Source organism: Trichosurus vulpecula, chromosome 6 (assembly GCF_011100635.1).
Source record: "Trichosurus vulpecula isolate mTriVul1 chromosome 6, mTriVul1.pri, whole genome shotgun sequence".
NCBI classification, from domain to species: Eukaryota; Metazoa; Chordata; class Mammalia; order Diprotodontia; family Phalangeridae; genus Trichosurus; species Trichosurus vulpecula.
In genome coordinates, this window is record NC_050578.1 from 273,630,494 (window position 1) to 273,769,562 (window position 139,069).

Sequence of the window (139,069 nt, forward strand, 5' to 3'; positions counted from 1 at the left end):
ACAGCTAGTAAGTGTGTCAAGTGTCTGACACCGGATTTGAACTCAGGTCCTCCCGACTCCAGAGCCAGTGCTCTACTCACTGCGCCGTCTAGCTGCCCCAGCGGCTCTTTTTGTGGTGGCAAAGGATTGGAAAGTGAGGGGATGCCCATCCATTGGGGAGTGGCCGAACAAGCTGTAGTATATGATTGTGTTGGAATGTACTACTGTGCTATAACAAATGACGAACAGGATGCCTGGAAAGACGGACGTGAACTGATGCAAACTGAAGTGAGCAGGACCAGAAGAGCTTCGTACTCGGTAACATTGTATACAGCCACATTGTAACAATGATTAACCACGAACGACTTAGCTGCTCTGACCGATACAACGATCCAAGACAATTCTGAAGCGCTCATGAGGAAAAATGCTAGACTCCCCAAGAGAAAGAACCGATGATCCTGAGTGCAGGTCCAAGCCTATTTTTATTCTATTGTTCTTGCCTTTCCCCGCCCCGCCCCCCCCCCAACATAGCTGACATGGAAATGTTTTGTATGACTTCACATGTATAATGGGCATTGGATTGCTTGGCTCCTCCGTGAGTGGGAGACAGAAAGGAGGGAGCAGGAGAAAAATGAACATTGTGGAATTAGAATGACCAAGGCTGGGGCCAAAGAAAAGATGAGAAATTTACCTCCCTCCCTTATTTGCTGAGGCGGAAAACTCTGGGTGGGGAGCTCCGCATAAAGCACAGGACCCTGTGGAACTGCATTTCCCCCCCACCACCCTTCTAAAATCGTTACGGCATGGGATGGCTCAGTATGGAGAGGGAAATGAAGGCAATGTGCAAAAAGGCCGCTAGATGGTGCTGTGGACAGCGTGCTGCAAGACACCCACCCGGGTTCAAATCCAGCTCATGGCAGCATGACCCTGGGTGAGTTTTTCACCTGCAAAATGGGCATAAAGATAGCTTCCCTCTTTCCCAGGGTATGCGCGAGGCTGTATTTCGTTAAAAGCACCACAGTCAGCCCCAGCTGGCATTATTACGAAGGGGAGTAAAATGATGTTTCTAAAAGTAGAGATAATTGATAAATACAGGAAGGGCATCCTGCTCCTCCCCGCACATGGCATGGACATGCCTGTCCCTACATGCTATTTACATGTGTGTTCAGACATGAGAAGGAGCCAGCCAGACTGGGCAGGAGGGTCCTGAGAGGGCGGTGGCTTGGCTTTGCTGGGAGGCTGCCCTGGGTTCTCACGGACCTCGGGTGTCCTGGGGGATGGATGCTCAGAGTTCCAGCCCCGCCCCTGTCCCCTGTACTCACCCCTCCATCCCCCCAGCTGGGAGGGGGGCAGGGCTGGGATGTAGAAAGCCCTGCCTGCAGCTGTTCCTGTAGCAGCCAGACAGCAGCTGCTGTGAGCAGGACAGAGGGCTGTTTGTTTTTGTGTGCATGGGGTGTGTGTGTGCATGGGAGTGTGTGTATGTGTATAGCAGAGATCATCTGTAGTTGTTCTGTGGTCCTTGGGGCAGCTGTACCTGGCCAGGAAACTTCTGAGCCTATCCCTTCTGGGCTGTCCACTCCAAACCTAGGGCTGCCTGTGCCCAGGGGCCTGCCCCTCAGGCCATAGATCTCTGAATTCTCTAGGAGCTCCTGGATGTTCCTTGTGTGATGCCCACCATGTTTGCTCCTGGGTGCCTGAGGGAGGCAGAACATCTGTTGGGTGAATCAGACACCCAGAAGGGAGTGTGGACAGGTCCTGTACACCTTCCTGGATGACTCCAAGCCTTTGTGTGAGACTGGGGCAGGCCCTGAGCACTTGTATGGCAGGGAGAGGCTTCCTCAGAAGGGGAAGATGCTGAACATCGGGCAGCAAAGGGAGGAAACTGAATTGATCCAGCTTTCCCAGCCTCTGCCAAGGGATTAGGGATTTCTTAACTGGGGGCTTGGAGCAACTGTGACTAAAGTCAAAGCATTTCATCTAAAAGAGACTCCCTAAAAATTGGGCAGCTAGGTGGTGCTGTGGTGGATAGAATGTAGGCCCCGGAGTCGGGAGGACCTGAGTTCAAACACAGCCTCAGATACTTCCTAGCTGTGTGACCCTGGGCAAGTCACTTCACCCTGCTTGCCTCAGTTTCCTCATCTGTCAAGCTGGAGAAGGAAATGGCAAATCACTCTGGTATCTTTGCCAAGAAAACCCCAGGAAGAATCAGGCCCAACTAAAACAACTCAGCAACAATAACAAAATGGAAGAAAGGGGAAAAAAATCTAGTCCTTGGGTGGGGGGGGGTCATCATTTTGGGAGGGGGCTTAAAATAGCTGATTATTATAGTGGGATGTTACTCTGGAATTCCATACTACACTATATGCTCTCTGAGGGATTCCATCGCCCTGAGCATAAGGCTCAATGCTCCCTGTGGCTTAATAAATATTTGGTATCCTTTGTCATTCTGTAATTCCTTGACAGACTGGAAGTTCCCTGCGGCCAGGCGGTTATTATTGTCAAAAGAGATAATATAGTAATTACTGCTGCTCAGTAGTTTCAGTTCCTCTGACTCGGTGACCCCATTTGGGGTTTTCTTGGCAGAGATGCTGAAGGGGTTGGCCATTTCCTTCTCCAGTTCATTTGACAGATGAGGAAACTGAGGCCAACAGGGTGAAGTGACTTGCCCAGGGTCACACAGCTAGGACGTGTCAGAGGCCAGATTTGAACTCAGGCCTTGTTGCTCTGCGCAAACCTTAAATCTCAGCATTAATGTGAACTGTTATTATAGCCTTCCCTGGGTCAGCTGCTTCTTCTTCTCCTTCCTTCCCCTCCTCTTTTCCTCCTTCCTCCTATTCCTCTTTGTCCTCCTCTTACCCCTAGCCCTGGTCCTCCACTCAGAGCCACATTATTTTCATCTATCCTGGGAGCGCTCCACACACAATCAATGCTGAATAAATAAATGTTGGCAAAACTCTCTATTAGCCAACCCTGAAAAAGCAGGGATATCTTCTTAGCTGAGTTCTCCAGCCCAACCTAGCTTCTGCCCCAAACTCATACTCACTCACTGTTTCCTGAATTCCCTTAACAGCCTGGAGGGTAGGGGCCTCTTCTGAGCTAAATCTACATCCTCCGGGGATCCTGCACACTGCTCTGTATACAACTGGTGCTCAAGAAACATCTGGCAAATTCTCTAATGGATTCTGAACTCCTTCGGGCCGGTGCCTACTCTGTGCCAGGCACTGTGCTAAGTACTCAAGATAGAAAGAAAAGCAAAAATCAAATTGGACAAACAAAAGACCCAGTCCCTGTTCCAAATGAGCTCATGGGCTAATGGAGAGATGTCCGAATGAACTGTATCCAGGATAAATCCAAGATAATCAACAGAGGGAAGGCCCTGGAATCCAGAGGGATCGGGGAAAGGCTTCCTGTGAAAGGTAGGATTCTAGCTGGGACTTGAAGGAAGCCAGGAGGCAGAGAAGAGGGGGGAGGGCATTCCTGGCAGGGGGCACAGCCAGTGAAAATGCCCAGAGTCTAGAGATAGAGAGTTTTGTTCAAAGAACAGCCAGGAGGCCCATGACACTGGAACATAGAATCTGGGTGGGAGGGTGGCAGTGGGAAGGGGGGGGGCGGTGATATATAAGTTGTTCTTTTTGTTTCTTCTTTGTTCCCCAGGAGAACTGGGAAGGTGATATCATGACTTGCGAGTGAATTGGATTTAATTGAGGCAGGGCTGTGCAAAGTCAGCAGCCTCACTCTCCTCTGAAGCCATCTGGGTCCAGTGGCCAGATACAGACCAGGATGAGTACAGATGTAAGGTGTGAGAAGACTTGAAAGGTGGAGGGAGGCCAGGTTAGGAAGGACTTTGAACACCAAACTGAGGATTTTCTATCTGAGCCTGAAAGTGATAGGGAATTATTTCTCCTCCTCCTCCTCCTCCTCCTCTTCCTCCTTCTCCTTCTTCTTCATTATTCTTATTAATCTAGAATTTGAGTAAGAAAGTATACCTTAATAAGATCTTTCTGTGATTGAGTGGGGAGAGATTTGTGGCAAAATCTTTGGACAGGAGCCTCTTATCTTATCCCCATGTTTCCCTCAATATCTAGCACAAGGCTATATACACAGTAGGTGCTTAATAAGTGCTGAAGTATATCTTAGAAGGTAAGCTCAAGAGACCAGGGACTATGCTTCAGTCTTCTCCAAGACTGTGCACCAGGCTTTGATCACAGTAAACATTCAACAGACATTGACTTGAATGGTGAAGGATGGGTGTGGAGGAGACGGGAGAAGCTGGACTGAGCCAGCTGTCTGCTCCGGGAAGGGCGATTCCTTCGCCTTAATCCTCCTCCTAATGAGGAGGCGAGCTGCCACAGCTGGCCGCAGAAGGCTCAGAGACCGGTTAGTGACCCCTTCCTTCCGTGGCAGTTCTGCTAGTCCTGCTCTCCTTAGGAATTGAGTAAAAGGCTCCTGACCCAAATGAACGCGAACCTGGTCCCAAATCTGGGACTCTGGTCTCCTTGGGGAGGATAGAAGCAAGAGGCTTTGGCTTCCGGAAGAAGATACCTCCCTCGAGGGGAGCAAAGAGGAATTGGACGATAGTCCCATGACCCTCCTTTGCTACCTCTCACCCTCACCTCCGCCCCGGCCCAGGCAGATGTCTCAGGCCACTAGTGCCGGGAGGGTGAAAATGCACCTAGGAATATCAAGGCAATGGGTCAAACGAGAGACAGGTCTGGGACCAAGAGCCAAGATCGGGGGACCCAGGATGGCAGCAGCCCTTTGAGAGGCAGCAAAGACGCTCTCGGAGGCAGCTGAACTTGGAGTGGAGAGATCTGGGTGTCCTGATCTCTGCTGAGTCTCCAACTGCCTGCTGGGTATCACCTGGATGTGCCAGTGGGACTACCCTCATTCACTCATTCATGGCATACATTGAGCACCTATTATGTGCCAGGCACTGGGTATACAAAGACAAAAAAGACACACTGCCTGTCCTTATCTTCTGTTGGATGAAAACAACACTTAAAACCCAAACAAAGTAGATAATTAATGAAAATATTGTAACGTTTTCAGTTGTGTCCGACTTTCTGTGATCCCATTTGGGGTTTTCTTGGCAAAGCTACTGGAATGATTTGCCATTTCCTTCTTCAGCTTATTTGACAGACGAGGAAACAGACCAACAAGGTGAAGTGACTTGCCCAGGGTCACACAGCTAGGAAGTGTCTGAGACCAGTTTGAACTCATGTTCTTCCAACTCCAGGGCCAGCATTCTATCCAACTGCACAACCTTACTGCTTGTTAAATGAAAAATAGATCTAAAATCGTTTCGGGAGATGGGCAGAAGGGATGGATGATGGAGCGTTCAATAAACCTGGAAAGTTGGCCTGGAGCTACATTGTAAAGGGCTTTAAAAGCCAAAAAAAGGAGTATGTATGTTATCCTAGAGAGGTAGTAGTGAGCCACAGAAGAGCGACGCTATCAGACATGTCCTTGGAAAGAGCCATTTGACAGCTGTGTGGACCGTGGCTGGAGGCGAGGAGACCAGTTAGAGAACAGGCTCTCTTAGAGACCCGGCCTACTCGTCCTAGGCCTCAGAATTGACCTGGTCACACCATAGCCGTTGACCCTGACTCAAGACAAGTCGACAGATTCCTTGGTTCCAGGGGTACCAGTGACATCTATCCATCAACACCAAGCTCGAGGGGCCTGAGCTGCTGCAAGGGGACTGCAAGCAAGGCTCAGCCTCCTTTCTTTCTGCCTCCCCACCCTCTTCCTCCAGGCTGGGCTAGCTAATTCCAACAGTTTCTTCTGGCTCTGGTGGATCCCCAGTTCTGTCCCAGCGCAGTCACTCGAAGTTCTAAAGTCTTTCCCAGCTCTGACGCTCTATGTCCTCTGTCCTAGGGCCCCTCCAAGCATTGATAGGAACCCCAAAGAGTGACAAAATAAAAGATGCCATCGAGGAATTGTCTAAGGCCACGAGGGGGCACCACAGTGCATGGAGCGCTGGGCAGGGAGTCAGGAAAAGTTCAAATCCAGCCTCAGACACTTCCTAGCTATGGGACCCTTGGTCTGCTTCGACGTCCTCATCTGTAAACTGGCAGTAACAGCAGCACCTCTCCCCCAGAGTCCTAGTGAGGATCCAGTAAGAGGATAATTGCAGAGTGCCTAGCACGGTGCCTAGAGCACAGTAGGTACTATCTCAGTAAGTTGTTATGATGATTGGCAGAGAAAGAGGGCTGGTCCCCTGGCTGAGGGGGCTAAGGTCTCCAGGGTTCCTTCCGTTTCTCCTTGCTCAGGGGAGGCAAGCACATGTGAACCTCAAAGCTCCGTAGACACGGACGACATGGGGTTATTATTAGGGTTCTCAGCCCCACTTCTCCTCAGGCCTTCAGCCTTTTCTGTAAAAGGAGAGAGTACTTGATTGGTAGTCTCTGAGGTCTCTTCCTACTCGAGCCCCGACAAGACTATGAACCTAGCTGCTCTCATGAAAAGAGGGCTGGAACTGGTGCCACCCAGGACCTCCCTTTGAATCTGACCCTCTTAGCTTCCCAATCTGTAAAATGGGAATGCTTCGGAGAGTGGTGGGTGAGGCTCAAAGACCCCGACATGACTATGTCAGTGTGCTAGATTCTTGCCTTACCTGGGCAGGCTCACCTTTCTCTTTGGGCGGGGAAGGACAATGACAATTGGATGGTTGGGTGGATGGCGGGAAAGCCAAGGAAGCGAGCTGTCAGCTTGGCAGTGTCCACCAGGGGGCAGATCGTAGTTGCTGATTTCCAGAAAGGAGAAGGCGGGGATGGGGAAGGGAAGGGAAAGTCCAAGTCTCCTCCTCTGCCCGGCTTTCCCTTTTCCAGAAGGCTTCAGGGCCTGAGGTGATGCTGCATTGAATGACAGGTTGTGCCTGGAGCTGAGGAAGACAGAAAACAACCAGCCTGGACTTGGAGCCACAGGGCTTGGCTGCAATCTTACTGACTGGACAAGTCACTCCCCTCCCCCCTTGTGTCAGCTTCCTCCCCAGTAAAATGACAGGGGCATTGGACAGCTAGGTGGATGGAAAGCTGGGCCTGGAGTCAGGAAGATCTGAGTTCAAATCCAGGCCTCTGCTGAGTGATCCTGGGCAAGTCACTTAACCCTGCTTGCCTTAGTTTCCTCACCTGTAAAATGAGCTAGAGGAGGAAGTGACAAACCACTCCAGGATCTCTGCCAAGAAAACACCAGATGGGATCAGAAGAGTCAGACACGACTGAAAATAACAGCTGGATCTCCTCATTCTATAGATAAGGAGCTTACTTAACGTCACAAAGAGAGGGCTTCCAGCTCTTGGTCCGATGACCACTGCAAGACTTGTCCTGCCCTGGAGGTTGGGAGGAGGGGAAGGAGGGAGGGCAAGGCTCCCCTCAAGATTTAGGGCTCTCTCTGCTAGGTCTCAGGCTCCTGTCCCCCAAGCTCTCATTGAGCCCCAGTTGGCAGGGCAGGTCCCTAGGAAACAAGTCCCAATGTGCCAGGGGTGAAGGGCCTCGGAGATGGGGAGCTAACCAGCTTAGAGACTGAAAATGTAGGGAGGGGAGAAAGGAACAGAGGATAGCTGCGTCCTATCCTAGATCCAAGGCTGAAAGGACCTACCCTATTGCTTCACAGATGGGGAAACCTCATTGGCCCCTGAGGAACTGGACCAAAATCTGGCTGCTGAACTGGATCTGAACCCAGGTCTGCTGACTCCCAAACCAGTGGCTGTTCCTGGCTAATACCTCCTGGCTAACAAATGTTTGTGACTTTTTGACTAACCAAGTCTACTGCACTTCCTCTTCAGTAGAGGCCTTAGAGAGTGAGCTGGAAAACTGAGGACGGATAGGTGGAAGGTCCTGGTGGGGAGAGGCGGGGCTGGCAGCCTAGACAACTGGCCCCTAGCTGCTCAAGTCTGATCTCCACCTCAGTGATGACTTACAGAGACTTTGAGGCAAAGTCAATAGAATATTGGACTTTGGAGTCAGGAAGAGCTGCATTCAAACCCTACCTCTGATTCTTGTGTGCCAGTTGTGTGATATCTCAGGCAAATTTCTAAGATGGTAAGTTTCAGGTGGTTGCCTTGCTGTTTCCCTTTGGGAAGGGAGTCTTCAATCAATAAACATTTATTAAGCACCTATCTACGTGCCAGGCTCTGTTGTAAGTGCTGGAAATATAAAGAGAAGCAAAGACAGTCCCTGCCCTCAAGAAGCTTATGCTTTGACAAAATCTTGCTGCCATTTTGGATCTCAGTTTCTTTCAAGTTTTTCAGATTCTAATTTCATTATCTCCTTCTAATCCATTGACAAGTATTAATTAAGCGCCTAGTATGTGCCAGGTGCCAGGAATGCAAAGACAAAAAATGAAATGAGGATTATTGGGGAGATGATATATACATATGTATATAAAATAAAAAAAATCAATTCAAGGTAGTTATAGATGAAGTTTAGGAAGGGAAGGCATTAGCAGTTGTGTGGGAGAGGGGGAAAGGTAAAGCTTTGTTCAGAAGGTGGTGTTTCAAGTGAGTCTTGAAGGAAGGGAGAAAATTGGAGGTGGAGTAGAGAAAGGGATGAATTCTAGGCCTGGGGGAAGGAAGGCCAGTACAAAGACCCAGAGGGGAGAGACAGAGTGCCCCGAGTGTAGGACAGAGAGAAATCCAGTCTGGCCAGACTGTAAGGGATAATGAAGGTGGCCCGGTTCTTGGGGGCTTTAAAAGCTGAATGGAGGAGTTTATACAGGGTGTTCCTAAAGTCTGGACACATAGGCAATTGATGGCAATGCGGAGTTACTGCATCGAATTCACATGAACTTTGCAAAGAGCATCAACCTTTGCATCACAAGTGAATTGAAGATGTTATTTGTTAATATTCCAATTAAATAAAATGTTGTTGAAAATTTCATTCATTTCATTTCTTGAAAATACGCATTTGTGCCTGTGTGTGCAGACTTTAGGAACACCCTGTACAGCATCCTAAAGTAACAAGAGCCTGTGGCTTGCTGAAAACCATTTTGGCAGCTACAGGAGTGGACAGAGGTGAGGCAGGGAGGCCAATTAGGAGGCTACTGTAATTGTACGGGGGATCCTGACAAGGGTCCGACTAAGGTAATTGGATTATAATAAGAAGAGGACCTATTTGAAGTGGTTTGGAGGTAGAAACAGCATGATTTGACAACTGCCTGGATACTCGGGGTGAGGAAGAGTGAGGAGTTGGGAATCTGGGAGGCACCCTCATCGAAAGTAGGTAAAGTCAGTTGGGGGGGGGGAGATAATGAGTTCTGTTTGGAGGAGCTGAGTTTTAGGTGCCTGCAGGGCATCCAGTTTGAAATTATTCCTGTCCCTGAAATATTCATCCACAGAGATCTTTGAGCTCCCAGGGGTGAGCTTGCTAGCTAGCTACCAGAAGGGAAAGTCCAGGCATCATCTTCATTACAGGAGTTACAATTGTTCTTTGAGTTAGAACCAGAGGAATGCCTCGGGGCATTCTGTAGATCTTCTGTGGAGGTTTTGTGGGAGGACAAGAATCCAACAACCTGACAGCGCTCGAAAGGGATCTCAGTGGCCATCTAATCCAAGCCAAACCTGCAAAACGCCCACTACAGCATCCCTGGTAAGCGGTCCGCCAAGGTCTGCCTGAAGACTTCTAAGGAAGGAGACGCTGCTACCTCCTGAGGTGACCCTGACCTCTAGTCTCAGTCCGTCTTTGCAATCCTGCCCTCTGCTCCTGGATCCATCTGGCATGGGCTCAAGGCTCTTCACTCTCCTGTCACCCTCCTCTGGAGACTCTTATCAACGTCCTTTTCAGAACATGGTGCCCAGAATCGAAAATAACACTCCAGATCTAGTCTGATCAGAACAGGGAAGAGAGGATCTTGGATATAGACCTTAGAGATCATCTAGTCCAATCCCCTCATTTTACAGATGAAGAAACTGAGGCAGAGGCAGGTGAAGTGTCTTACCCAGGGTCAGGTGGCAAGTAACAGTGTTGAGATTTGAACCTAGGTCCTCCAGTTCCAGTTCCAGCACCCTTTGCATGATACCGTACTGTCTCGAGGTGGGACTCTCACCTCCTTATCCCTGGGATCTAGGCCTCTCTCCATGCGGCCCAAGATGATCGCATTAGTTTTTTTGTCAGCCCTGTCCTGTGGGTGACTCATATTGCAGACTGTGCAGTCCACTAAAACCCCTGGGTCTTTTTGTGACCAACTCCAACAGGCTGAGCAGGCCCAGAGGCAGGGAGAGGGAAGGAGGTCTTCTGCACAAGCAGCTGGGCTAAGGGTGTACTCACATTGAGAAGATCACAGTCTCCACGAATTATCAAAATTAAATATTTCCTTCACTTTCCTATGGAAAACATTTCACTTGTTTAAGATGGAGGAAGGGCAAGGCAATCTAGTGGGAAGTGTGTCTCTTGGCATCAGGAGACCTACGTTTTAGTCCTGGTACCGCCTGTGTGTGAGTGTGGGCATCTCAGTTTCCTCATCTCTAAGATGGGTTTAATAATCTCATACTACCTCTCTCACAGGGTAAGCTGCTTTGGAAACCTTAAAATGTCCCAAGACCTGCGAGCTCTCTTAAGTATCCAGAATTGTTCAGTTGTGTTAACCTCCATGTTTGGTGAACATAACAGCTTCAGCCAGGGAATTCCAAGGGGGCAATTAGGAAATACGAGTTAATAACCACCTTGTAGGTGCCCAGGGCTACGAGCAGGGAAGCTGTCACTTGGAGCCTCCCTGTCATGTCTGGCTGAGGAGGGCAGTGTGCCAGGGTCGGGGGAGACCCCTGATCCTCCTTGAGGTGTTGGGGCAGGGACCTGAGTTTCAGCTGGCTTCCTTTGCCCCTCTCCTTTCCCATCCCCACTGCAGCTGTTAGGATCATGGGGTATCTTTGGGGCTGTTGTACTTGGCTGGTCACAGCCATCAGCTAGCAATCGGATCGGCAGCGAATAAGGTAACGGAATGGAGATGATTTTCAGAGGGATAGGTGGGTCGACTGACAGAGAGATAGAGTGATAGTAACTGATTCATATAGTGCTTTAATAATGATAATAGTAATATGCTACTGCTACTAATACTAATGTGCAAGAGGGATTAGATTCCATTAAAGCATGTATTAGATACCTACTATGTGCTAGGCACTTTGCAAAGCACTGAGGATACAAAAATAAGAAATATTAGGTGCCTACTATGTGCTAGGTACTCTGCTAAGTAACGAGGGTACAAAAAATAATATTAGATGCCTACTATGTGCTAGGCACTCTGCTGTACAAAAATAAGAAAGATAAGACAGTATCTACTCTCAGGATGCTTATGTTCTAAAGGGGAAAATGGGAGTGGGAGGAAGTAGGTGTCAGAGAGTCCTCACCGGGCCAGGCTGCCTCAGGTGTGGAGCTAGAGCAGACAGAAGCCAGAAAGCAGCATTTAGAAAAGGCTTCACAAGCACGTCACCTCATGTGAGGTAGGCATCCTCACTCTCACTTTACAGATGAGGCAATGGAGTCTGAGAGGTGATTCGCTTGTATAGTCACATTGCTACTGTCTGAAGAAGGAATCTTCCTGACTCTGAGGCCCTGCCCTCTCCGCTGTGCCCCCTAGATCCCGCTTCATTTGACTCATTTGTTCTGTTTGGCCCCAGAAAGCAGTAGGGCCAATCACAATAACTTCTATTTTCCTAGAACGTTCCTCATAAGGGTCTTATGGAGGACGTAATACAGGGATTATGATTCCCATTTTACAGAAGAGACTGAGGCCGAGAGAGGTGGGATAGCTTGCCTGAAGTCACTGAGGTCTTCAAAGGCAAGGCCAGCCCTGTTTCCCTACACCACTCAGGGTGGAAATTTGAGGGTAGGCACATTTCAGCTCCACTGGAGGGCAAAGTTCTTAATTGGAGCTGCCTCCAAGTGCAGTGGACTTGCCTGGACAGATAGCTGAGTTCCCCATCGCTGGAGATCTTCCAGTGCCCAGTGAACAGACGTGAAAAGACAGCTGGCTTGGGAGTCATGGACCCTGAATTGAAACGTCATCCCTGGTGCACACGACCTGTGCACCTTTGGGCGAGCTGCTTAGCTTTTCTGGGTCTTCATTTTCCCCTCTGTAAAACCAAGGATTTGCACTAGGGGATCTCTGGGATCCCTTGTAGCTGAAGATCTATGAGCTGCTGATAACAATGGTTGATATTCATAGGATTGGACATTCAGAGCTGAGAGGGGTGAAAGGTCAGATGAGATCAAATCAAGCGCTATTATTGTCATTTTTAAAGATATTCAATAATACCCCAAGTGTCTGTCCTCTAGTTCGGTCTCAGAGGAAGCTGAAGTCATCTACCTGTCTTCACACAGGCAGTGTCGGGGGTGGTATTTGAACCCAGGTCCAGCTCTTTCTGCTCCATCCCCTGCTCGGGAGCACGTCCTAGTTTCTCTGCGTCCCCCTCCCTCCATCTCTGCCCCCCAGCTCACTCTCCAATGGAGAGTAGTCCTAGTATTCCCCATCCCGCTTCTGGGGCGCTTTAAGGTTTACGAAATGCTTCCAGGACGTCAGCCCCGCGGGGCGCGCGGTGCAAAGTTTGTGCCGCGGTCGGCGAGTCGCCTCTCCACTCCTCTGTTCGTGCCGTGGGCCGGCAGGGTCCCCGTGGGGCGCGCGGGACCTGTGCGGGCAAGCCCCGAAGGGCCCCGCTTGGGTACCACTCTGGGGATGCTGCGAGGAAGCCGCCAGGATGCCGCAAGGCCCGACACAGCCTCGGCTCTGGGTGTTTCCGGAAGTAGCCTGGGCCCGCCCCCCGTTCGGGGGCGGGGCGGAGGGCGTGGCCAGCTCTTAGCACGCCGTTCGCCGCCCGTTCCGGAGCTGTGGGGACAGAGCCCGGGCGGAGCTTGCAGGAGGAGGCGAGCGATGGGCGGAGGAGCGAGGGGGCGTGTCCAGGGGGCCGGCCGCGCCCGCCCCGCTCTCCTTCGGCCGTTTCCGGAGCCCTCGGCCGGCGCGCGCGCTCCCGCGGCTCCCGCCTTCGGCTGTTTCCGGAGGCCCGCCTCAGCCGGGAGCCGGGCGCCCGGCGCTTCGGCTGTTTCCGGCCGCTGGCGGCGGAAAGAGCCGAGGGCCGGCGGCGGCGGCGGCCATGTTGGGAGCAGCAGGGCCGGCGGCGGCGGCGGCGGCGGCGGCTGCCTGTGAGGCGGGCGCGGAGCGGAGCCGCTGAAGGCAGCGGAGGCGCGGCGCGGGCGGCGCGGGCGGCAAGCGGGCCAGGCGGCGGCGACGCCGAGCGGCGGCCCAGCCCAGCCCGGGCCCGGGCCCGGGGGCCGCCCCGGAGCCGCCCGGAGCCGGCGCGGCCTAGCCCGAGCGGCGCAGCCGCGGGCTGGCGTGAGCGGCCGACCCGGCCTCCCCGCACCCCTGGCCGGGGCCCATGCGGCCGGGGCCCCCGCGCTGAGCCGCCTGGTGCCCGCTGCCCTTCCTCGCAGCCCCCGGGCCCCCGGCCCCGGCGGCACCATGTCCAGCGCCCGGACCCCCCTGCCCACGCTGAACGAGAGGGACACGGAGCAGCAGGTAGGAGCGCGCAGTCCGGGGCCACTGCCCCTGCCCACGCCGTGCCGGCCGGGCCTGCCGTCCCTTCCGTTCCCTCGAGGAAGGCTCCCCTCTTCTCGGTCGCCCCCTCGCAGACGCTGCTCCCCTGGCGTCCTCCGCCGGTCGCCCGCTCCTGTCAGCGCCGCCTGCGCGCCCCCTCCCCCGGCCGGCCCGCCTCCCTCCCCCAGCACCCCCCAGCGCCTGCCCTCCCCGGCTCCCCGGGCAGGCCCATTACGGACCGCCGCGGGGCCCCAGCTCTTGTCGTCTCGCTGTCACTTTCTCCCGGCAACCTGTTGCTCAGCCCGCGCCCGGCCCGGGGTCCGCGTGGCTCCCGCCCCCCCACTCCGGACCCCCGCAGCCCCAGGCAGGGCGGCTCCACCCCGGGCTTCCTCCGCACCCTGTTGGTGCAGAAGTGTCAGCCGGCTCTGGCCGCCCTCCTTCCTCCTCGCGGGTTCGTGGGGAGGCCACGGGCGTCTTCCTGAAACCCGGCGGGGGAGGGGGCGGAGAGCCTGGGCGGGGGTCCCTGCCCCCGTGCGCCGGCAGCCGGGGGTCCACGGCAGCTTGCAGAGCGTCGGTGGCAGCGCTGGAAGCAGACCTCGGGTGCCGGGAGTTTGCGAAGCGCTCTCGGCTCCCCCTCCCCCAGTGTCATTTGTCACCCGAACTTGACCCCCTTCTGACACCCAACCTCGTGGCAGTGAGCGCTGCCCTTCGGGGCTCCCCCGGGCAGGTGCCAGCGGCTGGCAGCTCCTCCTGCCTGCCTCACCCTCCCTTATCTGGAAAGCCTCTCCCCTCTTTGTCTCTGCACCCCCTCGGCCCCCTCTACTCCTCCCCTGACAGCCTAGCAGTCAGCTCCAAGGGGTGTCTGGGAGAAAGGTTTTCCCCTTGACAGTGGAGTCTGCTGTCTTTGCTGGACTGAGTGTCTTTGGGGGTGAAGCAGGATAGAGAGGCGTGTTGGTTGGATTGTTTCGGGGCGGAGCTGGTGACTTCTGACCTTTGGCACCTGAGAGCAGGGACAGAATCTTGACCCCTCCCTTGACAAGCCCCAACTTTTCCCCATCCTCCCTCTGTATCCAAAGACCCCTTTTCTAAACCTGTTCTAATCCGCCCCCCCCAAGACTTTGCTTGAACGAACTCAGTGAACTCTCAGCATTTGGATCTTGACTTTTGAAGTGAGGTCATGGGGTAGGGGTGAGGGTTTTCTGGGATTGTAGATAGGCTGAGCGATGGTTGCCCTTTTCTTGCTGCGTCTGCCTTGAGAGTATTTTCTTTTTCGGGTTCTTTGCTCCCTCAAACAGTAAAACCACCCTATTCACCAGTGGGCTTTCAGTCAGCGTTTGCTGAAGGAGTGGACAGAGGACTGATGGCAGTGTTGGGTGGAAGCTCCCCACTGCCATTTTATTTTATTGCAGCCACTTTAAAGACTGACTGTGAATCTGGGTTATATATCCTCAGTGTACCCCCACCTATAGGATACTCCTTATGTCTCCCCATCATTGTGGATTGAGCTCCTGTTGATAGCCGCTTGACTTTGGGGTTCTGTGGAAGAGATGCTCCCACTAACTTAACCCCAGCTCCTACCCTACGGAAGATCCCAGATTCAGACACCTGAGGACAAGCAGCTCTCCAGCAGGTGACAGCATCCTTCCCCAGAGGAAGCCCATCAAGCTGGAGACGAAGCAGGCATCAGAGCCAAGAAGGAGAAACCCCATCTTGTTGGTCCTTCTGCTGCTTTTCCATGTGAAGGCAGTTTCAGCAGCCAGTTGGGTGCTGCCGAGAGCAGTCCTGAGGTTTCCCCTCCTTGCTGGCAGGGATGTTGTGTGAGGAGACTCCCCACCCCCATGAAAGGTTCTCTATCACTAGGTTTATATCGGAATGACTTAAACTGGTTCTGCCAGAAACAGGTAAACAATTGGCATCTTTGAGCTTTTTCCTCTTTTTTTCCTTTGCACTTTTCCCATGAGCTTTCTGAAAAAAATTAAACACCGCCCCCCTCCCCCCCCAAATGCTGAAGAGCAAAAATAAACCTCATGCTGCAGGGAGATTGCCTGCTCGCTGTTGGTAATCTCTGATAGTCAGGAGTCTGCTTTGGAGGTGCTCTTGGTGACACCTGATTCTGAATTCGCCCCAGACACAACTTCATGTCCTGAAGGGGGTTTCTTCAGTGAGAGGCTGTCCATATACCAACGGCAGAGGTGTCTTGTGCTGTGGCGGGGCAGCATTTGGGGCTGATTTTTTTGCTGGTCAAATGGGGCTCCTGGATTGGAGGCTTGGCAGGCATGAGAGCAGCAACAAAATGACAGCTTGTCTTCTAGCCAGTGGCCACAGTAAGAGGAAAGTGTGGTGAGACATGGCTTTCAGAGTCTCCTTGCTGTTGGCCAGGGTCTGACGTGAATCAGATGCCTTGAAACCTGTCCTATATTTGGGCCTCAGAACCGTCAAGGAAAACAGAGGACTAACCCCCAAGCCCTGTTAGGCAGTGGAAATGCTGGAGCTGCTCTCAGCCTTCTAGGGAGCTCAGAGCATTGCTTTTTTTCCTTTACTCGGTCTTTGGAGAAGAGACCAGACCAGGATCACTTGAGACCCTATGTGGATTATGTGACTGGCTGCCTTCTCTGCTGTGCTTCCAGTCAGCTTGAAGTGGAATATGGCATTGATTGATCCGTTTTCTCTCTGTGAAATGGAGTTAATGATAACATTCTACATCCTACTTGGTTGTTGTGAAGAAAAATCCTTTATAATTCTTTAAAATGCAATAGATAAATGGGTTGCTATTAGTATTTTAATGATTTCTGTGTAGGTAGGTTATGGGTACTGTGATCTGGGACTGTAGGTAGGCCCTGAGTGTCTGGCAGGATACTCCTTTGCCTATGTGGAGAGTTCCTCCTGTCCTGGGCCTGGGCAGGTTGGGAATGTGACTGCACTATCCTAGCCCATCTTAGCTTGGCCCTGGAGCTCAGATCAAGGGGGATTCAGAGCTGGGCAGTGCCAAATTACAGGCTGTGTGTAAGGTGAAAGGTGATTCTGGAAACAATTCCAAGTCAGTCTTGGTCAGTCCTTGGTCAGACCTTCAGCTGCTGCTTTCTGTTGACTTCCAGGAGCAGCCAAACAGGAGATTACAGCTTGATTTAAGGCCATCCTGGGTGTGGTCTCTTGGTTTCTAGTTGAAATTCAACTGGCTTCAGGTTAAAGCTGGCCTTGCAAAGGGACAGGTAGCCCTTCCAAGTTGGAACCAAAGATTGGCTGGAAATTTTTTTTTGGTGACTGTTCTGAGTGGAATTCAGTATTGTAGGTAGGACAGGGCCAAGAGCATTTCTGTAAGCCTGAGAGGTTTGCCCAGTTAGTTCTCTTGGGAAGTCCAAAACTTCCCAGGCCACACTGGTTCCCCTTTGAACACAATGACTCCAGCTCAGTGGGCATCTATCCAGGACTAGGTCCCATGCCTTTGTTAATTCTTTCTCGACTCAGCTTTAGCCACCTGGCTGACATTTCTTCTCTGCTCCTAGGATCTTTCCTTATTCTGCTCCATGTGTATTATCTCAACTGGAATAAATATTTCATGTCCACAGTACAGTCATGCCTTGGGCCTTCTGGTCCATGATTGACAAGTCAGGTAGGAGTTGGGGAAACATCCCACATTGGCCCTGTCAGAGTTCTAGCTTGGTGAAATGAGCTGCCCAGCACTCCCTGGACCCATTAACAGAGTGAGTTTGAGCTGCTATGTAACTCTTGGGCTCTCTCCCAGCTTTAGCAGACTGAAAGGTCTGGGGTGGTCTTCCTTTCCTCAGATCAGCTCTGTGCCTGGCTGGCAGGCCTTTTCTGAATAAACCAGAAACATCTCTCTTGATCTGGCTCTTCTAGGCCTGGGTTCCCTGACAGTTTTCTATTGACTTCCCACTCAAGTAGAGCTGATAGGTGTTAGGTGTTTGGGAAGTGACCCCTTGAAGTTAGTACAACAGTAGTTTAATAAAGTCACCAACATGGTAGGTCAACTGTGCATTCTCATTCCCTCCCACCTGATGGGAGCTGAGGGCTTTTAGGAATTTTATTTCTGAACCTTGGGCCCCCCAAACCTGTTTCTAGGCTTCATCAAAGCTCAGATGAGTTACTGAAGTGATCTACCTAGTTCTTTCCTACCTGTTTTATGTTTTTTAACCTCTGAAAAGAGGGCAGTGTTGGGCTCTGTGACATCTGGTTAGGGAAAGGGTCCTATCTCCCTGTGCCCCTGTGTTGTCAAGGGTGGAATTCTCCCATCTCCACATAAATTTTCTGAGTGTTTCCCTAGAGGGCTCTCCAGGGCCCCTGTGACTTTCTCTTTTCTAGTGACTATCTCTTGAGATGGTCTCATCTCATCCTGAATCACCATCAAGATTAGGGCAGAGTTGAGGTGACTAACTCAGCCTCAGAACTTTGAGCCTCTTACCAAAGCAGGATGGGTGTGAGCCAGGAAACCTCACTTCTCTTCCCTTTCTTGCCCACCAGACCAGGTCCTCCGTTGGGGGTATAAATAGGTTGGGTCCCTTTATCTGAATGTCTATTTTTGTCTGGGTCCCTGCTGGGAACTCTCTCTACAGTTATCTGTCTTTGGGGAGGGGGATGGTATATGTGTTCTTCCTGAGGCCCCCACCCATTCTGCACATCTCCTATTATCAGTTTTCCCAGGATCAGAAATACATATTTCCTCCTATGAACGGACTACTTTTAGCTTTATAAAGCCCAGTGATCACAAGGTTGGGGGAAGGTGAGCCCCAGAGGGAGAGTTTGTGTTAATGAAATGCTTGGCTCTGGGCTGCTGCCCTTTTTCTTTTTAACTTAGGGAAGGGAGGTGGAACTGGCCAGGGGCTCCTTTGCAGAACCAGTTAAGCTGGTTTCCAGCGATGCCCCATTTTCCTCTGCTGGCTGGGATGTTGGTGACACAAAGGGCTCAGTCCTATGGGGCTTTCCAAGGTTCACTGAAGGCAAGCAAAGATGAGTCCTACAAATAACTCCAGCCTCCAGCCCCCCAGTGCTGAATGTGTCCAGCTGAGTTTGGGGCTGCTCTCCCCGAGGGACGACTTCACCTCCTCCTCCTCCTCCACGCCTTTCTGCTGAGGCTCTCAAAGCACCTCTCTCCACCCTGGTTCATTCTCAGTTTGCTGCTCAATCAGAGGATTTTGACATAGCCAAAGGAAGGGACTTGGCCTGAGGTGGGGTCACCAGTTGCTGAGCCTGGCTGAAAGGCCCAGGTTCCCTGACTTCTAGCCCTTGGCTCTTGGCTGCTGTAATCGGACACTGCTGAGTTCTCTTTGGCCTGCGACCTTTGGGTTTAGGGCTGCCAGGACATCGAGTCCAGGCTTGTTGGGAAAAGAGGTGAAGCTCCGAATGTCTTTTGGAAATTAAAGTGGGATGGGATGGGATCTTGAATCAGCAGCAGGTGGAGAGAGGAGGTGCCCCCTCCTGGGGCTGCTGCTACCCCTGCCAGTGCCACACTTCCTTCTTTGCACAGCAAGTGGGGAACCTGCTCTTCAGGGGATGGGATGGGGCAGGCTCAGGACTAACTTAGCAGGACTGTTTTTCTAGTCCTGCTGTGAAATTAAGGAAGTGCTCTTAGTCTACAGTCAGAGACCGAGAGAGACAGCCAGGGAAAGTGGGGGAGGGGGAGAGAGAGACAGAGAGAGTGTGCTAGAGCGAGCAGGAGAGAATGAGTGGTGGTCTAGGAGCGGAATGCCTGCCTGTGCTTTCTGCATTAGGGGACAGGCTGCTCTTTGCTCTCCAAGTGATTCTCTAATTACTGCTTCCCCTGAGCACCCTCGAGCTGGGGTTTTGTTTTGGTAACTGATATCCTGTGTGCAGGGCGGCCCCCTGTTTCCTCCACCCTCTTCAGACCGGAGGTTCTACTATCTTTCCCCCCACTCCATTGCTTCCCCACTTCTGTTACATGACACCAATGTCCGTTTGTTCTCTGCTGACAGCGTTGATGTCTTTTGTGTCTTGGTACTTTTACATTACAGTCCCATGAGTTTGACCTTTTCTGTTTTGCAATATCAGAGGACAGTGGGGATTGATAAGCTAGCATCCCAAAGCAAGTGAATTATTGGGAGGAAACCCCCTAGCACTTGCCCTACATGACCCTAGACTACCTTGCCTTTTCATCTTTGTTGTAAGCTTCCTCAATGACTGGTATAAGGGATCCAGTTTGGGAGGGCTCTTTGGGGCTGGAGGTGTTCTGCTTTTAGAGCAGGGATCTGAACAATTGTGGAAGCTTGGTCCTGCCACCGAGACTCCATAGGTATTTCATAGTATTTCTAGTATCTTTCTCTCTGATCCTCCTGGGGCTGCCTTCTTTAGCTGGGAGTAATCTGAACAGCCTTTGTATCTCCCACCCCCAGCCGCTCGGCCGCAACCAGCTGTCTGAAGGAGAACAGAAGGCTTGTTGGAGAGGTTCGTGCGCATCTCGAGGACATTTATTTTTCTGAGTGTTTCAGGCTTGTGATTTTATAGTCCTAAGCTTACTCTTGCAAATTTTCATCAAACACCAGAAGAGTTCTGCAAAAATCCGAGCTTGAGATTCCCTTTATTGTGTTCTGTCCTCTCAAATGATCAGTACCATTTAAAGAAGAAAGGCAGGATCTTCTGCTCAAGTCATGGCTCTTTGGCCTCAGACTGCACTCCCTGTTTAAGGATGTGAGTAGGGAGCTTGGCAGTGAATACTCACTTCTAGGGTCTGTTGGGACTTGCTGGGTGGCCTGTGATCTGAGTTCAGGACTTACTTTCCTCAGATCACTTCCCTGGGTAGTATGGAAAGTTTGTCCTTAGGAAGCCTGGGAGACATACCACTATCTGGTTTGGTGACTTTGTGGCATTTATATCCTGGAATGAGGAAATCTCCACTGAGAGTCTGTTGACCTTCACCCTTAATTTTTTTTTATGATTAGCTCCAAAGAAGAGATGTATTCTCTCTCCCACTTCTTTGCGGAAATGGCGAATGGGTCCATAGGCGTGGAACACTAGATAGAAATGTGATTTCCTTCTCCTCTCCACCCCGCCACCCCTTGTTTTGATAGGTTTTGCTGACTTTGTTTCTCTTCTTTACAAATTTTTTTTGGGGGGGTGGTATGAGATGAACCTAGGTGGGGAGGGGAGGGAAATAGGAGGAAATCTAGGTGATATGTAAGTAATCATCAACAAAATCTATTTACAGTGTTTTATTAAGACCATTTGTCTTTATATCATAATCATCTCACCACCCCCAATTAAAACCTCTTTATAACAATGGAAAATATCCGATGAGGTGACAGCATCTGACAGTATAGAGAGCAGACTGTGACTGAGGGGCCAGATCCCACCGTAGCCACCTGGTTTTGCATCATATTTTATTTGCTTTCCATTATTGTTAAATAATCATTTAAAATGTAAAAACCATCCTCAGCTTGGGTCATATGAAAACAGGTAGTGAGCCGAGTTGGCCCTTGGGCTGCACTTTGCCAGCCTCTGGTACATGCTTGTCTCTCTTCTCATAGGCCCCTAGCTCCGTGCTGTGGAGGGCATTTTTTTTTTTTTCATTTCTCATCACCTCCACCCTCGCTGCCTTCTGTAACCTGTCTTCCCTGCTGAGAGACCACAAAGCTCCTTCCCAGGGAACATTCGCCAAGGCAGAACAAGAAGTCATGTTCCCGCAGATTTACAAGGTGAATTCCTCAAGACAAAACAGTGAGGTCATGCTGGTATTGTCTCCGATTTACAGATGGGGAAACTGAGGCTCACGATGCAGCAAGTGTCAGAGCCAGGATTTCAACCCAGATATTCTGACTCCAAATTCAGAGCTCGCCCTTCTCCACTGTGGCCCAAGTGTAGTCTTGTAGCACATGTGCTGATTAGTGGTATTTTCCTCTTCCTCTCTTCCTTCTGGTGTCTCTGCTAAGGCTTTTTCTATGTGATTTCTCTAAATTCGCCTCCCCTCCCAGCACCACCATGCCCTGGGGATGTTCCAGGTTGTCCCAGCTTTTCCTCTGCTCTGCTGATCCCCGGTTGACTGGCCCTCTGGCCCTTTAAAGGGCTGCTCTGAAACCCTCCCTACGTCATTTCTGTTATCTCTGGACAGATATATTTCTAAGTGCCTTCTGTGCGGTGCTGGGTTTATAAATACAAACAAGTAAGATGATCCCTGCCCTCAGTAAGCTTCTGTTCTAGTGGAGGGAGCTGATAGGAGGTGAGTCCCATGGCCATGATGGGGTGAGTGGAGGGTGGGCAGAAGGGTTTCCCTTCTTTCACCTGTGGTCCAAAGGACAGAGTTTGCTTTCTTTGCCATTCCAAGGGGTCATCACTTGATAGGAGACAGGGAATACCACATTTTGGTTCCTTTTAATGATAGTATGGCAAATCATTGGGCAACCTGGCCCCTAGAAGTCCTCTGTGCTGCTGGAGACAAGTGTCCTGGTTTCCCTGGACCTCCAGGTGTTTTCATGAACTGTGCTGCAGCTGATGCATCCTCCTTTGTGGAAAGGATCTGTAGCCCAGAGGGTGTGAGGCATCCTGGTGTGGTGACTCTGTGGGTATAATGTCCCTGGCTCATCCGTAATAGGAGAGATGTTCTCTCCTGGATCTGTAGAACCACCCTCCAAACTAATGCCTTGTGAGGGAAAGAGAGTAGGCATGGGCACCAAGGCCAGGCCCCAGCACTTCACTTGGTAGTCATGTGCCCCTGGGGCATAGCATCTCTGAGCCTTGGCATCCTCATCTGTAATATGGGGAGAGGAATGCTTGCATTTCCTCTGTAAACTCTAAAGTGAGGTATGAGTTACCATTAGAATTGTTATCTGAGGGTTAAGGATAGTACCCCAGGGACAAGGCCTGACCTTGTGCTGGGCTGTTTCCTTTGATACTCCCTTGGGAGAGGCCTAGGAGGAGACCACTTGGTTTGGGATAGCCACATTTTATGGAAAAGACCTTGAATTCATCCCTAGATCTGGTTGGTTTCTCCTTGGGACTTTTATTATAATCCTCTGTTTCATATTTCCAGAAGTTTATCGATTGGGCTTTAGAAAGGCCTATGCTGACTTGGTGGCAGCCTGTTCTCCGAGTTATTTTTCACTGACCTCTGGGCCTGAAGCCGCATTGGGTGTTTCCATTCTGCCAATTCCACACCATCAGTCTCATCTTTTGGTGATGGGGACTGTTGACTCGCTTAGCTTTTCCGAGGGCAGCAATAAAGGGCTTTTTGGCTGGCTATTGGTCAGGTTTACATTTGAAAACTGCAAGCCTGGCTCTCTCCTTGAAGAACCTTGGGGCCTTTAGCAGCTGGCTACTGGTAGGATCCAGGCTCTTCAGACCCGTCACTCTGACATTGTGCTTTCCTGTTGCTTGCTAATCTTGATTTTGCCACTGTTTCTTACTGAAGCCCGCCTGCCAAATAAATCTTACTCACCTAGCACCACATTTTAGATGCCCCTTTAGGAGGGAGATCTTGGGTCATGTTCTAGCAGAGGTGTGAACTTTATCTCTCAATTTGCATGCCACTTATTAGAGCTAAAAGCAGGGAAATTATGGAGACACACATGAAAACCATTTCTTCCCCCTTGTTTGAGACTTTTTGTTCATGGCACAGCTTCTCCAGCACTCCTGATTTTGTCTCCTTTGCCAGGATGGCCGATGGACAGTTTGGGCCTTACCTTTACAATCACTTCAGCCAGATTAAACAAGTGTTTCCACTGAAACCCCCTCTCCCCTTGCTTAAATCACTCTCTCTCTGAATGACAAGGTGACTTAGAAGTTACCACCACCACCCCACAGTTTTCTGGGAGTCCACTTCTATTTCCTATCATTCAGTGTCTCTCCCTACATTCTGCCATGTTTCCTCTGCCTGATGCCTTTCTGGTTCAGTTCCAGAATTGTTGTCCTGGCTTCAACCACTGGCCCATGTAGGAGATGTAAGAAGGCATTGCTTCCCTGTATCCTTGCTCCTCCAAGGTTTGCTTCTCCTCTTAATTGAGGCCCAGCAGTCCAGACTGGGCCTTGGGCATTTTCCATGTGGCCCTTGGAGGTCCATCTCAGTGTTCCAAGACATTGACTGGGAATCACTGTCTTAATGGGCTTTTGATGTCTCCCTAGGGAGCCAAGGATTCCTCCACCATCTCATTCCCGTTACTTCTTAAGTAATCTGGAGTTACAAAAACTGAAGAGATTTGTGCCCCAGGAGCCCTACCTAGTCTTGCCCAGGCATTAGAACATTCAGCAGGAGAGGGAGGAATTTTTTGAGCTGGGCCTCAGTCTTGAGTGAAGAATAGGATTGTTCAGAATTTGGGCCCGGAGATGTTGACTGTCCCTCCTCCTGTTTTCCTTCTGTCCTTGGCTGATCCATTTAAAGCTGCAGGGGTGGTATAAATGCAGAGATAGCCCCATATCTCTTTTGGGGGCTCCCTATAGCACCTCACAAGAGCGTGTTTGGCTCTCCAATGATTCAAGCGCCAGCTTTGAATCCTGAAGCCGGGTGTGCCCTGCCACCTCTGTCTACCTCCCCAGCATCTGAGAACTGATCTGGTGTCATCAGGGCCTTGAAGGTGGTGCCCATCAAGCTCACCCCCCTCAGGCACAGGGCCCGTGGTCAGCTTAGTCTGGCTGCTCTCCAGGTAAGACTCTTGGCAAGGCTGTTGGGATTCTTTTACTAGAAGATCCCTCCCCAAATGGACATTTGGGTGCTGCCCTGGGCTGTATCTTCAGCCCCATTGAAACAGGCTGGCTTTCCCTTGGATTCCCTTCTCGGTATGGGGCTGTCTGCCACCAGTACACAAAAAGGTACAGAGCACGGGGCTTTTGGCCTGAGCTGCCAAGAAGGCTGGGAGCTGGTAGTGCCAGGCCTCTGGGGTGCCCATGCTGCTTGCCAGTTTATCCCTGGGAGCTGCACTGTGACTGTCCCGCTGATTTCTCTTCATGCTGTTGCTTGTGTAATTCACCCCCATTTCCTGTTTGCACTCATTTGGCCTTTTTCTCTTCTGTTTTACTTCTCTCTTCCAAAACCGATGCTAATGGTGGTGCTCACTGCCCAGCTCCTTTCTCAGAGACCTGAAAGGTCCCTTTCCTTCATTGGTTCGAACTTATTGATGAGGGCCGCAGGGTGTCCGCCCACTGCTTTGAGTTTACAGCCTCGGGACTTGCTGACCTAAGTCCGATTTTGGGTGTGGCGCTCAGGCAGCAGGTCCTGTTCACTTTTATCTTTCCTTTTATGGGACAAGCTGGGAAGGCCTCCATAGATGGGGGAACCCCTGAGTGTCCAGCCTGTGGCAGCCTCAAACCTTTCACTTTCCTCTGAGGGCCTCCCAAAGGAGCCTGCAGTTGTTTGGCATTTCTGTCACTTTAGTACTAGCTCTTGGTTTTGTGGCCACTGAGGCCCTGGGCCTAGTTCAGGATTTAGAAAGGATTTAGAGCTGGAAGGGCAAGTGAGCCTTCCCTGATTCCACCCCCCCCCCCTCCCATTTTACAGAAGACAGAATTGAGACCCAGACAGGGTCACAGCTCAGGTTGGAGTGAGTGTTTTCCAGATTTTCATCTGGGAACCTCTAAGGAGCAGACATGGGATTTGAACTCCAGTCCTTTAACTTCAAGTTCAACATTCTTCCCCTCTGGGGAAGGGCAGGACATTGGGTTTTCCCTTTTATGAGCAGATTCCCCAGGAGCAAGGCAGGAAGAGGCAGCCATTTGAGACCCAGGTGTTCCTTAGAAAAGCTGGGCCTCTGCTTCCATCTAGAGCCCTTGGGGGGATGGAGGTGCCTCTCACTAATGGGGCGGGTCCTTGGGGCTTCTACCCTTCTATGTGGTGTGAATTCCCAGAGAGGAGAGGCCTTACTTTAATTACTGGGATCAGGCTGCCTGATGAGAGGGCTGCCTGTTAATTGATTAGATGGCAATCCTGTACATTGATTTTGAACTGTTGGGAATGTTTTTTCCCATAAATACATTAAGGCTAGGAGAATTTATTTTGGTAGATGGAAAGGCAAAGGCAAGGATGGGATAAACCTTCACATCTTAAGTCTTATTTCTTATGTCCTTAATCTCTAACTTATAATTGGAAAAAAAAAATTCAGTTGACTTCTTTTGCTCCTTATTCTGGGTGCTGAGGGGGTGTCTGCTTTCCTTTGCTTGGCCCCGAGGCCCTTTTGCCCCTCTGTCTCTTCACACCGTCAGACTCCTTTAATTGGTTTGATTTAATTTTTCCTTTGCTTTCTCTCCCCCACCTTCCATTGCAGAATGGATGAACCCTGTTCTGAAATATATTTTTAAAACATTGTTCAAAATCAAACACCCTGCCTTTCTTGAAACCACAGAAACTACTTGTGAAACAACAGATAGGGCTCACTGCCAAGCGGGCGCCAAATCCAGACTGTTAAACACCAATCCCTTAATGACAAAATGGCACACAGGAGATGGAAGCCCACGTGATTGTTGTAGAGAAAAGGGTTTTCTTCAAAATGGAATGTTTAGGTGCTGAGTCCCTACTTCCCCATTTGGGATGGTTGAATTCTAGACATTCTCAGTCGTAAGCCCTTCTGAAATTATCTTGTGTGGCTGCTCTCTTATCAACTCCTGGTTCAGGAGAGGTTTCGTCATTATGTAAGGAGTGTCCCGAAATATAGACCGGCTCCTCCTCCTCTTCTTCCTCCTCTTCCTCCTCCTCCTCCCCCTCCTCCTCCTCTTTCCCCACCAGGGAGGGACAGTGAGGTGGTTCCAGCAAAGCCTTGCAGTGGTTTCTCTTCCCAACCCCACCCCAGCTCACTGGGGTGTTGGAGCTGGCCTTTGGCTCCCACTGGAACTCTTGTTATATACATCCAAACACGTTTGGCATGATTGCTGTGTGGCTTTAATCTCCAGGCATCGAAATGAGATTCTTTAGCTACTTCAGTTTTAAGAATTAGACACTTAATAACAATCTTAGTTTCCAGATCTTGTTCTGATGCTGCATGGTGGTATGGAAGTGGTTGGGAGGAGAGGGGGGTGCGGCGCAGGGGGCTGGGAGTCTCTACTAACAAAACATAGATTCTTGATGGGCCCTCCAGCATGGAATTCTGGTTAGCTTATGGACCTGAGGAGAGAGTGTATCTGAGGACTGTCCTGACTGGCTTAGCTGGGGAGACTGGACTTTTGGCAAAAGTGATTCCCGAGTACCAGATCTTCTGAGTTGCCGAAGACACTCCTGACCCCAACAGTCTCCAGCTTCCTTGGAGAGTTGAGATAGTACTTGGCATGGTGGGTTTTTTTTTTAATTAAAAATAAAATCCCATTGACCTTGCCAGCCAAGCCTGGATTAAGAGCCTGCTGTGTGGCACACACTGTGCTTATGTGCTGGGGATATGACCAGAAATGAAAGGGCCTCATACAAAGTAGGCACTTCAGAAATGTTTGTTGATGGAGACAACATGGACTTGGGTAAGGGCATCCAGAATAAGGTCAAGGTTGAGACAGGACAGGATGGTCTGGGGGTCACAGGCACTGGTGGGGGTGGGGGAGATCAGAGAACTCATCCAGTTGGAGGCAGAGAGAGCTCCCTGGACTTGGAGGATTGGCTATTATGCAGACCCAGAAATAGGAGAGGGAGGGTCGTATGTGAGGAAGGAGGCATGTTCAGGTGAGCTAGTAGGTAGAGTGCTTTACAAGCCTGAAAGCCTCTCTGTATGCATGCTTGTTAGGGCTAGGCTGTGAGGGCTTTACAAACCAAATAGAAGAGTTTCTATGTGAACCTAGAGGCAGTGGAGGTTGTGGAGTTTGAGGAGAGAGTGACAGGGTCAGCCCTCGTGGAGGGAGAGCCTGGAGATCTGGGTTGGCCTCTGTCTGACACGGGGTTGGTTGGGGGGCCAGGACAGAGCCTGGAATGGCTGATGGCAGAGGATGCTAGAAGGAAGAGGTCTCTGGGCTTCCAGAGGAAACTCCAGCCAGGAGAACTTGCTTCTTTGTTTTCTTTCTCAAGAGATGAGAGACTGACTGTATGACCTGTTTGATGGAGGAAAAACGGAAAAGGAGGGAAGAAGGGAGCCCGAGGGCCAGGGATGGAGCGCTGTTCTCAGCCAGCAGGAGGCTTGGCCGTGTCCAGAGCAGTGCCTGTGCCCACTTCACTTCCCTCTGCTTCAGTTTCCTCACCAGGTTGTTGGCATCAAATGAGATAATAGGTATCGAATGCTTCGCAGCCCTTAAAGGCCTACTTACCTGTTAGCTATTATCTGCCATTGAAATAGGAGGGAGGGAATACTATTTGGAGACTTTGGGATCCCAAAAGGAGATACTTAGTTTCTTCTACTCACTGCTACCAAAATGGACTGACAACCCTCTCCTGTCCTTCTGTCGACTTTGGTTTTTTTTTGTTTTTTTTTTTTGCAGCTTCTCTCCTGGAAATCAGAATTTCATATGGAATGTTAATTAACATTAAATGCCTTCTCAGTTGCCTAGCTATTGTTTAGGTATAGGTCATTGGTCAGTCACCCCTCTAAAGCGTATGGATTCATTTGTAACTGCTCTATTCTGGCTTGTCACCTGCTTTCAGTCTGATAATCAGAGTAATTTGCCATGGGACTCTATAGGGTCTCTGAGCTGGAAGAACCAAGGAGACCCTGTTGGACAGATGAGAAAATTGAGAGGTAGAGGGGGAAAGGGACCAGCCTCAGATTATCCAAGGGGTCCAAGTGGCAGAACTGAGCTTGAACTCAGGTCTTTAGCCCACAAGACCGGGGCTAGGGTGGGAAGACAGCCTCAGAGAAGGCTTCATAGGGAGCTGTGATGGTGAGCTGAGGTTCACTCCAGAAAGATCCTGAAATAGCAAGCAAGCACAGATGATGAAACCAAGGACCAGAGTTGAAATCCTGGCTGGGAGACTTACTCCTTAGGATGGGACCTGGGGCTGGCCCTTTGGCCAATCTGGGACACAGTTTTCTCATTCATAAAAGAAGGGGATTAGGATCCCAAAGGCTCTTTCCACCTCCAAAAATCTGATCTTATGAGGCTGCAACTAGATTTTCTTTTCAGTTTTGTTACTGGCACCTTTCTTGAGAGCCTGTGGCATGGTTTCCATCCTATAGGTGTGTGGTAGGCTAGAGGAAAGAAGACTAAGTGATTCTTCAGCAAGTCTCCCAGGGCTGTTTCTAGAATGATGGACTCCTCCAGTATTTTATCTGCTGTAGAACACATAGTCTTAGAGTAGGGATATTCTCAAGATCTTCAAAGTTTGTAGAGATCCCTGGTGATAGTCATTTGTCCAAAGTAAATAGAGCAGTAATGACCTTTTATTCAGAGCTCCCTGGGTCTGGGACGCTTGGGAGGTGCCTAGAGAAGTCTAGGAGCCCAGCCAGCCTGAATGGCGGGCCAGGATGGAGGAAAGGCCTTCTCCTCACCTTCCTTACGCTTCTAGGCCAGTTCTGTCATTTCCCAGAAAAGAGGGGAACTGCACAGCATGCAGGCCATTTGCCCTGGATTACTAACACAAGTAGTAAGTAGTTGAGCTCAGATTTGAAACCAGGCCCTCTGACTCCCATCCCAAAGCTTATTCCACTTTCCTGTGCTGCCTCTCAACCTTTGTTTACAGTTTTTTTCCCCCAATTTTTAATGATAGCTATTTCCCAACTTGTCGAAGTATCTCTGTGCACTGTCCCTAAGTCTGACAAGGTCTTAGCACCATGGAAGGCACCGTGTTGGAAGGTGGTTGCTGGCCTTGTGATTAGGTATGGGGGCAGGTGGAGAAGGGCCCTCCCTGGTCCTTTGTGATCCATATGCCCAGCTGGTGCGGTCTAGTCATAGAGAAAACAGACCAAGCACTTCCTCCAGATCCCATTGGCCCAGCATGTTGCTGTGTTTTTTACTTTTTCTTTTCCAACACAGATCATCCAGTGGTCTTGATTGCCAGTACATTGGGGAGCACCTGGGGAGAGCATCTCCACTCTGAGGCAGAATTGGGATGGAGACTTTTCCTCCCGGACGTATTTCGTATTTGTCCTTGCTGATTTCTTGCTGATTTGTGTCTCTGATGTTCATTTTTTACCAAATTCTTTGACGATTGAAGTTGTTCTAGACTCCCCGGGTCATTCTGGAAAGGTTCACTAATGCCTAGTGGAATGTGGCTCTCTTAGAAGAAAAAATTCATGAGGAGGTTTGCACTCTTGTTCTTTGGCGTTAAGAGAAAGTTACAGTAGAAAATGGGTGAAGGGAGAAGAGGCTCACGCCTGCCTGGAGTGAGGAGTGGGACCAGGAAAGACCCTCCCAGGCAGCATCTCTGCACACTTACCTGCCGTTGGTCGACCCGTAAAATAATCTGTCACAGGGCTCTTCTTAAACCTGCGATCATGAATATATTTTAGAAATATTTTGATAACTTTTTCAGCAATGTAGTTTATTTTTGCACCTAAAAACATTCTGACTTGACTGATCTGTCCAGGCCATGAGCTTTGCTGGACCATCGAAGGGGTCCAGGACACAGAGTGCAAGGTGAAGAATCCCTGGACTAGCAGGCTTATACATCCTTCCTTCTTTTTCACAAAGATTTGTCCAGGGTTCCAGGAGGAGCTGTAGAAGCCGAGAGGGTGAGGTTGGAGAATTGCCCATGGGCTCCCTCCAGGTCCAGAGGTGGCCAGATCATCTTGTGCCATGAGAGGTTACTGTGAGCTGGAGTAGGAGCAGCAAGCCCTTAGTGGGGGGTCATTGCTGTGGCAGTGCCCCATCTCCTCCGAGGGGGGTGGCTCTGTGTGACAGGCCCTCCCTGGCTTTTAGCCCTCTTATTTTCTGAGCCGTTGCCTGAGGACTGGATCAACTGTGTGTATGTGTGTGTGTCAGTGTGTGTTTGTTGGGGGGTGGGGTGCAGTAGAACGGAGGAGGGCCTGTTAGACTGGTCTGCCCCTGCCCACTGCCTTCCCTCCCTGAAGTGGGGAGGGAGACTGAAACCCCTGTTTGTTGAGCTCCGCTGAGTCAGTCTCTCCTCTAGATTATGCAGCCTAAGGCTGCTCCTCACCCAAGAGTCCCTGGAGTCTCCTGGGCTGCTGTGGGAAGCATGGGTGGGGAGGAGGGCAAGGGCAGGTGCCAGGACCAGGTGTTGGGTGTGTCCTTCATGGTAATAGGGGATGGGTTCTGGCAGAGCAGCCTGACAGGGTGGGCCTGGGGCAGGTCTTGCCCCTTTTGTGAGCCGTGGCTGCTACTGCTGCTGCTGCTGCTTGGATCCACAGTGTCCTGCTGGGGACAGGGAGCAAGAAGCCTTTGTATGGTTGGGGAGGGGGGCAGTGAGGGGTGAGGCTGAGAGAGGAGACATTGGACTGCCCCTGCACACAGTGCTGGCTAAGGAGAGGGGCCTGATGGAAGGCACAGTGGCCTTTAGTGTTGGGTCTCCCATTTATTAACTTTATCTTCCTGAGCAAGTCAGATAACCATTCTGAGCCTCAGTTTCCTCATCTGGAAAATGTCAGAGGGTCCTCTCTGCCTTCCCTACTTCCCATGATTTTTGAGAGGCTCCTAGGATTACAAGCTGAGAGCCAGAAGGAAACTTGGAGGCCATCTGGTCCAGCCCTTTTATTTTACAAGTGAGGAAACTGAGGCCCATGGTCCCATAGTTAGTAAATGTCTAGAGTGGGATGTGAAGCCAAACTCTGTACTCAAGGGAGGGAGTACTTTCTGTGTCCCTTGGGCTGAGATAAGGGATTTGGAAGCACCTTGTCTCTAGCTTTTCTAGGGTTGGCAGTTGTTACCATATTTCCAAACCCTGTTGCCTCCTGTTGCCTCCTGAAGCCTTGCCTTATTTCTGGGGCTACAATCCACATATTCCCTCTGCATTCATCTCCCCCCTCCCCACCCCATTCAAGCAAGATAACTTCCCTTGTGTCCAGTGAGGATTTTAGGTACAATTTGCTTCTGAGGCTTAGACCCTTGGACTGACTTGACTGATCTGTCCAGGCCCAAGACGTCCAAGTCTTCATTTCCTGGTTCGACATGGCTGAAGGACTGGGCTAGTGAAGCATGCTTTGACATCCAGAGCGTCTGAGCTGAAGGGGGTCTGAATGAAGGGCCAACAGGACTGGGATCTGTGGAAGGTCTCCCAGTTTGTGCAGAGCTCCTCCCTCTGAGTCTAGAGTCTCTGCATTCCCTGGGAGGAGAAATCAGCCACCTTAGAGGGTCTGAAGAGGCATGCTGGGAGGGATATCGGCCCAGCTCAGATTACTTCATGGGGGTTACTCTGAAGTGCTGCCAATGACCCGGTGCCCCTCCAAGGGAAGAAAGAAGCCAGAGGGCCCTGAAGCATTTATTGAAAGCTCGTGGCACCTTCTTTCATATGGAAATGGCTGGACCGAGAAAGTGAGGGAGCCTTAGTGAGCTCAGAAGGAAAAGGCAGGAGCCAGCCCCCTGCTGACTTTTGGCTGCCGGGCCTTCCTCACAGCCAGCATCTTGCTTTCCCTCAGAATCCTTCTCAGTGGCATTGGAGTCCTGATCCAGAAGTGTTGAGAAAACTCTCACCTCACTTAGGTGGAGATTTTCTAGACCGGGCCCCTGTCTCTTAAGAGGCCAGCTTTCTGGGCAGACTTCAGGAAAGCTGCATTCTGTCTGGCTCTAGAAGATATTTGGGGCAGCCCCACTCCCTCTTGGGTTCTTCCCAGTGTCTGGGGGGTCAGTGAGATGATGGTAGAAGAGTGGGCTTTGGAATGGACGCCTCCTGAACCTCAGCACTGCTGCTACTGACTGCTTTGCCTGGAACAGGGAGTATTTCAGATTGTTTTTTTTCTGTGTGGACTTCTCCACGAGGGTCCTTCCTTCAGGAGACTAGGGATCCCAGGTCTGTCCTGGCCCAGCTAGGTCTCAGGTGCTTGTCTGTGTGGGCTGGCAAGTTCCTGGTTCTCTCCTTTTTCCCATCCCTCCCCAAGCCTTTCTGGAGCTCACCAGCCCCCTTCTGTGGCAGCCCCAGGTACTGCTGGGGGTAGGAGGAACCAGAACCTATTCCAGAGCTGGTGTTGCACGGCCTTAGCCAATGAGAACCTGGCTGCTCTAAAGTCAGTGATTCCCACACAGTGGCTGGTGGAAGGAAGAGCAGGTAGTTATGTGCTTGTTCCTAGGTGAGGCCGTGCCCTGAGTTGAAGAGAGGGCAGGACCTACCAAAGAAGGATGGGTTGGGAAAGTTGCAGCTGAGGTTTGTCCCAGGGGATGTCAGGCTCCGGATTCACACTGGGAAAGTCATGCTGTTAATGGGGCAGTTTCTTTCCTGGCCACGGGAGGGAACTTACTGTGCAGACAGTTGGACCTCCCTCTCTTGTGGCAGAGAATAATCTTTGTTCCCACGCTGCCCAGCAAAACTCCTTACTGTTGGCTTTCCCTCTGTCTCCCTGAGACCATAAGCCTCCTGGCCTCTCCTGTTCTGTTCCAGGCCTGATGATGGGAACACCAAAGTTCCTGGCAGCCAGCCAGCCCATTCCTGCCCCTTCCCGGTATGTTTGATTACGCCTGATCTGTGCAGTGGGTTGGTTCTCTGGCGTGGGGAGTGACCAGAAGCACTCTGAAGTGTGGGCCTCTCTGCCCCACCGTCGGGGTGGTGCTTGGAAACAGGAAAGTGTGATCTCCCCTCCTCATCACACCCTCCTGCCAAGCAAACCAGAGCTCACCTGCCTCACCTCTCCTGCGGCAGTGATCTGGGGGAAGATTAATGGACGTGTGAGTAGGGAAGCTCCCTTGGGAGCTCATTACCGACTCAGGGCTGAGTTTGTGGTCATGGTTGTGGATCCCTTTGGGCGCTAGTGAAGCCAGGGACTTCCTGAAGAAGCCCAAGCCTGTGCCCATGTCCTAGCTCAGTGAGGAGAGCCCAGGCAGAGGCTTCTGCTGGTGAGCTGCTCTCACCACTCCTTTGGGGACCATTTTTCTAATGAGAGCCACAGTGTCCATCTTCTCCAAGCCGGATTCCTTACTTCTTGCCTTGCATAAGTATATTTGTCCCAGCCAGCCTCCAGGGCAGCCTTCAGGGGAGGTGTAGCTGCCTCTTTGCAGTGATGGCCTTAGTGAGCTTGGGTAAGCTGCATCAGGGCCAGCCTTGGCTTCCTCCTGTAATGGAGAGTACAGCCAAAGTGGACCAGCCTCAGTGCCTAGGGACCCTCCTGAGCTGAGCTGGTCCTTCTTATTGCTTGGACTTGTATCGCAGGGCTCCAGGACCAATCCAGAATTTAGGGGGCTGTGATGAGTAGTCTGTCAAGAAGCTGGAGAGAGGCAAGGCTCATTTTGTAGCCTCCCTGGAGCCACCTTACTTACCTTCCTTCTTGCATTCTTGCTGGGGAGATGTAAAGCCATCTGTCAGGTCCCAGGATCCAGAGGCGGCACTTGAAGGCTGTGATTAGTGTGGACATTGGTTGTGGGAAGTTGTGGTTTGACTTGAGGCATCTAGGAATGGAAGATGGCCTTCTTCAAGCCTCTGGCACTGCCACACATCTCCCCTGCCTTCACACAGCTTCTCAGGGCTGCCAAAGGACTTTGGCAATTTGAACATTAACAGTTAATTGGGGGAGGCCCTTCAGGAACCCTGAATGCTGTTATTCACCATACACCCTCCTTGAACAGTAGAAAACTGAGCAATTTCTCAAGGTCACTCAGTCTTCAGCAGTATTTGGCCTAGTTAGCTGCCTTGGCATCCTAGGAGGTTTCTACTCCTCCATGCTGTGTTCCCAGGGCTCCCTGTGTACCAGGTTTGCCCCCTTCCCTCCCCGCCACAGGTTGTTTTAATCCCGTTGCCTGTAAACAGCTGGAGCAGAGCATGTTTGCCTTGCTCACATGAACTGGTTATCTTTCCATGGGATGACTGGCATCCAAGCTGGAGAGGCTGCAGTCACTTGATGGGGAGAGCTGTCTGCAAGAAGTGTTGCAGACCCCAGGAGGACTTTCCTCAGTTGGATTTAGAAGAAAAATTGGGGGATGTTTCCGATTCCTTCAGGATGAACAAACGGTGCTCTTCTGTAGTGTTTGGGGCAGCTGTTAGAGGAAACTGGCCTTGGAGCAGGTGGTTAGTCATGGAATGCACAACCCAACAGGGGAAGAAAAAAACTCCCCAAAGCAATGATCCTGTAGGGGTGGAGGATGCTGCTGGCTGCCTTGCTCTTGGAATGGAACTCATGGAAGCTGGGACTGACCTTGCACATTTCCCTCCATTCCTAGCTGCTGATCTCAGATGGGGTTTGGACCTCAGAGAGGGGTCTTAAAATCACATCCAATTTCCCCACTGACAGTAACCTATTATAATTAAAACAACAGTAACAAAAATGATCCTTATACAGTGCTTTAAACTCTGCAAAGCCCTTGGCTTAAAGGGGATGGGTACAGGGAGTACTGCGGGTATTATCCCCATCTTCTAGATAAGGGAACGGAAGCCTGGAGGTTAAGGTCACACAGCTCATCAGGAGTGGAGGCAAGTTTAGAATCCAGGTCTTTGTCCAGCACTCGTCCCCTCTGCCATTTACTTGCTTCCCATTGGGTCCTGATGGTGCTGGAAGCCCCCAGGATGGAGCTGGATCTTCTGGACACAGGATGTCTCAAGGCTTTGGTGGCCTCAGTCTGATGAAGTCTCCATCTGCTGCCTCAGAATGCAGTGGGGAGGTGACCTTCATGCCAGCAGAGCCCACGCTCTGACAGGCTTGGAGTACAGGCCTGTTTGCCACCTGTTCAAAGGACGCCTGAGCTCAGTTGAGAGAAAGAAGAGTATTGCCAGAGAAGTGGCCACCAGTGTGTGTGTGTGTGTGTGTGTGTTTAAACCATAGTAGTTAATGCAAGCATACATGGGGGGGGGGTAGCACATGGGTGAAATAAAAGACTGTTTAGAGGAAGATACTCTGGGCACCCAAGGTTCTCCCTAGGGTGGAGAGCAAGTGCATTTCAGATGTTTATATTGGAGCAGACAGTGGGCAGGAGGCTGAGGGTATGGGCCTGGGACTTGTTGGTTCACTTGATGAACCTGAAATAGTACCAGAACAGGGTTTTGTGATGGGGGACTGTGTGACCTTGGAAAAGTCATTGGATTTCTCTGGGCCTTGGTTTCCTCATTTGTAAAATGAGCTGGTGGGTGACTGCTAAGGTCCCTTTTAACTCAGAATCTTGTGATTGTAAAGATGGACACTTCCATCCCTGACCCCAGAGGCAAGATGGGTTACCCAGAATTTGCTAGATAGAGTTGTTGCTCTCCAGGGCGAGTTAGTAAAGCATTTGGAATCTGTACAAATTGTAGTTACTTGGTAATTTGGTTTTTTAATGACATCTCATTTTTGTTTTTAATCAACTAAAATTATTTTCTCCTCTTTATACCTTCCCCCATTGGGGCAAAAAAGAAAACCAATATACCCTGTCATGCAAACCAGGTTCCCTCCTTGCCCTTATCCACAAGCCATTTCTTCTGTCTTAAAGTATTAGTTACTCATCACAGTCTCTTCCACCTTTTGTATGTTTGTCCAGGTTTATTTTGAGGCTTGTAAGTGGATGTCAAGGTGTACACATGTCCAAGCGGCCAGGAAAGCTGGCATTTCTGGTGCTTTAAGGTTTACAAAGCATTTTACCCACATGATCTCCTTTGGCGCTTACAGCAGCCTTGTGAAGGAGGCTCTTGGCCTCATTTTACAGAAGAACCTGAGGCTCATCAAGGAAATGCCCACAGACACACCTTCTGAGCCCAGCTGCAGCATTCTCCCCTCTCAGATGGTCTCAGTAGAGGACTCTGGAGCCTAGGTTTAAACCAAGTCAGAGGCCCGAGTTCTACTTCTGATCCTTGGCCAGTGATGGAACTTCTCTGAGTCCCAGTTTCCTCTTCTATAAAATAGAAACAGTGAGACTTGCAGTCCTGACCTCAGAGGGCTGCAGTGGAGAAAGTATTCAGAAGCCCCCACTCCCCACACCATCAGCTCCCTCTGGCTTGTTCTTGTCCCCTTTAGAATGGTTAGAGACTGGCTTTTTGCTTGTCTCAGTCTCCCCAGCACCTTGTCCTCCCAGTGCTTGGCACACAGCAAGTGCTTAATAAATGCTTTTGACTTGACTTGAGGTATCCCATGTAACTAGCTTCTGTCCCTCCCACACTCATCTTTTCCTAGGGTGCCCCCCTCATTTAGGTTCATGGCTCACTGTCCCCTTCTGGTGAGGGCATGGTGGGTGAGGAGGTGAGAGGAGGGGCCCAGGTGCTGTCCATGATCCATCTTCTGCTCCCTCAGCTTGAAGAAAAAAAGACAGAATGAAGAAAGGGAGGGAAGATGTATCCCTTGTGCTACCTCTCTCCCCACCTTCTCTGTTAGCCTCAGTACACCCCACGTTTTTCTGACCGCAGCCTCGGTTTCCACTAGACCCTCCTCTTAGACTGCCTTTAGCGGGCTGGGCCGCCACCACCTGCTTGGAAGCTCAGAGTGAGCCTTGCTGGGGCTCCTTTTGGAACTCCATGTATTTTCCCATAAAAATTAAAAAAAGACAGGTGGGCGGCACAGGAGATGGAATGCTGGGCCCGGGCTCAGGAAGAACCAGGTTCAGATCCCACCTCAGACTCACCAGATGTGTGATCCTAGACAAGTCATTGAACTGAGGCTTCCTCAGTGGTAAAATGAGGACCATAAATTGTTGTGAGGATCAGATGAGATCATATTTATAAAAGTGTCATATGAATGCTGGTTATAATATTGTTACTATTATTATGTTTCAGTAGTGTCATAGGTTAAATAGGGTTTTTTTGACTGGCTGGTAAGCCATTGTGGCAGAGTTAATACGGCATTGTTCACAGAAGCCAAGAAGACTAGGGTTCAGATCCCTCCCTGGGCACTAGCTGTGTGACTCGGAGCCTTAATTCTCCCTCCCTTGCAGAGTGGCTGTGAGGGTCCCGAGGTAGTATATCTAAAGCCCTTTGCTGGCCTTCAGGTACCATAAATGGGAGTGATTCTTTTTGTTCTGTATAATGCTTGCGTTTGGCATTGCATGATAGGAATTTTAGGTTACATCCCTCAGTCCTCTTTCCCCCAGCCAGCGTGCCTTCCCTTGTACCAAAGATTTTGAAAGAGAAGGAAAAAAAAGGCTCAGCCAGACCAGTGACCACGGTGACTTTGTCTGCTCTGACAGGAGGTACAGAATCCCAAAGGCCCTCACCCCTCCTCGGTGACCCTGTGGAGGATGCTGTTTGTCTTTGATTCCATCTGGGCCTGCTTCCCTCACCTGCAGCACTTCCCCAAAGTCTCTCTGTGCTCCTCTGGATTGTTCATGGTTGTCTTCCTTCTAGTGCAGCAATGTTACATTACATCTGTGTCTACACCTGGGGTAGCCGTTCCCCAATGGAAAGGCAGTGACTTTGTTTCTGGTTCTTGGCTGGTACAGAAAGTGCTTTGGCAATCATTGGTGTGAATAGGGGCCATTCTTTTCTCTTTGACCTCCTTGTACTCTGTGTTTAGAATTGGGACATCAACTTCGTTTCCATGGAAAAATACACTTAGATTTCGAATGTTTGACTTGGACACTGGCTTTGTCAGTAGTGAGACAATTCTCTTGTGGCTGCTGGGAGTTCCTGTCAAATTACCCCAATAGCCAGATGAGAGCATATAGGAGGTGCTTGGCACCTTGTGAATCTGTGGTTTTCTTGTTGTGGGGACAGTCATCACCCTTGGCCAACCTTGGCTGAGGGTGCTTCTTAGCAGACCCGCAGTCCTTTGCCAACCTATATTTAAAGTTTTTCCAGCTTGGGAGGACTTTGCTAGAGTTGATGCTGTCTTTAGTAGAGCCTTTGAGAACACTGGGCCACAGTTAATCAGCAAGCATGTATTAAGTGCTTCCTGTGTTCCAGACAGCATACTAAGTGCTGGAGTTATAGGGTGTGAGGTGCATCAAGTAGCAGCACCAGGATTGGATTGTAGAGCAAGGGAGGGGAGTCGTGGGTGAAAAGATGGGAGAGTTGGGAACCTGGTTGGGAAGAAGTGAAAATGCTAAGCAGAGCAGTTTAGACTTGATCCTGGCAGTGTTGGCAGCCATCCGAGTTCGTTGAATGGGGGTGGGTGGGTGACACAGAGCTTCACCTTTTTAAAGAAAATTCCCTTGGTCACTCAGTGGTGGATGGATGGGGGTGGGGAGGGCCAAGGCAGGATGGCCAATGAGAAAGCTGCTTCACTCATCCAGATGATCGATGATGAGGGCCTGAACTAGGGAGATCACTAGGGAGATCAGAAGACTTTGGAAGAGTCAGCAACCTCCACTCTGACCTGGGACCTCATTGCCATGGAAATTCTTTACAATACAGGTCCTCCATCATTTTGCCACCGGGGCCACCCCACATCCATATCTGCCTATTGTTGTCTCTAGTCCTTACCATGTGATCAGCTTGGCTTTTCTTCCTATCAAACAATTCCTCGGTGACACATTCTATTCCAGTTCTCCTTCCAAGTTCCTCATTGGTTTTATTTTGCAGCCTGCTCCCACCCACTAGGTGCCTCTTTCTCCTTTGCTGGCTGTGCGATGGCCAATGAAAATTCTTTGGAGACTGTTGTGTATAAATCAATAGGGGTAGAATGGTAGCAGTGTTGCTTGGGGGTGGTAAAGGGACACTCTGCTCCTTTCCTCCAACTCATGCCCGTGTGCCATCTATCCCAGATGTACCTGTGAATAAACTTGCACTAGAGGTTTCTTTTTCTTTGTGGAATTTTTAAAAAATATGTTTTTATTGGTATTTTGTTTTTACACCTCCTACAATTCCCCCAAGATCCCTCATTTCTCCTCCTCCCGGAAAACAAATAATAAAGAAGAGGAAAAAGCTAGCTCAGCATAACTAGTGGCCATGTCTTAAAAATATGTTGTGCTCCATCCCTGGAGCCCTGCCACCTCTACCATGGTCCGTCCTTTGGGGCCAGGCTTAGTCTCTAAATTGGCAGCTCTCACTCTCAATGGTTCTGTTGTTCTTTCTGTCTGTGTGATTAAAGCCTAGGTTCCACTTCCGTTCCTTGGCATGAGTTCACTTGAGTCTTCTCATACTTCTCTAAGGGGGCACGAGCACTGGGTCTGGAGCTAGGAAGTCCTGAGGTCAAATCCAGCACCCTCATTATGTGATCCTGTGCTAGTCCCTTAACCTCTGTTTGCCTCAGTTTCCTCAACTGTAAACTGGGCATAGTAATAGCATCTACCTCTTAGGGTTGTTGTGAGGATCAAATGAGACATTTGCAAAGCACTTTGCAAACCTTGAGTTTAGTCATTTCAGTTGCGTCCAACTCTTTGTGACCCCGTTTTTGAAGGTTTTCTTGGCAAAGACACTGTAGTGGTTCACCATTTCCTTCTCCAGCTCATTTTGCATATGAGGAAACTGAGGCAAACATGATGAAGTAACTTGCCCAGGGTCACACAGCTAGTAAGTGTCTGAGGCCTGATTTGAACCCAGGTCTTCTGATTCTAGGTCTGGAATCCACTGAGGCTCAGCACCTCCCTACCTCTCCATCTGTATAAATGGTAGCTGTTATTAATGTAGCTAGTTGCTTATTGTCTTGCGTATCAGACCCTTGATGTCCCGGGGTCTTAGTGCAGTTTTAAACTATTAAAGATTAAATCTGCACTAAAACTTTTGGGACACCCAGTATTTGATCCAAAGATTTTTTTCTTTGACTGCTCTCTTCATTTTTCTAGTTGCATTAATTTTGTTCATGCAAAAACTTAAATTCCATATAACTGAAAAGTTTGCAAGTGTTTTTTGTAATTTTCTCTATCCTGTGTTTAAGGATTCACCCCTTTGATACGAACAAAGAGTTCTTAAAAGAACAATTGCAAAGTAATCACAACCACTTGAAAGAATGCTCTAATAATAAGAAAACTGCAAATCAAAACCACCCTGTGGTTTCACCTCACAGGGGCAAGTTGGCAAAAACGGCCAAAGTAAATGTTGCAAGGGATGTGTGTAGAATGATAGACACCCTTAATGCGTTGTTGGGGCTGTGAAATGATACCGCCATTTTGGAATTCTGCAAACTGACTAAAATGGCCATTTACTGAGGTTATATCCCAAGGAAGCCATTGTAAAAAGAAAGTCCTCATATACACCAAAATATTTATAGCAACCCTTTTTGTGTTAGTGAAGATTGGGAAACAAAGTAGATGCCCATTGATTGGGGAGTGTCTAAACACATCATGGTCCATGGATGTTATGGACCATTCCTATGCTTGAAGAAATGATGAATATCATGATGATGATGAATACAGAAAAGTATGGAAAGAGCTATATAAACTGATGCAGAGTTAAGTCAGCAGAACGGAGAAAACAGTACTCACAGTAACTACAATGATGGTGACAGAAAGAATGAAGACACACTAAAAACCAAAAGTGAATGTGATAAAATGATCAAGATTTAGAAGGACTTGAATGAAAAGAGATGAGAGGATGCCCTCAGCTCACCCCTTTGTGAAGCTAGGAGGTCCATTAGGGTTACAGGTTGCACAGGTATTTGTATTTTTTCATTTTATAGATTAATCATGTTGGGTTTTCCTCCCTTTTTCTTTTCTTTTTGTTTGCTTTTTTTTTTGTCTTTAAAAAAATACTATTTGTTAAATGAGAGGGCTCTCAGCCTGTATACTGGGGAAGACCATGAGGATGTAAAAACAAAAAATATTTATAAAAGCCTTTTTAAAAGAATTTACTTCTTCAGCAGCCATAGCTTGAAACTTACCTTTTCTAATATTTTTCATGGTATGCTCTTCAATATTCAGATCGCTTATCTTTGAGTTTATCATGGTTTATAGTATAAGATGTTGGTCTAAATCTTATTTCTGCCAGACTACTTTCCATTTTCCTGTGTAATTCTTGTCAAGTGGGGAGTTTTTTCCTAGGTAAATTTTTCTGTGGGGGTGGGGGTTGGTTTGGGTGGAATACTAGATAATTGAGGCTTGATTGTTTTTGCTTTTCTTTATGTTACTTGTTCTACTGATTTGCTTTTCTATTTTTTTTTTAAGCTAGTAGCAAATAGTTTTGATGATTACTGTTTTAAAATATAGTTTGAGGTCTGGAACTGCTATTCTGTCTTCATCCTTTTTTTCTTTTGTCTCTAAATGAATTTTGTTACTTTGTATGATTTTGTAAAGTTTGCTTTTGGTAGTTTGATTTTTACAATACTAAAATGATAAATTAATTTCCATAGTATTTTCATTGTGTTGGCACAGCCCAGCCATGGACATTGACTATTCGTCTAATAGTTGTTCTTTATTTCTTTAAGGAGCTTTTTGGAATTATATCTATACAGATTTTGAGTGTGCTTTGGTAAATGATTGCCTCTCTGATATTTTATATGTTTTGTAGTTATTTCAAATGGACTTCTCTCTCTGTTATTCTTTCCTGGATTTTGTTACTACTGTATAAAAATGCTTTTGATTTTGCAGGTTTGTTGTGTGACCTGCTACTTTATAGAAGCTATTGTCTCAGTTAATTTCTTGTAGGTTTTCCATCTTAATGCAAATCATCATCTTGGCAGTAGACAGTCTTCACCTACTTGGTCATTCCTATGTATATGGTCAGGTTAGACTCTTTTTGAGGGGTTACAGATTGAGGAGGCTTTGTAATGTTACAGGATTTGATGCAACCAGTCCCACAGCTTATTTCAGCATTACCATTTTTACAGGTTGCATTGCAGGGCAATCTTCCTGGAGTTTTAGATGTCGATATAAAGCTGGTAGGACTCACGGTCCTAGGTTTCCACCAACCTTACCCCCATGCATGGGTGCCCCCTCTTGGTAAGGCTTTCAGTGACCTGTTTGTTGTATGAAGCAGACAAAACCACAGGCCCGTCAGTGCAAGCTGCAATGTGGGATTTTGCCTATTACAACAGCAACCAGTTGAAATTTTAATTGTTACTTAAGTTGAGTAGCTATAAGAATTTGTGGGTGAGCCCAGGGGGACCATCCTGACATTACTGACCATAGTAAGCATCTTTTAGGATAAGCAGACTCCCCTGTGTTGATCCTGACCTTTTCTCTGGAGAGCCGAGCATTCACCCCTTTTCTTCCTTTCTCAGAGAAGTAAAAAGCATCATAGACCATCTTAACCACTTTCCAAATGAGAATGCACAGGGGCGGCATCTTACTCCAGAGCACAGAATGAGTTATGGAAGGAGCCACGAGTAGAACCTGGCAGTCCTGGTGGCCATCTAGCCTCATACATTGACACACTGAAGGCTGGTTTGAGAAAGTTCAGCCAGAGGGTTAAATATGCACCCAGGTGGAGAGACTTTCAGAAATGCTGAGAGATTTTTTTTTTTTTAAGACCCTGTGTTTCTTTTTTGCTTTGTGTTGGCAAAAACCCCAGGAGGAGACTGGAGATTTTGGGAGAAGATGATTATGCTGGGTGAGTCAACTGAGCTCCCCAGCTGCTGTTTTTAGTTCTTCTGCCTTTGGGTAAGAAAAGGCTCTTTGCTGGGGGGAGGGGTGGGCAGGGGAGTGCTGGCTTACCCAGCTGGACAGGAGGCAGGTTTGTGCGTGTGTGTGCGTGTGTGTGTGCGCGCTCGCGCGTGTGTGTGTACATGCTCTAGAGGGTGTGTGGGAGTGTTGGTAAGAGTGATTTGGGGCATCATGGACATAAGAAGTATCAAAGCAGAGCTCTTAATGTGTGGAAGGATAATAAATGTCTGCTCCACTTCTGAGATAAGTTACTGTCGCTTTTCCAGATCAGCAGTGATAAGAAAGGCCAGAGTCACTATGAATTATAATGGGGAAATCCAGGCTGTGTTTGGTAGCACAGCAGCAAGGGAGACTTTAAAGGCATAAAGAGATGCTCTTATTGAATGGAATTGCCTGATGTTGTCGAAGAAAACGCCCTGAAATGGACACCTTCCCTCTCTATCCCTGGGAACCAGCTTTGAACTCCTCAGCACCAATCTAGCCCCTGGCCTGTTGCTGCTGGCTAACTAGAATCCTGCTTCTGACTGAAAGTTAGAGTAGCTGGTGTCTTTCTTCCATACATGCACAAAAACTTACTGACAACAGACTGGGCAGCCAGAAGACTCCTACTACCCCTTTCCTCTCTGAATAAATAAAATAAAGCTTCTTTCCATCACCATGCGTACTCAGAGATGGGTCTGAGACTATCCTTTGCCTTTCTAATTTAGAAGATCATGTATTGCTTCTTATCTTCCCCCCTGCCCTCTAGTATATGGATATATAGCCAGGTGTTTAGTTACAGAGTTCATGTTACATGAAGTCTGTTCAGTTTTAGCGACTGAAAACAGCTTTTGTCCTCTCCTGATTTGGGACTAGATGAAGACTGTCCTTGGAAGGATAGTCAGGTAAAGTGCTCCTATGGAGGAACCAAATCAGGATAGCCAGGATGAAATGAAGGCTTCAGGGAAAGGGGGGTGAGAGGCCTCTCCTTTTTAAGTCCAGTGAATGATTGTCCAGCATTTACTTATAAACAATACATAATCTTAGAAGAAATCATAAGGCAAGAAGGAGCTCCATAGTCAGTTTAGGGAATCAGAGCCCAACCATTTAGATGGCTCTAGCCAGTCTTTAAGGGGTTGTAGTTGAATTTAAAACCAGTCATGTTTTGGTGGTGGTAGCTGATTTAGTGTGCTTGTCAGGGCACAGTTAGGTGTTTTTTTTACCAATAAACTAACCAGGATCAGTGTTCTTGCCCCTAGACAAATTTTAGCTTTCCCATTGGGTCCAAATCAGTTTTAGCCAGAAGCCAGGCAAGTTAGGCAGACACAGTACCCGCCAAAGGAAACAGCTGAAGTAAAATCAATCCTGGATGAAGCATCTCAGCCTAGTGCTATGTCCTTGTGGTGCCTGCCGAGCTCAGTGGGAAACACCTCTGTTAGTGACCCCAGAAATACTCATCCAGGCCAAGACAAGAACTCCCAATCCCAGTTGGCTTTCTCCACTTGGGTACTTAAGTAGTGGCTGTTGCTTTTTCATTCCCTAGAAAGGCTGGTCCTGTGATTTTGATTGATAGCAATTGGCGTGGGGACAGCTGCTGCCTATATCCAGTGACCACCTCTTGGTGGCTTCAATTTACCAATCGTGTGACTGGTGGAAATTTGTTCTCTCAGATTCTTAGAAGTCTTCAAGGACCCCACAGCCCTACAATGAAGAGTTTCTTGGACTGCTGTCCTGGGTCCTGACGAGTAAAGGAGGCTTCTTCACGAGGGGCAGAGCATGACCTGGAGTCTCTGAGCATTGGAAGAGCCCCCAAGCCCCACAGTGATAGCTCCAACAAGTGATCCTCCAGCTCTGTTCTGTTTTGGGATGGTTCTCTTCTTAATGTACTGCTTTCTGATATCTAACTCAAATGTGCCTCTACAGTTCCTACCCAATGCTCTACCCCTGGTGGCCAGCCCCACTGAAGCTCAGCCTCCTTCCTGATGATGGCCTTAAAATGCATTTTACCTAGGCTCAAAGCCCCAGTTCCTTTGCCTGGTTCTCATCTGGGGTAGACACAAGGCCCTTCACTAGCCTCGTCACCCTCCTTTGGACACCCTCCAGTTTAGAGTCTTCCTAAGACAGGAGCCCACTGCACACAGTGCCCCACATATGGTCAGACCAAGGTATAGGAGAGCAAAGCTGTAGCCTCGGAATTGATGAAGACTATTCTGCTTCGCTCAACTCCAGCGGCTCCCTGTAGCTTTCAGGATCGAATATCAAATATACTCTTTAGCTTTCCAAGCCTTCCATAACCTGGCCCCTTCCTACTTTCCCATGTCCTTGTACCAGCCTCCTCAGTGACACTGGCCTCTTTGCACTTACTAGATGCATATTGATTGACTGATTGCAGTGTTGCTCTTTTGGCTGCCATCTTCAACTGTTGATATTCCCTAAAACCTGACTCTTCACAGATCTGCCCCTTCCTTGTCTTCTACTTGAGAGGTGTCCTGATATAGTGGCAGAGCTGAGAGTTGAGAAACGGAAAGGGAGCTCACCTCCAGTACTTTCTCTGCAGGTGATCCTTGGCAAGTCACTGCAACTCTCTCTGCCTCCGTTTCCTCATTTGTACAGTGGGGATGGTATATCTCTATAGGGTTTTAAGAATCAGATGGGAGGGGCAGGTGTGCTGCGAGTGCATGCGTACGTGAGAGAGAGAGAGAGAATGAGAATCACTTTGTGAATGTGAGTGGTTTGGTCTGGTCCTGTGTCTACCACCATCTATCTGGGTGCTACATTCTAGGGAAGACATGGATTCCCTATAGAGCATCTGGAGGAGGGCAGCTACAATGATGAAGGTCCTTGGGATCATACCATATAAGGGGCAGTTGAAGAACCTGGAAGACAGAAGATATGGGGATGGTCACGTTCGAATGCTGGAAGGGTCGTCATGGAGAAAAGGGCCTAGACATGTTCTGCATGACGACAGAGGGCAGAACTGGTTGAGTCAAGTCATCAAATATGTTAAGTGCCTTCTTTGTATGTTCCAGGCTCTGTTCTAAATTCTGGGGATTACCATGGATCTCTTACTTACCAAATCCACTGATCTCTCCTCAGTGCTCGTCCTTCCTGACTTCTGTGTAGCCTTTGGTGCTGTTGGTCACCCTCTTCCCCTTGTTATTCTCCCTCTTGGTTTATGGCACACCAGTTTCCCCTGGTTCTCCTACTTATTTGACCTCTCCTCAGTCTCCTTTGTACAATCTTCATTCATGCCTGCTAACTGGGGGTGTCTCCCAGAGCTCTATCCTGGTCCCTCTTCTCCTTCTGTACAGCTGCACTTGGGGTTCTCATCAGCTCCCATGGAGTCAGTAACCATCTCCATGCTGGTGATTCTCTCATCTACTTCTCCCTCATCTTCTCTGCCCACCTCCAGTCTCACACCTCCAACTTGCCTTTCAGACGTATAGAACTGGATATCCAGCGGACATCTTTTTTTTTAAATTATTTTTAGTTTTCAACATTCAACTTTTATAAGATTTTGAGTTCTAAATTTTCTCCCCCTCCCCCCTTCCCAGGACGGCATGCGCTCTGATATAGGCTATACATATACATTCATATTAAACGTATTTTCACATTAGTCATGTTAAATGAATTAGAACCAATGGGAGAAACCACAAGGGAGAAGAAACAAAAAGCAAGAGAGCCAGTAGTATGCTTTGATCTGCATCTTTCTCTGGATGTGAATGGCACTTTCCATCATGAGTCTTTTGGAGTTGTCTTAGATACTTGCATTGCTGGAAGGAGCAATCAATCTATCAAAGTTAGTCCTTGCACAGTGTGGCTGTCACTGTGCACAGTGTTCTCCTGGTTCTGCTCACGTCACTCAGCATCAGTTCATATGAGTCTTTCCAGGTTTTTCTGAAGTCCACCTGGTCATCATTTCTTAAGGAAGAATAGCATTCCATTACATTCCTGTACCACAACTTGTTCAGCCATTCCCCAATGGTTGGGCATCCCCTCAGTTTCCAGTTCTTGGCCACCACAAAAAGAGCTGCTAGAAATACTTTTGTACATGTGGGTCCTTTACCCATATTTATGATTGCATTGTCCAGCAGACATCTTAATCTCAACAATCCACAACTAAATTCATCTTTCCCCCTAAACCTTCCCCCTTCCTGATGTCCGTATTACTGTTGAGCACGTCACCATCCTCCCAGGCCTCCTAGCATGAAACCTGGGTGTCATCCTGTACTCCATGCTTTGTCTCACCCCCTCTTTCCAGTATGCTGCCAAGGCCTGTCCAATTTCCCTTTGCAGTATCTCATAACTAGTCTGCTTCTCTCCTGACACTGCCACCACTCTAGTACAGACCCTCATTTCTTCAGCCTGCCTTGAGTCTCTTCCCTACTGTCAACACTCAGCTCTGGCCAAAGTGATTTTCCTAAGCACATTTGATCACGTTACCTCCCCACTCAGCAAATTCCAATAGCTCCCTATTGCCGTCAGGATCAAATACAGAACCTTCTATTTGATGTTCAGTGCCCTTCCTAACCTAAGCCTCTCCTCCCTTCCCAGTCTTCTCACACCTTACTCCCCAAAATGTCCTCTTCCTTCTAGAGACCCTGGCTTCCTGGCTGTTCCTGAAACAAGAACCTCTGTCTCTAGGTTCTGAGCATTTTCTCTCTTTGTCCCAATGCCTGGAATACTCTCCCTCCTCATCCCCCACCTCTCAGCTTCCTCTAAGTCCCAGCTAAAATCCCACCTTCTCTAGGAAGACTTTGCTAATCCTTTTTGGTTCCAGGGCCTTCCCTCTGTTGGTTATTTCATATTTACCTTGTCTATATCTTATTTGTACACAATTGTTTACATGTGACCTCTCTTGCTACATTGTGGGCTCTTTAAGGGCAGATGGTCTTTTTCATTTCTTTGTAGCCCGAGGACTTAGCACAATGCCTGTGACATACTTAATGACGATTATTGACTGACTGACTGAGCCCTCCTGGAGTTCACAGTTGTAAACAACTATGTACAAACAATTTACGGGATAAAAGGCAGGGTGATCCACTGAAGAAAAGTGTTGGTCTTAGCAGGGAATGGGAAAGGCTTCCTGTCAGAGGTGGCACTTTAGCTGGGACTTGAAGGAAGCCAGTAGGCAGAGGTGAGGGGGAACATTCTGGGGATGGGGGACAGATAGGGAGAGTAATGTCTGGAGTCAGGAGATGGAACAGCCAGGGGGTCAAGTGTCACTGAGGAGTAAGATATAAGGAGACTGGGAAGCCAGGAGGGACAGGTTAGGAAGGGCTTGGAATGCCAGAGCATTTTGTATTTGCTCCTGGGGGCCATGAGGAACCCCTGGAATTTATTGGATAGAGGGAATGGCGAGATAGTCACATTTTGGCAGCTAGCTGGGTGGAAGATGGCAGGAGTGGAGAGATACTTGAAGCAGGGAAACCAATCAGCAGGTGCTCAAAGTTATTCATCAGAGGTGATGAGGGTCTGCTCCAGAGGAGAAATAGGGGCATCTTAGGAATTAGGAACAGTGGGGAGGAAGCTCCAGAAAGCCAGATTCCAGATTGCTTTAAGGAAATTCTTCCTGACAAAATTCCCTAAAAATGCAATGGACTATAGGGACTTTCTCCTTGTGAGGTTTTATAATCAAGTTTGGAAGATATCTTCATGGCTGTTAGGATATTCTTAGGCATTAGATTGGACTAGGTGGCTTCAAAGGTATCTTCTACCCATGAGAATTAATGATTCTGTGAGAGAGAGAGAGAGAGAGAAGGAGGGAGGGAGAGACAGACAGGAGGGAGAGAGAGATGCAGAGATCAAATAAGTCTTCTGAAGTTTCTCTGAATTCCTTGTGCTTGGTAGGTTTGGGGGTTTAATAATATTCTTTTGCTTTCATATGCTTCACTCTGTACCTGCACCGTAGTTTCTAAAATAATGGGGTTGGATTAGATAATATTCAAGGTCTTTTCCTACACAAAAATGTGGTGATTGTAGGATACAGGATTAGGGGCTGAACTAGGGCTTGCCCATGGGCAAGAGAAGTCAGGAAGAGGCGGGAGGCCTTGGTTCTCTCAGCAACTTTGTCACCCACTAGCTCGGGTAATTTGGGTGACTGACTGCCCCTCCCTCTGGGCAAAGCCAGGGCTCAGCTCACACCCAGATCATCTGGGGGTCCTTAACTTAGGAGTCTGATCCTACAATTCCACTTGGAGTAGAAGATTGAAGGATAAGCCCTTTCCTTTTCTTAACCCAAGGGCAATAAGCCTCGCCTTTTATTGGTGGGTGTAAGGATGAAGGAGACCCAGTTTGTCAGTTTTCTGTTTTCTGGGCAGCCGGGGTCCTTATCACCAAGTGCTGTGCTTCCCCATGGCATCCTGTTTCTGGGCAGGGCCAGTATGGGCTCTCTTTCCAGCATGGCAGGATCTGACAGAGAGAAGCCAGGGTCTGCCCCCGCCCCAGTCCCAGAGATGTGCCCTGGTCACCAGCACCAAGAGGAGCTGGCCAGAGGACTTCTCAGCTCTGCAGGGGCTAAGTCCTTACATATGATATAGGGACTCAGTCTAGAACTAGAAGAGACCTCAGCTGAGAAGTTTGGAGGCTGAGGAGGTCCCACAATGATCATTAGGCCCTTCCACCCCCGGTTTACCTCAGTTTCCCCAGGTGTCTGCATGCCACCAAACTCATGCTTTCTTTCTCCCTGCCCCCCACCCCCACCCCAGAGTGCAGTCTCTACTGTAATGTGAAGGAACTTGTTAGTTGCCATGGTTACAGTAACCCACTAGTGCAGAAAGGCAAGTGAAGGGATGTGTGTGCGTGCGTGTGTGTGTGTGTGTGTGTGTGTGTGTGTACACGAGTGCGCACATGCACACGTGTGCAAGCGTGTGCTAGCACCTTCCAATCCCCCACCCCCACCCCCCTGCTCCACGTGGTGCTATTGTGCTCTCTTTGCATGGGAGGAAGGAGCTCCAGAGCTAAGTCAGGGAAGAAGGGGTCAAGGTACACTGGCCGGGCCTTAGACAGAATTTCCAAGCTGCCTGTTGCTGGGGATAAGGTGTTTTCTTCTCTCGCCCTTCTCTTGCTGGCAGCTAGAAAGGGTCCTTTTTACCCTTCACCCTTTCCAAGCAAAGGTTTGCCAGACTAGGCTTTAGCCAAGGAGAGGTTTACCCCGCACCAGGACACTGAGGGTCAAAGTGCATGCTTTGCTTTGAGGGGACAAAAGGCCCCAAAGGAAGCAGCTCCTCCATGCTGTCCTGCCCTTTCCTCTTTCCTTGGAGCCTGGGGCTTGTGAGATGGCCGTTGTCTCTATTCACACCAGGGCTCTGCAGGTGTCCGCAGTAGGCCCTGCTTTTGCTCCCAAACAGGGCATGTGGAGGTTATGAGTGAAACCAAGTGCCCCCAGGTGGGCACATCTCTCTGAGCTGAGAGCTGAATGTTCCTCTGGCTTGGGTGGCTGCCCATTAACTTGGTGCTAATTAAATTTTAGCTTCTAGGCCACAGGAAGCTGGAGCTGGATCACCTCTTCATAGCCCACCTTCCCTGGGTGACTCTGACTTTCATCCAAACTTCTCTGTTTGCCATGTGGGGCCTGTGCATTGCCCCCATGTCCTAAGGGCATTCATGGCTCCTGCTAGGAGAACCCTAGGACAGCTATGGACTTCTTACTGGGACCAGCTGCCCCCACTCTCTGACCTCTGTTGTCTGAGAGGCCTTCTCCTTCTGGAGAAGCTTCCGTAGCCTCCTTAGGAAAAAGGGGCAAGACCTTGATTTTCTCCTTTTATTGTATTTGGATGTTAATAAAATTCTGTGATTTTCTAAGTGGGAACTGGAGTATGCCTCCCAGGGTCCAGCCTCTTTACTCTTAAATTTGTTATCTTTGATTTGTTATATTTGATTTCTGTTTCTCAGATTGTGTTTCTGAGTTGTTGGCTCACAACAGTTATGAACCTCTTGAATGCTAAAAGCTTATAAAAGAAGGGACTCTGAACCCCCTGACTTTCAAGTAGAGGCCATCAGCACTGCCTTGGCTGGAGAGGGGGGCACAGCTCACAGCTTTAGTTCCTACCCCTACACCATTCCATGGGGCTGCAGCATCTTAGAGGTGCAGTTTGAGTCCGAGATCCAAAGGAAGTTAGCTTTTACAGAGGTCCAAATGTGATGATGGGACCAAAGTCAGATAGTATTTATTCATTGGCTCTAGCCTCGCTAAGTTCTGGGGATCCCTGCCCTCAATGAGCTTAGTCTATTGGGGGAGATAGCATGCCATCAGCCAAGGGTGAGACTGGAGCAGTTGGGCTAACAGGCTGGAAACCAAACCAGCCAAGGAGCCTACCTTCCTTGGTCTGGTGCCTCGATCTGCCTTTGAGAGGCAGTTTTATCCAGTTGTAGCATGGCTTGTCTCAAACTCTGTGGTTCTTCCCTTCACCTCTTCCCAGTGAGCTTTAGGTAAGAAGGCAGTAAGTGGATTTGGGATTTGCATGGTGGTGGAGGAGGCTGTCATTTCATCCAGCAGCCTGTGAATCCCACTGCCTTCTTCCCTGTGTGCAGCAGCGCTGATTTGTAAACATGTGTGGTTTGAGCATCTTTGGGTAGAGAATACTCTAAGGATAGAGACTAGTGAGGGGACCAGAAGCATTAAAAGGCTTTACCATCTACTTGAAGAGATAGACCAAACAGGAAAGCAAATGGGATTATGAAAAAGGACCTTGGAGATCATTTATTCCAGCTTTCTCATTTTTATGGCCAAGGAAGCTAAGTTCATAGCGATTTAAGTCATTTGACCAAGACACAGAGTGGTCACAGAGGAGAGACCAAGAGGACTGTTTTGGAAGTGGCCAATCTTTGTCTGGGCAGTCCCCCTGGAGAGAAGAGCAGCGGGTGGTCCAAGGCCCCCGGAGAAGTCCCTCAGGGACTTCAGAAGACTGTCCATTTCATTAGGAGTCCTGATGCTTTCTGTTTCGTCCTGGCTTCCCAGCCTAGAACAAAGTAACCTATAGGGTCCTCTGGTGGGTTCCAGGAAGTTGCTTCTCACCTCTTCTGGCCTGACCTGATCTCCGCTCATACGCAGGAGCCACTACCACATAGTCCAGTCTAGTCCAGTCCAGCAGAAGGAACATTGGATTTGGAGGAAGAGGGCATGGGTTCAAATTCCAGGCACTGCCGCCTCCCCCCACCCCCACTTGTGCCGTTGGGCCAATCACTTCACTGGGCCACAGTTTGGTTATTTGTGAAATGATGACACTCTGGGTCCGTTCTAATTCTAAACCCACGATCTCCTGTCCTTCCCTTTCTCCTTTAGGGCGGGACCTAAGGTGGCAGGGCCCACCTGCTGAAGGTGAGATAAGGGCTTGATGATGGGCCCAGCTGGCTCCGTCATCTCTAGTCCCAGCGACTCACCTTAGGAGGGTGGGGCCAGCCGCTTCCTGGGGGGAGGGGAGGGAGCAGGAAGTTGCTCTAAGTCCTCCTGTCTCTTTCTCTTTCTCTCCCTCCCTCCCTTCTCCCTCCTCTCCCGCCCCTTTCCTCCCACCTGGCTCCTTGTGAAGTTCTCCAGGACTCACTTCCTGGCAGCTGGGGTTCTGGGAAAAGCCTCCTGCTTGGGTCCTGGGCCTCCGCCTGCTAAACCTGGTCTCTCACGCACGGCTAGTAGTGGTTTCGGTTGCGACACAGCCTAAGTTCCCGGGCTGCTCAGCCTGGCCGCTTCATCACTTTTCACTGAAGAGGTGGTGGAAGGTGTCGCTGGGAGGCGGCTGAGCCAGCTCCCCCACCCTGGGCCTGGCTCTTCGAGGCCTCTGTACTTTGCCCTCGCTGCCTGACAGGTTCTCCTGGGCCCTGCTGAATGGAAGTCGCCCTTGTCTGCCCCTTTCTCAGAACGGGTATGTTTTCACCTCTTCCCGACCTAGAACCCTGTAGAATCGAGGTTTTCAGCAGTTGCCAAAGAGCTGAGGGACAGTCTAGGGTAGGAAGAGCCGCCGGGAAATCTTTCTTGGAGCAAGGGGACAGCTCAGTAATTGAGGAAAGAGAATAGGCAGATTACCAGGGACAACATACTCCCTCCCCCTCCTGTCACAGTTACTGTAGTGAGCTGGCTCAGCGGAGAGGAAGGGGGGGCCTCCCAGACAGATTCAATGACCAGGAAGCATGATTATAAACATTGGGAAAGGGTATGTATTGGCATTCTAGGGGCACTGCCCCCAGGCCCACTGCTTGGGTTCAGTGACTGGAATCATGCTCCTCTCTCCCAGCAAAGCCTTTCCTCTAGCCTGCCTGGTCCTGTTCAAGAGTGCCCCCAGCCTCCTTCCTACCCCTCTCTGGTACCTCCCTCCCCCCTTGGTATCTTAGGCAGGCCCTTCCTGTGGAAGCTCAGGTGAGGAACTGTTGGAGAAAGCTTCAGCCATTAGGGAAGGGGCGCTGCCCGCCTGAGTCAGGGCCTGTCCTCCTAGGGTGGAGCTGTCTTCCGGGCGAGCCTGGCACCCTGCCTGCAAGGAGCTATGGGATCCCAGGCTCACAGGCCCTTCTTCCTTCTCTCGTAGCCTCTGTCCTTTTCCCAGGCTTTTCAGGTGCTGGTTCTGTCATCTGGGCCCCAAGTTCTCCCTTCTAGTGACCACTTTGGTTCAGGAGCCCAGGCTCAACTTCAGATAGGTTTCCCAAGAGTTTCCAGGGAGGCGCTTTGCCTAGAGATTGAGAGAAAGGACCTCCTTTCCATCTCTCTCCAGCTCCACACGGTTCAACAAAATTTCAGTTCTTTTCTGAAAAGATAAGGGCAGCAAGGGCGGGCTAGTGTTGCTCTGGTGGCTGCCCAGGGGTCAGAGGTTGAAAGAACCTTAGTCCAATCTCCTCATTCTACAGATGAGAAAACTGAGAGGTTCTTAGCAATGGCTTCTCAAGAGTCACACCACCTGTCAGGGACCAAGCTGGGATTTGGATCCATTTCTGACTCTCAGTCCAAGGCTCCCTTAACCATGCCGTAGTGATGGCAGGCCAAGCTTAGGCAAACCTTTCCGGGCTTGTCAGAGAGCAGCAGTATTCTTACTTGGAGTTGAGTTGAGGTTCAGTCAGAGTTACCTGGCTGAAAGAACAGATAGGAAATCGTATGGTGATGCAGGATGTGAGGAAAGCCACAGGCCCAAGAGAGGAAATGATTGGAACCTTGTGACTCTTTAGACATGGCCCTGGGACCCTCCCCTTGCCAAAGGCCCTTTCTATGGTGCTAGAGCAGAAGGAGGCCACTGAGAAAGAGGGGGCTTGGAACCTCCAGTCAGTCCTTAGGAAGATATGGTGACTTTGGGATCAAAGAGAAGCCTGGACTCCTTGCGGGGACTAACAGCTTTTCCTTAGGAGCTTGGTTCCCACCAGATCTCACTTGGCAAGGAGTTTTGACTGGGTGACAACTCAGATAGCAGACACAGTTGTAGTCATGTTGAGTGACTAGAGGTTCTGCTCTCTCTGGCCTAAAGAAATGAAGGCTGGAAGTGTGGAGTTGTGCATGGGCCAGTGGGGGACTCTGGGAGACTTGTCCAGTTGTTGGCTCTTAGGACTGAGCTCCGGAGTTAGCTCTCAAGGACGGTTCATCTTTCTGTGGCCTCAGTGCCCGTCATCCCAGTTCTGCTTTCCTCTGAGACACTCAGGAGGAGGAGCCAGTGGGCTTGGGATCTGTGGCGCATGCTGGGAGCCCTTGGCCTGACAGACCAGATGCTGAACTGAGGCCTCCCTGGAGTTCTCAGGCTCTGGCTTCTGGAAAGTAGAAAGGGCACAGGTGCTAGTCAGACTATCTCTTGGGCCTGGGCCTCGCTTCATTCGGCCTTCCGTGTGGGGTGTTGGATTTTTGTGGTTGTTATTGGGGGAGGGGGTCATTTTGTTGGGGAGGGAGAGGAGGAGCGCAGTCATTCAGCCATTCCCAAATCCAAGTAGCCTAGATGTAAAGCACTTTGCAAACCTTGAAGCACTTTATAAGGAAGAGATGTAGGCCTAAAGACTCTCATAGATGTCCCCTTTCCCAAGCTCCAGCGTTCTCGGAGTCTAGGACTTTGTTCTCATTCCTTATTCTTGAAGAGGAGGTGAGAGTGAGGGGAGAATGGACCTAGGCTTCTGTCTCTTCTATCTGGGGATCTCCCAGTGAGGAAGAGGGCCATGGGAACTCACCCCAGGTCTCAAAGTCTGTGGATGCTAGGCCTTCCTCTGTCTCTGGAGCCACCATGCTGTTCTCTGCTGCCCTGGTGCGTTTCCAGGCTCTGGGGAAGTTTGGGTGAGAGGCTTTCCTCCTCTCCCAAGACCCAAACCTCTAGGAAGTCCTCCTAGGGTAAGCCAGGGGCAGGTTTGACCTTAGCTTGTGCATGGTTGGAAAGTCAGATCTCTAGGTGCTGGTCTCTGCTATACCATTCTCGCTGCTGGGTACGTACCTTCCTTGGTTTTATTCATTCATTAAATAAATATCTATTGAATACTTATCTTGAACATAGAACTTGAGCTAACCTCTCTGGAATATGTTGAGTCCAGAGGAAGGAGAGAAGGCTTCATGGCAGAGATGGTTGTTGAGTTGTGTCTGGGGTTTTCTTGGCAGAGATCCTGGAGTGGTTTGCTCTTTCCTTCTCTAGCTCATTTTACAGATGAGGAAACTGAGGCAGACCAGGTGAAGTGACTTGCCCAGAGTCACACATCTAGTAAGGGTCTGAAGCCAGATTTGAACTTCAGTCTTCCTGATTCCAGGCCCAGCGCTCTGTACATTGTACCACCTAGCTGCCCCAGCAAAAGTTAAGCGGAATCAAATTTCCCAACAAGAAGTGTTAATCAAGAATTTTAGCAAAACATGACACTTTCTTCCAAGACCGGTAGGTGCCCAAGATAGGTGGGGCACCCGGTCTGTGCTGAGGAAGTAGGAGAAAAAATGCCACAAGTTGATGACAAGAGAGCTGGATTTCAGCTGCCTTGGGAGGGGATGCTTGGAGTTGTTAGGGGGTTCATTCCTGCCCCAGGGAGAGAAGGGACCCGATGCCATCTGGAGTCTCAACACTAAGACATTCCTTCAGCCATCTGCCCTGGTTTCAGGTCACTCCCCTCAAGGCAAACAGCTTACATCGAGTAGCAGACTGCCCAGTAAGAGAATAGACCTGCTTTTCCAGGATGGGAAGGCAGAGAGGTCAAGATTGTTGTTTTACAGTCCTGTCTGAATCTCCGTGATCCTGTTTGGGGTCTTCTTGGCAGAGATACTGGAGTGGTTTGCCCTTTCCTTCTCCAGCTCATTTGAGAAATGAAGAAACTGAAGCAAACAGGGCCAAGTGACTTGCCCAGGGTCACACTGCTAGTAAGTGTATGAGGCCAGACTTGAACTCAGGAAGCAGAGTCTTCCTGACTTCAGGAGCCTGGCTTCCCCTCACTTAGGATATGTCTGTTTTATTCTACCTAAACAGGCAATTTCTTTGTTAAATTTGTCTGGGTTGGACCAAGAAGAGTTTTTTACCCTGAAAGATCTTTGGGTCACAAATCTTTCCTGCTCCTCATGTCTGTGGCCTCCCCTCCCCCAGTCCATTTTTTGAGGCCTCCAGGCTTGTCATTGGAGGGATACAATATGAAAGGATCCACTGGCCACTGAACCCAGTTTTATGTGTTACCCATCATGCAAAGGGAGCTCCAGATTGCTCTCAAATAAGGGACCAAGATCAGCTTTTACTAATGGGCTGTAAGGAATGAGGCACCATGGAGCTCTACTTACAAAATGTCCTAAAGCTAGGCCCCATCTGACCTGGTCAAGCCCTTCTCATCTCCTTCTGAGACTTGGAGGCCAAGAGGTTTCCAGCCCTTCCAGTCCTTGCATTCATAGAAGTCACAGGATCATAGAGCTAGAAGGGGCTTGAGAGAAGTCCTTGAGGCTAGTAAGCCCAGGCCTGAGGAGAATTGGCTCTCTAGCCTTCCTGCCTTCTCTCCCTTCCACCCTGGAAGCTTTGAAACCTCCCTACTACCCAGGAAATCTGGTCCAGGGGGCAGGTTTCTCTCCATTTGTATGTTGTAAGCTTTTTGGAAGCTAGTGGGTTTTGGATGGGGGTGAGGCACTTAATGAGGGCTGGCAGAAAAATGATCCCTCCTCCCCATCTCTGAGCCATCCAAGCTCAGCCTAGGAATACAAAAGAACAGGAAAACCATCGCCTGCCTGCCAGGATGGGAGAGACCACCTGGACCTAGCAGTGCCTGCCCAGGCTCTTTCTAAAGATCAAGAGGTTCTAAAAACCACAGACTAATGTAGGATTGGGTGGGCCAGGACTTGAGCCTAGGACTCTTTCCTGTTCCTTCCATTTGCCTAAGTTGCTTAACCTGTTCACAGCTATTCGGTTAAATTTAGCAAGTAATTCAGCTCCTACTGTGTGCAAAGCACTCTGTATACTTAAGGTACAGAATGATGATGAGACCAGGATCCCTGCCCTCAGAGAGCCTTTGGTGTGAGGGCTTATGACACATCCATTCATGTCATGATACAGGGTGTATAGTGTTTGTGTTTGGTTGTTCTCAGAGGCCTGAGGAAGGAAGGCTAGGCAGGATTTCATTCGAGTTGAGCTTTACAACAGGGTTAGCCAAGTAAGGGGGCTGGGGTAGGGTGGCCGACGGCAAGCCTGGGGTGCTCCTGGAAAAGGCAGGTGTGTGCAGGGGCTGGAGGACAAGAAGTATGGGACAAGGCTTGGGAGGGGGCTGGGACAGACCTTCGGGAGCCAGGGAGCTTGGCCTTCCCTTGTGGGCTGTACTAGGGAGCCTTTGAAAGATTCTGAGGAGAGTGAGGGGACCAGGTCTGTAGCTGAGGGCCATGAGTCTGGTAGCAGGTTGGAGTGGAGACAGACCTTCCAGGAGGCCACCCAGCCAGCAGAAGGCCTGTCCTAGGGGCTATGAAGGACCATGGTGGGGAAGGCGCCACGCTTCTTCACATTCTTCTTCCCTGTAGAGTGCTCTTGGGCCTCCTTCCTACCCTGGAATTGAATGGATTGTAGAGGCAGAAAGCAGCTCAGTACGTGTCTCTAACCGTCTGTGCCTCCTTCCTGCAGCCGGCCCTCGGACACCTGGACGCCAAGCCCAGCAGTAAGGCCAACATGCTCCGTGGCCGCAACTCAGCCGCCTCTGCTGACGAGCAGCCTCACATCGGCAATTATCGGCTCCTCAAGACCATCGGCAAAGGCAACTTCGCTAAGGTGAAGCTGGCCCGGCATGTCCTGACTGGCAAGGAGGTGAGCGAGGGAGCGTGGGGGGACATCACCTCTCTGGGTTCTATCATACTGCTTTCTGATCTGAACAGAAAAATGGGCATGGGAAAGAGGATGGTTCTGAGTTCTTGGTTCTCCCCTTGGGTCAAAGACTTTTGTGTCTCATTCCCTTCAGGTGGCGGTGAAAATCATTGACAAGACCCAGCTCAATTCTTCCAGTCTCCAGAAAGTAAGCAAAGAGCACCTTGACTGGTCCTATCCACGTGGGGGACCTGGGGAGACAAGACCCCTTCTTTGACCCTTTCTGCCAAAAGCTCGCCTTCTCCCTTGCCCCGTGGACCTTCCCAGCTTTGGTTGTATCCCCAGGCTAACTGCTACCATACGGGGTTCCTTTTCCTGTAATACTTTAGACAGGCTGGTTGGCTGACTTGGTTTCCCTCCCTGGCCTCCTTGCTAGATCACCCCAACCTCTAGTTCCTAGCACAAGCCAAGTACTTCGAGGGGACAGAGACACTTGGAGTGTTGAGGGGGGTGCAGGACCCATAGAAATGGTTGACACTGTTTCCTTGACAACCAGTGCCTGGGGCTGAGCAGGGATAGGGAGTGAGTGACTCCACAGTCAAATTTAGAAGCTCGACTCTGGTCCAAACCCTGAGGTGGCAGATGGAGTTTAGGGAGAGGCAGCCTTCGTTTTCCCTTGTGGTTTTCCAGCCCCTCTGTGTTAGGGCTCACTGGGGTCTTTTTTGACCCTGGGGCAGGGCATTTGGTTCCTCCCTGCCTTGCAGTTGGGGACCGGAGGATGTCCTTAGCCACTGGGGAGAGCCCCTAGGCAGATTGTAGTTATTTTGGCCCCAGAAACTGAGAAGCTGCTGGGAAGGAGAAAAGGGAGCCAGCTTTTTATTTGCAGAACGGAAAAAGCTTGCCAGTAGATGGTTGTCGTAGCAACAGTAGAAGTGGGAACTCTCTCCTCTGGGCCTTGGCAGAGGGGGGAGGGAGGCTCCGTGTCTGCCTGATCTGGGTAGCCTCATTTCCCAGGCCACCAAAATCCAGCCACTTGGCTGTGTTCCACTTCCGCCGGGTCCATTTCTGGGGTGGGGGCTTGGATCCTGATCTAGGGGAAGGTACGGGGACCTGAGCTCACAGAATCAGCTCTAGTGAAATCTCAAGGTGGCCAGAGCTGGGGTCAAGGCAAGGGTGGTTCAGTCAGGGAATTGATGGTGGTGTTGGCTTACCTGACGCATTGAGAACCAGAACCAAGAGATGGGACTTCCTTCTATGTGAGTCCCAGAATGTTAACTGCCCTCCCTAGGGGTTTTCTAGCACCCCTACTTTGGGCTTTCTGAAGGGCCTTTTTGGAGCGAGGAAGAGAAGGACTGTATTTGGCTTGCTACAGCAGTAGCCTCTCCCTGTCATCTAAATAGAAGCTGGCATGGTTTTTGGCCTTAGCCCTTAGAAAAGTCTGGGCTGCTATCTTGTGACCCCTTGAGAGACTACATAGTTTGACTTCCCACTGTGCCTTGGCCTCACCACCAGTGAGACAGAGTCAGTTAAATGGCTTTTCAGCTCGTTGTTTTACCAAGGCTAGTCTGAATTCAGACCTCCATCCTTCTGGTGACCCATGGTCTCCAACAAGGCTGCCCCTGCAGCAGGACGTGTGGGTTCCTGGCAACCTCTGAGGGTCATAGATCCTCTCCCTCCCAGAGGACTCTCACTTTGGTGCCTTTTCTGGGTTTGACCTGGGAGAGTGAGCCTGGATTGGCTTGTGGAGTGCTAGGCATTGGCATTCTGCCCCAATCCAGTCACTAGAGGAGCACGTTGTATTACTGCTCAATTTTCTGAGTTCCTGCCCAAGATTTGATCTTCATTCAGTGGGGCCAGAGGGGAATCCTGGGAAACAGCTGGGAGCAGAGGGGGAGCTGGAGAGTGAGGCCAGATTAGAGGCAGACGCCTGAAAGCATAAAGAAGCTGCCCTCTCTCTTTGCTTCCTCCTCAAAAAGAAATCCCTCTGTGAGCTCTTTTCAGGGATTAGGCTTTAACCATTCCCTGAACTGGGGGTCCTGAGGCCTTCCTGCTGCTGAGCTGGCCTCCCCTGGAAGCATCCCCTGGCCTGGCCCTGCACAACTGACCTCACCCTGTTCATCTTTCTTCATGGAGATAGATGGTTTTGGAGCCCCCCATTTTTGTTTCACAGAGTGAGCGTGAGTGTGCGCAGGTGGATTTAATTAAAATTGGCATCAGCTATATATAGGAGCAGTTTCTTCTACCCAGACCAGGGCTCTGTGCTTGCCAGAGAATGCCAAGAGTGGTGTAGCACGAGGAGAGAAGACCAGAGGTCCTTCTGAGCTTGGGAGCCCTCAGGAACTTGGGAGTGTCCGTTCCCTTCCACTGCCTGCCCCTGACTGGCCTAGGGCTGTCAGTGCATATACCAGGAGCCTCCTGTGCTGGCCGGGGAGCAGCGGGGCCCTCTCTCTCTCTCCTCTGTCTCTGTCCCTCTCACTTCTCTCTCCCCTCTTGCTCCCTTTCCTTCCCTTCATTTTCTCTGTCTCTTTCCCTGTCTCTTCTCTTTCCTTGTCTCTTTTCTTCTCTCTCCTCTCTTCCCCCACCCCATCTCTCTCTCTCTGTCTCTCTCTCTGTCTCTCTCTGTTTCTCTGTCTCTGTCTCTTTCTCTCTCTCTCTCTCTCTCTCTCTCTCTCTCTCTCTTTCTCTCCCTCTCTCTTGCTCTCCTCCTCTCTCCCCTACTCTCCCTTCCCTCCCCCAGCTCCCCACCTTGGGGACCTTGTGTATCTGCCCTCATTGGATTGGGCTGGGCCCAAGCGGGGAGGGTGGGTGGTACACCCTTCCTTGGGCACAAGGCCTCTGCATAAGGAAGGCAATGGAAGAGGACAGAAGGCTTAGCTTGCTGGCAGAGTTGTAAGGTGGTCTTTCTGTCCATTCTGCTGCTTTTCTCCTCCCCTCTCTCCCCCTGCCCCCAGCCTGGTGTTTGCCCTGGAGGATGGAGCTGAGCTGAGTGGAAGGCTGGGAAGAAGCAGGGTGAACACATCCTGTCTTTTCTCCCTTTTTTTTTTTTTTTTTTGCTTGACAAGGAGCTGAAGCCCAGTTGGGGGGTGGGGTGGAGCAGAATTTCCTGAGTGGAAGAAGGGTGACCCTCAGCCTTTTATTTTCCAGCTGTTCCGGGAAGTAAGAATAATGAAGGTTTTGAATCATCCCAACATAGGTGAGCACCAGGCTCCCGACGCTGCTTTTCCCTCATACAGGGTGACATCTCCACAAGGGCAGCTCATCTTCCTGGGAAGGCCTGATTGTGGGGATAGCATAACTCAGTTTTTAAAGCGCTTTGCTCACAGCCCCGTGAGGTTGCGCTAGAGAGAAATCATTACCCTCATTTGACAAATAAGGAAACTGAGGCACAGACAAATCAAGACTCTCCCAGGGACTCAAAGACCCTGAAATGACAGCTCTTGCCTCCAAGTCAGGACAGCTTTATTTACATGGAGAGGCCGGGGGTGCTGGGCAGAGGGCTGGGCATCACTAGCTGGGGGACCCTGCCGTCTTAATTTGTAGAATGGAGATACAAATATCTTCACTGGCTACTGCATGGGCTTGTGGGAAAAGTCCTTCATCCACCGTGAAGCACTCTGTGAACATGAAGGTTGTTTTTCAGTTGTGGTTTTGGGCAGGGCAGGGGGAGCCTTTTCTTCAGGGTGTCATCTGCACGCCGGGGTTGGATGTGCAGACTCAGCTTCTCTGGGGACCCACACGGCCTGCGCTGTCCTTCTCTTGCAGTTAAATTATTTGAAGTGATTGAGACGGAGAAGACCCTTTATCTTGTAATGGAGTATGCCAGTGGAGGTGAGTGTAGGACCCGTTCTTCCTTCCCTCCGTTCTGCCCCCCCTGCTGCCCTGAGCTCTCCCAGGCCCGTGACCTTTCTTGCCTCTGTTTCCTTCAGGAGAGGTGTTCGATTACCTGGTAGCTCATGGGAGGATGAAGGAAAAAGAGGCCCGAGCCAAGTTCCGACAGGTGGGTTCTCCTGTCCCCTTGGCATGCAGTTGGTTGAGGCCTGGTAGGGAGGGTCATGGTTGCTATTCCCCCTCTGCCCTGGGTGGAGCCCACTAGCCAAGTTCAGCTCCTCCTCCCAGGCCCAGTCCGTGGTTTGGGCCTCAGATGCTCCTGACTTCACCTTCTTCTCTCCCTTCCAGATAGTATCAGCTGTACAGTACTGTCACCAGAAGTTCATTGTGCATAGAGACTTGAAGGTGAGACGCCTCAGCTGGCGTTTGGGTGGGGGCTTGCCTAGCCCTTTGAAACTCCATCTCCCTGCTGCTGCGCCCAGACCCCAGCACGTGCTTCTCACTCCTTGGGACGTGGCCAGGAGACTCAGAGCCCCTCGACATTGGAGAGCAAACACTGTGGCAGAGAGCCCTGAAGGCACCCTATGTGTGTCCTCAGGGATGGGACCTAGGGCTCCCCATCAAGTGGCCCTCGGAGTGTCCCTAGTCCTGGCCCAGCTCGGCTGTGGTCAAGAGCACTGGCAGCTGGAGCCAGGCTCTCCCCTTACCCTCCCTCTCTGTCCTTGAGGCCTCTCAGACGTAGCTGCAATGACCACGTGTACCCCATTTTGTTACTCATTCCCTGAGGCAGTGATTCCACCTAATGGATTCTTTTCCACCTTAGAGGGGAGCAGTAAACCCCCCTAAGAGTCTCGATGGGGATTTTATTTTAAAAAACCACCACAGTCCCTTCGAGAAAGGCCTTCAAAGATCCCTTTGGACACTTTTAGTCAAATCACCTGAGGGCGCAGTGGGTTTCCGCTGGAGGAGAGGGGATGGGCACTGTCTTTCTCCCTTCTTTGGGACATCGGTCATTGGGTCTTTAGGGACTTGGCGCATGGCTCTTTTTTCACGTGGTGGAGATTGTCCTGGGGTTCTGCTTCTTCCTCTCTAAGTTCCTTTAAAGCCTGCAGCTTTGCACTGGTTTCCTCCATCACCATCAGTGACTCTTTTCATGCTGTTCTCGCCCTCTCCTGACCTGGACCTTTTTTCTGCCTCTCCCCATCCCTCTCAGGCAGAGAACTTGCTCCTGGATGCTGACATGAACATTAAAATCGCCGACTTTGGCTTCAGTAATGAGTTTACTTTTGGCACAAAGCTGGACACCTTCTGTGGCAGCCCCCCCTACGCAGCCCCAGAGCTCTTCCAGGGCAAGAAGTATGACGGGCCTGAGGTGGACGTTTGGAGCCTCGGGGTCATCCTTTACACGCTGGTCAGCGGCTCCCTGCCTTTTGATGGCCAGAACCTCAAGGTGGGGCAAGGTGCAGGCTCGAACCATCCTTGCAGTCCTTCTCCTCTGTGGCCCCCCTCCACTGTCCCCAGCCAGCTAGTGGCTTCTAAAGGAGCTGTCCCTGCTTCCTCCCTTCCTTCCCAAGGCATGGAAGCTGCAGTGGGCAGCCTCTTCCTGGCTCAGCCAGGGGGCTCAGCAGGGGTCCTGAAGGGGAGGGCCAGGCCAGGCACCTTCTCTACCCTGAGCTCCCCCTGGCTTCTCTTGCAGGAGCTTCGGGAGCGGGTACTGCGGGGGAAGTACCGGATCCCGTTCTACATGTCCACGGACTGCGAGAACCTGCTCAAGAAATTCCTCATTCTCAATCCCAGCAAAAGGGGCACTTTAGAGGTGAGAGGGTACTGCCCAGGGAAGGAGGTGGGAGGCAGAGCTCTAAGCATGCGCCTTTGCTCTCTGACCCTTGTTTTCCACCTTTACACCCAGCAAATCATGAAAGACCGGTGGATGAATGTGGGGCATGAGGAAGATGAGCTCAAGCCATATGTGGAGCCATTGCCAGACTACAAGGACCCCCGGCGGACAGGTAAGGGCTTTGGGAAGAGGGTGGGCTCAGGGCGGCACTGTGGTGGGGGGACCAGGGACCTCACCAGTCCTGGGGTGTTTGTACTGCTCCTTAGAGCTGATGGTCTCCATGGGCTACACGAGAGAGGAGATCCAGGACTCGCTGGTGGGCCAGAAGTACAACGAGGTGATGGCCACCTACCTGCTCCTGGGCTACAAGAGCTCGGAGGTGAGTGGGCCATGCCCATGTGTCCAATAAGAAAAGCCTGAACTAGCAAGGCTCCCCTCCCAGCCCTTGAAATGTGAGCCTCGAAGGCCAAGTCAGAGGCCCTTTGGCTTCTGTCCTGTGTGACCTCCCTTCCTTCCTCCTGAGGATGTTGCTCCCATCCATATCCCCCCCACACACGTGTGCACACACTGTCGGTCCCTTTCAGACTTTCCATGGGGTGGTTAGTTCCCCCCACTCAGTTCTGTTCCTAGGCATACCCACAGGTGACTGGCTCACTGAGAATCCATCTTGTCATTTGCCATGTCCTCCTTGCCCTGGCGCTCTGCTTGGCCTGCAGCTGGAGGGTGAGACAATCACGCTGAAGCCACGGCCGTCGGCGGAACTGACCAACAGCAGCGCCCCGTCCCCGTCCCACAAGGTACAGCGTAGCGTCTCTGCCAACCCTAAGCAGCGGCGCTTCAGTGATCAGGGTGAGTGCTTGCAGGGTCTGGGGCAGGGCCTCTCCCCGTGCCTCGGGGGCTGCCTCCCCCTCACTCACTGCCCCCTGCTCTGCTCACAGCTGGTCCTGCCATCCCCACCTCCAACTCCTACTCAAAGAAGACACAGAGTAACAACGCAGAGAACAAGCGGCCTGAGGAGGAAAGAGAGTCTGGGCGAAAGGCCAGCAGCACTGCCAAGGTGCCCGCCAGCCCCCTGCCTGACCTTGACAGGAAGAAGACCACACCCACCCCCTCCACGGTGAGCCCTACTCCATGCCCGTGCTCCTCTCTGGACAGGCCCTAGGCCTGCAGGATGCCCTGAATTGCAGATTGAACTGAACGCTAGGAGTTCATCTTGATTTGGGGGAGGTGGCAGACAAGATTTCCTGTTCTTCATTGGGAAACTGTCTCAGCATGAAAGCACGAACCCCAAGGGCTCACCCTCAGTGCCTCTGTCCCTCTCTCCTCCATGCCCCACAGAACAGCGTGCTCTCCACCAGCACGAACAGGAGTCGGAACTCCCCGCTGTTAGAGCGGGCCAGCTTAGGCCAGAGCTCTGTCCAGAACGGCAAGGACAGGTGAGCGCATGCCCTGCCCCTCTCCATCAGCTCCCTTGGCTCTGCTTTCTCTCTCTCTCCTCATCCCAAAGACGATCCATCTCCTGGCACCTGGGCATCGCGGCTGCCCTGTTGCCGTGTTGATTATGGGAGGTGTCTCTGGCACGTCAGAGTGGAGGTCAAGACTGACCTGCTTGGGTCCTGGCAGTGAGACCGGGATGGCTGCCTTGGGGAGGGACCTTTGGCTTGAACAGACTGCCGGGGGTGATGTGAGCCCCCTGGTTCCCTTCCGTCAGAGGGCACCTGGCCAGGCTAGTCTGTCAGTTCTGGGCTCCACAGAGCCCTGGATGGGATGGGGCGGGGGCTGTTCCTCTAATTGCCATCCTCAGCCTTCACCTTCTTCCTTTGTCCCCTGACCCAGGCTTCTGCCTGCTGCCCCCGCAGTCTTTGCCATCCCTTCGCTCACCTTTGCTCTGCCCTGATCCAAACTTCAGACCCGCTGCCGCTACTGCCACCACCGCCACCCCACCTAACCATCCTTGCGCATCTCGGCTGCTTTTTGTCTCCTAGCCTAACCATGCCGGGCTCGCGGGCCTCCACGGCCTCTGCCTCCGCCGCTGTCTCTGCGGCCCGACCCCGCCAGCACCAGAAGTCCATGTCAGCCTCCGTGCACCCCAACAAGGCCTCGGGGCTGCCCCCGACAGACAGTAACTGTGAGGTGCCCAGGCCCAGGCAAGTGTGCTGGTCTGCTCCTCCTGGAGGCTGCTCCTGGGGGGATCTGTTTGGTCCCAGTCAGCCTGGTGGGCACTAGAGAGGGCTGAGGAGGACAGTTGAGGGGCTCAGCCCCCAATCACAGGCACTGTGCAGGAAGCCATCTGTGGGTTGTGAAGGTGGCTCAGGCTTCCCAGGGATTGTGATCCTCAGGCCTCTCTTGGCTTCTCTCTTGGTTGCTCGAGTCAGCTGAGCGGACTCTCAAGTCTTCTCATTACAGTGATTCATCCCTCCACACTCCAGGCCACTCACATATCCTCCTCGTGCCCTCTCCTCCCCATGACCCTTGGTTCCCTTCCCTTTGCCATGGCTGCCTCCCTTCTCCTGCCACCCCAACCAAACTGTGCCTTGGGTCTTGTGGAAAGGGTTCTTAGGCCAGTGTATCTGCCCTCTAACCCTCCCCCTCTCCCTACAGTACTGCTCCCCAGAGGGTCCCTGTGGCCTCCCCCTCAGCCCACAACATCAGCAGCAGCGGAGGAGCCCCAGAACGGACCAACTTCCCCCGGGGGGTGTCAAGCAGAAGCACCTTCCATGCCGGGCAGCTTCGCCAGGTACGGGATCAACAGAACCTGCCCTATGGGGTCACACCTGCCTCTCCTTCTGGCCACAGCCAAGGCCGACGGGGGGCCTCCGGAAGCATCTTCAGCAAATTCACCTCCAAGTTTGTTCGAAGGTGAGTGGGGGCTGAGGCCAGGGGCGGCCAAACCAGAGGTGACCAGGCTTTCGGCACCGGTGCCTTCCCGACATTGGCCAGGATTAGGACCTGGGGGTGCCCTAGGCCAAGAGCCCTCTGTCTCCTCCAGTGACCACCCAGACCTTCATGCTCCCCAGCCCCCCTTCTTTCCTTCACGTACTCATCACTCCCAGCCCCAAGCAGATGGCCAATGCCGCCTCCTCCCTGGGAGTGTGAACTCGGATGCTAAAATAAAAGCCCCCTCTTCTCTCCTGAGTTCCCATGGAAACTTCTATCCTGGTGACGCAGCTGCAGAATCGTGAGGGAAGGCTCTGGGGCAGGAAGGGAGAACTCTGCCGCCTTCTGGCCTCTGGTCTCAGCTGGTTCGGAGACTTCCTTTCCCAACAGCCTGCACGGGGCCCGGGCAGGTGCCGGGGGAGCTTCAGAAGGAGCTTCCTGCCAGCCTGGGCTGTCTCCAGCTCCGGGGTTTCTCCCCTGAGTCCTTTGGGAATGGCTCTGGCTCACACGTGCCCACACATGCCGAGGCTCTGAGTGCCTGCCCCTCGGAGGGCCTCTGGGGGCGGGGGGCGGCAGCCCTGGGCATCTTGTCTCGCTGAGTGGCTTTCCCTAGAGTAGGGTGACACCTGGTTCAGAAGGGCCTCCTCCCTACCTGCTTATCCACACACCGTCTTGTTGTTGTTGGTTTTTTTTATTTTATTTCTTTTTTATTTTGTCTTTTTTGTTTGTTTTGTTTTGTTTTGTTTTGTTTTTTTTTTTAGAAATCTGTCTTTCAGGTTTGCCAGAAGGTAGGCGTTGAGCCCGCTGTGTGTGTCTGTGCCCCGTGTCCTGTCTCTGTCACTAACTCCCCTCTCCCGGCTCCTCTTTCCTCTGCCATCTGCTAATGGAGTCTGTGTGGCCTCTGGCTCCCAGCAGACATCTTAAAGGGACGCTGGCTGGCTGATTGGGGCCTGCCCGCCCCAGCGCCCTCCAGAGCAGACGATTGGGACAAGGAGGGGTGAAGAAGGTTTTGGCTGGGGGCTGACTAGGGCCTCAGAGCTCTAAAAAGTTCAGACTGGCTCCAGCGTGAGGGCCCTTGACTCAGGGCCACTCAGGGAATGTCCTAGCCAGGTTCAGGGGCCTGCACTTGTCAGATGCTGGGCCAGTGGAGCAGCAGCCCTGGGGGAGCCTTCTGAGAGGAGAGGCAGGTGTAGACTGCCAGGGAAGGCAAGAGGACAGCTCTGAGCCCCTCCCTGCTAGTCTGGGGATCCTTGTGGTCCCCCCTCCCCCCAGGTGCCGGGAAAGGCTCCAGAGGACCCTCCCTTTAAGATTGTCGTGCCCTTCCTGTCCCTGGTTCTGGGTCACAAGTGTGTGCTTTCTCTTCTCTCCCCTGACCCTGTATGCATGCAGAGACAAGGAGGCTGGAGGCTCTTCACCATTCATCTCTGGCCTGCTTCCCTTCTGGTGTTTGTGTTCTCCTCTGTTCCCTTGTTTCCTGGAAAGGGCTCTGCCTCCAAGCTCCTCTCTGCCGGCTTCCAAGGGTCTTGTACCCCTGTGGATCATGGGGATACAGGGCCAGGCTGGGGACCCCTCAGAGGGAGAGGTATGGGGAGCAACAGTGCCCTCTTCTGGTAGGCTGCTGGTGCCAGCTGCCCTCCACCCCCTGCTCTCAGCCGTCCTTTCTCTAGTTTACTTCCACCTGGATGGCTTCCGAGAGCCTCCCAAACACCAGGAGATGGGACAAAGGCCATGGGGGGAGGATGGAAAGCCTGAGTGTTTACCGCCGGGGGGGGCCCCCCCCCCGCCCCCTCCTCCTGGGGCACCTCTGTAGAGAGGTCCCTCCTTGGCCCTCATCCATCGGGAGCTGGCCTGGCAGGCGCCTCCGAGGTCTCAGGAGGCCAGGGGGCTTTGGGGCTCCAGGCCATGGGGCAGAGGATGCAGTGGCTTTCCTTCCTAGTGTGAGGGTGCCTTCCTTTCAGGCAAACGTGCCCTTGTTCTCTGCCCCACTCTCCTTGGTGTGTTCTTGTGTGCTGTTTGTGTGTCTGTGGGTCTTTGTGCTCCCCCCACACGCCTCTCCCCATCTCTGCCCTGCTCTCCTTGGCCCCATCCCCACCCCAGAGAAGCCGCTCAGCGGGGCCAGAAGCACCCAAAGGGCGTGGGCACCCCCAGGATGTCTCAGCAGACCATGTCCTGTGAGCCTCTCGGTCTGGCTGGCAGGGAGGGAGGATTATTGGGATTATTCTCCCCAGGGATCCCAGGGAGCCACGGTCACTGTCTGCTTCCTCTTCCCTTCCTCCCATCACTACTCTCCTCCCTGCCAACTGACATTCACTCGGGTCCCAGTCAGCCCAGGTTTCCCCTGTTGATTCCGAATGGCAGAAACCACCTGCTCCCCCTCCCTCTCTGCTATTGCTTTTCTGGGTCTTTCTTGTAAGAAGCCCTGACAGATCCTCAAACCTCCACATCTGTAAACAAATAGATCTCTATGTCTCCAGCCTGGGTGTCTGCTAGGCTTAGCAAATGGGGAGCTGAGGGGTGGGAGGGGGTGGGCAGCCAGTGGCGGGAGCCTCTGTCCCTGGCTGTGGCTCACCGTAGATGAGCCTGTAGTAACACATAGACAGGCCCCATCTCTTCCCACCCTCAACTCCTGGGATAATAGGTGGTCACATTTCCTAGTGCTGAGCTGGAGGGGGACTGGGGAGAAGTAGCACCTTCAAGTTAGAGACAGTTCCTTCTGATTCGTGTTGAAAAAGTAGCTTTATTGGGGGTCGAGCAAAGACCTCTAGGCCAAGCCCCGTGCTTGGGGCAGGGTCCCCCGAGCCTCCCCCTTGTCTCCCCTTACCTTGGGTCTGGCAGCTGCCGAAGGCCCCGAACTAAACTCTCCCTCGCTCTGTTTTTTGAGGAACCCGAATGAGCCCGAAAGCAAAGACCGAGTGGAAACCCTCAGGTGAGAGAGAGAGCTGTGAGCCAGCAGCTGGTCCGAGGGCGAAGCCCCTCGGGACGCCTGATCTCCTCCTGCTCTTCTCCTCCTTCCACCGCTTGGTTCCTTCTGTGTCTTCCCCGATGGCGCCTTTTCTGCCCTTTCCCCGCCCTGGCTGCAGCCCCTGGAGCCCTCGCCTGCCTGGGTGTTCTACAACCAGGGCAGCTGCTCACTGGCCTGTTCTGTGTGCCTCGGTATCCTCCAAAGTGAGAAACTCTGAGCTGTTGGGAGCTGCTCCTTTGTGTCCAGAGGGGCTAATAGTGATCCCCATGGCTCCCGTTCTTTTCATAGAAATGTGGCCAGACTGTGTATCCCAGGCTGTTGTCTCAGGCTTTTGTGCCTTGAGAAGTGGCGGGCCTGCCCAGATTGGGGAGGAGGGACCGGCCCTGCAGGTTTCAGAGCTGCCCTTCCTTCTCTGCCCTCCCTTTCTCCCTGCCTCCCTCTACCCCATCCCCTGTGTGCGTGCCTCACGCTCCAAGGAGCCTCCTCCTCCGAGGTGCCTGGGCCTAACCCCCTCCGCCTCTTGCCCCTGCAGACCTCACATGGTGGGCGGCGGGGGCAGCGACAAGGACAAAGACGAGAACCGAGAGGCCAAGCCGCGCTCTCTGCGCTTCACCTGGAGCATGAAGACAACCAGCTCCATGGAGCCCAACGAGATGATGCGGGAGATCCGGAAGGTGCTGGACGCTAACAACTGCCAATGTGAGCTGCAGGAGAAGTTCATGCTCCTGTGTATGCATGGGACCCCAGGCCACGAGACCTTCGTGCAGTGGGAGATGGAGGTGTGCAAGCTGCCCCGCCTCTCCCTCAACGGCGTGCGCTTCAAGCGGATATCGGGCACCTCCATGGCCTTTAAGAACATCGCCTCCAAGATTGCCAACGAGCTCAAGCTTTAACAGGCTGCCGGGGCGCCGCACCAGCCACTGCGGTGCCCCCACCCCAGGACCAGTGAAGGGCGTGTGCGCCCTGGGGCGGGGCTGCAGCTGGGCCTGCCCCCCCTTTCCTTTTCAGTTTTTTTCCTCCGCATTTGTGGGGGAGGGAAGGTCGTTCCCCCCCACCCTATGACCCCCTCAACATGAGACAAGGAATGTAGGGGGTTCTGGGGGCGGGGAACCCCCAGGTACTGCGGTTGCACAGAGTATTTCGCCGAAACCAAGAATTTTTTTATTACCAAAAAAAAAAAAATGCACCGGACACCTCCTTGCCCTTCTCCTGGGGTAGTTCAGACTGGATTGATGGCATCTTCTCCCCTGGGAATTGCTCAAGGCTGGATCACCCTCTTCCCAGAGAGAAAAGGGGGAAATTTGCTGCCCCTTTATCCTCCCAACCGGGCCAGTTTGGGGTTTCGCCCTGCCTTCCGTCTTCTAAATAAACCACCAGGGGTTGCCTTTCTAGACTCAGGCCCCTAGCATTGAGTGCCCATAGTTAGGACTGGAAGGGGGCGGGCTGCGGTGCTGTGGGCAAGGGAAGAGATTGTTCTGGGCTGAGGATGGGGGGGGGTCTACTTTCGGTGCCATTTCCTCATGTTACTCCCCCCCCCCCCGCTGGGCATTTACTTTCCACAAGCTGCTGTTCAGGGGGAGGGGGGCAGCCTTTCTCCCCCATACTCTCCTCCCCCTTGAGGCTGATGACAAGGTCGGTCGATTCCTGGAGCTTCCCCCTCCCCCTGCCAAATGTCTAGGGAACATGAGTCTGGGGGCTGCCAAGCTGGGAGGGAGATGCCAGCAATGGGCAGTAGGTTCTTGTGGGGCCTCTGTCCCTAGGGCTGGGGAGGACAGGATGTTCTCCTTTCTGGGAGAGGCCCTTGTCTGCAAGCACATCCTCCCCTCTCCCCCAATCCCTCCATTGGCATTAATTTGGGCACCAGCTAGGTTTGGAGCAGTGGCATTTCTCTGCCCATCTCTCCTCCATCTCCTGTCTCCTCGAGCTTCTCTAGCTTTGCTTCATGAAACTGTTGCCCCTTGGGCTCCACCTTCCTGGGAGAAGTGGGCTGAGGAGGGTGGCCCAGAGAGCTGGGGTGAAGTTGTTCCTGATGCGCTCGATGCCCTTCCCCAGACTGGAGGCGGGAAGGGCACCAGGGGCGTTCAGCTGGTGGTGGCCACTGCACCCCTTAATTTATTTCTCTGCTGTTTCTGTTCTTGAGAATGAGGCGGGGGCGAGGAGGGGACACGCACAGAGGCTGCTCCTGCCCGCATCTGAGTTGTACATTTTTGTGATGGGTTTTATTTTTTATTATTATTATTTTATTTTGGGTTTTTTTTGTTTTGTTTTTTTTTTTTTTTGATTTATGATGACTTCCCTTACTACATCCCTCCCACCTCCCAGCCTGAGGCTTAGCAGTGAGCAGAGCTTCTGGGTTCCAGGAAGGGGGTCTTGATAAACTCCCTACCACCCCAAAAGAGGGCTCCAGCTCCAGACCAAGGGCTTCACCCCTCCACCCCCACCCAGGGTGATGAGTGGGACCCAGGAGGGGAACAGCTCAGCTTGGGAGGGGGCTGGGGGGGTCCCGGAGACCAGGTCAGGTCCCTCTTCCCCCCTGCCTCCCCTCACAGTTCCCTTTCCACCCCCTACCCCCTCCCATACTTAGTTTCTCCTCTGGATCAGACACACGTAATAAAGAGAATGTTTGGAATCTGAGCCTTGGGCCGCGGCTGCCTCTCCTTTCTTCTCACTGGCCTGGGCTAGACCTGGAGCAGCCACCAGGTATGGAGGAGGGGAAGCTGCTGCCGCCACTGAGGGGTCCCAGCAGGCCCCTCCCCCCAGGGCAGGGTGTACTGAGGCTGGGGAAGGGAAGGCCTCACCCGGGAGCTTGAAAAAAGTTTTATTTTAAAAACTGACAAAAAATAAATTCAGCTGGCTTTTCTTTCTCCAGCCTGAAGTTGTTTTACACACACATACGCACACGCACACGAGCACACACACACACAAGCAATGGGTGGAGAGACAGGCCTGAAGCCCAAACCGACGTCCTTGTGGCTGCCCTGTCCCAAGCAAAGCAGGCTGCACCTACCAGGTTCAAGGAGCTAGGTCTCCCCACCAGCGGGCGGAAGGGGGTTCCCTTCCCTCTACTCAGCACCCCAAGGAGGGCAAATCTCATCCCGGTGACGCCCACCCCCCTCCCCCCTTTCCTGACATAGCTCTCTTCCCACCCACCCCAAGACTTATTGCCATGACTCCCTCTCCCTCCCACCTCTCTGGCTCCCAAGCCTTCGGAGTGTAAGGCAGGGAGCAGCCCTCTCTCCTGTGCCCTTCTGCCTGCCCTCATTGAGCTCTAGTCTACACTCACTAACATACCCGCTACCAGGGAGAGGCAGAGCTGGGAGGAGGAGGAAAATCCCAGAGAAACAGTTCAACCGGAGGCAGCATTCCAGTTTGGAGCTTGGGGAGCTCCGGGAAGCAGGCACAGGGTTGGCCAGGGGCCGCCTTGAGCCAAAGATCCTACTCCTGGTGCTTGGGAGGGAAGGGGGAGCAGCTGTCCAACCCCCACAAATGCCAGTGTCCAGATGCTGGCCTCACTTCCTGTCTGCCAGGAGCCCACGTGTCTTAGGTTGTGCCCATCACAGGCCTGTGATCATCTGCTGCGGGGTGGGGGGCTGAGGTGCCCCTTCCATCTGTCCTCACTGAAGCAGCTGGTGCCCAGGGTGGGGAGAGGGAGTAAGAACTCATAGTGAAGGGGGTGGGGGCTCCGAGGGGCCCCCTAGTAAAGCAGGTGGTGGCTGGGGTCCACCCCTGGTACTATGTCTGGAGGCTGCGAGGGCAGGGCGGATGAGAGGGGGTGGTGGTTGGTTGGGAGCCAGTCTTGGCTGGAGGAATCGGCCCTGCTGTAGTGGAGGGGGCTGGCGGAGAAGGGTAGGGGCTGTAGGCAATGGGGGGCGAAGCAGTGGGGGTGGCTGAGACAGTGAGGTGGGAGGAGGGGGCACCGGCTGCACTGGGGGCACTGACCGAGACACTGCCGTGATCTGGACCTGTAGGCAGAGAGAAGCCAAGGGCTGGATCCTAGGGGCCCAGGTATGGAGCCCAGGTTTGGAGCAGTGGCATTTCTGAGGAGATGCCCAAGCTTAAGAGACTTGTCCAAGTCATAGATACCAAAGAGAAAGGGCGGGGATTTGAACCCAGGCCCTGCCCTTAGTACTGAAACGTCCCCATTTCTCAAGAACTTTTCCCTTTTATGAGTGGGAACTCGAGGTTTTCAAGATAGCTACCAGCTAGTCCAGCCCCTCGTTCAGAGTCGGGGACAGTGCCTAGTGGAGACCCAACCCCAGCTGCCCCCTTCCTCCTCACCTCTTCTTCCTCCTCACTGGCAGCAGCGGGGCCCGGGGGCCCCTTGCGAACTTCATCGGGGGGAGCCGGGGCGCCAGCAGCCCCGTCCTGCTCCGCCTCCCACTCCTGCAGCACCTCCTCCAGGTTGAAGCGCCGACGGTAACTCACAAAGAAGGTCTTCACCTGGGTTAGCGTCTTGTTCCCGATCACCTCTGCGATGGCACCAAAGTCCTTCCCATATCTTCGGATGGCTGCGGGGAGGAAGGGTGGTCAGGAGGGGAGAGCCTCTGGGAGCCCTCATCCAGAAACAAGGAGGGGCCTCAGAGCAAGGAGAGATCATAGGACATAGAGGAGGCCTTGTCTGTTTTTACATAAAGAGAAACTGAGGCCAGCTAATGCCACCTTAGTCCCCCACCCCCAACCCCCTTACCTTGTACAGCCAGAAGCTGCTCATCGGTGGTCCATCGGGAATTGTACTTGGTGTTTGCCTGGAGGGAGGAGGGAAGATGCCGCTTTTAAACCTAAGGAATGGGGAGCATCCTTCCATAGGCCAAGCCCTCATTTCCGAGTCCCCTGCACGTATGTACACGGAACCCCAGTACCAGCCTCACCTCTGGGGGACGGAGTGGATCGATGCCGCCCTCTAGGGCTTGGCGAAGGCTGCTGTTGGTCTGTTTCATGCTTTGTACCTGGAAGGGAAAGAACACTTATTAGATGTCTGTGTCTTGACATGGTGCTAACAAGCGCTTCACAAACATGACCTCACTGGACCTTCCCAACAACCCGTCAAAGGTAGGTGCTAGTATCTCCATTTTTCAGTTGAGGAAACTGAGGCAAGACTGCAGCTAATCTAGCAAGTGTCTGAGGCTGAATTTGAACTCGGGTCGTCCTGACTCCAGGTCTGACGCTCTAGGCACTACAGCGCCACCTAGCTGCCTCCTGCAGGAGGGAGAGAAGAAAATCCAAACCTCAGGATCATGGTATTTTGCAGTTGAAGAAACTGAGAAGTGACTTCCAAAGTCAGGATTTGAACCTCAGGGAGTCCAGTCATCCTTTCTTATGTCAAGGGATGGCACCCAATCGTTCCTAACCCCCACATTTTGGGCTCCCTCTCCCCTGCTTCATCTGATTCTGTCTCCTACCAGCATAACCCTTTCAAGCCTCCCCTTTTCACCCTCTTGAGACAGGGTCCTTTCCTGGCGGCTGACCTGGCGCTTGAGGGAGACCAGCTGGGAATCCAGGCCCCGAAGGGTGAGACTGGCAAGGTCAGGGCTGCCAGAGACAGCCGTGATGCCCTCGGGGCTCAGGTACATGCCCTTGGGTGGGCGGCGACGGGTCCGAAGAGGGTGGTGGCGGTACTGAGAGAGCTGGGCCTCCTTCTTCCCTGGGCCAGGCCGGGCATTCAGGGGACGGGTGGGGGGCTGCTGTTGGGGAAATTGAGAACAGCGAGGTGAAGGAAGAGATAGCCAAAGAATGGGGGAAAGGGATGGAGCTGTGAGTAGGGGGGCTAGGGGGCACAGGGTCTAGCCCAGCTGGACCTCACCTCTCTCTTGGGGTCCCCAGCATCTGGCTCTCCCTCACTAGCGGCTCCTCTTCCCTCTTCCAACTCATCACTGCTGGCAGAGGGTCCAGGGAGCAGATGAGATCCTAGTCAAAGCCCTCCCAAAGGCATGTATCAACCCCCAGCCCCAAGCCCTCAGCTTCCCTTCCCCCAGTCTCAGGACCCTCCCCAGCCTCACCCTCCTGTTCTTAGGGCCTCCCCTCTCACTCCCCAAGAAAGCCCTAACCACCACTGCCACCACCGGCAGCCCCACCTATCATCCTTGTCCTTTCGACCACCCAGCCTCCGGGCCTGGCGGTCCATGACGCTCGTGCGGCTCCGGGTCTTCTTCCAAGAATAGTAGTATTTAACCAGACTGGGGATGAGCTTGTCTGGAAGCTGTGAAGGAAGGGCTGGTGGTTGGCAGGAGGCTGGATGGAGGGGACCAAGGAGGGGTCTGGAGGTCTAAGGACAGTATATCTGGCTTGTGGGGCCCTGGGGGAAGGAGGGAGGGATGCTGGGAGCCCTGCCCCCCACCCCATACCATCTGCTGGATGCGCTGGAAGCATTTTCCATGGAAGCCAAAGGCTTGTTCAAACAGCACCTTGTCCTCCACAGTCCACTCATCCGGAAAAGGGGTGAAATTGGCCAGGTCTGCCAGAGACTTCTCCACATCATGCTTGTGCCACAGCAGCATGCCCAGGGCCTAATCCCAAATGGGGAGATTGGCCCTTGGTCACCTGGCCACTTGGAGCCACACCCTCCCTCCCCTGGAACTCTCCTCTGCCTCCCCCACCTTTATCCCTGGCTGGGGCCAGACTGACCTGCTCAATGTTATAACCATGCTTCTCCTTGGCCATTGCAATGTACTTGTCCACTGGTGGGAGTAGAAGTGGTCCATTGGTGAGGAGAAACCAGAGCTCCCAACCCAGCCCCTTTTCAGAGATGGGAACAAATCTGGGCATCCCAGTCTGAACCCCTTTTCCTAGACATAGGTCCAAACTCAGGTATCCCAACTCCCAGTGTGAGAAATGAAACCCTAGCCCTCCTTTGGCTTCCCTCCCACAGATGGGTCTGAATCTAGGCATCCTAGTCAATGACCACCCCTCCCCCCCTGATGTGGAGAACAAAGCAAGACACCCTGGCCTTTCCCCTTCGAGAGATCAATCTGAACTAAGGTACTGTAGCCCAGGGACCCCATTGGACTTGGGAGAACAAATCCAGGCATCTCACCCTAAAGCCCCCCTCCCAGGGATGCGACTGAACCTAGGAATCTTGGATCCAGCACCAAGCCCCAGATATGGGGCTAGGACCCAGGCCCCCCCACCGAGGATATGTCTGAACCAAGGCATCCCAGCCTGTAACCCTATTCCCAGAAAGACGGCTCAACTCAAATATTCTCCCCTCCCCCATGGGGCCAGACCCAGGGCCCCAGCTCCCAGCTCACACTTGGCGTCTGACACGCAGTGATTAGGTGACCACACCAGCATCCCCTTCAGCTCCTTGTTGCTATACCGGGCTGGGCTCTCTGTGTGGAGAGAGAGACACATGGATGGGGATGGCTGGCCAGGGTCTAGGGCCAGGAAGCAGAAAGGAAAGCAGAGGGAGGCTCTCAGCCAACCACAAGTCCTGTCCCCTGATCCCAATACAGCCACGTGGTGCCCTGCCTCCTTACCAGGCTTGCACTCAGGAATCACCGCTTGATAATTAGTTCCTACTCGGATCATGCTGTCTGTGGAAACCAAGAGCAGAAGTGGAGTGAGCCCCCAAATAGAAAGAAAATCAAGAGAGCAGGGATGGGGGGACCCCCTCCTCCTGGCCTCACTCCAGGGTGCCCTGCTCAGAGAGGTTCAGGAGAAGGAGCTTAGTCTAATGAAGAGAGCCTGGCTCTGCCACTGCCTGGCTGGGCTACCTTGGCTCAGTCATTGTGACCCTCTTATCCTCAGTTTTCTCATCTGCAGAATGGAGAGGATGATCTCCCTACCATCCTTCACAGGGTGGTAGTGAGAAAAGCATTGTATAAAGCTTAAAGTGTTCAAGAAACGTAAGTTATTATGGAAGAGGGAAAATATTGTTGGGTGTCCTCTGGTCTCCCCCCCCAGCCCTTTGTTCTAGCTCTGGGAGCAAAAGGGGTGGCTTCCAATGTGACCTGGAGGGAAAGGCAGCTAGGCCGGTCATACCTCGAATTCCCAGGAGACTGGAGGTGGGGGTGGGAGAGAAGGCTATCCTTCTTCTCAGCGCTCCTCAGCTTTGTCCCCTCTAGTCTGGGTTAGGGAAAGCTGGGAGGCCAGTAAAGAGGAGGCTGAATGTCTGGGTCCTGGGAGGGAACTGGAGGCAGGAGGTGGGAAGCGCTCTATATATGGGGGGGGTGGCGGATGCCCACGTGTCTCTCCTCAGCTCCCTCTTGAGACCACCCCCCACTCCCCACCCCCCTTACCCCCCGCCTCGCAAAAGAGGCCAGCTCTGAAGGCTCCCAGATCTTTCCCCGCCCCCAGGACGGCGGCAGCAGCAGCAGCAGCAGCCTTAACCCGCCCCCCCCACCCCCTTACCCCCTGCAGTCCCAGGCTCTCACCGTGGGAGTGCTCCTCCTCGCTGCTGTCCTCCTCTGAGTGGGGCTGGCCTCCGTTGGGCGCCGTCTTGGCCCGGCTCCGGGACAGAATCACAGAACCCGAACTGCCCTTCTCCATCACTGACGGCATCCTTGCTTTTTCCCGCCCGCCTGCCCTGGGCCCAGGCTTAGGGGGAAGGGGAGGCAGCGAGAGAAGGAAGGAAGGAATAGGCCCTCAAGAGGACACAGAGTGGTGGGCAAAGTGGCTCCCCAGCCCTTCCCTGACCCAGTCTACTGGGGTCGCCACTGAGGTTCTGGGGAGACAGCGAGCGAGCCAGTGATGGAGGGAGCGAAGGAAGCAGACGAGGCAGTCTTCCCTCCAGGCTTTGTGCCCCCTCTGGGGAGGGCAGCAAAAAAGTTTCCGGAGGACTCCAGAGGGAGCTGGGGAGCCAGGCTACCTGGGTCCCAAGCGGGCGTTCCTCTGGCTCCCCTTCCCCTTTGAGCGAGGGGCCAGGATACCCTGGAAAGTCAAGAAGCTAACCTCCAGCTCTTTGCCCTCTCTGAGTGGGGGGAGTCCAGACCTCGCCACCTTGGGGTCAGAGCCAGGTAAATTGGGGACAGACGTGAAAGGAAGGCAGGTCCCTGTCTTCGTCCCTCTCCTGGCTCCAGCCAGCCTGCCTGGAAGACTGGCTGCTCCTTTCCTCCGGTGGCTGGACTTGGACCTGCCTGCCTTCCTTCTTCTCTCCCTTCGCTCAACAGGGCAGGACCCCAGCCTCCTAGATTATTCCCTTTCCCCGGGCAGGGCAGGGCAGGGGCAGCACGACAGCGGGCGGGAACCAGGCTGGACGCGACTCTCCCTGGGGGCCGGCGCTCAGAGAAGGGGGCAAAGTTGCAGGGAGCCGGGGAGAGGGCGGCCGCTGGGGCTGGGGCTGCTGCCGCCGCTGCCGCTGCCGCTGCTGCCGCCGCTGCCGCTGCCGTCGCTGCTGCTGCCGCCGCTGCCGCCGCTGCCGCCGCCGCCTCCTGCCATCCCTCCCTGGCTCCCTCGCTCCCTCGCTCACACAATGAAGCTGCTGGCAGGGAAGTAGTGCCGGCTGTGGCCTCAGCACCCCTCCCCCAGCCGATGCCTCCGCCAGCTGAACATCTGGCCCTGGGGTGGGAGGCAGGGCTTGGGGGCGGGGCCTGGGGGCCAGGGCTAAACCTTCTTCTGGAGGTGGGGTCAGGACCAGGACCAGGACCACGGGAGAGGAATGCCTCGATTCATTTCTTTTTCCCTTTTTCTTCTCCCCTTTCCCCTCTTGAGGCACCCTGACTTTGCTTGAGGGAAGGGAAGGTCTCCCCCACCTCTGGAGGTCTTGGGGGAGGGAGGAAGAGGCGATCCCTTCTATGTGAGAGAAGGAGATGGGGACGCAGAAGAGGGAGCGGGGAGTAGCCAAGAGGTCACCCCCCGCCCCCGACAGACATCCACCCAGACACCGAGAGCCAGACGCCCGCAAAGCGTCGGGCACACGTGTTACTGCAGCCCAGAGCCCACCCTGGGGATGGGGGAGGAGGAGAAGGAGAGGGGGTGGGGGTTTCTCCTCCCTGCCCTTTCCTGCCAAGGATATCCCCACTCCTTCCACTGTGGAGAAAGGAACCTTTCTTACCAAGGTGGGCTTCGACGGCGCCCTGGAGCTGTGATCTCTTTGGTACACGTATGGGAGCCACATGGGAGGTGGGTGTCACCTCCACCCTCTGAGGGGCTGAGAATGTTGGTGCTTTCTGGTGGGGACATCCTGGTGTAAATAACGAGCATGGAAGTCCAAAAGCTTGGTTTCACATCTCAGCTGTCCAACCCGTTTGACAGTGGGCAAACCACTGCCCCCCTCTGGTCCTCAGTTTCCCCTTCAGTAAAACAGAGGGGTGACCCATGACATGGGCCTGGGTCTGGGTCTCCTCATCGATGTGTACATGTTCTGTCCCCTGTAGAATGGAAGCTCTTTGAGGGCAGGCACTTTCACGTTTATCTTTGTGTCCCAGCCCAGAGCTTACAGTGGGTGGTACCTCAATGCTTGTTGATGGATTGGTTTGAAGAGGTCACCAGTTTGGAAGTCCCAGCTCTTCCATCCCCTCCCTTTGTGAACTGGGACTCTCTTTGGGCCTCAATTTCTTCATCTGTAAAATGGGGATGGGGGTCTGGCCTCACTGACTTCTGAGGTCTCTTCCTCTTCCAGTTCCCTAGAAGAAAATCCTGGGCCTGGTCCATAGTAGGAACTTCATAAGGTTGTGCCCACTCCATTTGTATTGCTTGTTGAAAACTCCTGGTAGCTTTGACTCCTAGGATCCTGAGGGCAAGGGAGGGGCCAAGCTGGGGGTGGGGGGAGAAGCAATTGTGTGACTAACATCATGTCCTCCTCTCCCTGCTGGAGCCAAGAGATGCAGAAGAAGCCTTGGTCTCACAAAGAAACCCAGGCACCAGGATGTTGGAGGGGTCCCTGAGGAGCCCTGGTCCCCATGTGCTGGGCAGTCATGCTCCCTTCCTCTTCCCTGTCCCTAGTGCCCCAGGCCAAATGGACAAACACACACACCTACATTCAGGCAAAGCCCCTGCACCCAGACTTGGCAGCTGCTGACTCTGCTCCTTCCCTTGGCCCTGGCCACACTATAATCAGCTTCCTAAATTTAGAAATGCTGGCCCCTGGCCTTCCCTGGCTGCCCCCGCCCCACCCTGGGTCCTGTGGCCTGCTTTTGTGGTCTCTGGATTTCCCAGGGTGGACCCACCCCAGGAGCTTGGGGGCCTCTGCTGACAGTGGGCAGGCTTCTTGGAGCTGCCCAGCAGGGTGTGCTGGGGCTATGGACACAGGGCCAGTGTGAGTGAGGCCCAGACATACAGTGGAGATGGCTGGAGGATAGAAAGAGGACCCTCTCCTATCCTCCCACTCCCTAGCCATAAGGAACACACAGGGCCCAGCCTAGCCTGATGTCCAGCCACCAGGCACACTCCCAGTCATCCCACATCACCACCACGTGGGCGCGCGCGCGCACGCGCACACACACACACACACACACACACACACACACACAGCCCAGAGATGGATTCAGAGAATAACCAGGTCTTTTCTGGGTCTTTTAAAGGCACAGAGAATAGTCTGAGCCCAGGGGTCCAGAGAGGGAGCTATAGGAAGAAGGAAGGAGGAAGGAATCAGGGGAGTAGTGGAGGGGGGGGGGGGAAGATGGATGAGGGGGAATGAGGAGGGGGCAGATGGAGGGCTCAGAGTAAAGTGCAGCTGCTTCTTCCTCCAGGAAAAAGAACAACTGGCTCTGCCCCACCCCCACCCCACCCCCCTTTCCCCAGTCTGGGTGGCTTAGATGCGTCTCAGTGTGTGTGTGTGTGTGTGTGTGTGTCTTCTGGCTAGAAGCTATGAGTCTCACCCAGTCCCTCTCTCCCTTCCAGGGCTTTCTAGGACTCTGGTCACTCCACTGGCAGCTACAACCCACCTCAAGTCCTTCCCACCCCCAACTCAGATCAGGCTGGAGGCCACTTTCCTCTCCCCTCCCCCCGGGGGCATCGGATGATCTTGCCTCTTCCTTGGCCTCCATCCCCCGCCCCCCCCCACGTTCCCTTTGTCCTCCCTTGCAGGAGAGGACACCTTGGCCTTTTTCTGGTCCCCGGGGCCTCGGTAATGATGGAAATTCTTCCCCTGAGAGTTGAGGCTGAAACTGAGAATTCGGCTGGTAGGAAAATGGGCTGGGTGCAGGGAGCTAGGGCATTGCCTTTGAAAGGACAGCACCCCAAGGTCCCCTGAAAGGACTGGGGGGGTTGCCTGCAGGAGGAGGAGAAGGAGAAAGAGGAGGATGAGGAGGGTGAGGAGGGAAGCAGGCAGACTCCACCCCTTCCCACCTGCTGCAGCCCCCCCCCCAGCTGGCCCCCTCCTTTGTGCCGAGCCACACAAAGGACAAGGGGCCCCAGGCACAGGCCATCTGCTCCCTGCAGCCCTGAGGCTCTTAAAGGGACAGCACCCCCTCCTCACCTACCAACCACCCCACTGGGGATGGAGGAAGGTCGGAACAAGACGATTAGGAGTTAGCGCCTTCTTCCCCATCTTTTTTCCTCACCCTGCCTGAGAAGGCTTGGCTGTCCAGCTTTTCCAGCTTCACTCCCACCTGGTTCTTAAGTCACTATCGTCTGCTTCTCCTAGGCCACAGGAACAGAATTAGAGCCTCCACCCCCCAGATGCATGACTTTGGAAAGAACAGAAAAGAGGGACTGCGCTGGGGGATGCAAGAAGTTGGGCTGCCCGCTTCCAGGCCCCCCAAGCATGAAGGCTCTTCGGAGACCCCCAGAGCTGGAAGTGGGGAGAAGGCTTCCCTCTGTGCCTCTTGCCCTGGCCCCTCTCTTGTTCAAAGGGATTCCCAATGCCCCTCCACTCTGATTTGCTATACCAGATCTGCTTCTCTCTATACCATCAGCCATCCAGCATCTATTAGGCACCTACTGTGTCCAGGCACTATAACACTTGATGGAATGCTCCCAGATCCTTTTTGTAAACTGAAATTTCTATTACAGGGTTAAAGTTTGCCGCATTTTATCTTCACAGGAACCACGTGAGGCTTCATGCAAGCCCATTTTACAGAGGAGGAAACTGAGACTCATAGGCACATTGCTATCTGCCCGGGGCCACAGAGCTGTGAGGTACAGAGGCAGGATGGGAGCTCCAGGCTCTCTCCATTCCACACCAGCTCTCAAAGGGATAAGCCTGGAATGGAAGCCAGGCTCCTGGGGAGTTAGGATGGGTCTGGGAAGGTGGGGAGGATTGAAGAAGAGCCAGGCCTCAATAGCAGTGTGGTCAGCTGGGGGGGCACTCAGGAGGAGCCCCTGGGAGGACTGGAAGAATGGAGAAGGAGGCAAGGAGGGGGTGGGGATGGAGAGGGAGGGAAGGGGGAGGAGGATGGAGAAGGAGGGAAGGGGGAGGAGGATGGAGAAGGAGGGAAGGAGGGGGAGGAATGGAGAGGGAGGAAACTAAGAAATGAGAAGAATAAGGGGGGGGGGCACTGACGGAGGAGATGGATAACCAAGGGGACTGTGAGGGGTGGAACCATTTGGGAGGCCGAAGGCTTTGAGAGAGGGAGGGAGGCCTGGAGACTGGGGGAGGGGAGGTGGTGAGCCCAGACAGAAGGACATTTAGGGTAATTGATGCAGAGGGGAGTCAAGGAGGGGGGCAGGGGTGTGAGCTGAAGGATTGAGGGGGGATGGGAGGTGGTCCAGGAGAGGAAAGAGCTCCAGGGAGTTGTGTGGCTGGTTGGGAAGAGGGGGAGGGGTGTCCTACTAGGGGACAAGGGACGGAGTTTGGAAAGCCAGGCTTGGAGCCATGTTGGGGCTAGAAGGGGCCAGGGGCAAAGGGCAGAGTCATTGGGGGAGGGGAGGTCCTAGAGAGGGCCTGGAGCCTTTGTGAGAGGTGAGCTTGGGAGGAAGCAAGTCAGCCCAGACCCCTGCCCCCTGGAGCATCTTCCAGGGAGCCAAGGCGCCCCAGCCTGGGGCTTCCAGAGGGAGGCCTCTGGGGAGTAGCTCACTGACCGCTCCCCAACCAAGACTTCCAAGCTCTAGAGGAAGAAAATTCCTGTCAGTGCCCAGGTGCCTGGATTCCCAGGCCCTTCCTTAGGATGGCAGAGCCCTTTGCTGTACCACCACCCCCAACCTCAGGCTGGGTGCTACTCCCATCCTGTCCACTGCTTATCCCTCCCCATCTTCATCCACCACCTCCTGGGCCAAGGCATGGGGGCTCAGGCGTCAGTTCTGTATAAGGAGCCTGGCTGGGGGCAAGGATCAGGCACCATCCCAGCACCTCAGGCAGGAGGAGGAGGGTGAGGGGTCAGAAACTAGAAACCAGATTTCCAAGTCCAGGAAATTTGACTCCCGGGGCAGAAGGAAGCAGGGGTGAAAGGGCCAGGAGGAAACATCCCAGAGATGGGAGGATGAGGGGGCACTGGCCCCCAGCCCCTCCTGGGCAGTGCTGCACCCAGAGCCTCTTAGGGAAGGAAAAAGAGGAAGGGGAGGAGAACGGGAAGGGGAAGGGAGGGAAGGGGAAGCCCCTCAGCTCTGCCCACCCTCACCAGGATTTCACTCAGCTTGGCCTTGGATGTTTCTGCCGTGGGCCTAGCGCCCTCTGGTGGTCTTTGCCCAGTGTGGCTGGGCACATGCCCACAACACCAGCATTTTGAATGAAGATGGAGAGCAATGGTGATAAATGATATTTCTTCCTCTAGCTGTGATTTCACTGATAGAGTGAGAACTCAACATGCCAACAACTATGTACAAGCTACATACAGGGCGAGCTGGAGGGAAGTACCAGACAATTTAATTCAATATACGTTTATTAAGCACCTACTATGTGTCAGGCACTGTGCCAAGTTTTGGGATACAAGAGGCCAAAGACAGTCCCTGACCTCAAGGAGCTTCCGGTCTAATGGAGGAGACGCCATTTGAACAAATATATACACAGAAAACTACATACCGGATAAGTAGGAAATTAAGAGAGAATGGAGGCGTTCAAGTTCGGTCGGGAATTAAAGGAAGCCAGGGAAGTCAGCGGTCGGGGTGTCCAGATGTGGGGGACAGCCATCTAGAGTGCCCAGAGCTGAGAAATGTTTATGGAACAGTGGGGAGGCCAATGTCACCAGATAGAAGAGTATGTGGAGAGAGTAAGGTATAAGAAGACTGGAAAGGACTAGGTAATAAAGGGCTTTGAATGCCAAATTGAGCACTCCGTATTTATTCCTGGAGGAGATAGGGAGCCACTGAAGTTTATTGGTGAGGGGAGGGTGGGGACAACAATCAGACCTGAATTTTAGGAAAATCACTCTAGTGGCTGAATGGAGAATGGATTGGAATGGGGAGAGGCTTGAGGCAGGCAGCATGCTGCACCCCCTCCCCCCAGCAGGTAGTCCAGGTGGGAGATGACCAGGGCCTGCACCAGGGTAGGGGCAGTGTCAAAGAAGAAAAGGGGGAATACACAAGGGATGGTGTGAAGGTAGATTCACAGGATTGATGGATTTATTGTCGATTGATTGGTTATGGGGAGGGGGTGAGAAAGAATGAGGAGTCAGCCTAGCCTGATGCTGCTGCTGCCCTAGGCAGTAACAGGGAAGAGAGGAAGAGGGGAGGGCTCTGGGCAAAGCTGAGGATATCTGCATGCCATCTAGCTGCACACATCTAATGGGCAGTTAAAGATGAGAGGTCATATCTGGGTGGGGGTCAGCAGAGAGACCAGAGGATGGCAGATCTGAGAGTCATCTGCATCGAGATGAGAAGGGAATCCACGGGGGCTCCCTGAAGGAGGAGGAGATGGCCCAAGACTGAGCCTTCAGGTACCCCACTGCGGGCCTTCATCCCACCCCTCGCCAGCTTCCTTTCCTGTTGTCTGCCCCGCCTAGGATTTAGGGAAAAGGCGAGCTCCACTGATTTCTCTCCACTTGTGTTCTTATTCTCAGACTTAGAACACTAGCTGGCACATTGTAAGTGCTGATCGGCATGCTGTGGCCAAAAATCCAGCCCTGAAGATGGAGAAGGAGGAGTCAGATGTGGGATGGCAAACCGGAGGCCAGTAGCAGCATGAAGATCTAGAGAGAAAAGAGGGTGAGGGAAAGGCTGCAGAGAGGAAGAGAAGGATGAGGGCGGAGGGGAGGCCATTGGGTTTTGTAATTAAGAGACGATGAGTAAGTTAGAAGAGAGCACTTTTTTAAGGGTTGAATGATCGCCCAATTCAACAACATTGCTTAGCCACTTGCTGGACGCTGGGGATACAGAGGGGAAAGAAGCGGGCAATGGCTGCTTGCAACAAGCTTACAGTCTAAAATAGGTCTTTGCTAATTGAAGACTTCATCGACTTAATTGCTATGGAAGAAATTTCACTAGCAGTGGGGAGGGGTGAGGCGGGGAGCCAGGAAGTGCTGGTGTCACCTTTTACTTCTGATCTGGGCTTAGTTTGATGTATTTAATTCATTTATTAAATTGCTCTGTGACCCTCAGCATTTTCTTTGTTTCCTAGGTTGCCATGGCCAAAGAATCCATTGCCTAGTGACCAGACTAGGTGGGGATGAGCCCCCAGATTCTTAGCCAGGCAGGTCCTTGGAAAGCAGATGGCATTTATTACTGGGCTGGCCTTGAAGCCTCAGAAGCAATATTGGGCCTTCAAGAGCTAGGGCTCAGCTACTCTCAGCCTTCAAGCACCCAAGGTCACCTCTTTGCCGGCAAGCAGCACCGAGGACAGCTCTGCGGAAGCTGCAGGATAATAAGTTGTAATGGGTGCTGGGTAGTGAGGCTCTGGGCACCTGAGGTTCTGCTCAAACCTGACCAGTTTACCAAGCTGGACAAGCTGAACATGAGCCTCTCATGAAACTCATTTCCTTTCTGATCTATGCTAGTAATTACTTGGCCTTAGAAATAGGGACACAGAGCTGCTGCTGAGCCCAGAGCTATGGGGGTGTCCTTTCCCACTCAGGGCCCTCAGCTTTGGGTTCAAGCAAGCTAGGTTCAATCTGGGGGCTGCCAGACTCTCAAGAGGGGACTCGGGCTTTTTTGCTCCCTGTCTTTCTGTGGCTCTTTATAGTCCCACCAGGGACCCAGGGAAAATCATTTAAAGAAAGATGAGATTGATTCAAATCTAGTATCTTCCCCAAAGATATCAGAAAGTTATTCAGTGTACACTGTCAATCAGCTATTTATTTCCTCTGTAGAAAGGAAATATTTAAGATACAAAAGACTCATGATCAATCAATCAATAAACATTTAGTAAGCACTTTTTATGTGCCAGGCACTGTGCTAAGCTCCGGGGATACAAAAAGAGGCAAAAGGCAGTCCCTGCCCCCAAAGAGCTTACAATCTAATAGGGAGATGATATACAATACATACAAAGCAAGCTCTATATAGGATAAACAGGAAATAATTAACAGAGGGAAGGCACTGGAATTAAGAGGGGTCCAGGAGGGCTTCCTGTAGAAAGTGGGGTTTTAGTTGGAAGTGCAGTAGGCAAAGATGAAGAGGGAGAGGCTTCCAGGTATGGAGAATAGCCAGGAAAAATGCCCAGAGCTGAGAGATGGAGTATCTCTTTCATGGAACAGACAGGAGGCCAGCATCACTATATTGAAGAGTCTGTGCTGGGAGTAAGGGAGAAGAGGACTGGAAGAGGGGCAGGTGATGAAAGGCATTGAATGCCAAGCAGAGCATTTTATATTTTCTCCTGGAAGCCATGGTCAGCCACCAGAGTTTCTAATAAGCAGACATTGGAAAAACAAACAAACCATAAAAGGGTAATTCTGAACCCTCCTTGGAGGGAGGGATTGAAAGTATCTGAATGTGTAATATTTCACAAACTGCAGCACCTTCGCTTCAGCCTTGCAGTTCTCAGCAACTCCCATCCCCAGCTTAGATCTTGTGATGAACCAGCTCATGGCTTGGCCATATTCAGCTCCTCCAAGAAGCGAGGATTCACAAAATATCCTTGTCACATAGCCAGCGAGCTATGCTTGAGGAGCCAAAGATGACTCCTGAACACCCAACACAGCCATTCTGGAGCACAGATACCAGGTGATACGTTTAGATTGAATGGATCTAAACAGAGGGGAGTGGTGGGGGCAGAAGGAGAACCTGGAAACAAGAGGCAAGGAGTATTCTGTCGCCAACCTCAACCCCTGAGTTGGGGAATTTTGAGTGAAAGTATAACCAGGATTAGAGGGATTGGGGAAGTGAGATCATTGGGAGGGAATCTCAACAAGAGTCAGAAGATGGAGGGAGGGAGTAAGAAAGGAAAATGTTTAAAATGAAAGCAAGTTTGTTTGGAGGAAGCATTCTAGAGAGCACAGTGAAAGGGGCAGAGAGATCCAGAGCTTGGGAGCAGAGTTGGGGAGGATGGGAATAAGGCAGTGGGCAGTGGGGGATGGGAGGTGGGTCTTATACAATGGTGGTGAGGAGGTCAGAATTCCTGGGATGGTGAGAGCATAATGCTGGAGGTGGGAGTATGCCAAGCTTTGAGGAATGAGTGCAGGCAGTCATCAGTCTTTGGAGGGGGGTCAACTGAAGGAGGTAAGCTATCACACTGTCCAAAGGCCTCCTTCAAGGCCCAACCTGATAGCAATGGGGATGATTGTTAAATACTGGGGGGTGGGAGTGTTCAGGAGGGTCATGCCACTGCAGGCAGGAGCAGGAAAAGGTATGATCTGGGGGAGGCTGGGAAAGCTTCCTGTTCCAAGTAGGTTTGATCTGATAAAAGTAGATAGGTCGGTAGACAGACAGGACAACAGAGAGGGAAGAAGATGTATAGATAAATGGAGCAGATGGATTCTAGATAAATAGGTGTATAGAGTTAGATGTTGCAGAGATGGGAAGATAGATGATGGCTAGATAAACTCATTTCTCATGTGCTTGCTGTGTGCCAGGCACCATGCCAATTGCTGGGAATAGCTACAAAAAGCCCAATAATCCCTGACCTCCAGGAGCTTATATTCTAATGAGGAAAGACATTGTATAAGTGGGACCCACAGGGGAGCAGATGAGCAGATGGGAGGATGGATGAGTAGTCTGGGAGTCCTAGGCTGAGCCAGCTTTGAGGAGTACCAGGAGAAGCTGCTGGGGTGAAGTCAGAGGCCAGAGGCTTGGGGCCTGGATCCATCCGGCCCAGGGTTCCCTCAGAAAGAAACCTAAGCTAAAGAGGCAGCTGGGGAGAGCACATGGGCTGGCTGTCACCTGGAGATAACCTCCTTCCTCTGGGAGCAGGGGTGGAGAGGAGTCTCCTTCTCCTAGTGGGACAGAGAGCCTCTCATAGGTCCTACATGACAGTCAGGGGGCAAAGAGAGACAGAGGGCCATATCACTCCTTTTCAGGTCCTTTTTCCAGTCTCAGTGGCCAATCCCCTTTGACAGAGTACCCTTTCATGGAGACATGGGGGAAGGACTGTAGTGCCAACAAGGGGATTGCTTTATCAGCCCACAGTGAAAATCCTTCAGTTCTCCCTGTCCCCAGAGGTGGTCAGGGAAGTTCAGCTGGGGTTAAATTCTGCTTTTGCTCTCAGGATCATAGATCTAAGGCTGGAAAGGACTTCAGAGGCCATCTAGCCCAAGTAGCTCGTTTTAGAGGAGCAAGTGCCTTGGAACCTGGGGCTTCTGAGCCCAAATCCGGCCCTCCCTCCACGGGCCACACAGCCTCCCCAACTGACCTGAAGTGTGATCTCATGTGTAAAAGTCACACCTTAAGCAAGCAGATTATCACTCAGTCCCATGACCTCTGGAGTGAGGACAAGTGAAGGGTATCCTGGATAATATCACCTCCATACTCAGGCAACTTTAGGAGCTGGGGAAGAGAAGAGGGTCTCAAGTTACCAATGTGGCAGCCATCCTTCCCTCCTCTCTCCCCTCCCCTCCTCAGCTGTGAGGCTGATCACTCTGGACTCAAATCTGCATCTTCCTTTCCCTGCTCTCTTAGCAAGGCAGTAAACACAACATCGAAGATAAGTGTGAATGTGCCTGTGTGATGCCACCTCATTGTCCAAGTAGAGGTTCAGGCCAGGTCCAGTCCTTTCACCCAAGTCTCTCTCCTCCCAATTCTTTTCTACACCTCTGTTGGGCTAGTGCTCCCACCTTCCCCTCCTGTTCCATCCCCAATGGCTCTTTGCTGCCTACAGAATCCAACTTACCTCTTCGCCACAATTGATTAAACTACTTTGCTCATTATAAGGGATACAAAAACGAAAGGTGCCCCTCCCTTGTTCTCAAGGGGTTTCCATTCTAGAACAAGGATAGCAGGTGGTCTTGAGTCAGTAGTATTCAAACCCATTCTAAAGGCTTTCAGGATGTACAAGACACTGGATACAATGAATGAAAAAGTACTCAATAGAGCTTACTATGTAGCAAGTTCTAGGGATACAAATAGATACAATGCAACAACCATAGAACCACAGAGTCTTAGCCAGGGAAGGTCCCTCATTCAACAAGCCGTTCTAGTCGGCTAAGGAATCTCCCCCACAGAGAACGGGCCTGTGCTGGATTACCACCAAAGCTGGGGAGCTCACCACCTCCCTGGGCAGCCTAGCATCAGCTCTCATTGTTAGCTGGAATCTACCTCTTGCAACTCCCCCTCCCCCACCCCCCCATGTTCCTGGTTCTGCCCTCTGGAGCCAAACAGATGAAATTTAACCCCTCTCTCACCTGACTACACTCAAAATAATAACAGCTGTCACCTGTGTACCACGTTAAGATTTCCACACCTTCCATTAGGCCATTTAAACCTCACTGCACCCTGAGGAAGGAGGAAGCCAAGAAATCATCCCCATTTACAAACGAGGCCATCGAGGCTGGCTGAGGTGAAGCGATGGAGTCCCACACAGCTGAATCAGTGCCCAGAAGCCAGGGCACACGGTAGGCGCCAAGTAAGTGTTTGATGAATGGAATCAACGGGTTACGTCCAAATTGGAGACAAGATAGTTGCTGATTCTCAGATTAGCATTTTTAGGTTTCTTGGGTCTAGTCCATGCCCTCCCCTCCCTGACCCATCTCACAGACCTTTATGTGTACAGAAGAAGCTACACGGTGCAGTGGGGCCCCTGAAAAGACTGCAGGCCTACAGTCAAGTCCCTTCTCCAATATCTGTGAGCTGTGTGATATCAGGCAGGTTTCTTCCCTCTCTGAATCCTGCCTCCTCAGCTGGAAATGTGAAATTGTGATATTTGTGTAACCTTTGTGAGAAAATCAAGACACATACACTTTGCCCTCATTGACTACTAACTTGGGGACCTGCTTGCATGCTGTGAAACCTTCCTTGGTCCCCCAGTAGTGCTCTCCCCTGCCCCTCCCCTTGCCTTGCATTCACTCATGGGTTTATACATTATATCCTCTCAGTAGAATGGAAACTCCCTGAAGGTTGGGGTGCATGTGTCCCCCATGCTAGTACTGGGCCTGGTACATGTTGTTCAGTCGCTCAGCCAGACTCTTTGTTAGACAGTATTTGGGGTGAATTCAGGAAGGTGAATCTTCATGACTCCAGACAGGTGCCCCATCCACTGCACCACCTAATGGACACACACACACACACACACACACACACTGCTATTTATATAGGAATAGAAATGCAAACAAGGGCCACTAGGTGGTGCTGCAGTGGATAGAGCGCCAGGCCTGGAGTCCAGTAGACCTGAGTTCAAATGTGACCTCAGATGCTTCCTAGCTGTGTGACCCTGGGCAAGTCACTTCACCCTGTTGGCCTCAGTTTCCTCTTCTGTCAAATGATCTGGAAAAGGAAGTGGCAAACCACTCCAGCATCTTTGCCAAGAAAACCCCTAATGGTTGTAACTGAAACAACTGAACAACAACAAAAGAAGTTCAAATATTGCCGGTGTTAATGGCCTCAGTTTACAAATAAGGAGACAGGTTTAGGGGAGTTAAGGTACTTGCCCAGGGTCACACAACTGGCGAGCATCAGAGGCAGAATTCCAACCCAAGTCTCTCCCAATCCCAGGCCAGGGACTCTTTCTACAATACTGAGCTGCCACTCAGAGACATGGGAAATGGTAACTAATAAGACACCTCCTACTTCCCAGAGGCCTTCATGGTGTGCTTGCTCCCTCTCCTCGGGGCTGCCTCTTGGAATCCCTAACTCAAACTGGAAGGCTTAATTTAAATGCCATCCCCTACAGGAGCCCTTTCCTCATTTCTCCAATTGGGTTGCTTCTCCCCGCTACCACCACACCCCTATCCCAAATTATATCGAATTTAATTTAGTATATACTTTTTCATTCTGTATCTGTGCCCTGAGGGTGGGGTTCTATTGAGGAAGCTCCCTGGGGAAGGACAGAGAAAATGCCCTACCCGGCTCTTTGCAGAGGTGGAGGACTATGGGTGAAGAATATTGTTTATATCACCCCGCTTTGCAGAGGTGGAGGACTATGGATGAAGAATATTGTTTATATCACCCCGCTTTGCAGAGGTGAGGGACTATGGGTGAAGAATGTTGTTTAGACTTTCTAACTTTGTTCCTTTGATTGGTTTTGTCAAACTGCTTTTTTTTCTTTCTTACAAGGTATGGCTATTAGGTAGAAAAGGGAGAAAGTATATATTTGAAAATGAATATGATAGAAAAACAAAAGATTTCAATAAAAAACATTTTTAATGTAATTAAAATTGCTTGAGTTGAATTGATCAGGGTAGTAAAGACCTTGATTACTAGGCGTGTCCAGGTTGGTTGAAGCGACTGGGGCTGTTTAGCCTGGAGAAGAGAAGGTTGGGGGCAGGGAGGCCTGAGAGCTTTCTGCCAGTATCTGAAGGGCTGTCATGCAGAGAAGGGATCAGATTTTTTCTGCTTGGCCCCGGGGGAAACTCTTGGTGAACTATGGTTGGACTTGATGGCCAGAGAGGCTGTGATTCTGTGATGATCACCCTGCTTGTAAGTACCCAATGAAAGGCAAGCACTATAAAATGTCTAGGGCAGAGATTCTTAACCTGCGGTCCATGAACCTGTTTCTTTTTTTGTTTGTTTGTTTTACATTTTTTTTTTTTGCAGGGTGGAAGGCAGGGCAATTGGGGGTAAGTGACTTGCCCGAGGTCACACAGCTAGTGTGTCAAGTGTTTGAGGCTGGATTTGAACTCAGGTCCTCCTGACTCCAGGGCTGGTGCTCTACTCACTGCGCCAACTAGCTCCCCCAAACCTGTTTCTTAAAAAGTATTTTGTTGACTGCAGTACAGCAGAATTGGTTTCCTTTGTAACCTTCCATGTTTTATTTTCTGCCTTTAAATCATTCTCCAGAGAAGAGGTCCATAGGCCTCACCAGGCTGGCACACACAAATTTTAAGGACCCCTGCTCTTGGGTTTCAAAGAAGAGTGAGATCTCCACAGGAGGGATGGTTGAGGAAGACTTCCCAGAACACGTGGGATCAGAAGCCAAGTGTCCTGAATTTTAGTCCTGAGTGCAGAGGCACGTAGTTCTCTGTGTGCTCTATCTATGTGCTCTTGGGTGCTACGGGGACAGATGGGATTGGTAAAATGACTCATGAATAGAGAACAATTGTTCTGGTTCCCTGACAGCATCCTCCCACCTCACCTCTTCTGCAGAGGCTGAGCTATTTGGCAACTAGGATGAATAGGGAGAATGGAGGAAGGAGACTCGGAGAAGCCAGGGGCTCATCAGAGCAGGCACAAGGCCAGGTTGAACTTCACGCTTTGGATGGTCCTCTCCAGATGGAACATTCTATGATCCAACGAGTCTAGGGGCAGGAACTTAAGATCAGTCTTCAAAGATTTAAAGGACTGTCATAGGTAATAGGGATTGGCCTTGCTCTGCTTGGACCCGGAGCTTAGAACCAGAAACAACAGGGAGAGGGGAAATCTGAGCAGCAGAGCCAGGTTGGAAGTGAGGAAACACTTCCCGTATGGCTGGAGCTGTCCAAAAATAGGCCTTTCTACCTGTTCCGATGGGCTGTCTCAGGTCCCGACTAGAGGCGTTAAAATGAAACTGGGTGACCATTGAGGGGAGGGAGGGTCAAGTCAACAAACGTTTATAAAGTACCTACTAGGTGCCAGGCACTCTAAGTGCTAAGAAAGGCCAAAATAGTCCCTGCCCTCAGGGAGTTTATAAAATGAGAGCAACTGATATGCAAACAACTGTGTACAAGCAAAACATATACAAACTTAGAGGTGATTTCCGAAGGAAGGTGCTGGCATCAAAGGGGAAGCTGGAATTTAGCTGGACCTTGAAAGAAGCCAGGGAATGGGGGAGGGGGTGAAGAGGAGGTGGGAGAACATTCCAGGCCAGGGCTCATAGAGGGGCTGCATTAGATGGCTTTAATATTCCTTCTGAGTGGCCAGGAAGGTGGCTTTGGCCATAAAGCATGACACCCAGAGAGGCAGCTTACCCCAATGGAAAAAAATGGCAGCATAAAAGAATCATCAGCTGGCAAACAGCCTTCTGGTCCAGCCAAGGCTTCCAGGGTTTGTCCCCATCGAGCTTCCCCAGCACCATGAGTGCCACTGATAGAACTCAGTGGAGAGACCCAGCCTGAGAAGCAGAAGACCTGGGCTTGAGTTTGACCTTGAGTACTTCTTAAGCTAAGAGAGAAAAGGGGGTTGGTAAGAGGAGAGAAGGAGAGAGGAAAAGACAGAGACAGAGACAGAATGAGGGGCCGCCCCCAGTAGCCAGTAAGAGCAGGTGAAGGCAAGACTAGATGGTGGTGGTTCCCCTCAGGGGCAGGGAACCTGCGGCTTCGAGGCCCTGTATGGCCCTGTACGGCCCTCTAGGCCCTCAAGAGCAGAACAAATAAGTTTGGATTCAGTGAAAAGGCCGTACTTGAGGACCTAGAGGGTCACGTATGGCCTCGAGGCCGCAGGTTCCTCACCCTTTCTGTATTGTGGATCCTTTGGACAGTTCCTTTTTAATGCACAAAATGAAATAATTACAAAGGAAATCAACTACACTGAAATACTTATCAAAATATATATTTTTAAAAAACCCAAGTTCACAGAGTCCAGGTGTGTCCAGTCTTTCCGTAGACTCCGGAATCTCTCAAGCCAGACACGTCGGTGCCCGCCTGATATCTGTTACTGAGGAAGCTGAGGCTGCTAGATCTCCTGGTACTCAGGAGTTCTGACCAAAAGAACACCTGCATTAAGTCTGCCACCAATAGGGTAAGTCCCTAAAGGGGGGCACCAGGCTGCCTAAGGAGTGGCAAAGGGGCAGGGGTGGGGCAGGTCAAAGCTGTTGTGCCAGTCATCACTGAGGCCAGGCCTGTGACTAGCTGCTTCACTTCTAGCCTAGGAGAGATAGGGAAACCCAGTCTCCAAAAAATACTCCTTTAGAAAGTCTGATGCTTAAATGTTCAAACTCAGGGCTGCCCGTGAGGTAACTGCCAAGGCGAGGAAGTCTATTTTCAGCATCTGTCATCTCAGGCTGCAAGCACATGCCTCCTGCTGCCCTGTGCTTCTGCAGGAGGTCTCAGCAACGCCCTTCCTGGCTGCTGTTATATGTTATATATGTTATATGGCCTCAGGCAGGGAATGTTCAGTCTCCTGCACTTTGGTGTCTGACCTGAACTCAGAAAAGGCAACAGAAAAACGGAAGAGACAGAGGGATACCTTCATAGAAGCTGAGGGACACTGGGATCTGTACCTGGGAGATCAACAAGCACTTATTAAGTGACTACTATAATACTAGCCATTGTTCTAGGCACTACAGATACAGAGGGAAAAAGTGAACCAGACTCTGCCCTCAAGGAGCCTCTATTCTGTCTTTTACATAGATAAGTGTATCCAAAATGTAAGGACTGGGACTGTCCTTGTGATTTCATCAGTATAAGGAACTCCCAGGTAAGGAAACTCCCTCTACCAGCGCAGGTATGCACATTCCCTTCAACTTAGAGTCTTAACTGCCTGTAGAACTCAGGTGTTAAGCCATGTGTCAGAGGTAAAACATGAACCCAGCTCTTCCTGGCTCCAAGGCCGGTTATCTGTATACAATATTACATAGCCTGGCATACTACACACACACACACACACACACACGCACACGCACACGCACACACACGTGCGGGAAGGGCACTAGCACCTGGGAGCATCAGGGAAGGCCTTATGTAGGTAGCTGTATACGCAGATAGATAGTCGATGGATAGATGGAACATTTACATCTCAAGCAATGTGTTAAATACTGCAAATATAAAACATAAGTGAACAAAACCACACCAGCCCTTAAGGAACTTACATTTTAAGGAAATGTAGGAGCACAAGTATTAGGCACCTACTGTATGCCAGACACTTTGCTAAATGTTTCACAATTACTATCTCATTTGATCCTTACAACAACTTTGGGAGGTAGCTGCTATTTTTAGGCTCATTTTACAGGTATGGAAACTGAGGCAGCCAGTGGTTAAGTGACTTGCCTAGGGTCACACCACTAAAAATTACTAAAAGAAAACATATAAAGGGGATCTGAAAGAGGTGTAGGATATTTGAACTGAAGAATGTTGTGGAGATGCCTGGGAAATGTGGAAGTTTGTTTAAACTCTTCCTTGAAAGAAACTAGGCATTCTAAAGCTTGTACAATCTGGCAGCAACCTTTCTCTTTATTTCTTTTTATTTGATTTTTTAAAAATAGTATTTTTCCCAATTATATATGACAATTTTTAGCATTCATTTTTACTAGATTTTGAGTTCCAAATTTTTCTCCCTCCTTCCCTCCTTCCCCTCTTATGAAAATGGTAAGCAATTTGATGAAGGTTATCTATGTGCAATCATCTAAAGGGTAGAGATAGAAAGGAAATGCAATCCAGGCATGAGGGACAGCCAGTGCAAAGACATGGAGGCTGGAGATGAACTGTAGAATTAGTGAAAGAGAGAAATGTCTAAAAGGGCTGGAAAGGGAAAGTGGAGTCAGGTTGTATTATCAATAATGTTATTTATTATTATCAATAATAATAGTGATCATTTCCTCATAGAGGTAATTCCCTTAAGGGTCTGTGTTTCCTTTGCTTCCTTTTAACAGACTGTCCTATATGGTGTCCTATATAGAGTACAACCCTGATGGGCTGGCCACGTTGTTCAAATGCCCAATATACGCTTGCCAAAAAGACTATTTTATGGAGAACTCACACAGGGCACGTGTTCACATGGAGGTCAGAAGAAGTGATACAAGGACACTCTCAAGGTCTCTCTCAAGAACTTTGGAATTGATTTCATGACCTGGGAGACACTGGCACAGGACCACCCAGCATGGCCTGCCCTCATCAGAGAAGGTGCTGTGCTCTATGAGCGAAGCAGAATCGAAGCAGCCCAGAGGAAACGACAGATGTGCAAATATAGAGAATCCACCCCAAATGTTCACATGAACTATTTGTGCCCAAACCATGGTAGAACATTCCGAGCTCCTATTGGTCTGATCAGCCACAGTCGGATTAACTGTAACTTGACTCTAACATAACGATGTCATCTTGGTCCTCTTCCAGAAGGAAGGACACCAACCAACCAACCAACCAACCAACCTGTACAGTGTGAACTGTGTGATTAGGAGTGTGGAAGCTGGAGCAGTATTATGGGGTGGGGAACATTCTGCTTACATTTCTCAAAAAAAAATTATTAGTTTGTTTTCCTTAGGGAAAAAACCCCCAATCAACCATGGACTGATGGCATTCTTCTCAACAGAACAAAGATCATGATTCCTATTGCAACCAGAAAGTCTAGTCAAGTCAAACAAACTAACACACCAGCCCTGTCTGTGCAGTGATCTCTTTCTGCCCCCCAAACTCATCATGTCTCTGCTAAAAAGTGGGAGACACAGACAGACATTTCCTTTCTTTTCCTGAGTGAAGGTTGAGCCAAGGAAGTGAGAAAATTACCCCAAGTCTATCTGGTCCCTTGGCATTGGGCGATAGTCTCTCTAACACAAGGGTTACATACTGATGAATGAGTCAAGCCAAAGAAACTGGCCAGGGCATCTGATGTTTGTACAATCTGGCAGCAACCTGCCTTTCTCTTTCTTTTTATTTGATTTTTTAAATAGTATTTTACCCAATTATGACAATTTTTAGTATTCATTTTCCAAGATTTTGAGTTCCAGATTTTTCTCCTTCCTTCTCTCCATCTCCTCTTCTGAAAACGGTAAGCAATTTGATATAGGTTATATGTGTGCAATCATAGAAAACATAACTCCATATTAGTCATAGTTGTGAAAGAAGAAACAGACCAAAAGGAAAAAAAAATGGAAGAAAAAAGGAAGTGAAAAAAGTGTGCTTCACTCTGCAGAGTCCACCACTTAATGTGGATGTGGACAGCTTTTTCCATCATGAGTCCTTTGGAATTATCTTGGATCATTGTGTTGCTGAGAAGAGCTAAGTCTCTCATAGTTAGTCATCACACAAAGTGGCTGTTACTGTGTACAGTGTTCTTCTGGTTCTGCTCACTTCACTCCGCATCAGTTCATCTAAGTCTTTCCAGGTTTTTCTGAAGTCCACCTGCTCACAATTTCTTATTAACAATAGTATTCCATTACATTCATGTACCACAACTTGTTCAGCTCTTATTTCTTTTTAAATGGCATGCTGATGTTATCTATGTCACCTCCCAGCCATTCCTCACCATCACGGCCAGATATGTACAACCAAGGAAATGGAATGGGCACGTTGGCCCCATGGGCAAACCCCCGCCTTCCTCTGCTCCACAGTTTGTGGCAGGAGGCCTGCCTCCCCAGGGATTCTCTGGAGGCAGGACCAGTCATTGCACTGAGGTGAGCTCTGCCAATGTTCAGGCTTATTTTCCACACCTTCCTTGCAGTTACTGCATAAAGTGTCCTCCTGCTTCTGCTGCCTTCACTCGGCATTGGTTCCTCTGATTTCCTTATACTCCCAGCTCACTTTTCCAAGTCTTTTTGGACTTTCCCCTCCCCGACCCCACGCACTCTATACTGCAGCCTTGCTGATCTCAGCTTGCTCTCTCCGTCTGTGATGGGGGGCCCCTTCTCCATCACTCTCCACTGACCCCATCCTCCTCCTTTAGAGCAATTTAGAAACATTTTTAAATAATTTTTATTTTTTTTATTTTTAGTTTACCACATTCAGTTCTACACAATTTTGAGTTCCAGATTTTCTTCCCTCCCTCCCCGCCTCCCTCCCCAAGATGGCATGGAATCCGATATATCTTCTACATATAATTTCGCATTGAACTAATTTACAGACTAGTCAAGTTGTGGAGAAGAATTAAGACCAACGGAATGAATCATAAGAAAGAAGAAACAGAAGCAAAAAAAAAAAACAACCCCAAAACAAAAACAAAAGAGAGTAAAAAAAGAGAAAAAAAGGCGAGTTTAAAGTGTGCCTCAATCTGCATTCATACTTCATAGTTCTTTCTCTGGATGTAGATAGCTCTCTCCATTGTGAGTCCTTTGGAGTTTTCTTTGCACCTTGTGTTGCTGAGAAGAGTGAAGTCTGTCAGGGTTGGTCCTCACAGAATCCATATATCTGTGGTTGTGTATAATGTTCTCCTGGCTCTGCTCCGCTCACTCAGCATTACGTCGTGTAGGTTTTTCCCGATTGTTATGAAGTCCGTGATCATCTCCGTTTCTTATAACACAACACTATTCCATTACCTTCATATGCCACAGCTTGTTCATCCATTCCCCAATTGATGGGCATCCCTTTGATTTCCAATTCTTAGCTACTACAAAAAGAGCTGCTATAAATATTTTTATACATGTGGATCCTTTCCCCACTTGTGTGATCTCTTTGGGATACAACCCTAGAAGTGGTATTGCTGGGTCAAAGGGTATGCACAGTTTTATAGCCCTTTGGGCATAGTTCCAAATTGCTCTCCAGAATGGCTGGATCAGTTCACAACTCCACTAGTAATGTAACAATGTTCCAATTCCCCCACATCCTCTCCTGCATTTATCATTTTCCTGTTTTGTCATTTTAGCCAATCTGACAGGAGAGATGTGGTACCTAAGAGCTGCTTTGATTTGCATTTCTCTAATCAGTAGTGATCCAGAGCATTTTTTCATATGTCTATAAACCCACATTCCTATACATTACTAACAAAACCCAACAGCAAAAGATAGAGAAATTCCATTCAAAGTTACTGTAGACACTATAAAATATTTGGGAGTCTATCTGCCAAGACAAACCCGGGGACTATATGAACATAATTATGAAACACTTTTCACGTGAATAAAGTCAGATCTAAATAAATGGAAAAATATCAGTTGCTCATGGTTAGGCCAAGCTAATATAATAAAAATGACAATTTTACCTAAATTAATCTATTCAGTGCCATACCAATCGAACTACCAAAAAATTATTTTACAGGGCTGGATAAAATAATAACGAAATTCATCTGGAAGAACAAGAGGTCTAGAATATCTAGGGTATTAATGAAAAGAAATGCTAGAGAAGGTGGCCTAGCCATACCAGATATTAAACTGTACTGCAGAGCAGCAGTACTGGCCAAGAAACAGAGTCGTGGATCAGTGGAACAGGATAGGTACACGAGATGGAGAAGACAACAACTATAGCAATCTGTTGTTTGACAAACCCAAAGTGGCTTCTGGGCTAAGGATTCACTATTTCACAAAAGCTGCTGGGAAAATTGGAAAATGGTAGGGCAGAAACTGGACAGAGACCAATACCTTACACCATATACCAAAATAAAGTCAAAATGGGTTCATGATTTAGGAATAAAGGCTGATACTATAAGCAATTTGGGAGAGCAAGGAATACTTTACTTATCAGATTTATGGAAAAGAAAAGAATTCATGACCCAACAAGAGATAGAGAGCATTACAAAGTGCGAAATGGATAATTTTGATTATGTCAAATTGAAATGTTTTTGTACAAAAAAAGCCAATGCAACAAGCATTAGGAGGGAAGCAGAAAACTGGGAGAAAATCTTTACAACCAGTGTCTCTGATAAAGGCTTCATCTCTAAAATATACAGGGAACTGAGCCAAATTTATAGGAATACAGGTCATTCCCCAATTGAGAAATGGTCAAACGATATGAACAGGCGGTTTTCAGAGGAAGAAATTAAAGATTACCTATAGGCACAGAAACTTTTTTTTTGAGATTTCTTAAATTCTTCTAAATCTAATTGCGGAAGATTCTCTCGAAGCGGAAGGCCAGGGTTGGACAGGGCGCTTGGGCAGCGGCGGCGGCGAAGAGAACATCCCCATTTTACAGATGGGGAAGCTGAGGTCCGCCTACGGGAAGCAGAGTGAGCCAGGCCCCAGGGCTGGAGCAGGAGCCGCGGTTGCCATGGCGATAGACGCAGGCAGGAGGGAGGGGGGCCGGAGGCGGGGCAGTGCGCGTGACGTCACGGAGCGTGCCGCCATCGCCACCTCCTCCGAGCCTCCCACCGGCGCCCCCCCTCTCGTCCCTCCCGAGGCCGCTCTGCGCCGGCGCGGACCGGGGAGGGTGCGCGGGAGGGGGCCGGTGCGGCGCATGCGCGCTGTGGGCCGCCGCCGCCGCTTGGTGCCCCCGCCGTTGCCACCTCCGCCGCCTCCTTTCCGCCGGCGGGTGTGTGAAGGAGGAGCCGGAGCCGGGGCCGCCGCCGCCATGGGGGTGAGTGAGGCCGGGCCGACCCACCCCTCCTCGGGGTCCCCTCCCCCATTGTTCTCGGGACCCCCCCCCCACGTGACCCCCGACCCCTCCGCCCCCACGTGACCCCTGATTCCCCCCCCCCCCCTGCTTCCCGTCATCCCCTGGGGCGCCCCCCGCTGCGAGCTCCTTGTCTCGTTTTCTTCCCCCCCCCATTCCCGGCAGGCTCGGGGGGGGGGGTTGCGGGGGGGGGACATACCCACGTGCCCCTGGGGCTCCCAGGCCCGGGTCCGAGCCCGGCCTCGGATTCTCTCAACGTGACCTTGGGCGAGTCACTGAACCGCCCCAGGGCCTCAGTTTCCCCACATGTAAATGGGGACTGGCTCCCCCTCGCGGCCTCCAATCCCTCGGGGGCTCCGGGGTCTTTCGTGACCAACCACCTCCGTGGGGGAGGGGAAGGAGAAGACCTCAGTTTCCCCATCTTTGATAAAATGTGCAGGGGCCTCCTCTGACCTCTTGTGAAGACCCCGGGAGGGGCAGAGGGACCTGGGTTAGAATTCTGGGCCCTGCTCCCTCCATGTGATCTTGGGCCAAGCCCCCACCCGCTTGGGACCTAAGTTTCCCCATCTGTAAAATGAGGGGGTCGGACCCCCCAGTTCCTGAGATTGTCTCACTCTCCCTGCCTCTGTTTCCCCCAGAGGAGCTCCTGGCTAAACCCGGACCCAGGGACCTTGCCAGGGACAGGTCGTGGGTGCCAGCCTGGCCCCTTCTCGTGGCCGCCCCGCCTCCTGGGCTCATTTTCCCCCTCTCTGAAATGGGGGTACAGCCTCCTGCTGGCTCCCAGGACTGCGAGGGGACCCCCCCAGGAACAAAGGCCGTGGGTGTGTCTGGTGCCCCCTGGCCTCCCCTGCCCCTACCTCCTCCTGGTCAGGGTCTCTGGGGTCCAGCAGACTCAGGGTCCCCAGTCCTGGGACCCCCCAAGTGAGCCGGGCATCCCTGGCATGCTCTCATTGGCTGAGACCAACCAGCAGGTAGCGGAGTGCGTCCCACACCTGCCCCTTTACAGCCTCAGTTCAGAGGCCACCTTTCCTGGCCTGAACCCTCCCTGGGAATGCTGGGCCCCCTGCCCCTGTCCCCTCCCCCTGCCCCAGCCTTCTGGGTTACACATGCTGAGGCTGAATCTTCCCTGCCTCCTTATGTGGCCAGCACCATAACCCACTTTACAGAGGACAAAGCTGAGGTCTGAGAGGTCTCAGGACATGCCCATGGCGCCCCCCAGTGTGGACATCACTGTTTCCTGTGGCTTAGGAATAGTGGGAGTGGACCCCTGAGGGCTGGGGGGGGTCAGCATTGAGTACTGGGGGTTTTGTCAGTAATCCACATTCACAGTAATTTCATATCCTTTAAGGTCCTAGTTCTTTGCTCAAAACCACCCTGTGTTTATGGGGAATTTATCCCCATTTTATAGTTGAGAAAACTGAGGCCCAAGTAATTTACCCACAGCCGAGTAGCTGGTGAACATCAGGGTCCCCCCTGACCCCAGTGACTTTCTCAGCCCCCCCCATCACACCTACCAGCCAGGGGTCCTACCAGGCTCTGTCAGGGCCTCTTGTTCCTCTCCGCACTAGCTCCTTGAGCCATCTCCCTGCTGCTTGCCTCCCCATGATCGTCTCTCTGACTCTCGGACATGTCTCAGACTCCCCAAGCCCTTCCCTCTCTGCCGTGTCTTCAACATTCTCCCAGTCCCCCTCTGCATCCCATAGGTCACCAAACCCTCCTCGATCATGGTGGCTGTTGGGGTAGGGTCTGCCTGCCCCTTGTCTTCCCAGAAGCCTGGGTGCAGTCCTGCCCATCTCAGCTGCCGCCCAGCCTTCCACACTTCTGTTTTCCATGGAAACACCTGCCTTGGGCACTTAGAGCTCTTTCTACCTTGGCCCAGTCTCTCTTTCCAACCTCCTTAGACTCTGCTGCCCTCTGTAATCCATCCGCAATCCAGCTGTACACAGCACCCAGTTTCCTGCCTCCAGGCCTTTGCCCTGGCTGTCCACTGTGTCTGAAATGCTCTCTGTCCCCACCTTCTCCTCTTGGGATCAGCTCAGATCCGACTTTGGGCAGGAGGCCTTTCCTGGTCTTCCCCGCTGCTGGTGCCTTCCCCTCTGGGATTCACTTCTAGTAGGTACATTGGTACTTGTAAGTTGCCTATCTTGTTAGGGTGGAAGCTCCCTGGGGGCAGGGGCCATCTTTGCCTTGCTTTGTATCTCCAGCACTTAACCCATAGCTGGCACACAGTAGGTGCTTACTAGATGCTAGTATACTGACTAGCTCCATTTTGCTTCTCAGCACCAGTGTCTTAGTGACTCTGTGCTTGGACTCCTAGGATGATTCCCCTAGGATGATGACATGGGTGCTGGGAAGGAGGTGCCTGGAGAGGATGTCAGCTGCCCCTCTTCAGCCCCTTGGTAGATGGCACCGTCATGGAAGATCCCACTGAGTGACTGTGTCCTAAGAAGGACCTTTGGCCTTACGCCCTTTGGTGTGGCCGCAATGGGCTGGGCAGTGCTGGCAGGGAGGCAGTTTCTCCCCAAACTGCCCCTGATGCCCTCCTGGGCAGACAGCTTGTCTTAGCATCGCAGAGTCAAGCTCTTTGGAACCACCAGGACATCCCTTCTCCACCCTCTGCACGTTTTAGGGGCTTCTCTCCTTGTGTGGCCCAGGCAGCCGAAGCCTCTGGAGTTAATCTCCCCTCTCTGGGCTGAAAGGGATCGTTAAACGTGGGCCACAGACGGTAGATTTAGATGCTGGCCAGGCTGCCCCCGGGAGTGGGCCCATAAATCTTGGAGTGGCCAGGGATGCTGGATGCCCTTACTACCTGGAATTGTTCATGTGCGCATTTAGGAAGACAGTAAGGCAAGTGTGCCGCAGGACGCCTTCTGCTTCACCAGGGAAACCGAGTCAGATGTCAGCATTCTCAGCACCTCCCCGGGTGCAGGAACCCTGCTGCCATTCCAGGGTCCGAGGCCAGCTTTGCCCTCTTGGCATCTTGGTCTCGCTTGGGATGTATTTTATACCAAGTTAAAGAGACTGTTCCCAGGGACGTTAAATTCTCACCCCAAGGGAGATCCACGTCCGCCTTGAGCCCGTCAGCCCTAGGGATACAGGCCTGGCCTTGCACTTGGTGGTCCTCCTCCTACCTTGGCCTCTTCTTCCCCCCTCTCCTTTGGTCCCTTCCTCTATGCTCCCCTCCCTTTCCCTTCTCTTCCCCGCTTCTTCCCTGTTCCTCCTCCTCCCTCTCACTGTCAGACCTGGCTAGCATTTTCATACCACTCTGTAATGGAGATTGTGTGTCTCCCCACCCCACCCAATAACATGCCCCTCTAGTACATGGACATTCAGGCATATTTGTGGTCAGACCACATGTCCTGAAACAGGTATTTCTAGTAAAAGCTTAGTATGGCTCAGCCCAGGGGTTCCGGCCCTGCCAGGGGTGTCTGCCTTCAGAGAATTCAGGAATGAGGAGAACCATAGGCTGGCAGGGATGGAGAGGACTTGAGGTGCCATCCAGTCTGTATAGAGTCCCGGAGGGGATCAGTGACTCTTTGGGGCTGTAGGACCTCGGCTTTGTGCCTCAGGGCCCACTACACTTCTCATTGCACACAGTAGGTAGTTAGGGATTTGTCTGTCTGTGAGTGTCCTGATGCTGCTCACAGGAGGAGTTTGTAGTGTCTGCGCTATTGAATGCCAAGGCAGCCAGGTGTCTTAGTAGAGCTCTGGGCCTGGAGTCAGGAAGGCCTCAGACACTCACTAGCATCACCCTGTTTGCCTCAGCTTCCTCAGTTATTAAGTGGGGGTAATCATAGCTCCTGCCTCCCAGGGTTGTTGTGAGGAATGAATGAGATAATATTTGTTCGAGTGCCAGGCACAGGGTGGGCACCTAAGAGATGCTTGTTTCCTTCTTTCCTTCCCAGAACTGCAGAAGGCAGTTCTTCCTTGGTCACAGCCCTCAGGGAGTGGCCAGCAGACAGTGTCCTGAGGGCGGTCCCAGTGTGCCCAGGGATGACTTGCCCACATCTCCATCCTCCAAGCTTTTCCCTGAGAAGAGAAGGCAAACCACTCCTGGCTTTGTCAGAGAGATATATGGGCGGCATAGGCCAGGGACCCACCTACTTTCCTCTTGTGCTCTCCTGTGGCAGCTTCTCAAAGTGTGGCCTGGGACCAGATGAGCCTGAACCGTTGGCCCAGGTTGCTTTTCAGTGCAGGAACCTCCTTGTACTTTTCCATTGGTGGGGCTATCACAAGGCTCATCCTCCAAAGAGAGGTCAGAACTGTCTGCTCCCAGCTCAGGGGCAGTATGGGGTGATGGGAGCAGCTGTGGATGCAGTCTGACCCCCGGCGTTGAGCTCATTCTGCTTCCTGATTGTGTGGCTCTGAACTGGCCATCTCCCCTCAGTACATCTCAGATTCCTCCGCTGTGAAATGGAGAGAGCATGAGGTGGCACCATCTGCCTCAGAGCTGGTATTGTCAATGAAAGATGAGTTGGTGTCCCTTCCAGGTAGTGCCAGAATTAGCAGAAGGGTCCCTCTTTGGCCTTCTGGGGTGAGCTTGCCCATCCCAGAAGGAGAGGATGCCTGTACAGCATCGAAATCAGGCTTTGCCAGCTACTTTCACCTGTGCAGAGGAGGGCAGGGGCTAATGGTCCTGAGTGTTCCCTGGGGCGGTGGCTGCCCCTGCTGCCTGTGTGGACTCTTGGGACTCACTTGCCCCAGCACCAGGGCTTGTGCTAGATTGTGGCCACTTTTCCCCAGCACTGGGCAGGCCTGGTGCCTCCTAGGCTCTGCCCACGGGAGTGGGGGCAGTGACAGCTCAGGGCCAGGGAGGGGTAGGTGAGAACAGCACCCTCCGAAAGAACCCACCCCCAAGCCTGGCTTCAGCTCCCTAAATGCTAGGGAAATCTTTTAACAGCCTGTAAGCTGGGTGTTGGTGCATCCCTAGACTATCAGCTTCTGGAGGGCAGGAGCAGTCTCCCTGCTGCCACAGGGCCTGGATGTGGTTGATATTCAGGTAACCTTTGGTACGATCCAGAGTCCTGAGAAGTCGGCGGGCAGGGAGGGGCTATTTCCCTTTTTGTCCACCTGCCTCCAGATAGAATTTAAAATGGCCCATGTGTTAAGAGAATACAGGTAGTAAGAGCCAAGACCCAAGTGGCGGCCACATTACTGCTCTGAGCTGACTCAGCTTAGGTCAGCCACAGTCCAGGCAGGGAGGGCCATTGGCCAGCAGACGAGGTGGGCTTCTGAGAACCGGTGGAAGGTTCCCCAGAGTGTGGTGAAAAGCAGAGCTGGCCTTCGTTTGGACGCCTGTGCCTGCGGTGTGACGTGAGGTAAAGTGGGCACAGCAGTACTTGTGTGATCTGACCGTCTCATGGAGTGCTGTGAGGGCTCAGAGCTTTGTCCAGCGGAGCTCGGGGAGCAAAGCCAGGCTCCGACTCCAAATCCCAAATGAGGGGACCATACGCATGATGACAGACACTCGGGCCCTGGAGACGTGGGGATTAAAGATGAGATTACAGGGTCCGGAGAAGCTAGTGAGCTCACCGGACGAGAGGGAAAATGGTCTGCCGAAGAGCACCGAGATTCTTCCGAAAGACCCACAGGGTGATTGATCGCACAGTCAGTCCTCAGCTTTTGTGGGGGTCACATCCCTCGAAAGCCATGAATGTTGACAGATTGATCCTCCAGGAAGCAGGTTCCTGTGACCAGCAAACACTGAGCTCTCTGGACATTGCTGATTCTTAAAAAACACTTATTCTTCACTTGTACGTGCATTTCCTAACACAACGGCCGTGAAATAATCCATCGAAGGCCGTGCACAGATGGGGAACTCATTGAACCTTCTTTCCCGCTGGTGCTTTCCTCCCTCTTGTGTCATTGTGGCCAAACTCCCGCTTACAGCGGCCAGCCGCAGGCATCTCATGTGGCGTCTCTCTGACGCCTTTGCTTTCTCACCCAGTCCCATCTCTGACTTTGTGGCTTGGGCTTCGAGCCCGAAGGCCTTGCACTACACTTGGGGGCATAATCGCAGCACAGAACTTGAATTTTAAAGACCAACAGTGACAAATGCAGCAAAGGCCCAGGGAGCTTTTTACTGCAGGAGAGTGAGCCAGACCCTCGAAGGGCCTAGCGGGAAGCCCGCTACACAGACCGGAGTGCCTTGTCTCGCCTCTCACTTTTTTCTCTACTGAGCTCAGCTGTGAACGTACGCGGTTGCCAGTGCAAAAGCGAAAATGAACTTACTGACAAAATCACGTGCATGCTTGAAGTCGAGAAAGTCCTCCTTGTGAATGTCGAGGATTGGCAGGAGCACACTTGACCACCAAGGTGAAAGAGTTTTTCCCTCTTGTGACAGGGAGCTCACTCACTTCTTCTCTTCATGTGTGGGCCTTCCTCATAGGAGGGCTGATGGGTCCCCTCATTTGGGATTTGGTGTCAGAGTCCAGCTTGGCCCCCGAGCTCCCCTAGACAGAGCTCTTGGCACCCCCAGCAGTGTGAGAATGGAGTATATCCAAGTACCTGAGAGCTCTTAAGTCCATGACCCTCCAAGGGGGCCCTTGGGCTTCCGGCAGAGTTTGGATGGGATCCCTGAGCAGAACCTTCTTTTATTTTTGCAGAGAAAGTCAAGTAAAGCCAAGGAAAAGAAACAGAAGAGGCTGGAGGAGCGGGCTGCCATGGATGCCGTCTGTGCCAAAGTGGAAGCCGCCAACAAGGTGAGCCTGGCTCCTCCCACCTGCCCCCTCCTGGTCTCCAGCCTGAGGCCCTGAGGGCAGACTCTGGGTCATCATCCCCTGCATCATCAGCCCTTCTCAGCCACTGTCCAGGAGGATATCACGGCCGCCCAGGCTCACTTGGGTTGGACTCTATTTGTTGCCCCGGTCTTTAGAGCTCCCTGAGAGCCTGGAGCCTGGCAATGCTTTGGTTTTGGGGGGAGACGGGGTGGGGAGGTCAGTCATGGCTGTCGGTTAATTATTGCTCAGAGAGCACAAGCCTGGCATGGGCCTCTGAACTGGAAACCTCAGCGAGGGACCAGCATGTTGACTGCCCATCCCAGGAGCTCCCAGCCTGTCATTGATAGCAGCAGCATGTATCAAGTGCCTGCTGTGTGCGGAACCCTGGGCTCAAACCTGGGGAGAAGGAGAGTTGAGCACAGTCTGGATCCCAGCCGTTCTGGGGTTTGCTGTCACCACAGAAGATGCGCACACAGAATGTGAAGCTCCTAATGAGGACATAGAGGGCAGAGGATGTAGGGCATGGGCAGCTCCTGGGGCCTGTTGCTTGGAGAAGAGAGTGGCTTGTCTGCTCTACTGGACAGTAACATGTGGGAGGGGCCAGAGAAGAGAAGCTGAGGCTGGAGAGGTCAGGAGGCATTGCCTGTTGTCCAGGGCCGGGTCCAGTCCACCTGGCTCACACCAGCCTCTTTTCCTAGTCTGTAAATGACTTGAGCCTTGAAGGCTCCCTTCGGCTCCTGGGCCCATTATTTGGTAGGTAGTGTGGAGCCGCTGAAGATTTTGCCCAGCATGGCAGCGGCCTGGGTACTTTGGCCACCTAGACAAAGGCTGCATTTCACAGTGCGCAGAGAGGAGCCGTGTTCTCTCTGTCTCTGCTGGAGAAGGTGCCTCCCAACCACCTTTAGCCATTGTCCCTTCTCCCTCCCTGCCCTGCTGTGGTCAAGTGCTCCTTGGCCTTGGCTCAGAGGGAGAGCCAAGCAGTCACCTTCAGGACAAGGCCATGGACCAGGCTACAGCCAGGGGTGGGGACACAGAGACTGCCCAAGAGAGTCCGTCAGGCCTCCTAGATGTCTGCGTAGGACAGGGGAAGACTCCTGGCCGCGCCAAGACGGCATCAGGGCTCTTCCCATTTGGGCACTAATGCTTCCACTCCCTTTTTTCTCTTTAGCTCGAAGACCCCTTGGAGGCATTTCCAGTGTTCAAGAAATACGACCGGAATGGGTGAGTCCCGGGGCCTTTGTTCACCTCTGCCTCCTCCTGTGGGGTCTTTGTTGGCAGCAGGAGCCATTCGCTCACTTCCTTGGGAGGAAGCAAGCTTTTGTTAAGCACCGACTGTGTGCCAGGCCCTGTGCTGAAAACTGGCAGTCATGGGTTTAGGAGACTGGGAAAGAAGCTCCTGATTCTTTAGAGACTGTGCCCTGGCCTCCATTTTCCCCTATTAAGGTGATAGCATTCCACGCCTTGTCCTGGTCCTGAACATGCTTTGGGAGCCTGGAGTGAAGTGCTTTCCCTTTCTTTCTCCCCCTAAGTGTAACATGGGGTGGGGGGGGGGGGCGCGGGGCACTACTCACTCCTGAGCTGCTCTTCGAGATCTGGCCACATGGGAGTCCCGGGTGAGTTAAGGGCCCTGGTGGGCTCCTCTCCCAGTGCCCCCAAGGCAGCCCCTTAAGGCACACCTGGCACTGGTCAGCTCTTGCCTCGCCCTGTCTGAATTGTTCACCATGGCTCGGGCCTGGATGTGTCTGTCGCTCTGGTGGCTTCAAGTCTCTCTCCCATTTAGTCTCTGGAATGTTTTTAACAAGCCCAGAATCCCAATGGCTCCAGGCACTTTGGGAGCCACTACCAAACAGGCCCAGAGCCTGGGCACCCAGAGACTCTCGTGTCAGGAGCCTCCGCATGTGTAACAGAGTGGGCCAGACGGGTAGAACTCAGGGTGACAGAACCAGCACTGGGCATGTCAGAGGGTGGCGGGTGGGCCCATCTGAGGATCCATGGCCCATGAAGACCATTCCCATCTACCCCTCTTCACTCTGGGCGATGTGTGCCCACATCCTGTCAAGATCTCCTACCCCCGGAGTGTCCATCCAACGTGCTGGAAGCCCTAAGGGAAGGATTTCTGGTACATCCTTTTGAAAGGAGATTCACAATGTCTCATGGGGAAATGGTACAAGGGGACGGCTTCAGAGAAGCCTGGGAAGACTTGTGTGACCCTCCGCCGAATGAAGTGAGCAGAACCAGAAAAACAGTTTATGCACTAACAGCAACATAGTTGAGGGGGGAAGGGAAGGGACTGAGCATTTATTTAGCACCTACTGTGTGCCAGGCACTGGGCCACGTGCCTTGCAGTTATTATCTTAGTCAGTCTTCACAACCACCCTGGGACGTAAAGGTTAAGTGGCCTGTGTGTATCTGAGGCTGGATTTGAATTCAGGTCTTCCTGAGGCCAGGCCCAGCACTCTGTGCCCTGCCCATCAAACAACTATGAAGAACTTAAGTCTGATCATGCAGTGACCGCACATGATGCCGAGGACCCTGACAGAGGGACTAGGGAGAGGTTCCCTGAACAGAAGAAGACTTCTCGTTCTTATGTAGCCATCCTCAGTCTTCCACCTGACATTTATTTCGCGCCTGCTGTATGCCAGGCCCTGAGCTAAGGCTGCGGATACAAAGAAAGGCAGAAGAAGGCCCCTGCCTTCAAGGAGCACACAGTCTAATAGGGGAGATGATGTGCAAACAGCCAGGGGCAGCCTGGCATGACCTCAGAGGGAGGGCAGGAAGGAGGTGGGGTTTTAGCTAGGACTAAAAGGAAGCCTGAGCGGTCTGTGGTCTGTGGTGGGAGCGGAGGGAGGACAACGTTCCAGGCCTGGGGGAGGCCAGAGAGAAGGCCTGGAGCCAGGGATAGAGCTGGAAGAGCCAGGAGGCCTGTGTCACTGGACAAAAGAATGCCTGGGGGCAGTGAGGTGTCAGAAGGCTGGAAAGGTCTGGTGGGCAGGTGATGAAGAGCTTCGAATGCCAAACCAAGCACTTAGTATTTGATTCTGGGGCCATGGGGAGCCTCTAGAGTTTATTGAATAACGACAGAAGCTGAATTGAGGATGGACTAGGGGAGGGACTGGAGGCAAGCAGACCCCCCCAGCAGCTGAAGCGATGAGAGTCTATGCCAGGGGAGGGAGGGAAGGGAGAAAGAAAGGGAAAGCGCTTCATTCCAGGCTCCTGTGTCAGGAGAGAAGGGGGCATCTTTGAGAGATGGTGAGAAGATGAAATCTATAGGCCTTGGCGCCATCCTGGACATGGCGGCAGGGAGCGGTGTCCAGGCTGACTCAGGTTGTGAGCCTGAGGGGCTGGGAAGGGGATGGTGCCCTCTACAGTGTGTATCTGTAGGGGGCAGGAGGCATGTTTAAGGGAAGAAATGATGAGTTCTCCTAAGATACGGGATGCATTTGACTGTACACATTTGGTACGAGAATTTTGTTTTCCCTTTTTTCCTGAGCGTGGGGCTGGGGCAAAGGGCAGGAAGGAGAGAAAATAGATTTTTGTTCATTGAAAAACAACTTTTTAAAATGACATTCTGTGACAGGTCTGGTTCAAAGAGGGAGGGCACAGTTCCTCTGATGTGCTTATCAGAGAATTCGATTACAGCCAGCCTCGTGGGCTCTGAGACTTCTTATGAACAAGCCCCAGGTTCTTAGAGGGGATGCCACATGGCTGGTAGAGCAGCTGTAGCTCTCAGTCCTTTGGGCATGGGGAGCCCTCGGCTTCCTGTTCATGCCTGGAGCTTGAAATTTGCTGTCCTTCATGTGGACACTTAGCCTCAGTTTCTCCATTGGTCCTGTGTAGGTATGACTAGAGAAGTAACTGGCCCAGTCCTGGAGTCAGACAGTAGGGTTAGGGTTACAGAGAGGCAGCCCTGGCGTGGTGCTGACCACCCCAGAGTGGTGCCAGAGCCCATTGGGTGGAGGATTGGTGGAAGACCATGGCTGGGGTGAGTAGAATGAGGTGGCCTGAAGGGCTGATCTCCTGCACCCCAGGAAGACAGAGCATGGGACTAGACCATGTCCGAGTCTTTGGCTCCTGGGCACGATTGACCTGAAAGGGCCCAAACCTGGTGGAAGGTTGTAAAGTTGCTGAAACTTGTCAGTGGGTGCTGGGAGTCGCTTGAAGGCATGTTCCATGCTCTGGCTGGAGTAATTACAGAAAAGATGCAGGCATCCTCTAAAGGAGGTGGAAGAGGAAGAGAGGGACTTCTGAGGGGACCAGGAAGATGTGATTCCAGAGACTCAGGCCCCGGGGAGGCAGCTCGGCATCATGGAGAGAGGGCAGGGGAGTGGCTTTGTTGCTGGCTTTACTCCTAGCAAGGTGACCTGCCTTCCTTCCCTCATCTGAAAAGTGGGAATACCGATGCTTTTACTACTTCCCTGTCACAGTTGTAAGGACAGTGTTGTGTAAGTGTTGGGGTTCGATGTACCCATGGGAGCATTTTATTACACAGAAGGTCAAGGGAAGAGAGGAAATGGGAGTTGGGGTCAGGCCTCAGCCAAGCTGTGCTGACTGGCTTGGAATTGTGGTCTGAGACTGAAGGGTGGCCTTGGAGGCACCAGCCAGATGAGCAGAGCAGCTCCCAGTGAGGGGGGACCCCAGTCCACCCGCAGCTCATTTCACATGTCTCTGCCATGTCTCTTTACCCACAGGTTAAATGTCTCCATTGAGTGTAAGCGAGTGTCGGGGCTGGAGCAGGCTACAGTGGATTGGGCCTTTGATCTCACCAAAACCAACATGCAGACCCTGTAAGTGCCCCCTGAAGGCCTGGGCAGCTGCTCCTGCTGCCCCACAGAGCTCCTCATGCTTCATCTTTCTCCAATTTGCCAGGTATGAACAAAGTGAATGGGGCTGGAAGGATCGAGAGAAGAAAGAAGAGATGACCGATGACCGGGCCTGGTACCTCATTGCTTGGGAAGAGAGCGCCGTCCCCGTCGCCTTCTCGCACTTCCGCTTCGATGTGGAGTGTGGGGATGAAGTCCTGTACTGGTACGAGCCCCCGGCTGGGGGAGGGGCTCCAGAGCTGCCATTCCCTCCCCTGGGGCCTCCTCACTCTGGGCCTTCAGCACCTTGATTGGAGCTGGTGTTCCTGGAGTGCTTTAAGGGTGTTCACTATCTTGGTTTGTCCTCAAAACAAGTTAAGGACCTGCCCAGGGTCACACTGTAGGGACATATCTGAGGCAGCATTCAAACTCAGGTCCGACTTAAGGTCTGGGGCTGTACCCATTAGCCTCCATTGGGTTCCGGGGCCAAGCCCAGCAGCTCGGTGTAGGGTGCTTGGCCTGGATGTGAGTGTGTGTCTTCTTGTCCCCTTATGTCCCCTGCTCCCTCCCATCTTTTTCTCTCTCTATCTCCTCTTCCCTTCCTCTCTTCTTATGGATGGGCCTGGTCCTGCCTTCTCCTTGAAAATGTCCATTGGAGTCATTCTTCCTCATGCGGTTGCTCGGGCTCACCCTCACTTCTCCTTCTAGCTATGAGGTGCAGTTGGAGAGCAAAGTTCGGAGAAAAGGTCTGGGGAAGTTTCTGATCCAAATCCTACAGCTTGTGGCCAACAGGTAAGGAGTGGTGCAGCACAGCCCCCCTGCCTCAATGTCCTGTCCACAAAGGACTGAACATCCTTTATGGAATTAAATTCCTGGGGGCATAAACCTTCTGGGGTTTTTATATGTTTAAGTGTTTCGTTTTGACACAAACCCCCAGACACCCCCACCCTTCAATAACGAGCATTCCTGTCCTTGCACTCGGGGCCAGGGTGGGCCACCCTGCTCACTGTGGAGCCCAGAAACATGCCCCTTTTCTCCTTCCTTCAGCACCCAGATGAAGAAAGTCATGCTAACAGTGTTCAAACACAACCATGGGGCATACCAGTTTTTCAGAGAAGCGCTGCAGTAAGTCATGGGGCCCTGGATCTGAGGAGGGGGGCGGCCCTTGGGCTTTCCTTCCCCTCTGCTGGCCTCCTGCCCTCCCTCCCTGCTGTCCTGGGCTAGTTCAAGGCCAGGGGCTCTAACCCCTCACTTACGCAGAGAAGGAGATGAGGAGGCAGCACTGACTTCTCCATCACATTAGCATTCAATCCGGGCTTAGTGACCACCTGCTGTCAGATGCCTCCCTGCTCCGGGGTGCCTTCTCCCTACTGTTTCAGTGCTCAGGACTCCTGGAAGGGCACCAGAGCTTAGTTCCCTTGAGCCTCTAGGGAGGGAATCCCATGAGGCTTTGGGCTCAGCACTGCCTGGCCATGCCCCACCAGCCTCTTCTATGAGTGAAGAATACCCACAGCACCCACTTCATGGGGTTGTTGTGAGGATCCCACAAGTTCACATACATAGAGCTCTTTGCCAGCCATGAGGAGCTTATGGGACTCACCCAAGGGACCCCCTGCCCTACAGGTTTGAGATCGATGACACCTCTCCCAGCATGTCCGGCTGCTGTGGTGATGACTGCGCCTATGAGATCCTGAGCCGGAGGACGAAGTTTGGGGACAGCCAGCATGCTCACTCGGGTGGGCACTGTGGTGGCTGCTGCCACTGAGGCCTCGCCAGGCCCCAGAGCCACCTCTCCCCCGGCCTTCTCCCTTTCCCTGTTTCCCGTCACTCCACACATTCTCAGCTGCCTCTCACCTTTCAGGTCCCCCACGGCGGTGGTCTCCTCAGCTGGAGAGGCTGCCAGGGTGCACCCCCAGAGACACTGCCCCCTCCCCCAGCCCTCATCTGCCCTCCCCACAGCATTGGTGAGCAGGGCAGGGCCGCAGGGCTGGGGAAGAGCCATCCCGGTTCTCGAGGTGGCCCACTGGGGCTCTTTGCCAGTCTGTGAGGCAAGACAGGCTTGTTTCTAAGCCACGTCTTTGGAAGGAGCTTTCTTCCCTTTTTCTACTTAGCCAGAACCCCAGCCCCCCACAGCAAGACTCCATTGCTTGTAGAACAGCAGCTGGGCACTGCTGGGCTCCCCCACAGAGGAAGAAAGGAGAAGTGGGGTGCCTATGCAGCCCCGAGGGGATACGAAAATGCCAGAGTCTGGCCAAGAGAAAACGTTGGCATTGGGTTTGTAGTTTCCTCAGAAAAGGCCCCTTCCCAGAGGGAAGACCTTTTGTGGCAAGAAAAGTGAGCCATTTTGTAAGGTCTATATTTGCAGAAGTATAGAGCAAAATTGATCCCAGGGCCCACAGGATACCTGTGGGAACCATTGGAGGGGCGGGGTCCTGACCCTTCTCTCTCCTTCAGGCCCAGGGGCCTGGGCTGAGAGGCCTGAGAAGGTCCTGCCACCTGGGCAGAGCTTTGGGTCAATGATGCTAGCTTGTCTTGTGCTTGTCCTCTGCTCTGCCCCGCTCCTGGGGAAACAACATCAGGGAGTCCTCAGGCTTCCCTTGGAAGGAGGCCTGGTTCCTGTTTGCATATTCAATGCCGTTTCCTCTGTACTTTGGTGCTGATTCTTCCCCTCCTCCACCCAGCAGTAGCAGGCCCTGGAGCCTCTCCCTCCTCTGCCTCAGTGAGGCGACAGTGCTGCTCACCCTGTCCAGACTCCACCAGCTGTCTGTGGACCAGGGGGCAGCTCGATCTGGCCTCTGTCCATTTCTTTCAGGGATGCACACTGACCTGCTCCCATCCAGCCAGAACGTCTCAGTCCCTCCAGCAGAATCCTCTCTGTCCTTCCTAGGATGCTGAACTAGGGAGGAGAGAAGGGCCTGCTGAGGGTTTGGGAAAGGGGGCTTTATCATGTCTGCATCCAAGAGGAGTGGCTTTTCAGATGCTGAACTCCCTCCCTCGTCTGTCCTCCAGGGCTTCTCCTGCCCCCTGCCTGGGGCAGGGACTATCAAGCCCACATCTCCCCTTTGAAGCCCCTTGGTAGGGAGCCTCTTTAAAGTCTTAACCTCTGTGAAGGTTCTTGTAGAAGGTCTGTCCTTGGACCTGCCCTCAGATTCTCCTCATACCTACTTGCATTGCCCCAACTCAGGAGGCAGCTGTGCCTGCCTGTTCTTAGGATCTCCCCTGCAAGCCCCTTCCCACTTCTTCCCCTTCACCACTGTGTAGGAGCATGGGCACACATGCAGTGTCGTCCTACAAAGCACCAGCCTGTGAGCTGCTGGAGACCAGGGATCCTGGGCACTAGGCTTACACTCCCCTCTTCAGCTCACACCCTGCTTTCCCTTGGAAAGGGCCAGGGTTTGTTTTTTCAAGACGCCTTTGCAGCTTTTACACTGGATTAAATCCCCACTCCTCCACCCCTGGTGTCTCTCAGAGAAGCTCCTGCCATAGGGTGGGTTTTCTAGGTCATTGAAAGGGGCTGATTTGGGCTCCCTCAAACTGGGAGCAGATGAAGTACCTTTGAAGGAGAGTTCCCCTTCTCCTCTCCAGGGATATGAACCAAAATATTTTGGGTCTCAGATCATGGATTTCTGACTTTATACCCCAGAATTCCAAAAGAATCCCCAACAAAAATTCCAAGTAACTTGAGTTCATAGTGTGTCTCTTTTTACTGACTTCTTGACCTCTTCCTAATAACCAGACCCCAATAACCAAACTCATTTGTGGGGTGGTGACATTGCGGTTGCCCCCGTCCGTATCCCAGCGTTCTTTACTCAACTGACAGGCAGCATTGAAGGACAAGCAAGTCATTCCTTGGTTTGGTTTTCCTGTTTGGAGATCCCCGTGGGCCTCTCTCACATCAGTGTCTCACCTCAACTTGGCCTAAGTCTAGTTTTTGAGAAATGTAGCTCTCTGTTTGGACTGTATTATTGTTTTGTTTGGGGCACATTGAAGTATTTTTGTTAAGGATGTCTTCTTTTTAAGTTGTCTCTATCCTTCGCCCGTGCTAGGTCACTTCTATTGGCGTGTCTGTGTACATGCGTGAGTGGGAGTGTGCGTGTGCCCGGGGGAGCGTGATTCTTTTTAACCCTTTCAGTTTTTTAGAGGAAAATTTGAAAACAGACCCCTACTATTGATATATATATTTTTTTCCTTAGTAAATTCTTTTCTCACTGGAATCAAAGGGAAAAAGCAAACCTTTTGCATTGGTTTTATTTGTATGTTACAAATAAAAGACACTTTGTTCAGTTGCTGGTATGACTTTCTGGCAGAATGGAATGGGAGTGGGTGCAGGTGGTGTGTTCTGAAAGATATTGGTCAGTGTGGTTCACTGAGCAGCAGGTGGTGCATGAGGAAGAGCTTCAGGGGTTTGGACTGGTGGTCGTGGAGTCGTCCTTGTCTCTGATGGTCTCTGTGCCAAGGGCACTTCTAGCATTATGTTCTTAGGCAGAATCAAGATGGCAGAGCGATTAAGTTCAGAACTGTCACCTCACCTACCAAATGGCCACTGGAAATGCCAAACATTTCTGAGCTTAAAAGCCAAGAAAAAGTCAGTCCTTTTTTTCAGCCCAGGGCACCTTAGGAAGACAGGAAAAAAGGTCCGTGGACACTGGGGGAAGGGCTGGCCAGGAGAGGGGGAAGGGAGCAGAGAGTGGTAGGAGCTGCACTGGCTCCCAGAGACAATGAGGGAACTGAACATATGGTCAGAAAGATCCCGGGGATCCCTGCACTAGCACTGGGAGCAAGTGAGCTTTTAAAGGAAAATACTGTGGAGTCGTAGCCAGCTTTTTGTGACTCCATTTGGAATTTTCTTGGCAAAGACGCTGGAGTGGTTTGCTATTTCTTTTTCAAGGTAATTTTACAGATGAGGAGCCTGAGGAAACAAGGTTAAGTGACTTGCCTAAGGTCATGTAGCTAATAAGTGTCTGGGGCTGATTTTGAATTCAGGTCTTCCTGACTCCAGGTCCGGTGCGCCATCCAGTGTGTCACCTGGCTGCTGAGAAAGACGAGCACAAAATAAAAAAAGAGCCTGATCTTAAATACACTATGATGACAGGGAAGGTCAAGACCAACTCAGAAAAAGACAACCACATAAAAAATATCTGCAAGCAAAGACTCAAAGAAAAATGAAGATTGGACACAAGCCCAAAAACCTCTTCCTAGAAGAGCTGATTGGTTGTTGTCCTTTGTTCTCAGAGAGGACCAAAATGACATCACTGTGGTGGAGTCAAGTTTCAATGTGTCCCACTGGCTGATCAGACCAATACAAGCTCGGAATGCTCTACCGGGGGAAGTCTTCACATGCTTGGGGTAGGACCCCCCCCCCCAATTCACCAATGGATTTGAAACCCCTTGGTTACCCTCACCCTGGTTTAGCCCGTTTGCCAAAACGGTTTACCAGGGTGTGGCCGCTGTGCATGCTGCAGCTTCTTGGAGCCACAGGTGGACACCAAAGGTGGAAAAGCATCCCTGAAAAGGGCTCAGCAGCCATCACACCAGAGGTACTAGTCTTCCCTGAACACACCTTACACACCAAGAAGTGTGTGTCTGTGCGTGTGTACACATTTTAAAAAGCAGTAGAGGAAAAATTGGGAAAAGAAGTGAGTATGCAAGCAAATTTTGAAAAGACAGTTAACAGCTTGGCAAAAGAGGTGCAAAAAAAAGTACTGAAGAATATAACTCCTTAAAATTAGAATTGGCCAAATGGTGAAAGGAATGCAAAATTTTGCTGAAATCTTTAAAAATCATAATTGGCCAAGTGGAAGCTAATGACTCCACAAGACATCAAGAAACAGTAAAACAAAAAAGATCAAAGGAAAAAAGGGAGGAAAATGTGAAATGTAGGAAATAATAAGTACTGTGCAGCTACAGTCCGGATAATAAGATTTAGCCACTTGGAACGTGATTTTGGGGACGCAACGTGATTCTGAAGAGCAAAGGAGCTGGGTTTGCAACCAAGAACAACTTGCTCAGCAAAGCTGGTTGTAATCCAGAGTGGGAAAAAAAATGGCTAACTTTCAGTTATTCGCAGGGAGAAGACCAGGATGGAATGGAATATTTGACCTACAAGAATCAAGGGAAACAAAATGTAAAGATGAAAGGCCAGTTATGGGGGACTTAATAAGGTCAAACTGTTTACTTCTTATATGGGAAAATGTTAACTAATTCTTAAGAATGTTATCATTACTTGGATAGTTTGAAAGAACATAGAAGGCTTGGGGTTGAGTTGATCCTAAGAAATAAAGTTGGGTAGGGAGAGGTAAAATGGAGCAATTGTATCATACAAATGAGGCGTGAATGGAAGAACTGTTACAGTGGAAGGCAGAAGGAGGTGGATAGTTGGTAGTGCAAGAACCTTATTCTCATCAGAACTGAGTTAAAGAGGGAATAACATAGGTCTTGAAGGATACAAAAGTCTTAACTTACAGAGGAATAGGAAGGTGAAGGGATAGCATAAGGGGAGGGACTAAGGGTATGGATTAGGGAGGCGGTGGTCAGAAGTATATTAGATGTCTGAAGAAGTTTAGAGTAAAAAGGAAGAGAAAGATAAACAGGAAAATTAGGATGGAGGGAAATACATGACTAGTAATTATAACTTTGTGAATGGGATTAACTCACCCATAAAATGGAAATGGATAGCAAAATTGATTAAAAAACCAGAATCCAACAATATATAGTTTATAAGAAACATTTTAAAATGAGAGGTACACATAGAGTAAAAATAAAGAGCTGAAGTAGAATTTATTATGCTTCAGCTGATAAAAAAAAAAGGCAGGAGTGACAATCATGACCTCAGACAAAGTTATAGCTAAAAATAGACTTAAAGAAATGGTAAAACTAGATTATGATAAAAGGTGCTATAGATAACAAAGTAATAGCAATACTAAGCCCATATGTACCAAATGCCATAGCATCCACATTTTAAAAAGGAAAAGCTAAATTAATTACAGGTTGAAATAGGTAGCAAAACTATAATAGAGGGGAGCTTCAACCTTCCTCTCTCAGAACTAGGTAAATCTAACCAAAAGATAAATAAGGAGATTAATAGACTCTTAAATAAGCCAGACATGAAAGATATCTGGAGAGAATTGAGTGGGAATAGAAAGGAATACACCTCAGGAGTACATACCTTTACAAAAATTTACTATATATTTGGGCATAAGAACTTATAGTTAAATGCAGAAAAGCAGAAATATTCAATGCATCCTTTTCAGATCATATTGCAATAAAATAATTTTTAGTAAAGGACTATGGGAACAGATTAAAAATTAACTGGAGACCAAATATAAAGAATAAATGATTTAAAGAACAAGTCATAGAAACAAATAATTTTGTTAAAGAGAATGATAATAATGAGACAATATTCCAAAACCTGTAGGACCTATGAAGGAAGATGCTATCCCCTCCAGAGAAATAATTATCAATTATACTATGGTGCATTATACACACACACATATTCTGTATCAAATGATGGCCTTCTGTAGTGCAGGGTGGGGAGGAAGGCAGTTTTGGAACTTAAAATTTAAAAAAAGACCAGAACTGAAAAGAAATTTTGACATTCAAATACAAGACTTAAGAGAAGCATAAAAATGTAAATATGAGGGAGAGAAGGATTTAACAAAGTTAAATTGTTCACATTTCCGTATGAGAAGATATTTGTTGTTCTTCAGTCATTTTAGTCGTGTCTGACTCTTTGTGACTCCATTTGGAGTTTTCTTGGCAAAGATACTGGAGTGGTTTGTCATTTCCTTCTCCAGATTGTTTTAGTGATGAGGAACTGAGGTAAACAGTGTTAAGTGACTCGTCCAAGGTCACATCTAATAAATGTGTAAGGCCAGATTTGAACTCAGGAAGATGATGGCCCGGCACTCTATCTATTGTGCCAGATAGCTGCCGTAGGGAAGATGATATAGTACCCCTAAAAACATTATCATCATTAGAGAAGTTAGGAGTATACTTAGAGTGTGTGGGTGTGAGTCTGTTATGTTGGGATGATCTCAAAAGAATGGGAGAGTGAGAAAGAGGGATGCACTGGGAGAAGGGGGAAAGGAGAGGAAGAATGAGGCACCCAAAGAAGAGTTTACGCAATGAAGAGGAAAAGATGTGTGTGGGGGTAAGTGGGGAGTGCTTGAACCTCATCTGAACTGGTCCAAGGAAAGAATACACACACACACACACAGAGAGAGAGAGAGAGAGAGAGAGAGAGAGAGAGAGAGAGAGAGAGAATAAGTATAGAAATTCATCTTACCCAACAGGGAAGTAGAAAGGAAGGGGCTAAAGAAAAAGGGACAGGGTGATAAGACCTAGAGGAGATTAAGATAGGCAGTGGTCAAAAGCAAAACCATTTTGAGGAGGTACAAGAAGGTTAAATAGAAGAAAGAAACAGAGACAGAGGGAAATACATAGTTAGCAAGCAACTTTGAATGGAATGAACTCACCCATAAAACAGGGAAAAACAGAATGGATTAGAAACCAGAATCCAGCAATATGTTGTTTACGAGAGGCACTCTTGAAACAAAAAGACATACACATAGAGTTAAAACAAGGGACTGAAGGTTATGCTTCAGCTCAAGTGAAAAAGGCGAGTGGCAATTGTGTTCTCAGACAAAATAAAAGCAAAAAATAGACCTAATTACAAGAGAGATTTAGGAGAACTACATCTTCCTAAAAGGTACCATAGACAATACCAATACTGAACATAGATGCACTAAATAGCACAGCATCCAAATTTCTGAAGGAAAAGTTAAGTTAGTTACAGAAGAAAATAGTATAACTATATTCATAGGGAACTTCAATTTCTCCCTCTAAGACCTAGATAAGAAGTTAAGGAGATGAACAGAAATTAGAAAAAATAGATATATGGAGAATATCAAATGAGAATAGAAAAGAGTACACCTATATATCAGCTATACACAGCACCCTCACGAAAATTGGCCATGGGCATAAAAACCTCACGTACAAATGAAGAAAAGCAGAAATATTAAATGTGTTGTTTTGGGACTATAATGAAATAAAAATTACATTCAACAAAGGGCCTTTGAAGCGTAGATTAAAGATTAATTAGAAACTAGATCATCTTTAAAAAGTGAATGGGTCAAAGAACAAATTGTGAAAACAGTTGATATTGACAACAATGAGACAATATACCAAAATGTGTGCGCTGTAGCCAAAGCAGGATTTAAAGGAAAATTTTTATCTCTAAACTCTTAGATAAGTAAAAGAAAAAGAGCAGCTCAATGAACATAAAATTAAAAATCCTCAAACACCAAAATAGAAATTCTAATTTCAAAATAATGACCTCAGAGGATCTGGTTTTATAGTATTCCCTCTTCTAAGGGCCCTTGCTGCTCTGTCAATGCCTATTCTTTTTTTCCCACTTAATAGTATTTTATTTTTCCAATTATATGTAAAGATATTTTTCAACATTCACTTTTATAAGATTTTTAGCTCCAAATTTTTTTCTCCCTTTCTTCCCTCCAAGGGATGCATGCAATCCAATATAGGCTATACATGTACAATCATTAACATTTCCACATTAGTCATGTTGTGAAAGAAGAATCAGAACAAAAGGGGAAAACCATGAGAAAGAAAAAAGAAAAACAAAAAAAGAAAATAGTATTTCTCGATCTGCCTTCAGAGTCCATATTTCTCTGGATGTGGACAGCATTTTCCATCCTGGGTCTTTTGGAATTGTCTTCAGTCATCACACAATGTGGCTGTTACTGTGTACAATGGTCTCCTGGTTCTCTTCAATTCACTCAGCACCAGTTCATGTAAGTCTTTCCATGTTTTTCTGAAGTCTGTCTGTTCATCATTTCTTATAGCACAATAGTATTCCATTACTTTCATTTGCCTTAACTTGTTCAGCTATTCCCCAATGGATGGGCATCCCCTCAATTTCCAATTCTTGGCCACCACAAAAAAGCTGCTATAAATATTTTTGTATATGTGGGTCCTTTTCCCATTTTTATGATTTCTTTGGGATACAGACCTAGTATGCTATTTTCTGGATCAAAAGCTATACACAGTTTTGTAGCCCTTCATAGTTCCAAATTGCTCTCCAGAATGTTTGGATCAGTTCACAATTCCACTAACAATGCATTAATGTTCAAATTTTCTCATAACTCCAATATTTATCATTTTCCTGTTTTGTCTTATTGGCCAATCCAATAGGTGTGAGGTGATACCTCAGAGTTGTTTTAATTTGCATTTCCCTAATCAATAGGGATTTAGAGCATTTTTTCATATGACTATAGATAGCTTTGATTTCTTCATCTGAAAACTACCTCTTCACATCCTTTGACCATTTACCAATTGGGGAATGATCGGTATTCTTATAAATTTGACTCAGTTCTCTATATATTTGAGATATGAGGCCTTTATCAGAGACTTTGGCCATAAAAAATAGAAAGTTTTCTGCTTCCCTTCTCATCTTGGTTGCATTGGCTTTGTTTGTGCAAAAACTACTTAATTTAATGTAATCAAAATTATCTATTTTGCATTTCATAATGTTCTCTATCTCTTGTTTGGTCATAAATTCTTCCATTCTCCATAGATCTGACAGGTAAACTGTTCCTTGCTCTCCTAATTTGCTTATGGTATCACCCTTTATGTCTAAATCATGTACCCATTTTGACTTCATTTTGGTATAGGGTGTAAGATGTTGGTCTATGCCTAGTTTCTGCCATACTGTTTTCCAGTTTTCCCAGCAGTTTTTGTTAAATGGTGAATTCTTATCCCAGAAGCTGGGGTCTTTGGGTTCATCAAACAGTAATTACTATAGTCATTGACTCCTGTGACATTCCCTATTCTAAGGCTGCTCCCAGCTCTGCCATTCTCTATTGTAAGGCCCTCTGTGCTCCAGTATTCCCTTTTCTAAGGATTCTCCCAGTTCTGGCATCCTGTGCTCTGTGTGGCCCTCCTAGCTCTGACACTGTGGTTTTTAAAAAAATTATTTCGAACAGTTTTATTAGATGCCTCATGTTTTTGCACCACACCTACTTCCTGAGAGTAGGTCCCCCAAACAGAGCTCTCTGTTGTAACAGCAAAAAGTTCAGCAAATCCCACGACCCAGCAGCCTTAGGTGACTGTGTGCACCTCTCTCTGCAGTTCTGTCTCCCCCTAATACCCACCTCAATACTAACAAAACAGAGGAGGGTTTTATGATCTCCTCTAATTACAACAAATCCAAGTCCAGGGGTCTTTCTGGGTTGTTTCCTTTTACACTACTGTAGTCTTAGGGTCACAAATGGAGAGTGGAAGAGACTTGAGGCCACCTAGTCCAACCCTTTCAACAAATCCCTTCACACGAGGACTAGATGGCCTCTCATCACTGGGTCTCGGCTTAGCCTCCCTTCCTCCAAGTCTTCCCATACTTCTCCATCTCTTCTGTCTGGGGGTCCAAAGGTCCTAGAGCCAACATTCTGTATCATTTGCCCTTTGTCCCTCAGGACACCTGGATGATGGGAAGGTCATCAGACTGGCTGTCAAAAGGACCCAAGTTTTTCTTGGTTTTGCCACTTGGTCACTATCTGACCTCTGGCAGTTCCTCTCTTTTCTGGCCTCATTTCCTTATCTGTAAAAAGAGGGTTGGACTGGATACTCTCTAGGGTGCCTTCTGCCTCTGACACTGTGTTATTCTATATGCTCAAACTCTAGAAAAACCCACAAGCTTGGGTCCTCCAAGTTTGATTCTCATACAAATGAATGCAGATGTTTAAATCAGACAGCTTGACCATGTTTGCTGCCATCTATTACATAAGCCTATACTCCTACCCCTTGGGCAGAAACTCAGCAGCCCCAAAGGTCTGTCTTTGCTCCTCCTTCCTCCATCCCCATGTAGAGTAATGTTAGCTATGAGCAAGCAGCCAAAGTATGTGGTTTGGGGAGGCCTCCTGGGGCAGGGTGAAGAGCCCTGAGCTCCTGAGTGTATTTTCCCCTTAGCCCATCCAGACATGATAATTGGCATATGGGTGCTAATTGGATAATGGACACTGGTTTCCTTTCCAACACTTTATTGTGATATTGAAAATAGGTTGTGTCCCTCTCCCAGAAAGACCCCTTGCCTTCCCCCTACCCATGCCACAGCTACAGTAGAGACAGGTGTACAAGGGGAGGCCATTGGCAGTGGCACCTGCCAAGGAGGAAGAGGAATGAATCTCCCTCCACCAGAGCAGTGGCTGCTGCTCCTTGGCCAGTGATGGGCCGCAGCCCAGGTGGAACAGATGGCAGGTGCGTACTTTGGTGAGGCTAGTAAGAAGCAGTGGGACAGGAAAGGACCAAAGCCCCCAGTGAGATGAGGCTGTGTGGCAGAGAACTTAGAAGCATTTCCTGTGCACGATGGAAGGGCCGGCCTCATCATATTCTTGCTTGGTGATCCACATTTGCTGGAAGGTGGACAGGGAGGCCAGGATGGATCCCCCAATCCAGACGGAGTATTTGCGCTCAGGGGGAGCAATGATCTGAGGGAAGAGAAGAGATTGTGCATGTTCAGCAAAGCCCTTCCTTGGGTTTGTTTGTGTGGGGGCCGCACTTAGGACCCAACCTGGACATGATTGCTTGGATACCTTCCTGGCACCCCAGACCAGCTACTCTGTGGGGAGCATTCTCTCACTGACAAAGAGCAATGTGGAAGGCTGGGAGGGGTCAGGGGCCCTTGGACACCTCCCACATCCAAGCTTCAGTGCCAATTGTTTGGTGAGAGGCATTATGTCTCTGGGATCAAGGCAGCTGGCCTGGAAGCCAGGAAGACCCTGGGGTCAGATCCCTCCTTAGACACATGCTGGCTGGGTGATCCTGAGCACAGTAACCTCAATGCTCTAGGCAGCTCAAGGTGCCAACCACACTGGTCAAGTTTCCTCACTAGGAGGTCTATTTGCCCAGGGAAACACAGGTCCAACCCCTATCTCAATAGGCTCAAAGGGCCCTTCCTGCCCTGGAGCCTGTGGCCTCAAAGACCTTTCCCTCTGTTAGGGTCTCTTGGCCACTTTTCTGTTGGGAATCAGGTTTTTAGTGATTGAATTGAGGAAGATGGTAGGATATGATGAAAGACCCCTTGGCTGGAAATTAAACCTGGGTTCTGCTCCCAGCTCTACCACTAAGTCAGAGTATGACTTTAGACATGTCTCTTAACTTCTCTGGGCCTCAGTTTCCTGCTCTGTAACCTAAGGGAGCTGAAGTAGGTGATCTCTATCTAAGGTCTTTTCTACCTTAAAATAAGCATTAAGCTCCCATGCCCAGGCTGCTGGGAGCAGAGCATCAGTAAGGCGGCTGTCTCAGAGATTCAGAAGCCTGGGCTCTGCTCCCCCTCTCTAGACGCCTTGGGAGAGCCCACCACCATGGCTGTCAATCCTCTGAAGTCCCAGGCCCTTTCTAGCCAGAGGCAAGTATGCCAACGATAACATCTTTGGCTCTGGGAAAGGAGCCACTCCAGGAGGGTTTCTTCTGAGTTTTTGCTGCTGCTAGTTTGCCAAGGAATCCAGTCTGTTCTGAAGAGCTGTTGGGAACCGCAGCTTCATCCTCAAGTGCCACAGAGGGGGCTATCTCAGACTGAGGGGGTGGGGGACTGTCAGATGCTGCTCCCCTCCCCCCACACAACCCCAGGAGTCTTTAGCTCTGCTCTGCTCCCCTACCCCCACCTCCCCTTACCTTGATCTTCATGGTGCTGGGGGCTAAGGCGGTGATTTCCTTCTGCATCCGATCAGCGATGCCGGGGTACATGGTGGTTCCGCCAGACAAGACATTGTTGGCATAAAGGTCTTTGCGGATGTCAATGTCACACTTCATGATGGAGTTGTAGGTGGTCTCATGGATCCCAGCAGACTCCATGCCTAGGGGAGAGGGGGAGAGGAGGTCAGTATGTGACCTGGGCTTTGTGACCTGAGTCTCCCTCTCATGCTCCCTCCCACTTCCCAGGAGAACCAAGCCCAGTTTCTCTTTTCGGATTTTCTAGGGGATGAGGTTGGCCTCATCAGGGCAACAGCCCAGACCTGGTGCTGCTGAAGCTGCTGCTGCACAGAAGCAATAACCAGCATTTCAGTGGCACTTTAAGGTTTGCTAAGTGCGTTACAGACAGTATCACAAGCCTGTGATGTGGGCGTTGCAGGAAGTATTTCATTTTACAGCCTCAGAAACAAGCTCAGAGAGGTTAAGAGATCTGCCCATTGTCACAAAACAAGTAAGTGGTATAAGTGGAATTCAAACCCAGGTCATCTTGACTCCGAGCCTTGGACTCTATCCACTCTGCCCTGTGGCTGGTCTACCAAGGCCCCCTTCAAAAAATCTGTCTCCCCTTCAAGAGAGGTTCTCTATAAAAGGGACCCAAGAAGGAGTGGGGAGGGATGCAAGGGACTGAAGGAGATGGAGACAACATGCTGCATTCTGGCTGGTTTGATCGAGGACTAGAAGGTACCTCAAGGCCCCTCATTCTGCAGAGTCTGAGGCTTCAAGAAGGAAAAGGACTTATCCAAGGTCATAAAGATCCGAGATCCCATTGTGTTCTTTCCACTCCCCAACCCTGTCTTGGTGGAAGGAGCCCTGGCCTTGGTTGGCCCTCTGGGTCTCAGTCCTGGTTCTGATACTTGGCTCGGCTGGTAAATCGCTTCAGCCTCAGTTTCCTCGTCTATACAATGGCATGGTGTATGGAAGCACAGAGCTGTTATTTTACAGGTTGTGGCTGGGGGAAGGCCGGCAGAGGGAGGATGTGCCCAGACTGGCAGAATGAAGCCGAAGGCTGCCCTCCGCCAGTCGGAGAACTCACCGATGAAGGAGGGCTGGAAGAGAGTCTCCGGGCAGCGGAACCGCTCATTGCCGATGGTGATGACCTGCCCGTCCGGTAACTCATAGCTCTTCTCCAGAGATGAGGAGGACGCAGCTGTGGCCATCTCGTTCTCGAAGTCCAGGGCCACGTAGCCAAGCTTCTCCTTGATATCTCTCACGATCTCCCGCTCAGCTGGGTGTGGAGGGAGAGGACAAACCGGTGAGAGATGGGAGACACAGGGGCCCCGGTGTGTAGCAAGGTTTATGAGACTCAGCCCCCATCTGTCCTAGAAAGGACAGGTCTGTCTTCTGTAATCTACACCGGGATTTTTATGACCCAAGAGGAGAGAATGGGGGATCTGTTGGCCGAGGACCCGGGTTTAAACACCAACCCCGAGGATCACTGTGTGAGCTTGAACAAATCCCCCTTCCCTCCCTGGGTCTCAGTTTCCTCATCTGTCAAGTGAGGGGGTTGGAGCAGATGACCTCTTCAAGCTCTGGGTCTATGCATCTTCGCCCTGGCCTTGGTTAATCCCTGCGCCATCGGGCAACTGCAGCTGATTTAGCGACTTGGCCTCATCTGAATCCTCACAACTCTGCAGGGTGGGTCCTACAGGGACTTCCTATCCTTTTTCAGACTCAGAGAGATTGGCTGTCTTGTCCAGTCACACATGGACAGCGCTGGACTCGCCACCTCCCTGGATGGAATGGAAGCTTCTCAAGGGCAACACTGAGCGCAATACCTGGCACCTAGTCACTGCCAAATGAATGCTGGTTGTTGCTCAATTATCAGAAAAGGTATTTTAACTAGGCTTTCCTGCCCCCGAATCAAGCGCTCTCCATTCTGCCACACTTCCTCTCTGACAAAGTCAGTTCCTCTGGGTGTCTACTCCCTCCATCCATAAAAGGCAGGTGTAGTTGGGATGATCACTAAGATTCCTTCCAGCTCTAAATGTAGGGCATCATGACAGGCCAGGGGAGATACAGCTTAAGGGAAGTTAATGAGAAACAGAGTGCTGCTAGAGTGGGGGGCAGGAGGACTGGAGGAGCTTATTATCAGTCGGTATAGCACTTCGGCTGCAAGAAAAGAAGAGGACCTAGGATTCCATTCCTGGAACAATGTCTAGAACTCGGCAGGTGATGACCTGACTGTTTTCTGGCCTGCTTGGACTATACCTGATCCAAAAAAAGCACTTTATAAAGGCTGGCTTATTATTATTAATAATTATTGTTATTGTAAGTATATCTGCGAGGCACAGGGATGTGCTGGAGAGGCTTTGAAGAGCCAAGGTTCATGTTCTGGCTCTGCTATTTATAAGCCCTAGCTCTCTAGGTCTCAGTTTCCTCTCCTGTAAAATGAGTCATTTGACCTGTAGCACCATGATAGGCCTTCAAGTATCAGAAAAGGGATTAGGTTTAGGGTCATATCAGATTTAAGGGTGGAAGGACCCTCGAGGTCATCCGGTGTGACCCCTTCTTTTTATAGATAAGGAAACTGAAGCCCCAAAGGGGGAAGTTACTCAGGCAAGGAATTCGAATCCAGGCTCTCTGACTCAGTTTAGCCTGCCTTCTAGTTTACCCTGTTCTTCTTGGGTCCAGAAAACAAAACTGGAGTCAACCTCCTTTCCAGATCTGATGCTATATAATGGTTTAGTGAAGTTTCCAGAAGCAGATTCTAGGTCAGTCTCAGGAAGGACCCCCTCCCAATCTGAGCCATCCAAAAATGGGGACGGGGCCATGTTAAGATAGTGAGCTCCCTATAGCTGGAGCCAAGGTTTTGGGGACCACTGCAGATGGAGTTAGTGCATGGTGAGGGATGTGCAGCAGGCAGGACCTCAGTCTTTGCAGGTAGGGGCAGGGGCTTGGTGCCAGGGAGTAATGGTTGAGTGACAGCTTAGGGGCCCAAGGAGGTCTCACCGGTGGTGACGAAGGAGTAACCCCTCTCTGTGAGGATCTTCATTAGGTAGTCAGTGAGGTCTCGGCCTGCCAGGTCCAAGCGCATGATGGCATGGGGCAGAGCATAGCCCTCATAAATGGGCACATTGTGGGTCACACCATCTCCAGAGTCCAACACTATCCCTGTAGGGGGCAGGGCACATGGACTCTTAGAGTCCCACCTCCACACACACTTACACTCAGCCCTGATGCCCCAGGCCCACCTTCCCTGAGGCAAACCTGTCCAGACCCAGGGTAGAGGGGGAGTGAAGGGAGAGCAGAGGGGAGGGGGAAAGGGGGCATATCGGGGCACCCTGGGGTGTTGTCTTTGGTGCTACTAGAAAAGGCTGGAGAGACGGGAACTTTAGGGTCTGAGGGACCTGGGGATGTTTGGGGGGTGTGAGCATCCAAAGCTTTGGCAACAGAGCAGCATGAATCTAGAAGGCTGGGGTCTGAAGGGAGAACTAAAGAAGAGAATAAGGGGTCTAAGAAGAGGATTCTGGGGAAGGAAACCATTGATGAGGGAGTGGGGGAACCACTGAGTAAGTCTTGGGGGCAGAGGTACGGAATGGTGCTGGAAATGTGTACTATTGAGGACGGGCTGGGGGTGTGGCTCGGGAAGGGTCCTGGGGAGGGGGACTATTGAGGAGGAGTCGGGGGTGAGGACTACTGAGGAGGGGTTGAGGGCTAATGAAGAGGGGTTGAGGGGTGGGGCTCTGGAGGGGTCCTGTGCATGGGGACTATTGAGGAGGGGTTGGGGCTTGGGAGTGATGGGGGGGTGGCTTGGGAAGGGTCCTGAGGGTGGGGACTACTGAGGCGGGGTTGGGGTGGGGCTCGGGAGGGGTTGGGGGTCAGAGATGGAATTTGGGAGCAGTCCTGGGAGGGTTGACGAGGGTAGGAGGACTGAAGAGGGCTCCTGGGGCCAGGAGGAGCGCAGGATCCGAGCTCACCAGTGGTACGGCCGGAGGCGTAGAGGGAGAGCACAGCTTGGATGGCCACGTACATGGCCGGCACGTTGAAGGTCTCAAACATAATCTGGGTCATCTTCTCACGGTTGGCCTTAGGGTTAAGTGGGGCCTCGGTGAGCAGCGTCGGGTGCTCCTCGGGGGCCACTCGCAGCTCATTGTAGAAAGTGTGGTGCCAGATCTTTTCCATGTCGTCCCAGTTGGTGATGATGCCATGCTCGATGGGGTACTTGAGAGTCAGGATACCTCTTTTGCTCTGCGCTTCGTCCCCGACGTACGCATCCTTCTGTCCCATACCCACCATGACGCCCTGGAGACCGGGGAAACAGAGTCAAGTGTCGGAGGACGTCCAGACCGGGAGGTACGGGGAGGAGGAAGGTAGCCCTAGGCCCCACCCCCGGCCCGCTCCGGCCCGTGCTTTGGGGAGGCTGTCAAGGTGTAGGCTGGGAGGGGTGTGAAGGGCGGGAGGAGTTAGTACAAACCAGGACGCTTCCTTTTTAAGCTTTAAAAGGTACTTTGTTCCCCCAGACCCCGTCAGGTCATGAGTGTAAATATTATCCCCCTTTTACGAACGAGGAAACTGAGGCCCAGAGGAGGCGACATCTTCCCCTGATCTTAGGGAGGAAGGGGCGCTCCCAGGCCAGCAGGTTTAACCCGTGCCTGACCAAGAATCCTCCTCCAGCACCCAGCCTCTGCTCAAGTTCCTCCACCAGTAACAGGGAACCCCCTCTGCTGGTGCCTGCTGTCCGCTCAAACATCCCTCAAGGTTGGGAAGGGTTTTCCCTACAGTCCCACCCCCTCTACCCCAAGTCCAGGCTTCTGGTCCCTCCTCCGGAGACCAAGAGAGTCTAATCCATCCTTCTCTTAATTGCCTTTCGAATACGAGGGGTACCAGATTTGGAGCTGGACCATTTGGTTCAACCCCCTCATTTTACAGACGAGGAAACCGAGACCCAAAGAGGGGGCCGATGACTGGTTCAAGGTCACACAGCCGGGCTGCACCCATGCAGGGCGCCTGAGGCTTCCAACTCTCCTTTGCTAGCCTCGGCTAGCTAGAGTCAGAAGCGGGGATGGAGGGGGTGGGGCGGGGAGCGGGGGCGGGGAGCCGGGACTGGGAGAACTCAGGGACAAAGCTCTTCTCATCGCACTGCCCAGCCAGGTCTGGGAGTGGCTAGGAGGAAGACGAGGGAGGGAGGGTAAAGGAGGAGGAGGTGAAGGGGGAGGGGCAGGGGAGGAGGGAGGGGGAAGAAGGAGGCGGGAGGGGGAAGAAGGAGGAGGAGATGGAGGTAGGGGGAGGGGCAAGAGGCGGCTCCCGGTGGGCTCTCTCTCTGTACTTGTCTCTGCCTCAGTCTCTCTCCCAGCCTCCCTCTCTGTATCTCTTTCTCCGCCTCCCTCCCTCCCCCCGTCACTCTCTCTCCCTCGCTCCTCTCAAAGTTTGTCTCTTTTGTCTCTCTGACTGTATCTCTGTCTCTACCTCTGACTCGATTTCTCTCTCTCTCTCTCTCTCTCTCTCTGTCTCTCGTTCCCTCTCCTTCCGTCCCACCTCCCTCCTCCCTCCTCCCTCCAAGCTCCGTACCTGGTGGCGGGGCCGGCCCACGATGGAGGGGAACACGGCTCGGGGCGCATCGTCCCCGGCGAAGCCGGCCTTCACCAGTCCAGAGCCGTTATCGCAGACCAGCGCGGTGACCTCGTCCTCGTCACACATGGTGGCAGCGGTTGTGGCTGGGAGAGAAAGGGCTAAGTGAAGGGGGGGGGCTTTGGTGTCTGCCCCGGTCTTCCTCCTGGGGGTGGGGGGCCACCTTGGAGCAGCCTGGGTTACGGTTACTGGTGTGGGAGCCACGGGCTGAGTTCTTTTCTTCTTTACCCAGAAAACCAGCCTCTTTTTTAAACTTGCTGGAGAATAAAGGGGATCCCCTGTCTCTAGCCCCGGATCCTCGGGACCCCGTCCTTTAACCATCGCAGGATCCCGGAATCCTAGCTGGGGTCTTTGGGGGATTTGCCCCAATCCTGAGGCTACTAGTGCTCTATGTTACAGAGGCTGAAAACCGAGGTCGAGAGAGCGCGGAGGGGCTGGCCTGCTGTCATACTGGGAGCAGGGGCCGGGTCAGGATATGAACTCGAGTCCTCAGACCCAAACGAAATCCTCTGCCTTTCCCCCATTGTCTTTCCTGTTCTAGGACCATGGAAGGGTTTGAGGGAGGGGAGAGGAGAGGCATCTGGCCTGAACTCCTCTCTCATTCCCTGCAAGCTGTGCCCCCTCCCCATCCTGATCAGTCCGCTTGGGGAAAACCAAAGCTTCCCCTTAGAAAGGGAGCTCCTGGGACTGGGGGCGGGGGCGGCATTTCTTTTTTATTTTTTTTGCATCTCGTATACCTAGTGCTTAGCTCAATGCCAGGCACATGTTAAGTGCCAAAAATGCTTATTGACTGAGTCCCCCAAAGTCCCCCACTCCATACAGAATTTAGGATTGGTCCTAAGCTAGGCTGCCGCCTGGGCCCCCGCTGTGAAATCTGCTCTCTCCCCTCTCCGTCCGTCTCTGTCTCTCTCTCTCCACCCCTCTCTCTCTTTCTCTCCCATTCCCTCCCTCTCTCCCTGTCTCTCTCTCCTTCTCCCTCTCTCTCTTCTCCTCTTCTCCTCTCCTCTCCTCTCCTCTCCTCTCCTCTTCTCTCCTCTCCTCTTCTCTTCTCTTCTCTTCTCTTCTCTTCTCTTCTCTTCTCTTCTCTTCTCTTCTCTTCTCTTCTCTTCTCTCTCTTCCCCTCCCTCCCTCTCCAATTCCCTCTCTCCCTCCCTCTCTGTCTTCCTCTCCTCCCTCTCTTTCTCCTTCTCTTCTCTTTTCTTCTCTCTCCCTCCCTCCTTTCTATCTACACCCCTACTGACAACTGTGCACCCCTTCTAAGAGAATTTTAGGACTGCTGGAATGCTCTAGCCCTCCTGGGTTCCTGTCTAGCCATGATGAGATCTTCTCTGCCCCAGGTCAAACAGCTGGGTCCCCATCTCCTACCCCACCAAAAGATAAGTCAGTGGAAGGCCAGGCATTCCTAGGTTCTTACCAGCTCCTGTGGGCTCAGAAGTTCCGGGAGAAGAAAACTGGCAGGTGGTCTAGGTCAGGGTTGCCCTGGGGTATTTATACCTGAGTGTAGGGGGAGGAGGAGGGCTGGGTGCTGGTGGTGCTCCATTGGATCCCCTCACCCCTCCCTTGAGGTGGCAGTCTCAAGGGCTCCATATTTGGACAAGGTCCAGAGCAGCTGTCCAGCAGGGACCTTTCATGGGCAAGGCAAGGCTGTTAGGGTGGCTATCCCAGTCTCAGCCCCTTGGCTCTGGGCACCCTTCCCTCCTGGGGTTGCTCCCGCTGTCCATGTATGGGTAAGCAGGGTCCTGGTGTGGGAGGGGGCTTGTTATGACAGTGCCTCCCGGTGGGACTAGCCTTCTTTCCTTGATATGTACACTCTGTGCCCCCTGACAAGTTTTTAGGGAGCTGTTCTTGGAGCTTTCCTACTCTTAGGGCCAGAGGGGCCAAGAGGTCAGAGGGAGGGGACATTAAAAGAGAAAGAAGGGGCAGAGGGGAGGAGGGTTGGCTCAGCAGAATTCTGGGTGAGGAAGAGAAGGGCCGAGGCTGCTGGGAGCAGACTGGGGTGACTGGGAAGGCCAAAACCCAAAGAAGCTCCCCTGTACTCATCTGACCCCAAGAGATACAAGTCCTTCTTTCCTTCGGGCCCCCTCCCCCCTCAGCAGGGCCTCCGTGTAAGATGAGAAGGCAGTCACTGGTAGCATCTGCAGGTGCCAAGAAGGCCCTGCTCCTTCCAAAAAAATCCCCAACCCTCTCCCTCCCACCCCACAACCCAGTGCCTGCCTGCAATCTTGCCATTAGACAATTATTACATGTAGGTAGTAATAAATGCAGGTTGAACTGAATTCCTTTAGCTTCTATCAAAGGATCACAGCTTCATCAATTAGGTCCAGAAGGGATTAGAACACAGTGCAAGTGTTACCTCGAACACATAGCCTTTCTCCATGCCCCGCATTGTTAGCAGTCTCTCCCTCTTAAAGTTACTTTTTGTTTTGTCTAGACAAGAGATTTTCATCTGTCCAAGGACCTCCCAATATGAAAACTCCATCCGCCAGTACAGATGGACAACCCATCTATAATTTACATCTGAAACCTGGGGCTCTGAGAAGGGAAGTGATCTGGCCAGAGTGACAGTGTATGTATCAGAGGCAAGATCTGCACCCAAGTTATCCCCTCCAAGGCTGTCCCTCCAGCCATTCTTTTCCTATGCCCTTTGTGCTCCCTATAAGCTCTCTGTTGTTACTGTTGTCTGCCTCCCTAGCAGGAGTCCTGAACCAAAAGAACTCAGGAGTTTGAGATCCTGGGTCCCAATCCTGAACAATTCTAACCTGAGTGGCCTTGGGCAGGTCATTTCCCTTCTCTAGGCTAGGACTATATGGCCTTGGAGGTGCCTTCCAGCCCCAGATTTGAGCCCTATTTTGGGGGCATTGTCCCCCTATTTGGGGGACAATGAATGAATACTAGCCAGAGGTAAAGAGGTGCCCCATTTGGGACTGGGGGGCTCCAGCCTCCCTGCCTCTTCTCAGACCAGTCCACATGGGCCCAGATTAAAGCGGCTCATGAGTCCTGGAGCACCCCCTGATGTCAGGGCAGGAAGTGGGCGGGGAGGGGATTCCAGGATTCTGGGGGTGACCAGGAAGAGAGAGGGTGAGTGCAGCAGCTCCCTGAGTGTGAGCGTGGAGATGCCAGGGGACGCTCCTTGCCTCAAGAAGAGGCTGAGGCCAGCAAAGATTAAAAATACCAAGGAATCAGAGTTGGGGGTTGGGGTGTGTATGTGGCTAGGGGTGGGTGAGCTAACGCCCAGCCAGGAATAGCCCAGGGGGCAAATGTGAGTTCCGTCCCTTATGTGGAAGCAGGAGAGCTCAGTGTGAAAGCACATCAGAGCTGCCCATCTAGGGAGATACAAGGTTGGGTCAGTGGGGGCAGCCAGAGGAGGAAAGCCTGGGTTAGAGAAGGTGGGAGGGAGCAGGGGAATGGAGCTGACTTGGGAGGGGCAAGCCCTAGGGAGATCAGGGGCTAGCCCTCGTTTGGCTCAAGGCTTAGAAGGCCAGGCAGCTTGGTGCAGGCTGGAGTTAGGGTCTCATCCTACTGTGTGCCAGGCACTGTGTCCTACTGTGTGCCAGGCACTGTGCCACAGTCCCTACTCTCAAGGAGCTCACAATCTAAAGGAGGCAGCAACTAGCAACAATTATGTACAAATACTCCACATACAGGATAAACTGGAAATAATCTCAGAGGGAAGGCACTAGAATTAAGGGAGATCAGTAGAAGCCTCCTGTAGAAGGTAGGATTTTAGCTGGGATTTGAATTCAGGAGGCAGAGATGAAGAGGGAGGGAGTACCAGGCATGGGGCACTGGCCGGGAAAAAAGCCCAGAGTCTGGAGATGGAGGCTCTTGTGCAATGACCAGCCAAGAGGCTGGTGTCACCGAATCCAGGACCAGGCAGAGAGTGAAGTGTGAGAAGACTGGGAAGGCAGGAGTGGGCTTTGAATGCCAAACCCAGGATTTTGTATTTGATCCTGGAGGCGATTTTAGGAAGAGAGCTCTGGATTTGAGCAGCAGGAGCAGGAATGGGGAGAGAGAGGAAGCAGGCTCGCCACCCGTGGGCGATTACACTAATCCGGACACAAGGTGACACGGGCCCTCACCAGAGCCATGGCAGCATCAGAGGAGAGAAGGGGGAGGATTCGAGAGATGTTAGGGAGTTAAAATGAATTGGATATGGGAGGGGGGGAGCGTGAGGGGTTGAAGATGAGACCCAGAGTGTATGTCTAGGAAATGGGGAGTATGGGGGTGCCCTGGACAGGAACAGGGAGGGCAGAAGTGGGGAGGGTTTGGGGGCAAAGATGAGCTCAGCTTTGGCCACGTTGACTTTTCCAGTATCTATGGGACATCCAGTTCTACATGTCCAATAAGCAGGTGGAGGTCAGCAGGGAGGTCAGTGTGAATACCTGTATCTGAGAATCATCAACCTAGAGAGGTGATGACTGAATACAGGGGAACTAATGTGAAGGGGGCCCAGGGACAGAGCCCTAGGACGTACCCACAGTTGGCTGGTAGACATGATCTGATCCAGCAAAAGAGACAGAGGAGGAGTGGTCAGAGAGGTAGGAGGAGAACCAGGGGTGTGAGGGTGTATGTGAGAGAGACAGACAGACAGACAGACAGACAGATGGAGAAACAAAGAGACAGAGACAGAGAGAGGAGAGACAGAGACAGAGAGCAACAAGGGAGAGGAGAGAGACAGAAACAGAGACAGAGGAAGAGTGGTCAGAGAGGTAGGAGGAGATTGAGAGACAGAGACAGAGAGAGAAGAGAGAGGAGAGAGATAGAAACAGACAGGAAGAGATAGAGACAGAGAGACAAAGAGAAAGAGAGTCAGAGACAGACAGAGAAAGAGAAACACACAGAGACAGAGACAGAGATAGAGAGAGAGACAGAGAAAGAGACAGAGACAGACAGAGAAACAGAGAGAGAGACAGAGAAAGAGAAAGTGGAAAACTTAGAGAGAAATGAATATTAAGGAGGAGGGAGTGATCCCCAGTGCCCACGGCTACAGAGAGGCCAGAGGAGAATGAGGATTGAGAAAAGGCCATTAGATTTGGCCACTAACAGTGTAACTTTGGAAGGAGCAGTTTTGGTTGAATGATGAGGTCAGAAGCCAGACTGTAGAAAGTTCAGAAGACAAAGGAAATAGAGGCGTCTATGGCAGACAGCCTTTTCAAGGTGTTTAGCCACAAAAGGGAGGAGAGAGCCGAATGATATCTAGCAGGGATCTAGCAGGGAGACGGGAGCACGCTTGTAAGCATAGGGAAGCGGCAAGTGGACAGGAGAGCTTGAAGAGAAATGAGAGGGGGGAAGGTTGAGAGGCAACGCGCTGGAGAAGACAGGATGGCATGGGACAGTGCAGACATGTAGAGGGGTTGGCCCTCATTTTGGGATAGGGAGGCGAGGGAAGAGTTAGTGATGAAAAGCTTCTGGGGGCTGTGAGATGAGGAGGAGAAGGGAGAAGAGGGAGCTCTCAGGGAATGGCCTCCCCTTTTTCAGTGGAAGAGGGACAAGGGTCTCCCTGGGGGTGAGGAGAGGCTGGGGGAGGGAGCCATGAGAAGTTTGTGGAGGGTTAAAAGGTTTGGAAAGGCTACTGTAGTGAGTGGGAAAGGGGGTCAATTAGAGAGGTGTGGAAGGATTGCCTTGCTGCAGTGAGGGCCCGGGGAGGTCACATAACCTAAGTTTGTAGAGGATCCAGGTAACTCTGCTTCCTAATCCTCTCCAGTAACATCGGCAGCACATGAGGAGGAGGGAAGAGAATAAGCAGATGGTGGGAAAGATCCAAAGCTGAGGTTTGGCCGGGCAAAGTCAGTGACAGGCCTCAAGAGGAAAAGGACAGCCTCCTAAGGGGTCAGCATGGAGAAGGGAGGAGAATCAGTGGGGAGTGGCCTGGGGAAGAGGGATGAGAGGTCCCAGCCAGTGAGGCAGAGAAGCCGAATGAAACTAAATTGTGATCTGGAAAGGACATTTCAGAGTTCATCCACCTGGAAGTGGTGCATTTGTGGGGGACAGCAAGGTCGAGGAGATGGCTGTCTCTCTGTAAGTGGGGTTGGGGAGGAGGAGTCACGGGAAATGGCTTCTTCTGTGCAGAAATCAAGGCTTCCCATCCCTACGGAGATCCAAAGCCTGAGAGTTTTTAATTGTACATTAATGAATGTGTTGAGGACATTGAAACAGAAATCTCATTGGAACGATGTGAGGTATTTCTCGTGTACATGTCCCACTTCATTAGGAATGACGCCACAGGCTGTGTTTGGGTGAGAATCATGCCTCGTAGTGACTTGTGCTTTGGAGTCTTAAGAGATGGGGAGTGTGCAGATGCTCATAAATCGAGGGTGGGAAAGAGCTTGCCCACTAGCCAGGAGACAGCTCAGGAGACCTTTGAGCCAGCCACTGGCAGTGGGAAGCTCAAGACCATCATCTTATGCATTCATTCATTCTTTCATTCAGTCATCCATTCATTCATTCATTCACTCATTCATTCATTCACTTATTCATTCATTTATTTATTCACTCATTCATTCATTCATTTTGTTCCTTTGTTTTCTGAGCTTAACAAATATAAAACAAAAGAGGCATTTCAAAATATAAAGTAGGACAGAAGAGACTTGTACATGAGACTGAAGATCTTTATTATGTACATCTCGCTTTTCTTTTAACATGGAATAAATGCAACTTGTAACTTTCAAAGCTCTCCTTCTTGTCTGTGACTCTTTCTGGCCTTCCTTGTGTTCTGTACATTAAAAAAATACTTTAAAAACTATTCTTTCTTCCTTCCTTCCTTCCTTCCTTTCTTCCTTCCTTCCTTCTTTCCCTGATTTCTTCCTCTCTCTCCCCTTCCTTCCTTTCTCCTCTTTTCCCTCCCTTCTTCCCTTCCTTCCTTCCTCCTTCCTTCTTTCTTTCCCTAACCCTATCCCCTTTCTTTTTCCCATCCCTATTTCCACTGGAAAAAGAGAAGAAAAACAAGGCACTTAAAACAAATCTGCAGGGTCAAGTGAAACAAATTCCTGCCTTCACTGGCTGTGTCTGATTCTGTGCCTCGGGTCCCCCACCTCTCTTTCAAAGATGGGTAACCACTACTAGGCCTGTACCCCAAAGAGATCATAAAAAGGGGAAAGGCCCCATATGGACAAAGATATTTGTAGCAGCTCTTTTTTGTGGCGGCCAAGAATTGGAAATTGAGGGGATGTCCATCAGTTGGGGAATGGCTGAACAAGTTGTGGTGTATGACTGTGATGGAATATCATTGTGCTGTAAGAAATGAGCAGGCAGACTTCAGCAAAACCTGGAAAGACCTAGATGAACTGATGCTGAGTGAAGTGAGCAGAA

The 139,069-nt window shown here is 51.2% G+C and overlaps 4 protein-coding genes across 12 annotated transcripts; 2 read left to right on the plus strand and 2 right to left on the minus strand.

The window, feature by feature from the left end:
- Positions 1-13,342: 13,342 nt before the first annotated feature.
- MARK2 (microtubule affinity regulating kinase 2) lies at positions 13,343-70,880 on the plus strand. Of its 8 annotated transcripts, none has more exons than XM_036763775.1 (19): positions 13,343-13,482; positions 57,807-57,986; positions 58,138-58,191; positions 61,128-61,176; positions 61,746-61,811; positions 61,910-61,980; positions 62,160-62,216; positions 63,025-63,261; positions 63,508-63,627; positions 63,721-63,820; positions 63,915-64,027; positions 64,365-64,497; positions 64,587-64,765; positions 64,987-65,084; positions 65,634-65,795; positions 66,250-66,507; positions 67,287-67,313; positions 69,407-69,451; positions 70,020-70,880. In XM_036763775.1, the coding sequence occupies exons 1-19, from the start codon at positions 13,426-13,428 to the stop codon at positions 70,378-70,380; spliced, it is 2,367 nt and encodes a 788-aa protein (XP_036619670.1). In that variant the 5' UTR covers positions 13,343-13,425; the 3' UTR covers positions 70,381-70,880. The 8 variants fall into 8 exon arrangements, with proteins under 8 accessions (XP_036619670.1, XP_036619671.1, XP_036619673.1 ...); XM_036763783.1 differs by lacking the exon at positions 13,343-13,482 and adding an exon at positions 33,063-33,126; XM_036763776.1 differs by lacking the exon at positions 67,287-67,313.
- Positions 70,881-73,146: 2,266 nt separating this feature from the next.
- RCOR2 (REST corepressor 2) lies at positions 73,147-77,983 on the minus strand. The gene is made up of 12 exons (XM_036764495.1): positions 77,857-77,983; positions 76,960-77,016; positions 76,732-76,812; positions 76,109-76,161; positions 75,829-75,990; positions 75,559-75,683; positions 75,288-75,357; positions 74,953-75,168; positions 74,356-74,433; positions 74,175-74,232; positions 73,766-73,995; positions 73,147-73,449 (listed from the first exon to the last, which is right to left on the minus strand). Exons 1-12 carry the CDS (start codon positions 77,981-77,983, stop codon positions 73,147-73,149), a joined length of 1,560 nt encoding a protein of 519 aa, XP_036620390.1.
- Positions 77,984-100,656: 22,673 nt separating this feature from the next.
- NAA40 (N-alpha-acetyltransferase 40, NatD catalytic subunit) lies at positions 100,657-116,718 on the plus strand. The gene is made up of 8 exons (XM_036765674.1): positions 100,657-100,878; positions 107,520-107,615; positions 108,802-108,854; positions 112,322-112,417; positions 112,500-112,658; positions 113,141-113,224; positions 113,480-113,557; positions 114,056-116,718. The coding sequence occupies exons 1-8, from the start codon at positions 100,759-100,761 to the stop codon at positions 114,195-114,197; spliced, it is 828 nt and encodes a 275-aa protein (XP_036621569.1). The 5' UTR covers positions 100,657-100,758; the 3' UTR covers positions 114,198-116,718.
- A 7,720-nt stretch (positions 116,719-124,438) lies between these two features.
- On the minus strand, positions 124,439-133,323 carry LOC118853124 (actin, alpha skeletal muscle-like). Of its 2 annotated transcripts, XM_036763061.1 has the most exons (7): positions 133,176-133,323; positions 131,702-131,847; positions 130,111-130,435; positions 129,143-129,304; positions 127,227-127,418; positions 126,116-126,297; positions 124,439-124,929 (listed from the first exon to the last, which is right to left on the minus strand). In XM_036763061.1, the coding sequence occupies exons 2-7, from the start codon at positions 131,828-131,830 to the stop codon at positions 124,786-124,788; spliced, it is 1,134 nt and encodes a 377-aa protein (XP_036618956.1). In that variant the 5' UTR covers positions 131,831-131,847; positions 133,176-133,323; the 3' UTR covers positions 124,439-124,785. The 2 variants fall into 2 exon arrangements, with proteins under 2 accessions (XP_036618956.1, XP_036618957.1); XM_036763062.1 differs by lacking the exon at positions 133,176-133,323 and having other exon boundaries at positions 124,462-124,929; positions 130,111-130,306.
- Between the last annotated feature and the right edge of the window lie 5,746 nt (positions 133,324-139,069).

Coding starts and splice junctions, on each gene's coding strand:
- MARK2 (XM_036763775.1), top strand. CDS start 13,426: ATGTCCAGCGCCCGGACCCCCCTGCCCACGCTGAACGAGAGGGACACG. Junction 61,981..62,159: donor CCCGAGCCAAGTTCCGACAG/GTGGGTTCTCCT, acceptor TCTCCCTTCCAG/ATAGTATCAGCTGTACAGTA. Junction 63,628..63,720: donor GCAAAAGGGGCACTTTAGAG/GTGAGAGGGTAC, acceptor CTTTACACCCAG/CAAATCATGAAAGACCGGTG.
- RCOR2 (XM_036764495.1), bottom strand. CDS start 77,983: ATGCCGTCAGTGATGGAGAAGGGCAGTTCGGGTTCTGTGATTCTGTCC. Junction 76,813..76,959: donor GATTCCTGAGTGCAAGCCTG/GTAAGGAGGCAG, acceptor CTCTCCACACAG/AGAGCCCAGCCCGGTATAGC. Junction 75,169..75,287: donor CTGGGGACCCCAAGAGAGAG/GTGAGGTCCAGC, acceptor TTTCCCCAACAG/CAGCCCCCCACCCGTCCCCT.
- NAA40 (XM_036765674.1), top strand. CDS start 100,759: ATGCGCGCTGTGGGCCGCCGCCGCCGCTTGGTGCCCCCGCCGTTGCCA. Junction 100,879..107,519: donor GGGCCGCCGCCGCCATGGGG/GTGAGTGAGGCC, acceptor TTATTTTTGCAG/AGAAAGTCAAGTAAAGCCAA. Junction 113,558..114,055: donor TTTTTCAGAGAAGCGCTGCA/GTAAGTCATGGG, acceptor CCTGCCCTACAG/GTTTGAGATCGATGACACCT.
- LOC118853124 (XM_036763061.1), bottom strand. CDS start 131,830: ATGTGTGACGAGGACGAGGTCACCGCGCTGGTCTGCGATAACGGCTCT. Junction 130,436..131,701: donor TGGGCCGGCCCCGCCACCAG/GTACGGAGCTTG, acceptor CCCGGTCTCCAG/GGCGTCATGGTGGGTATGGG. Junction 129,305..130,110: donor CGCCTCCGGCCGTACCACTG/GTGAGCTCGGAT, acceptor TGCCCCCTACAG/GGATAGTGTTGGACTCTGGA.